The 140,904-nt window shown below is 51.2% G+C and overlaps 4 protein-coding genes and 1 long non-coding RNA gene across 6 annotated transcripts; 3 read left to right on the top strand and 2 right to left on the bottom strand.

Moving 5' to 3' along the window:
- The first annotated feature begins 15,085 nt into the window (after positions 1 to 15,085).
- Positions 15,086 to 16,113, top strand: MRGPRX2 (MAS related GPR family member X2). The gene has a single exon (XM_026511874.4). The coding sequence runs from the start codon at positions 15,176 to 15,178 to the stop codon at positions 16,031 to 16,033; it is 858 nt and encodes a 285-aa protein (XP_026367659.2). The 5' UTR covers positions 15,086 to 15,175; the 3' UTR covers positions 16,034 to 16,113.
- Positions 16,114 to 73,468: 57,355 nt separating this feature from the next.
- On the top strand, positions 73,469 to 109,890 carry PTPN5 (protein tyrosine phosphatase non-receptor type 5). The gene is made up of 14 exons (XM_026512232.3): positions 73,469 to 73,488; positions 78,976 to 79,052; positions 96,805 to 96,986; positions 97,524 to 97,631; positions 97,868 to 97,945; positions 98,421 to 98,662; positions 99,863 to 100,052; positions 102,406 to 102,490; positions 105,975 to 106,054; positions 106,250 to 106,387; positions 106,862 to 106,972; positions 109,026 to 109,186; positions 109,275 to 109,388; positions 109,797 to 109,890. The coding sequence occupies exons 1-14, from the start codon at positions 73,469 to 73,471 to the stop codon at positions 109,888 to 109,890; spliced, it is 1,680 nt and encodes a 559-aa protein (XP_026368017.2).
- A 2,658-nt stretch (positions 109,891 to 112,548) lies between these two features.
- On the bottom strand, positions 112,549 to 116,719 carry LOC130544692 (uncharacterized). Its single transcript, XR_008961152.1, has 2 exons — positions 114,834 to 116,719; positions 112,549 to 113,838 (listed from the first exon to the last, which is right to left on the bottom strand). It is a non-coding gene; the product is annotated as an uncharacterized LOC130544692 (long non-coding RNA).
- On the top strand, positions 114,389 to 131,985 carry IGSF22 (immunoglobulin superfamily member 22). The gene is made up of 22 exons (XM_026512236.4): positions 114,389 to 114,613; positions 116,605 to 116,736; positions 116,979 to 117,115; positions 118,258 to 118,357; positions 118,440 to 118,479; positions 118,687 to 118,861; positions 119,482 to 119,595; positions 120,085 to 120,247; positions 120,891 to 121,163; positions 122,117 to 122,401; positions 123,153 to 123,277; positions 123,389 to 123,530; positions 123,683 to 123,979; positions 125,015 to 125,317; positions 126,088 to 126,261; positions 126,470 to 126,598; positions 127,211 to 127,507; positions 127,949 to 128,037; positions 128,240 to 128,432; positions 129,142 to 129,441; positions 130,202 to 130,531; positions 131,759 to 131,985. The coding sequence occupies exons 1-22, from the start codon at positions 114,505 to 114,507 to the stop codon at positions 131,827 to 131,829; spliced, it is 3,978 nt and encodes a 1,325-aa protein (XP_026368021.2). The 5' UTR covers positions 114,389 to 114,504; the 3' UTR covers positions 131,830 to 131,985.
- Positions 131,986 to 133,128: 1,143 nt separating this feature from the next.
- On the bottom strand, positions 133,129 to 138,440 carry TMEM86A (transmembrane protein 86A). 2 transcript variants are annotated; one of them, XM_044389056.3, is made up of 3 exons: positions 138,378 to 138,440; positions 134,976 to 135,240; positions 133,129 to 134,617 (listed from the first exon to the last, which is right to left on the bottom strand). In XM_044389056.3, the coding sequence occupies exons 1-3, from the start codon at positions 138,399 to 138,401 to the stop codon at positions 134,181 to 134,183; spliced, it is 726 nt and encodes a 241-aa protein (XP_044244991.1). In that variant the 5' UTR covers positions 138,402 to 138,440; the 3' UTR covers positions 133,129 to 134,180. The 2 variants fall into 2 exon arrangements, with proteins under 2 accessions (XP_044244991.1, XP_026368020.1); XM_026512235.4 differs by lacking the exon at positions 138,378 to 138,440 and adding an exon at positions 137,356 to 137,531.
- Between the last annotated feature and the right edge of the window lie 2,464 nt (positions 138,441 to 140,904).

The following is a 140,904-nucleotide window of genomic DNA, read 5'->3' as shown; positions in this document are numbered from 1 at the left end:
GCAGTAGTCTTTATATGGCAAGATTCATTCATATTTAAAATATTTATTGAGGGCTTACTTCGTCCCAAGGACTTTGCTGGGTACTGCCCAAAAGGAAGCAGAAAGAGAATGGGTTTTGCTGTCAAAGACCTGGCTTCTAATCCAAGCTCTACCATTTACCAATCCCATGACCTTAGACAATGGACTGACTGAGCCTCACCATCTCATCCCTGCACAGGTATTCCTGAGCCTTACCTGTCCCATCTCTGCAAAGGGATGTTGCGGGGATTAAATGAGATGATGCACACCAAGACTGGGCCCAGCACGTGGTTCAGTATGACGGCTCAGTAAGTGGCCAGCATATCGAAAGAGTCAAGGATACTGAATACATGTTGGAGTTAATACATAATGGAGTTAAGGCTCAGTTCAAACAAGACAATAATATAATAAAATACGAAATTTAAAGTAATCTTATCTATATGGTTCCTAACAATGAACTCTGGGCTCCTTCCTCTTCCCATTAATTTTCCCAGGGGATAGATTCTTGAATATACAGGGACAAAGTCCTCTAGCTTTGTTGTGTTATGGACACCCATGGGAATCTTCTACATAAGGATGAAAACAGTACCAATCAGCCAAACACCATCCTAGCCGTGTCTCTGACTCTTAAGAAGTTTCATTACATTAAGGTATGAGGGGCTGGTACCTGAAGGTTCCCAGAAAGAAGGCTCCCAACCTGCGATGAGAAGTAGGGTGACAAATTGTAGCTGTCTTTGCGATTAGAAGGGGTCAGGGCTGGGGGTCAGGGCCAACTATAGCTTCTGATCAGAGCAGAGAAACTAAGGCAAAAGATCAGTCATGTAGACAGCGACAACATAAGGGAGGGGAGTGGGTGGGAGAAGAAAACTCAGTAAGCACCAGGGCTCCCTGGGCCTGCAAGCGAGGACAGCACTGAGACCTCTGAGGCCATCTCCTGGGGGCAGGGGGGGCATGCCTAGCTTGGGAGCTGCCCAGGCTTAGTCTGCCACTTCAGGGTCTCTGTGGGGTTGAGAAAGGCAGCAGCTGACGGAGATGTCACTACTAATCCTAGTCTTTCTCTGCATTTGAGACACTGGACCCAGGAAGAAACAGGTGGAGGAGAAAGGAACAGGTTTGATTTTGTCGCTGTCAAGAACAGCCATGCAAAGTGCCCGTCCTAGCAAGGTTCCGCATGGTGACCACAGTGAATAATTCTGTGTTGCATACTTGAAAGTTGCTAAGACAGTAGATCTTAAAATTCCTCATCACACACAAAACATTCAACTCTGTGTGGTGATGGATGTTAATTAGCCTTACCATGGTGATCACGCGAGGATATATACAAACACTGAGTCATTCGGTTGTACACCTAAAACTATTATAACGTTCTATGTCAATTACATCCCAATAAAAAAATGTTTCTTAAAAAAGTGCCTATCCTACTTCTGTTTTAGGCAATATGATAAAGGAAAGCCATGGTTCTCCACCTCTCTGAGTCACCGGGGGTCTTGCAAACAGGCAGACTCTGATTCCATGGATCTCGATGGAGCCCAAAATTCTGCGTGTCTGGAAAGTTCCCAGGTGCTGCTGAGACTGCTCCGAAACTCTCTGCCCAGGAAATGTACCAAAATGTTAGGGGAAAAAATCTTTAAAAAAAAAGTGCTTTTCAGTCAATGGTACAGACTTCAAGGAAGGGGGGAGCCTGGGGCCAGGAGTGAAGCCAGACCTCATTCCAAGTGGATACGTGTGAAAAGAAATGGTCACATCTTCTAGGGAATTCTACACAGTCCTGTGCTCTAGACCTGTTCTGCATAGAACGTTGTAGGAAGGGGAGGGTGACACTTGGCACTCGTTCTTGTACCCGTGCAGGGTGGGGAGTCAAATTGGAGACCCCTCCACATAAAGCCAGGACTCAGGAAGACCTACACCATGAGAAAAAGGGTGAGCAATATAAATAAAACCAAGAACAGAGAAGTGTCTATGTCAGCCCCGATTCGGAGTAGTTGGGGGGAAAAGTCCCTGAGATTCTAGAGCAACCAGATGGTCCGTGAGTGATGTGAGAGTCTGAAATGACACTGGTTGCATGGTCTTAAAACCCCCAGATGATCATTTAAATCTAAAGTGGAGGGGCGGGCGCCTGGGTGGCTCAGTCAGTAGAGCATGCGACTCTTGATCTTGGGGTTGTGAGTTCAAGCCCTACGTTGGGCATAGAGCCTGCTTAAAAAATACGCAGTACGTGTGGGCGCCTGGGTGGCGCAGTCGTTAAGCGTCTGCCTTCGGCTCAGGGCGTGATCCCGGCGTTCTGGGATCGAGCCCCACATCAGGCTCCTCCACTGGGAGCCTGCTTCTTACTATCCCACTCCCCCTGCTTGTGTTTCCTCTCTCGCTGGCTGTTTCTCTCTGTCAAATTAATAAATAAAATCTTAAAATAAAATAAAATAAAATAAAAAAATAAAAAATAAAGTGGAGGGGCGCCTGGGTGGCTCAGTCGGTTAAGCGTCCGCCTTTGGCTCAGGTCATGATCCCAGGGTCCTGGGATGCAGCCCTGCATCGGGCTCCCTGCTCAGCGGGGGGCCTGCTTCTCCCTCTCTCTTCTCCCACTCCCCCTGCTTATGTTCCGTCTCTCTCTCTGTACAAATAAATAAATAAAATCTTTTAAAAAATAATAAATCTAAAGTGGACCCTGGTCTGTTATCAGTACCTCCCAATGCCCAATCCCAAACCCTCCTCTCAGGAATGTACCTCAAACCAGGCCATATAAAATTATCATAAGCTTTTTAGAAATAGGAATTCACAACCTACAGCTCAATGCATACAAGGACACAGACTGCTGTGAGTGAGAGGCAGCAGAAACAGCAAACCTTAGAATCAGGCCCTCAAAGATTTCAGATCCTGGGATATAGAATATAGAACAATTATATTTAATATGTTTAAAGAAACAAAAGAGGGGCGCCTGGGTAGCGCAGTCGTTAGGCGTCTGCCTTCGGCTCAGGGCGTGATCCCGGCGTTCCGGGATCGAGTCCTGCATCAGGCTCCTCCGCTGGGAGCCTGCTTCTTCCTCTCCCACTCCCCCAGCTTGTGTTCCCTCTCTCGCTGGCTGTCTCTCTGTCACATAAATAAATAAAATCTTTAAAAAAAAATAAAGAAACAAAAGAATTAAAAAGTGAGTAAAGAGCAAGAGACCACAGTAGTCCCCCCTTTATCCATGGTTTTGGTTGCCACGGTTATAGTCATCCGTGGTCAGCCGCGGTGGCTATGCAGACAATCCTCTCGACACAGCGTCAGGTCAGTAGCCGCCTAATGCCACGTCATGGTGCCTACCCCGTCATTCACCTCCTTCCTCTCATCACGCAGGCATTTTATCATCTCACATCACCATAAGAAGAAGGGTGAGTATGGTACAATGAGATATTTTGAGAGAGAGAGAGTCCACATTCCCATAACTTTAATTACTGGATAGTGTTATGATTGTTCTATTTTATTATTGTTGTTATTAATCCCTTACCATGCCCAATTTATAATTGAATTCTAACATAAGTATGTATGTATAGGAAAAAAACACAATATATATAGGATTCAGTAGTATTCACATCAGGCATCCACTGGGGGGTCTTGGAACGTATCCCCCTCGGATAAAGGAGGGGACTACTGTACAAAAATGAACAGGTAGTTTTGAAAAAATAATCAAAGCACTTACTAATAATAAATCAGTACCCCTAGCTTCCTGTATTAAAGCCAACACACTTTCTATTAGAAAAACATTTGGAATTTGTCTGCACCATCCCTGGCCATTAAGCCACATGCCCATACCTGCCCAGTGTCGCAGCAGGGAACATTATCAAAAATATTTTTCCAGAATCATCCCTCTGCCTGACTCATCTTCTTGTGCTACTTCTCCTAGCTCTGGGGTGCTCTGGCTTTCTTCTCCAGTTCCCAGTTTCTGGCCCTCCTCCTTATGTAGGCGACATATCCAGACCCTCCCTTCTCAGCTGCACATGAGTCCCTGTTGCACGATGACACCTTCGGTCTAAGTGGGGGGGGGGGTCTCGGACATGACTGTGTTCACGGCGGTTATGATCATGCCCCATTCCACCACACAACCCGCATACCGGTTTACAAAGCGCCTTTCTTGTCTGCTGGAGAACTGTCATCCTCACAGACGGAGGACACAGGCTCAGAGTTCCTGTCATTGAGCTAGAAATCTGCAGAAGCAGAATTCCAGGCAGGACTCACTCCCCTGCCCGTGGCCCAGGGCTCGGTAGTCCACAGCTATATCCAATTAGAGCAACGACCAAGAACCAACCAGCACTTTCTGTTCCTTGATTATGGTAAACCCTTACGAGCCTTCCTCGAACTGAACTGACATCTTCTTAGTCTTACCCAGTTGATTGGGAAATCTCTGGGTCATTGTCAAATGCAGACTTATGCTCAAGGAAAGATTAATTTATGTTCCATGCGTCTGAAGATAATCCATCTCTGCTTATAGTCAGTAGAGACATCACTACAGGTTGTCTCCAACAAGTCAGCCTGAGGACAGCAGAGGGGGAAGACAGGGTCTCCACGCATCTCCCCTCCTCCTGTCTCCAGGTAATATCTTCAAGTCCCAGAGAGAAATATTTCTAACTCTCAAGAACATAAAAATCCACAAAACATGGGTGCCAAGGTGTCTCAGTCAGTTAAATGTCTGCCTTTGGCTCAGGTCATGATCTCAGGGTCATGAGATCGTGCCCTGTGTCAGGCTCCACACTGAGCATGAAGCCTGCTTAAGATTCTCTCTCTCCTGGGACGCCTGGGTGGCTTAGTTGGTTGAGTGTCTGACTCTTGGTTTCAACTCAGGTTGTGATCTTGGAGTCAGGAGGTCAAGCCACTCAGTGGGCTGAGTGTGGAGCCTGCTTGAGATTCTCTCTCTGCCCCTTCCCCTGCTGGTGTTTTCTCTCTAAATAAATAAGTAAATAATGAAGAAATCTTAAAAAAAAAAAAAAAGATTCTCTCTCTCCCTCTGCCCCTCCCGCCCAAACCCCCCCCCAAAAAACATGACCATACGTGGTGGGCCCAGTAGGAGGATGAGCCAGCAGAGGCCCGGCTCACAGGGCATGTGGGCGTCGCTGGAAAGGTTCCTAGGTGTGTCGGAGATCCCGTATACTCCACTTCACATAGCCTAGGCTCACCTTTTCAATTTAGCCATCGCTGTGGCAACCAGCTGTATACAGCTGTGCAGAGTACCTCTTGCTTTCTGGCAGCTACTGCTCTGTGACCCTTAACCTCTCTGTGTCCCAGTTTCATCATCTGGAAGAGGGGGATGATAATGGCACTTACTTCATACGGTTGCCGTGAGGATTATATGAGATAATAAATGCGAAGTATGTATAGCAGTGCCTGGCACGAAGTAAGAATCATAAAAGGATAGACATTACTATTATCGTAAGTATCATTATTCTTACTCTGTCTAGGGCTGGGTGCCAGAAGAGGGACACTGGGCTTCTTAGCTCTGAGTCTGCCAAGTTGGAGCCTGACCTGCCATGGATGGGAGTTGACTTGAGCCCTCAGGCCTCAGGGGTGGGAGGAGTGGGACAGGAAGGACAAGAATCCCACTTATTGAAGGTGCAGAGACTCAGAGAATTCTTACAACACCTCGGGGAGAAGGTACCCTTACTACCTCTTTTTTAGATATGAGGAAACCAAGGTTTAGAGAGGTTGGTAAGATCACGCGACCAAGCGTGGCTGATCAGGCCTGACCCACGGAGCCTGAGCCTGAGCCTGAGCCTGGTACCTGGGGCCACCGTGTGAGGCTGCAGAGGTGGGAAAGGGAAGGGCATGTTTCTATTGCTAATTGATTGATCCTGTCCAGGAAGAAGAGGGAGGTAGCAGAGAGGTGCCTCCCAGCCCCCTGTCCCTGCCCACAAATGCCACAGGGGATCACCTGTCAGGCTGTGAGAGGAAGGGGAGCCCCTGAGGCCCGCTTCCCTAAAGCACAACCAGGTGGTTGGGCTCCAGGTGAGGTGGGTGGGGAGTAGGGGGTCTGTTGGAAAGAGCACTGGGCCAGGAGTCAGGACCTGGATTTCAGGCCTCGCTCCCTGTACAAATTCTAGCAGTCAGTCTGGGGCCTGCCAGCAATGTGAGCTCCATGATTATTCCTGAACAAGTGAATGAACGAACCAATGAATGAATAACATGGTCCCAGCTCTCAGAGAGTTTCCAACCTGGGAGGACGCGCTCGTAAGTATCTGTAGAGAGCAGCATGGGCTGTGCCAAGCCTGTAGCGTAGGGCACGGGGCTTGTGGACTCAGTCCGGGAAAGAGCCCCTGTGAACTAGGGTACATTCCAAAAAGGGGAACTTGACTAAGCCAAAAGGATAAGGCTTAGAGGCAGGGGCTGCTTAATATCTGAAAGATGCTCTAGCCCCTTCCCTCCATTCTCCCAAAGCAGAACTCCAAACTGTACAGTTATCTGCTAGTTGGCCCAGCTCCCCGGCACTGGGTTTCTAAAGTTTGGCCTCATACAAGGAGCTGGTTTAAAACAGAGATCTCTCAGCTCCCAGGCCCCTAGGTTGGTCTCCATCCGGTGACTATAACAAGGCCTGGGACCAACCCAGCCCTCAGGGAGGTCTGGGCCTGGACCTCTGTCCTGCTCTTTGGCTGCCCACCCCCCACCACAGTGTTTACACACCCCCTCCACACTCCCTGGCAGCAAGGCCCCACCACCTCTCCCCGCTCCTCCCTGGCTAAATGCCACCACCTCTCCCCACCCTGCCCTGGCCAAACACTGGCAGAGGAAGCTGGAGAAAACCAGACTGGCAGGCCTCACCAGGTGCCAGCCAGGCCTTAAGGAGCCCAGGAAGAAGAGGGTGACATGGAGGTCACTGGGATTCCCTGAAGCCAGAAAGACGTGGAGAGGAGCTGCTATCTGCTGGAAGGTAAAGAGCAGGGAGTCTGGCCTTTTTGGCTCCGCAACAAATGTTCCCGTGAGAGTGAAGAGAGCGATAGTAGTCACCAAGAGCCCTTGCTTCTTTATAGGGCTGTAGAGTTCACAGCGCCTGCTTACCCCAGGTGTCTAACAGAGACGCAGCAACCGGAGTGGAAATGGGGTTCACCCAGTCACACAACGGCGGGAGGAAGGGCCACGTTCCAGTCCACGGCTCCACCCCAGGGACTCGCAGTGGCTGATGGGCACTGAGTAGCTTCAGGCCCTGCTGGCCTGGGGGCCTTGGATGTCAGGACCAGGCTTCAGAGGCGTCGCGGGATCCTAGGGCAGGAACGGGCTACTAAGGTGTGACCACGAGAAGCACGTTCTTGACAGTCATAGAGCTTCTACCACAGCCGAAGCACTCACTTGTGTCTTTGAGCACCTCACTACTCCTCTGTAGGCAGACGTCATCATTTCACTGAGGTAACCGAGGGTTAGTGAGATTAAGCAATGTAACTGGTAGTAAGGTTCAGTTAATTAGTAATCCTGTTAGAACCAGGATTTGAGAGCAGGAATGACCATTCCAGAGTTTGATTTCACAGACACTGCCCTACACTGCCACCCATGAATAACCAGCCATCCAGAAATAACATGGCTCCCCTTCACTCTCCCACTTGAAGTCAGACTTCTTCCCAAACTTCACTGACTGGACCCTCTACGGCCAGCCAAGGGTTACATGAGCCCCACAATAATCATTGACTGCCACCTAGTGGCACCACAAGGAATGTCACATTTCTATCCCTTCATCTGATTTTTGTGATGTTCACGCCTTATCCCCAGTGCCTGCAACAGTGCCTGGCACAAAGAAGACGTTCAATAAATATTTGTTGAATGAACTCAAGTGATTCTTAGAGGAAAAGGAAATATCAACTAGGAAAACTAGAGCATTGGTCATCCCAACTGTTTTATTCCTAGAAGCTTCCAGACCCATATTTTATGTTCTCGTCATGACAGCAGATCTGAAGGAACAAAGAATCAGACGGAGAAAGAAGCTGGCTCTCCTCAGTCAGATGAAGGTGGCGGCAGGCTTCCCCGATCACGCAGCTGCTAGAAGTCCTACAACTCCTATCTCCATGATCTCCTGACTTTCTGAGGAGCTAGATCTTGTCTGAGCAAGAGCAGTTTCACCTAACAAGGCAAGGAATGGAAAGAACAGAATCCAATAAGCCCTTACTTTCCTTCTCCTCTGCTTCCAGTAGAGAGTCAGCTCCGAGCTGCCTTGAAGCAGGAGACCCTTCCCGGAGCTCCTGACTCTAAAATGAACCCCTGGTCCTCTGGCTGAGGAAAGCCCTGTAGACGTGGCTGCCTGGTTTGGTGTTTGTTATCAAGAGCCTGAGAAGCCATGTGATTTCCTATGCAAGGACTGTGAACAACCATAACTGAATGAGAAAAGCGCAGCGCTCTCACAGGGAGTCTCCTACTTCCAGTCCTCTCTGCTCTCTCCAGACTGGCTTCTTTTTCCTGCTCCGAAGCCTTGTGACTCTTTTTCCCTCCATCCAGCCAGTTCAGGTTAATCTTATCCACTTCCTCCTACAGCCCCTGGCTGGGCCACCATAAGTCAACCATCGTCCTGATGACGCACCCACAGTCTTCCAGTCCAGGTCATGAAGTCACAAGAGATTGGTGGAGCCCACTCTCCAGTGGGGTTTTTATAGAATGGATCCTGTAACCCAGTGACTTGTCTGACCCCACTCCCAACTCCAGCTTATTCTGTTTCCACATTCTTGGACTCCCCTGTGATTCTCTGTGTCACAGTGGCCTGCTTCCCCACTCTTTCAAAACACTGCTCCCTGACTTGTAGAGTAATTGAGAACCGAACCTAAGCCAACTACAGATGAGTTCCATTCCCACAAGGACTGGGCTTCTTAAATATTGTGTCAAGTTTTAAAGCGGACTGTACCCTGTCAAATCTTCGTCTCCATTTTGCTTTGTTCTATGGCCAGGTGTTTCTCACAGTTAGGCCTTAAAATTCTTTGCCTACAAGGACTTCCCCATCCTCACTTTTCCAAGTCATTTGTTCAATCACTAAGTCACTGATGTTTGCAGACACAAGTGCACACACAAAACAATTTTTTTGCTGAGCATTGGGTCAGGCACTGTCCCCGGCACTGGGACTCAAAGACATGGTCCCTATTCTCAAAGCATTCACAGTGCGATAGGAGAGAGATATGTCCTCCGATGCTTAAAGTACTAGGTGATCGGTGTTTTCATATGGACATATTTGTGGCTGTGCGAGCAAAAGACAGGCCCAAATTAAATTAGTTTTAGCAAAATTAGACATTATTGGTTCAAACAACTGAGATTCAGCGAGACAACCTGGCTCCAGGCATAGTGGGATTCAGAGTTCGGGTGATGCCAGCGGGATGCACCCCCCTCCTCCCTCATCTTGCTTTCATTGTACGTGCTTGGCTTTCAGCTGCTGGTGATACCGCATGGAGTGGATTGAGAAGAGCCTCAGATACAGGGATGAGCCGCACCCCCCCCCGCGAAATATAACTCCAAATTCACATAGTAAAATTGGCTATACATACCTTCTCACATACACTCTTCCACACCACGCACACACACACGCCACACAACAAAACTGTTCTTTATAGGGACTTTCTAAATGACATTGCCCTGCATGCTCAACTCTAATGAAAAGAATTCATAACACAAAATTGGGGCCATAGAGGGTGCCTAGACTGATGAGTATATCACAGGGATGGAAAGGGGAGCCTCCAGGGACCATGAAGGACCTGATAGTTGAGAGTCACTTTGGGATCAAGTTTGGCCTTGGGAGAGAGCCCTATTTGTAGTCTCCATTCTCTTTGCTACAGAACAGATCTAAGAGGGGTGGAGGAGGGTACAGGAGGGAGACAGGCCTCCACAGGCACCAGGGATTTTAGTTTTAGACTCAACACAGCTGGAAAGCATCTCATTTTACAGAGAAGGAACTGAGACCATTCAGATTCCATAATTAATAATTATTAAACTGGAAATATACTATACATTACAAAACAACATATTGGATATTTTGTGTGAATATACCAAAGTATTTGTTCAGTTGTTTCCACTGTAGAAGTATAACTAGAGATTTATATTTTCATTTATATTCTCTATATTATCCTCTCAGCAGCCTGAGGGACTTTTCTGAAGCACAGAGCTGATAAAGTTATTTCCTTTAATGGAATCCCCTTTGCTCTCAGAAGGAGATTCATATTTCCTATTATGGCTTCTAGAAGATAGAATTTTGGGACAACCCAAAGGTCAGAAATCTAAGAGAAGTGCCCCCATGAAAAGTTGGGACCTCCAAAGACTAAACCTTTGGTGTATTTCTCATTGGTGAGAAATAAACTACCAAGAAATTGCTTGATCGAGCTTGGCTCCGAGTGAAGAAACATTCTCTTTCGAGAATTCATAGCCACAAGTCAGTATTACATTGTGGTCCTAACATTTCAAATGACAGATGAGATTTCTGGGGACATCCTGAAAAATGAAAGCCATGTTGGGAAGGTCCCCCAGTCAACTAGCAAAAGAAAACAAAAGACCTCTTTGGAGGAGCTTGGCTATAATTCAAGCCTCAAAGGATTCCCACAGATAAAGTCCCAAGAAAAGTGAGCAGTTCAGGACCCCTGGGTGGCTCAGTCGGTTAAGCATCTGCCTTCGGCTCAGGTCATGATCCCAGGGTCCTGGGATGGAGCCCTGCATGGGGCTCCCTGCTCAGCGAGGCGTCTGCTTCTCCCTTTGCCTGCTGCTCCCCCCCACCCCCACTCGTGCACTCTCTCTCTCTGACAAATAAATAAATAAAATCGTAAGAAAAAAGGGAAAAGAAAGTAAGCCCCTCATAGTCAAAAATCACAAACACAGAAAGAAACGAGGCACCATACGAAAGTGATAGAAGACATAATGGGCAGTAAAATCAGACACACATAGACTTCAGCGCTGGAATTATCAGAGAAGTATAATATTGCCACGTCCGATAGGATTAAAGACATAAAAGGGAGAATTGACAGTGTGAACCAGCATCAAGAGATAAATCTCAAGTAGAACTTCAAGAAATTAGGGATGCCTGGGTGGCTCAGTCAGTTAAGCGTCTGCCTTCAGCTCAAGTCATGATCCCTAGTGTCCTGGGATCAAGTCCCGCATTGGGCTCCTTGTTTGGTAGGGAGACTGCTTCTCCCTCTGCCTCTGCCCCTCTCCCTGCTTGTGTGCTCTCTCTCTGTCTCTCTCTCTCTCTCTCTCTCTCTTTCTCTGACAAATAAATACATCTAAAAAAAAAAAGAACTTCTAGAAATTAATACCATAAAAAATAAATTTAAAATTCAGTGGATGGATTAAACAGAAGATTAGACACAGTGCAAAAGAGACTTGTAACCTAGAAAATTACCCAGAAAGCTGCCCAGGACACAAAGAGATAGAAAATAAGAAAGAACTTAAGTGATATGGAAAAATAGAAAAAGAAACTTTAACGTATTAGACCTCCGGAAAGAATTAGTAATAAAAATCATGGTAAGAATTAGCAAGTATGTAGGACTTATATGAGTCCCTATTCTAAGCTGTTACATAATTACTCCATTATTCTTCACAACAAACCTATAGTTTTGGGTCAGTGAATAAGTGAGTAAATAAATTTTTCTGATTCTTTTAGATGCTTCACAGTTACGTTTTTAAAGAGAATGGCAAGAAACTCAATTTGGCCGCAGCAGGGGCACGTGAGAGGAAGTCATAGGAGATAAAGCCGAAAATATTAGCTGTCTCTAGCTGATCTGAAAATAAGCCAGCTAGCAAATACCGTTGATGTAGAGGGAGAACGGTGACGAATAGCACAGCATGCTAAATTCCTTATCTTTCATAAGGGAACTCGATATTCCCTGCTGCTGTTATTGACAAATCAAAAGCAGAAATGTAGTTTTATTATACAAAGCCATAATAGTAACATCTAGAATAATGAAGAATGGAAACTGGAAATACTGGTTGCTGTTGGGAAATGAGTGTAGGAGAGACTTCACATTTCACTTTCTACACCCCAGTGTCATTTGAAATAAAACTAATGTGCCTATACTGTTTCTGTGACTAAATTTAAAAAGATCAAGTGAGCCAGGACAGGCAGGGCCTTGAATGCCAAGCAAGCAATTCTTTAGCCACGGAAACTCTTGCTGCTTGGTGGATGGTTTAATGCCCAGGCTCACGGAGAGCAGAAAAAGGCTCCAGAACAGCCATTCCTGACAAGGAGGGGGACCGGATGGGTAGGATGGGGAGAGGCCAAGATAAGTGATTGGACTCCAGGCAAATGAGAAACATCTCGTGAAGTTTCTTGTCTGCCACATCTCCAGGACCTCATTTGCCGGTGCCGTTTGGGCAGGAAATCACAGGGGCTGCTCAGCATCCTGGTAAGCCTCAGGCGGTCACCAGATTTCACGCCCGCTGCCGCAGACCCCTTGCCATCCGGAGGGTACAGAAGCACTCTCCGCCCTTTCTCAATCTCAAGAAAGCTCCTATTTCCTATTCCCTACCCCCAGCAAGAAGAATGGTGCTCGGGTAAGAATTTGATCGAGAACTACCTTCTTTCAAAGGCAGTTCTGTTTTCTTCCTCTTAGTCTGCATGCTTGTGAATTCATCTTAAGGGAGGGTGTGCGGGAAGCCAGGGCAGCCCACCGCAGATCAGGACACGTGAAGCTCCCGCACGGAGGCTTTGCGGGCCGCTAACTCGGACTGGGGGAGAGCCAAACGGGATCCACCAGACTCTTCGGGCTTCTTTCCTATCTCCTTACACTCTCTCTTTCTCCCCAAACATTCAGATCTGCTACTATAGAGAGATGTATTTTGCTAATTTTAATTCAGGGAGCAAGATGGCATCCTGGCACGACATTCCAAAGCTGAATTGGTTTAATAACATCAGGTTTCACAGATTTGCTTGCTATTCAAAGGTGGTTTTTCTCCTTCGTATCCTTGTATCTGACATTGTCCAAGCAGAAAATACAGGGCACAAACTAACGGGATAACTGAGAAGAATAATGAAAGGACCGGTTACACAGGTGTGGGCAGAGCTAAGGGAAATCTATAACTGAAGAGTCCAGAGACAAGGCCTGAAGGGGAAAGGGACAAAGTTACCAGAACTCAGGAGGGCTGTGGCTGTAGGAAAGGGCCACCAGACAGGGGCAGAGTCCTTACAGAGCAACATGTCCCCTGCTAACTCACAGCCTGGCAGACAGAGAGAGCCAGAAAGTCACAAACCCCCAATCGCCCTCCTCCCAGCCTCCAGTTCCTGTCCCTGCCTCCCTATTCATTGAAAGCAACCAGGAGCCAGAGAGAGAGGGAGCCCATCGATGAGAATGATGAGGACGCAGAGGAAGGTAGAGAAGATGGAGATGAGATGTGATGGCAAATGGAAAATCCATTCCTTCTTTTTTTTTTTTTTAAAGATGTTATTTAGGGGCACTTGGGTGGCTCAGTCGGTTAAGTGCCTACTTTCAGCTCAGGTCATGATCTCGGGGCCTTGGGATCAAGCCCCACGTTGGGCTGTCTGTCCATCAGGGAGCCTGCTTCTCCCTCTCACTCTCCCTCTGTGCTCTCTCTCTCTCAAATAAATAAATAAATAAATAAATAAATAAATAAATAAATAAAAAGATGTGATTTATTTATTTGAGAGACAGAGAGAACTAGTTGGAGGAAGGACAGAGGGAGAAGCAGACTCCCCAGTGAACAGGGAGCCCAACACGGGGCTTGATCCCAAGACCGTGAGATCATGGCCTGAGCCGAAGGCAGACGCTTAACTGACTGAGCCACCCAAGTGCCTCAAAACCCATCTCTTCTCATGGCCTCCTTACAGTTGGTATTTCCTGGGACTTTCTCTCTCTGTGGGGTTGGCTCAATTTCTCAATTTCATCCTCAAGATGTTTGTTTGACTGTCTGCATCTCTCTACGTGGTGTCACTTCTTCAGAATAATCTCTCATTAGCATCATAAATGCCTTGAGAATGGGGTGCCTGAGTGGTTCAGTGGTTAAGGGTCTGCCTTCAGCTCAGGTCATGATCCCAGCGTCCTGGGATGGAGCCCCGCATCCTCCCCGCTCAGCCGAGAGTCTTCTTCTCCCTCTGCCCCTCCCCCCTGCTTGTGTGCTCTCTCTCTCTCCCGAATAAATAAATAAAATCTTTAAAAAAATAAATGCTTTGAGAATGGAGCATAGTTTTGTGAGGGGTTTTTTGTTTGTTTTTTAAAGGTGGGGGTAGACACGTATTTATAAATATCTCAGGTTTATGATTTTGACTGCTCTGGGAAGAAATCCATTGTAAGAGTGACTTAGACCGTGTCCCCCGCAACTGAGCAGGGGGCCAGGAGGAAAGTATTTCCTGTCCTTCATAAAACTGATGTGCTGGGCCATTTCTGGCCAAGAGGCTTGGCCATACTTATACCTGTCATTGCAAGAGGTCACGTTCTCTTCATGACTCCAAATCATGACCTCTTTTCTGGTGGATGGACCACCTTCAGTCCCTGAGATCGTCCACAGGTCATGCCTGGGTCTTCCAACTTCCTGGCCCCTAAGAGGAAATCTCCGTCCCAGGCAGACGGAATGCCAAGCTCAGAGTCTGGTTGTCACCACACATAATCTGTCCAGACTTGTCTCCTCTTGCCTCCTGCAGACCTGACATGGGTAGAAGAGGTGTTTGAACCACAGAATGTTCCCGTGACAGTAGAAGGTCCATGTTGCAGTGGAGAGAGTCCAGACTTTAGAGTCAGAGAGAACTGGTCTGAATCCAGGTTCCAGAACTCCAAAGCAGTGTGGTGTTCAGCAAGTATCATTTTTTTTAAAAGATTTTACTTATTTATTTATTTATTTGAGAGAGAAAGAGAGAGAGATGGAGCACAAGCACAGGGAGCTGCAGGCGGAGGGAGAAGCAGGCTTCCCTGCTGAGCAAGGACCCTGATGCCGGACTCATGACCCGAGCCGAAGGCAGACGCTTAACCCACTGAGCCACCCAGCAGTCTCCAGCAAGTATCTTCATCTCTTAACCTCTGCAAGCCTCCTTTTCCCTCCTCTGTAACATGGAGACAGTAATCCCCACGTAGCAGAGTGGCCCTGAGAATCAGTGAGCATACAGCGGGTGCTCAGTGTTGTTTGTGTTCCCAGGAATACCAGTGGAGGGTTTCTGAGCATCGATCCCACCGCCCCAGCCTGGGAGAGCACACTCACACCAGTGAATGGAAGTGACCGGGACTTTCTGCAAACTTTCCCCATGGAGATGCTGACCCTGGCCTTGCTGAGCCTCACCTTTGCCCTCGGTGGGCTGGTAGGAAACCTGATCGTGCTCTGGCTCCTGGGCTTCCGCATGCAGAGGAACGCCTTCTCCGTCTATATCCTCAACCTGGCAGGAGCCGACTTCCTTTTCCTCTCCTCCCAGGTTGTCTATTCCCTGCAGGCTCTCGTCAAATTCCATTCCATGCCCCTTTCCATCCCCAGCTTTTTCACCACCGTGTGGACCTTTGCTTACATCGCAAGCCTGAGCATTCTCAGTGCCCTTAGCACGGAGCGCTGCCTGTCGGTCCTGTGTCCCATCTGGTACCGCTGCCACCGCCCAAGACACACGTCAGCTCTGATGTGTGCCCTGCTCTGGGCCCTGTCCTTGCTTTTGAGCACCCTGGAAGGGAAGTACTGCGGCTTCCTGTTCCAGGATATTGACGATCATTGGTGTCAGGCGTTTGATTTCATCACTGCCGCCTGGCTGCTGTTCTTATTCGTGCTTCTCTCTGGGTCCAGCCTGGCCCTGGTGACCAGATTCCTGCGCGGCTCCCATCGGATGCGGCTGACCAGGCTGTATGTGACCATAGCTCTCACAGTGCTGGTCTTCCTCCTCTGCGGCCTGCCCTTCGGCATTCACTGGTTCCTCTTACACTGGATCCAGACGAGCTCTGATACAGTCCTCAGGCATCTCTGTCTGGTTGCAATTGTCCTGTCCTGTGTCAACAGCTGTGTCAACCCGATCATTTACTTCTTCGTTGGCTCCTGTAGACAGCGGTGGCCCCAGCGGCACAAGACCCTCAAGATGGTCCTCCAGAGAGCTCTGCAGGATGGATCGGGAGGGGGGGGAGAGTGAAACCAGCCTTCCTCGAGACACTCTGGGGAGGGCGAGAAGCAGCCTGGTGTCCTGATTCAGAGTCAGCCTCCCTCAGACAAATGCGGCTTTGAGAGCCAGCGTTCTCCCCATCAGTTTGGGAGGTTTTCTTGACTTCCCTCAGGCTCCGGGTGCCCTGATCTTAAAACCTTAAAGTTTTAAGATAAAGCTTAAGGTTGAGACAATGATCTTTCTCGTGAGGACTGAGACAGCGCCTGTCAAGCAAACACTGAAGTGCCGCGCCTCAAGGACGGCCTCACCCAGGGCCTTCCCACCATCCCGAGCTTTGCCAATTCTCGGGTCCCCTCCTGAAGTATCCCACCCTCAGCGGAGGCTGTACGCGGTGCAGGAAAGGTCGACAGTTTCTTCGGTCACTGCACTCAGGAGGGACTAGAAGGACATTCCATCACAAATTTCTGTGGTCACCCTCTTGCTATCTGCCTCCAAAAAATTAAAAGAAGTAAAAGTGCAGTCTAGCCCCAAACAGCCATCAATCTTCTTTGATTTTGGAAGGCCCTCGCATAGCTCCCTAGCTTAATGAATGTTTATTGAATAAATGACTTCATGAATGAATTAATGATGAATTTTTACACCAAGCCTGTGTTCAATGTCCATTTACCAGATTTGAGTCACCATCCATTTCTTTCTTTCACTATTTTCGGTTTGTGCAAGCACAAAGTTGAGTTTTGTTAACTGGACAAATCGACGTCAAAGCATGCTCAAGGTGGGAGGTGAGTCATCTTGCTGTGACTTCCTGTCCCGCGCCCGCCAGTGGAACCCCACGTGCGTCCCTTCTCACTCCCGCCCCCGTGCCTTTGCCCTGGCTCCCCCTCTCTGCAGCTCTCTGATCCTTACGGCACGTCCCCAGTGGGTCTTACTAGACTCTGTGCTCTCCGAGGACAGGATCTTCATCAGATTCCCCTTTCACTCCACAGGGCTCGCAACATTCATTTCATTAATCCGATTACAGGAAAGCATTTCTAAAGTGACGTGTTCTGTAAAAATATGTGACGTTTAAACGTTGCATCGTCTAATAATTTTTCAGTTCTTTGATTGAGGTATAAGTGGGAGAGAGTGACGGCACAGATCGTAAGTGTATGGTCCAGTGAGTTGTAGCAAGGATACACCAGGTGACCCAAACCCCAAGCAAAACACAACACATTTTCATCACCTCCAAAAGTTCCCTCAGGTTCCCCCCAGACATTCCTCCTGCCCCAGAGGCAATGATCATTCCTATTTCTATCAGCAAAGATGAGTTTTACCTGACCTTTGATTTCATCTATTTAGGATCATTCAGTGTACTCTTTTGTTCCTCTCTTGTATCGCTCAGCATAATATTTTTAAGATTTACCCAGGCCATGGCACTGCCTATGTCAGTAGCTCGTCCATGTGATAAAGCTGAGGATATACCACCATTAGTTTTCATATTGATAGATCTCTATGTAGTATTCCATTATGGGATATTGTGAGTAAAGCTACTGTGAGCATTCTTATTCGAGTCTTTGTTTCCTGATATATGTTTTTATGTCTCTCGGGTAAATAACCTGACGTGACAGTGCCAGGTCACAGAAGGATGTATGCTCGCCTCTGAGAAATTTCCAACCTCTTTTCTTTTCTTTCTTTTTTTTTTTTACTTTGAACTGGATTTTTCTTTGAATTGAATCTTTATTTTTTTATAATAATATTTTTTTATTATATTATGTTAGTCACCATACAGTACATCCCTGGTTTTTGATGTAAAGTTCGATGATTCATTAGTTGCGTATAACACCCAGTGCACCATGCAATACGTGCCCTCCTTACTACCCATCACCGGCCTATCCCATTCCCACACCCCCTCCCCTCTGAAGCCCTCAGTTCTAAAGTGGTTGTGCTATTCCGTATCCCCACCAGCAACATCTGAAAGTGCCAGTTGCCCCAAACCCTTCTTAACAAACATTGCCAGTCTTCTGAATTTTAGTCATTCTAATGAGTGTGAAGTGGCATCTCATTGTGTTTTAATTTGCATTTCCGAAATGACAGGAAATTGGCCTCTTTCCACGTGCTTATTGGCTACTTGTATTTTTTTGAAGTGTCTAAGTTTTGCCCGTTTTTATTAAGTGTTTCCCTTTTTTGTTATTTGTAGGAGTTTGTATTTATGCTGAATCTTTCCTTAGTTATGTGTGTTATAAATATTCATCCAGTTGGTGGTTTGCCTGTTCATTTTTAATGAATTTTGTATTTTAGAGCACTTTTAGATGTATGGAAAAATTTCACAGAAAGTACAGTGGGTTCCCATATACTCCCTCTCCCCATCCCCAAACCCCTCCCACAGTTTCTCCTATTACTAACACTTTCCATTAATGTGGCACACTTATTTAAATTGATGTACCAATACAGACACGTTATTATAAAGTGAAGTCCATAGTTTACTTAGGGTTCTTTGGATCGCTCACTGGATTTGACCGATGCAGAACATCACGTACCCACCACGACAGTATCATATAGAGCGGTTTCTCTGGCCCCAGAAATTGAGTATCTAGGTATAGGGGCTTTCTAAAAATTATTATTATTTATCCTGGTTCAGGTTCTCTGAGCTACCTGGATCTGTAGTTTGGTACCTGCAAATAATTTGGAAAGCTCTTAGCCATTATTACTTCAAGGAGATCTTCTGTTCCTTTCCTTCTTCTCTTTTTAATATCCCTATGCTATGTATTCTATACCTTTTGTAATCATCCCACAGCTCTTGAACAGTCTGTTCCATTTTTTCAGACTTTCTTTCTCTTCGCCTTTCAGTTTGGGAAGTTTCTAGTAGCTTATCTTGAGGCTTACCGATCCTTCAGAAAAGAGCTCGTCTACTGATGAGCCCATCAAGGGCCTTCTTCACTTATGTTACATGTTTTTATTTTTAGCATTTCCCTTTTCTTAGAATCTCTACCTTTCCACTGATAGTGTTCATCTGCTCCTGCACGTTGCCCACTTTTCCCAGTAAATTCCTTAGCATACTAATCACAGTTCATTTAAATTCCCAGTCTCATAATTCCAAATTCTCAGCCCTATCCTAAATTCTTTACATCTTATCTGGGGAGTCAGTTGATCTTGTTGCTAATAGTGGTAAGTTAAAAAACAGAAATATTAGTTTACTGATCAAAGCTATAACTAATAAATGATTTGGAAGAAAAACTGATGAGTCATTGCTTCTGGAGAATGGGATCCAGGAAGTCTTGTACCATTTATTTGGCACACTTCGACGTCATCTGGAAAGAAAGTGTAAACCCAAGTGCGTTACTAACTATGACAACGAAAAAGCGTGCAACAGGCTCTGGAGGGCCTTGAATGACAAGTACAGAGAGTATGCTTTACTCTAGTTATAAAGCTTCCTAGCCCAGGCTCACGTTACCTGGCATTGCTGCCCAGTTGGCAGCAAATGGGTACAAAACAACACTCCTTTGCAGGCATGGACACTGGATGGGGCGGGGGCTGGGAGAGTGGGGGGGGTGGGGAGATGGGCAGAGGTGAAGCGATAGGAGTAGAGTCAGATCAAATGTCGAGAAACATCTCATGAGGAGGCATGACTCAGAGAACCCCACACTCACTTGCCAGCACATGCCTGTACAGGAAATCACGGGAGCTGATCAGCATCTGATCAGCCTCATTCCAGCACCGGGCTTCACCCCTGCTCCTGGGCAGAGAAGTGTCCTGCAGCAGCGGTCAGTCACAGGAGGCTTTCTCTTCCGTACAGGTCAGCGTGTGGCCTCCTGCAGAAAGACTAGAAGAAAATCACCTTCATCAAGTATTTATTTCCAAAGCCACTGTTGGGTTTTTCCTCCTAGTGCACATCCATGTAACTTGATCTGGGGGTGCAGTATTCAGGGGCTCCTGCAGGAAAAAACCAGGAGGCATGGAGCACCTTCCGGCTGCATTGGCTGGCAGCCTTGGCTGTGGAAATCTGAACTGGTAAACTCACCTTGCTCCCCACCATTAGACCCTTGTCCCACTCACCCCTCCATCTCAACCATTCAAATTGTGCTGTCATGGTGAGAAATCTGTTGCTTTCCTTAATTTAGGGAGCAAGATTGGGAACACGCACGCATCCCGAAGCTAAAGTGCTGTGAATAACCCAGTCATCTGTTTGACTTGCTTTTTGAAATTTACTTTCCTTTCAGTATCTCTCAGGATGCCAGCAGCAAACAGATGGCCTAAAATGGGATACTTCAGAAGAGTTTAATTAAGGTACAATCTACCAATATGGGCAGATTTAGAGAAAATTACATGGGATGGTGACCAGCACCCCTCAGGAAAGTAATAGCAGGAGTCTTAAGATCACTAGGCTTGAAAGACAAGGGGAAGAAGGGGAAGAAGTTACCAGAGCTCAGAAGGGCTGTGGCTGTAGGAAAGGCCACTAGACAGGAGCGGAGTCCGTAGGCAGAGTAACATGTCCCCTGCTAACTCACAGCCTGGCAGAGAGAGAGAACCAGAAAGTCGCAGACCCCCAGTCTCCCTCCTGCCAACCCCCAGCTCCTGTCCCTGTCTCCCTTTCACTGAAAGCAACCAGGAGCCCGAGAGAGGGGGAACCCATCGATGAGGACGATGAGGACGCAGAGGAGGGTAGAGAACTTGGAAATGAGATTCGATGGCAAATGGAGGCAATCCATCTCTCCTATGGCCTCCTCACAGTATTTCCTGGGACTTTCTCTCTCGGTGTGATTGGATCAATTTCTCATTGTATCTCCTCAGAGTTTGATCACCTGCCCCCCTCTCTCTAAGGTCACTTTTTGGGAATAATCTCTCATTATCAACATAGATGCCTTGAGAATGGAATGTAGTGGGGTTTATTTTTTTTAAGTGTTGGGTACACAGGTATTTATACGTGTTTTAAATTTATGAGTTTTGTTGCTTTGGGAAGATATCCGTTACAATCGTGACTTAAACAAGAGAGAAGTTACAAGGGCCGAACCGGTGACTCCACGGCATCAGACACAGGGTACTTCCCACTCGATGCTCCTCATCCCCAGAGGTGACTTCATCCTACACGGCTCTACGCGGCTCCTAGACGCTTTAGCTTTCCATCCAGAGGTGAAGAGAAGGAAAGACACAATTCAGGAATTGGTGGCATCGCTTCTGCTCACTTCCCATTGGTCAACGCTAAGTTACATGGTGCCATCCAGCGTTAAGGGGGGCTGGGATTAGGATCATTTTTCTGGTCTAAAACTCACAGAATTATTATGTGAGAGAGGAGGGAAATGGATGTTTGGATCAACTAGCAGGTTCTATAGCCCTGAATCTCTCTCCCATTCCAAGCTCAAATGTGGATTTGGGGGGAAAGGGAGGAACTTCTCTCATAATGAATGAGGTAGCAGAGAACAATGGGAAAGGCTCAGGCAGGACTCCAGGAGACCAAGGCTGGTATTGGACCTGCTCTTCACAATGGGATCTCAGGAAAATCCCTTTGACTCTTTTAACCCTCAACTTTTTCCTGTGTTCAATGAGGATGTGATAAAAGATGGTCTCTAAGGGACATGTGCTGAATGCTGGGGACACGATGGTGAGCAACGTCAACCCAAAAAACCCAAACAGATCTGGGCATTACAAACTTTGAGTTTAATAAGGGAGATGAAGAAAAGAAAAACACGAACACTTATAAAGCAGAGCTTCAAACCGTATTCAGTTCCATGAGTGGAAACGCCATGTGCCCTGAGGGAGGACCACAGAGGCTGTGGATTTTCTGCATCGGCTCAGACCACACAGGACTGCAGGAACTAAGAGCGATGGATGATTCAGCCCGCGATGCTAACTCTGGGGCCCAGTGGGTCTACCTGCTTCCATGCTGATACTCCTACCCTGTGTGAGCCCCTGGCCAGTCTGGACTGATGGAGCCTTTCTAGAGGCAAGAAGGGGCTGCTGGGTGTTATGCTTGGTTCTCAGTTGTCCTCTACCCACTCTTCTTTCTTCCATATTGGATGGGCTTCACTTCCTTGCTGCTTACACAATTTGCCTATTCTAGTTTAATAAAACACACAAGTGGTTGCCATTCTAGATTTGTCCCTGAGAGTCACTGGCTTCCTCCCGGCACCACCTTCCATGTGCAGTGGACACACCCCCCCGGTGGTGGGGCTGCAGGGCTTGGGAAAGGTGAGGGCTCTGACACAGACTTCTGTCTGGGTTTGTTACCAAAATCCAACTTCAGCGGCTGCCGCTCAAAAGCCAAACTCGAGAGACAGGTGTTGGTTGAAAAGGAAAGGTTGCTTTATTCAGGAGGCCAGCAACCTGGAGAGGCTGAGAACAGATGGCCGAAGACCTCTTTGAGATTCTGGGTTAAGGATCAAGTGGGCATTTTTTTTTTTTAAAGAGAGAGAGCACACATGAGTGGGGTAGGGGGAGCAGGGGAGGGGCAGTGGGAGAGGAAGAGAAACAATCCCAAGCCGACTCCACACCCAACCCAGAGCCCCATGCAAGGCCAACCCCATGACCCAGAGACCTCGACCTGAGCTGAAATCCAAGTCTGACGCTCAACTGACTGAGCCACCGAGGTGTCCGTCAAGTGGGGTTTTTAAAGGGGAAATTCAGGGTAGGAGATTACATGCATATTGATGAAAAGAGTGAAGAGACTTATGACTATTCATGAGGAAAGGCAGAGCATGTGTATTGAACAAACAATGCAACATACATCCCACATTCACTTTGGGGTGCAGATAGCATCAGAACGAGACAAAATTCAGTCCCTGACCTTAGGAGGTTATCTCCGAGGACAAGAGGAAGAGGCTATGGGCCTGCTCTGAGAGCTGGTATAAGCCAGATGTGGTTTTGGGCTCCTTATCCCAGGTAAGGACTGTAGGACCTTGCTTGTTCCTAGGCTGGAACCGTATCAGTTGACCCTGAGTCCAGGCGTCTGCAGAGACAGCTTGTGGGTTTGTTAGTGAGGTCTGAAAAGACACAATAGCTGATTAGGGGGAAACAGTTCTCTGAAAAACAAATTTTAACCTTTCTGCTGTTGTCCTGTTGTTGTTCCACACAGCCTATCCAGACTTATCTCCTCCTGCCTCCAGGGGACGTGTCAGTGGGGATATTTGGATCACAGAACATTCCTATGTCAGTAGGAGGTCTGTGTTGCAGTAGAGAGAGCCCAGGCTTTAAAGTTGGAGAGATCTGGGTTTGAATTCAGATTCCAGGACTCCAAAGCTGTGTGGCCTTCAGTAAGTATCGTAATCTCTGCAAACCTCCATTTCCCTCCTCCATAACATGGGGACAGTAACTTCCATGTCACAAGGTGGTCCCAGCAGGTGATCAAGTCTTGTTTGCGTTCCCAGGGACACCAATGGAGGACGTCCCTGGGAGTACATTCAGGTCAGTGATGAAGAGTCTCAGAAATGACTTTGAGAGTCAACGCTGCCCCATCAGCCTTGGCAATCATCCAATGTTCTCTCAACCTCGCCTCCAAAACGTCTCAGTGGTTCCCCGGAGTCTTCAAATTGATTGTTTTTACTCTGGTTCTTCCAGTTTTTCTCAGAGAAAGCATTTATTTGTGAATCTTCCTTATCAAAAGCGCTTTCTTCCTTTCTTTTTTCTTTCATTTTTTTTCTTTGCAAATTTTCACTGCAGTGGAAGGGATCACTGTCCAAAAACCATAAAACCCTTGTTCATAATTGTTTTCTATCTGATAGTATAGGAAAAGAAGAGCCCTTATTTTCCCCTAAGACTATGTTTCCCTAAGACTCGTGTTTGGTCCCATGACTGGGGGTATTCTGCAGGTAGAAAGTTTGAATAAGTGAATTCTGCTACTTTTAATCTCATTGGGTTCTCTGAGTTTGGGAAAATGATGTCCTTTGAGGTATACTCTCTACCTGCAGAAGAAAAGTCCAGGTGAATGAGAGACTGTGGACGCTGGGAAACCAACTGAGGGCTTCAGAGGGGAGGGGGTGGGGGATGGGATAGGCCAGTGATGGGTATTAAGGAGGGCACGTATTGCATGGTGCACTGGGTGTTATACGCAAATAATGAATCATGGAACATTACACCAAAAACTAAGGATATACTGTATGGTGACTAACGTAACAATAAAAATTATTATTAAAAAAAAAAAGAATAGTCCAGGTAATTCAGTCTATGAAAAGTTCTCTGGTGGCATTTGTCCACAGCATGGTGACAGCTGGCCTTAAGTTCTAATAAAGAAAACCATAGCTTTTGCCTTTGAGAATTGGTAAATGGCTGTTCAGCTCTGGCCTCAACCAGCGTAGAGTCAAGAAATATGCCCCGCCAGTTCTAATTTGGCCATTGCAACCAGTATTGATTTCAAAATAGAAATTATCTTGGAAACCACTTATTATTAGCTTACAGATATTAGGTTTGGGGACACTCTGTAAGCCTCAAGATTTTGTACCAATTGTTCTGGCTGTGACTTTTCGTCCATTTCATGGTCAGTCCCCATAAGGAGCAGGATTGGAAACATCTGATCCTTCCATAGTTATACCAGTCGTATTGATAAAAACTAAGAGTCAGTACAGAATTCCAGACTATTCTCTGCAAGTGGTTACTCACTCCTCACTGAACTCAGCAGACAGGGAGAGGCCACCATGAGATGATGCAACAACACAACAGGCTGTCTGCTCCTCACAGACTGTGAGACTGCCCTCGGCTTTACCTGCAGAGAGAGGAGCTAACCAATGAACACTGAGAACTCAGCCTGAGTGCAGGGTGGGGGAGGAGGCAGGGAGAGATGGCTGTAACCTCCGTGCCAGACAGATGCCACTGTGATGTCACTGACACAGACTGAGGGTTCCGATGACAGTCAGCCCTGGGAGCCTTGTGATAGCCTCAACTGTACAGCTTTGGTGGAATACATCCATCATGAGGAGGTCTGTAGAGAAGTTTCATCTAGTGTGTGAATCAAAGACTATTGGGCTTCACTGAGGCAATGGGTTCTTTTGATGTCAGTGGCGTTCCTCTTCATATTGGCTGCAAGGAGATAGAGTTCCTGGAGACTTAAGCTTAGCCACTGCCGCCCACACTGAACTTGCTTGACCCTGACATCCCTCTTTGACAGCAGTTACAACATTGTGCCAGAAGGACTCCTCCTCCACCACACTGTGAAGTCCTTGAGAACAGATAGCATGTCTTTGAATCCCTAGTGCGTGGGACTTGCCCTGCCATTTTGAAGATGCTCAGCAAATATTTTTTCAAGTAAGTCCTATCTGGAGATCATGGTGTTGTCCAGCTTCTTCCAGAAAAGACTGGCTTTTTCACCAGGCGCTACCGTAACACCAGCAAGCATCTCCCACTCAAGAGAGCAGAAAGTGTCCTCTGGAGTCAGTCAGTCTGAGGAAGGCTCTTCCCTTCGTTGCAAGTCTGTTTGCTGTCTCTGAGGGGCAAAGAACAAGGAAAGGAAAGTGTCTGCTCACGAGCCTCTTCTTCCCAAAGCTAATGATGAACGTCCTTAGAGCTTCACCTTGGGGTGGGTCATGCGGGACATCCAGGAGTTTCCTTCAGGGAGAGAGAAAAGATTTGAAAGTCCCTCATGGCACGTTTGGGAGACATCCACAACTGTTTATTTGTGTATGAATTCAACCAACATTATTTAAACCTACTTTATCAGCACTGCGCTATTTCTGTGTGGTGTAGACACCTTTTCAATAAGTCTCTGGTGAAGAGACTCTATCTTTTGAACCAACCCTGTTCATTCCACCTCAAACACGTATTGATTGATGTCCAGGAAACACTGAGTCCTCAGGGCCGTTCACTAACCCCTCCAGGACCCCCGGGCACGAGAACCCTGATGTGCCTGCTTCATGAGAGCCAGCTGGGTCTGTTTCCAATCCTACTCATGCCGGCTGGACTTGCTCATGTAATTGCCCAACTTAACAAAATACAATGTAAATCAATGGAACAAGAGAATGAAAGGAGAATTATCATTTCAATGAAAATCTATAGGAATGTTTAAAAGGTCAATGAAAGCTAGTCTCAAAACTATTATTATTGAATTAGCCTGGCAACTCTACTAGATTGAAGAAAATCTAGCAGTCTTGAAAAATTTCCTCATGCAGAATGCTATACATATGACGTTATGCTCTCCACTTTAATAAGTCCAACTGCAAATCACAGACACGGCTTAATGGATGTGCTTTCTGCAAGGAAGAGTAGAACTCTAATTGCTAATCCATATTCAAAGGGAAGTCCTTCTTTCCCCTGCATTTTTGGTGAATGAACTCTAGGAAAAAATAAAATATTTATACATATGTATCCTTTTTTATAATTGCCATTTCACAGATCTTTGCAATTAACCTATCCACTTGTAGGCTTGAATCTATCGTTAAGTGGGCTTTTCATAGCAAAGTCTCTCAGTCATTCTTCTGTTGATTCTATAAATAATAACTGAACATCTTCTATGTTCTAGCCCCTGTGCCAGGCACTGGAGATCCAAAGGCAGCACACCCATCTTCAAGGAACTCACAGGCTGTGGTAGGAAGGAGCCTGCAGCAAGACGGACTGCTGCCAAGGTGGGGGACAGAGCTCAGCCCGTGACAAGATCCTTACTAAATATTTGCTGAATAAAGCCATTGAAGAATTTTTCTGAATATCTGAAATAGTTTCTAATTCAAATGAAAAAAGACAAGTAGCTTAATTTGACTGTAGCATGAAGCACATAAAAAGAAGTCGTAGGAGATAAGACTTACATTTTTTAATATCTACACCAAATCAAAATAAATAAATAAAAAATTTCATGGAGTGGAGGAAGGAGAATATGTTACGTGTGCTGAACCCTTTACATTTTATAAGAGAAGTCACTTGAGGGGCGCCTGGGTGGCTCCATCGGTTAAGCATCTGCTTTCAGCTCAGGTCATGATCTCAGGGTCCTGGGATCGATCCCCACATCGGGCTCCCTGCTCAGGAGGGAGACTGCTTCTCCCTGTCCCTCTTCTCCTTCCCACCCACCCCTCACCCCGCCCCTGCTCATGCTCTCTCTCTCACTCACTCTTTCTCTCAAATAAGTAAATAAAATCTTTTTAAAAAAGAGAGAAGTCACTTGATCCACTTATTGATGCTGATAAACTAAAAATGGAAATATAAGCTTACTATTCTGAGCTAATTATAGGAAAAGAAATAGGAATGGAAATTGTAATAACCAGTGACCTCTGGAGAATGGGATTCAGGGATACTGTCACTTTGTACACATTTCTCTACCATTTGGAAAGAAGTCATACCCATGAATGCATTACTACGATGATAAAGAAAACAAACCTCACCAAAAAAGTGGGGTCAGGCCATGGTGAACTTTCAATCACCCTACGATATACTTTCCTCTTTAGTTATAAGGCCTCACAAGGCAAGCACACTTTGCCTGATGTTGCTGCCCCGTTTATGAGACCTGGCCTGATACTCCAAGGCCTTTAGACACCAGCATTCCTTCCAACTTGCTGCTCCTATCTCCCCTAGAGGCCTTATGGTCCTACATGGCTACTGACCACATCAACATTCAGCCCCATTCAGCCCCATTCAGCCCCATTCAGCCCCAGGGTGGGGACTGGGGATGGAGGAAGCCATGCTCCTTCTATTAGAGCCCTAACCCAGGAATTGGTTACACAGAGCCATCCACGTCAAGGGGGGGTGGAGATGGGGTCCTTTCTCTGTTCTGAAATTCTCAGAATTCTCACTTGCTCATGGAGGAAAATGGATACTGGGGGCAGTCTCTGCACACTTTGATCATCTCTAACATTCTGTGATTGTGTTGAATCTATTCATTTATTTGGAAATAATTGACATTCTTAGAATAACGAGTCTTTAAATTCATACACATGGTATTACTTGCTATTGACTTAGGTCTTCCTTAACTTTTCTCAGCAACTTTTTGTAGTTTCCGCTACACAGGTCTTGCATACCTCTTGTCAAATTAGTATTTTATGTTTTCTAATGCTGTTGTACATGATATTTTTTACCTCATTTTCTGGTTGCTCATTGCTAGAATATAGAAATACAATTAAAAGCAAGATGGCTGGATAGGAGGCTTCTGACTCGCCCTCCTCCCACAGAGGATCAATTCCCTGTGAGAGAAATCCAGAAAGGAGTTGACTGACTCCTACACATCAGGCAACTGAGAAAATGTGAAGAATTTATTTTTGCTTATGAGAAAGAAGAAAAGAAACAGAGAAGAAAGAGGAAGAGGGGAACTAGCAAGATGGCAGATGGCTGGCTGGGTATCAGGTAGGACAAGGGGCCGGTGAGAAATCTCTCAGGAGGGAAAACAGAAATGTGTAATATTTACACATAGATTATTTGTTTACTTGACATATGACCTCTTCCCATGACCCTCAGATCTTCAGTGAAGTCTACATCACACTTATGAATAATGTGGGTAGGTTGGTGAGGGGAGGGGGAGCTGTGTGTGTGGATGTGTGCGTGGGTGTGTGTAAATCAAGTTAGATGAGCTTTCTTCCAGAAAGATACATCAGAGAAAAAAGGGGTCAGGTATAAGACAGATCCTGGAGACAGAGGTGTTAGAAGAATGCAAGGCCCTCAATGACACCTGGGTTATCCATGACAATATGAATTAAACATGGGGCACAAGATAACAGAAAGACACTCAGGGTTGGGGACAAAGTGATGTCAGGAATGAGACTGAAGTGATTATCACACAAACCCCATAGGGCCCCAGGTTTTCTGGCAGGCCTGAAGACCAAAGTCTTGTCAGTCCCACATTCATGATATAAATAAATAGGCCACCTTCCCAGGAGAACCGCTATTATACTTTGTCTCAAGATCAGAATGGACTCTGCTCCCCAGGACTCTCTCATAACTCAACATTCTCAAGTACTCCCCGAGTGATGACACAGACGTGAGCCTCTGCAATGAATTCGGACTCCGACTATCTGGAGTAGGGCCGAACGTCACAGGTGAGGGGCACAGTCCTCACGAGACTGCCTTCCCCTCAGATACCAGCTGCAAGTTTGGGGGACCTCTGGCCAACCTCACTGCTAAGCAGCCAGCTATTAATTCGGTGGTTTGCACTACCCCCTCAGGTTCAATAATTCTCTAGAATGACTCACAAAACTCAGAAAAACACTGTACTTATGATTACAGTTTTATTACAGCAAAAGAATACAAATCAGAACCAGACAAACAAAGAGGCATATAGGGCAAGGTCTGGGACACAGCATGCATCATCCTCAGGAACGTGTCACCCTCCTGGCACGGCAGTTTGCAGCAATATGCAGAGGACTGCCGACTAGGGAAGCTTACTTTGAGCTTCAGCATCCAGAGTTTTGATCGGAGTTCTATTAGGCAGGCATGATTCATTGACGCACCAGCCATGTGGTCTTGATGGACCCAACCCTCCCCAGGACTCAAAGCCCCAACCCTCTCACCACATGGCTGGTCTTTCTAACATGGTTAGCACCCATTCTGAGTCATCTAGTTAGTATTAATTGTCTAGGCCCTACCGTGAGTCACCCCAATACCATAAACTATCAGGTGTGGTCTGGAAGTCCCACCACTTCTATTATTCAGGCGATTCCAAGGGTCTAGATGCTACCTTCCAAGAACCAGGGAAAAGGGCAGCCAAATTCTTTATTACACTGCCTCTCATTGGTTGCAGCTAACAACAGCCCTCAAATTAGAAATGGTAGCGTCAGGGACACCTGGGTGGCTCAGTCGCTGAAGCATCTGCCTTCGGCTCAGGTCATGATCCCAGGACTCTGGGATGGAGCCCCACATCGGGCTCCCTGCTCAGCTCTTAACTGAGAACTGTAGCTGGCTGTTTATGGTGGAACAAATGAAGTCCTCTCTCTCAGCATTCTGGGGAGGGGCCTTCTCCCAGCCCCAGGACAGCATCTGGAAAGAGAAGTAGGAACAGGACTTAAAGTTAGCTTGGTGCAAAGTGCACTAAGATCAAGTATTGGCCCCTCGTCCATCAATTCCTTGTGTAAACTTAGGCTCAGCCTTGCCCTCTCTGGCTTCGGCATCCCCATCCACAGAAGGAGGGGTTGGGATGACATGGCCTCCACACACCTTCCACTCAGGGGTTGGATGGTTCTTTACTTTCAGGGTGGGCAGATAGCAGGATCTTAGAATACCTGGGTTGCTTAGACCGTCTACCCCTTTGCATGGTCTCCAAGAATCAGATTTCCTCTCACCTGCTTCCCACTCAATTCTAAGCAGTGCCCTCCTTGTACATACACTCACTCTTCTGGTTGCTGTGAGTAATTTTCCTTCTGGGTGCTTTCTCCTGGTTTTAGATTTTACCCACAAGATCAAGCTGGATTGCAATTAGGCTTCACACTCAGAAGGCCACTGGAAGGCTCCACAGTTGGGTCTCCCCAGGTTCCAGTCACACACCCATACCTCAGCTCACTCAGCCATGACCTGAAGTATCTAATTCTCTTCTCTCATCTCTACCTCAAATGAAATTTAATCTACTTTCATCTCTTACTCTAGTACAGGAGCCAAGAAACATTTTCTGCCAACAGCCAGAGAAACAAATGGGTGTGGCTGGGTTCCGATAAGATTTTATTTACAAATACCATCTGTAGGCTGGATTTGGTCCCCCCGGGGCTGAACCTTATGCTAGCGAAGCAGGTCCTGGGGGGAGCGCTTTTGTTTAGGGGGAGATAATACTAACACTTGCCACTGACTCAGCTGAATCATGAGATGCATTCCCTCGTTGAACCCTCACAACCACTCTGAGAAAGGAGCACGGGGATGAGAAAAGGCATTGAGCTCTATTACCAGGTTGGTACGCGTGAAAGTCGTGAGGGCAGGTAGGCCCAGGAGCCAGAGGGCAGGGGTACAGGTGGCGTTTGGACCTGTAGGAGCAGCTAACAATGATGGAACACCCAACATGTGCCAGGCACTGGGTACATTTTTTTCATTAAATGTTCAAAATAACCTTAAGAGGTGAGTGCTAACAGGGTGGCCTCTTTTCAGACAAGGATTGGAGGCACAAAGCATTCACGGAGGCACGAGGTCAGTTGGCATTAGGTTCAGAGCCCGGATGTATCCCCAGACAGCCTATCTGCGCAATCTCCAGCCATAGGCGCTGTGCTCTCCCGCTTCCCCAGCGGCGCTTCCACCGGGCTGCACGCGAAGAAAAGAAGTGACCATTTCTGGTCCGCAATAACACAAAAGTTACGGGAGTGTGTCTGTACTCACGTTGAGTGGGTGTTTGTGTGTCTGTGTGTGCGCGTATGTACGTGGGGGAGGGAGGATGTTGAATCTACCAGGAGGCAAATTTCAGGAACATCACGGGAGAATGGTCATTATCGTGAACTAGAAATAGGTGGGTGAAGGCCATTGCTAAAAGGAAAAGCATCCTGGATTCTTTTTCTCCTCCAGAAAAGCAGCCACTGAGGCCATCGTCAAGGGACTATCATAGGAAGGAGGCCTGGGGTGGAAAGAACATCACAGAGTCTGAGAGGCCAAAGTTGGCAGAAACACCGAGGGCACGCGATGAGATTTCTTGGTGAGGCAGAGTCATTCCTTAGAGGGTTGGCCTGTGCTCTCTTACATTCCGCGGTGTGAAGCCAGTCCTCCGGTGTGAGAGTGTTGTACACAAGCTCAGGAATATTCTGATGTCCCCGTGAGCACAAATAATGGTCGGTCATCTGCTGGATGAAATGTGGTCACTATTGCTCCCATTTTGCAGATTTGAACGTTTGGAGGAACAAAGCAATAGACCAAGGTGGACCAGAAGAGAGAAACTTCTGGCTACCCTCGTCAGATCTCCCACAGCTGAGTTTGCCAGCATCCAAAGCTGTCAGGTGGACGTTTCCTGCCTCTCCCTGGGGAGCCCCACATGCACCTACCCCAAGGTGCAGTCAAAGACATGAACTAATGGGAAAAACTATCACTGGCTTTGAAGGTAAGAGAAATGCTTAAGCAAATCCTTACCTTTCCTCCATTCTTCTCACCAGAGAGGGTGGAGGGACCGTGCGGAAAGGATGGGTTTTTCTGTTTGCTCTTTGCCTTGTCAGAGGGTGCCTGCGGGAGCTCCAGGGGAAACTGGTGCATAAGGAAGCTTATCAAGATGCCTGACAGCCCCTGTGACTTTCTTCCCGGGGGCCTGCTGGCCGCTGGAGGCCCAGATTCATTGGACACACAAAAGATCACAAGGTGCTCCCCAACCTCAGCCTCTGCCCACCCCCACCCACCCAGCCTCCTTCTTGCAGCAAATTGCTGCTCCGGAGCCTTCGCAGCCCACGGAGAGTCTGGGCGCCACTCCCAAGCGGCACGAGCCCACACCAGGAGGCTTTATAATTAAAGAATGTGTGGAACCAGAAAAGGCCCCGAATCACCAAGGAACTGTTGAAAAGGAAAAACAAAGCTGGGGGCATCACAATGCCGGATTTCGAGCTGTACTACAAAGCTGCGATCACAAAGACAGCATGGTACTGGCACAAAAACAGACACACAGACCAATGGAACAGAATGGAGAACCTAGAAATGGACCCTCGGCTCTTTGGGCAACTAATCTTTGACAAAGCAGGAAAAAACATTTGGTGGAAAAAAGACAGTCTCTTCGATAAATGGTGCTGGGAAAATTGGACAGCTACATGCAAAAGAATGAAACTTGACCACTCTCTCACACCATACACAAAGATAAACTCCAAATGGATGAAAGACCTCGATGTGAGACAGGAATCCATCAAAATCCTAGAGGAGAACATAGGCAGCAACCTCTTTGACATCGGCCACAGCAACTTTTTTCATGACACATCTCCAAAGGCAAGAGAAACAAAAGAAAAAATGAACCTGTGGGACTTCATCAAAATAAAAAGCTTCTGCACAGCCAAGGAAACAGTCAAAAAAACTAAGAGGCAGCCCACGGAATGGGAGAAGATATTTGCAAATGACACTACAGATAAAAGACTGGTATCCCAGATCTACAAAGAACTTCTCAAACTCAATACACGAGAAACAAATAAATCAAAAAATGGGCAGAAGATATGAACACTTTCCCAATGAAGACATACAAATGGCTAACAGACGCATGAAAAAATGTTCAAAATCATTAGCCATCAGGGAAATTCAAATCAAAACCACATTGAGATACCACCTTATGCCAGTTAGAATGGCAAAAAATGGACAAGGCAGGAAACAACAAATGTTGGAGAGGATGTGGAGAAAGGGGATCCCTCTTACATTGTTGGTGGGAATGCAAGTTGGTACAGCCACTTTGGAAAAGGAGGTCCCTTAAAAAGTTTAAAATTGAGCTACCCTATGATCCAGCCATTGCACTACTGGGTATTTACCCCAAAGATACAGACGTAGTGAAGAGAAGGGCCTTATGCACCCCAATATTCATAGCGGCATTGTCCACAATAGCTAAACTCTGGAAGGAGCCGAGATGTCCAACAGATGACTGGATAAAGAAGATGTGGTCCATATATACAATGGAATATTACTCAGCCATCAGAAAGAATGATTTCTCGGGGTGCCTGGGTGGCACAGCGGTTAAGCGTCTGCCTTCGGCTCAGGGCGTGATCCCGGCGTTCTGGGATCGAGCCCCACATCAGGCTCCTCTGCTATGAGCCTGCTTCTTCCTCTCCCACTCCCCCTGCTTGTGTTCCCTCTCTCGCTGGCTGTCTCTATCTCTGTCGAATAAATAAATAAAATCTTTAAAAAAAAAAAAGAAAGAAAGAATGATTTCTCAACATTTGCAGCAACATGGACGGGACTGGAGGAGATAACGTTAAGCAAAATAAGTCAAGCAGAGAAAGACAATTATCATATGGTTTCACTCATTTATGGAACATAAGAAGTAGGAAGATCAGTAGGAGAAGAAGGGGAAGAAGGAAGAGGGGGTAAACAGAAGGGGGAATGAACCATTAGAGACTATGGACTCTGGGAAACAAACTGAGGGCTTCAGAGGGGAGGGGGGTGGGGGAATGGGATAGGCTGGTGATGGGTAGTAAGGAGGGCACGTATTGCATGGTGCACTGGGTGTTATACGCAAGTGATGAATCATGGAACACTACATCAAAAACTAGGTATGTACTGTATGGTGACTAACATAATAAAAAATTATTATTAATTAAAAAATGCAATCATACCATTAAAAAAAAAAGAATAAAGTGCACTCACCTTTGGTTGGCATTCAAGGCCTCCATGGCCTGGCCCACCCTATCCTTCATTTTGTTTTGTTAGACCTTTTTAATCACAGGAGTAACATGCACACAGATTTTAAATATTTTCTTCAAATGACACAGGATTGCATAAAATAAAAGATAAAAGCCCCCCTGTTTCATTTCCTTGAGGGGGGAAGGAAATCACTGTTTAGAGCTTCTAGTCTTAATTTTTAGTAGTTATCTTTATAACTTTAAATGATAAATTTACAGGTTAAGATCACAGCTCTCCATACCAGGCACGATCTACTGACTTCTTATAAAAGAAAAGGGATTCAGCACATATTTCTTCCAACTCCTGATTCTTGTCAGCGATGCATTTTCAGTTTGTCAAGTGCCAGGAAACATTTTCAGTTTTATGTCCCGGGTCTACCTTTTAAGAGGTTCATGTTGCAGCCAAATCGAGCTACTTGTCATCTTTTTAAAAATGACTTAACAATTAAATATATCAAACTTCAAGAAAATTTCGTTCAAGTTTGACAAGCTAGACCCTATCCAGGATCATTTTTAAAGTCCCAATCAATTTATTTTTTTAAATTTTTTTATAGTTGAGTTTTTATTTTTGTCTTTATTTTTTAAATTTTGTATAACCTTTTGCAATGTTTAAATTGATTTAGCATAAGCACATATTTTACAAGAACACGTTTGAAAAACCACACATGAGGTTGCCAAAAACATAAATTAGTTTCAGTCTAAAATTCCTCAAGATTACATAAATTAATTATGTGCCTGTCAATCAAGTACACGAACATCCCAAGGTAATTTTGTTTTTTTAATTTAAATTCAAATAATTAACATATAGTGTATTGTCAGTTTCAGAGGCAGAGGTCAGTGATTCATCAGTCTTATATAATACCCAGTGCTCATTACATCACATGCCCCCTTTAATGTCCATCACCCAGTTACCCCATCCCCCAACCCCTCCCCTCCAGGAACCCTCCGTTTGTTTCGTATGATTAAGAGTCTCTTATGGTTTGTCTCCCTCTGATTTCATCTTGTTTTATTTTTCCTTCCCTTCCAGTTTGATCCTCTGTTTTGTTTCTTAAATTCCTCATATGAGTGAGATTATATGATAATTGTCTTTCTCTGAGTGCCTTATTTCACTTAGCATAATACCCTCCAGTTCCACCCACATCATTGCAAATGGCAAGATTTCATATTTTTCCATGACTGAGTAGTATTCCACTGTGTGTATATATATACCACATCTTCTTTATCCATTCATCTGTCAATGGACATCTGTTGATGGACATCTCTTTCCATAGTTTGGCTATTGTGGACGTTGCTGCTATAAACATTGGGGTGCAGGTGCCCCTTCGGATCACTACATTTGTACCTTTGGGGTTATACCCATAGTGCAATTCCTGGGTCATAGGAATTGTTCTATTTTCAACTTTCTGAGGAACCTCCAGACTGTTTTCCAGAGTGGCCGCACCAGCTTGCATTCCCACCAACACTTTAAGAGGGTTCCCCTTTCACCACATCCTCATCAATATCTGTCATTTCCTGACTTGTTCATTTTAGCTATTTTGACTTGTGTGAGGTGGTGTCTCATTGTGGATTTGATTTGTATTTCCCTGATGTCGAATGATGTTGAGCAATTTTTCATGTGTCTGTTGGCCATTTGTCTGTCCTCTTTGGAGAAATGTCTTCTGCCCATTTCTTGATTGGATTATTTGTTCTTTGGGTGTTGAGTTTGATAATCTCTTTAGAGATTTTGGATACTAGGCCTTTATCCGATAAGACATTTGCAAAATCTTCTCCCATTCCGTCGGTTATCTTTCGGTTTTGTCATAAAGTCCCAATCAATTCAAAAGGATTGGAAGCATACAGTGTATTTTCTCTGAACAGAAAAGTATTAAATTAAATACCAATAACTAAAAGATATTTGGGAAATACCCAATATTTGAGAATTAAGTAATGTGGTTCTAAATAACCCATGCTCAGGTGTCTGGGTGGCTCAGTCGGTTAAAAGTCTGCCTTCGGCTCAGGTCATGATCTCAGGGTCCTGGGATCGAGCTCCATGTCAGGCTCCCTGAGCAGGGGGCCTGCTTCTCCCTCTCCTCCTTGCTCATGCTTTCTCTCACTATCTCTGTCTCTGTCTCTCTATCTCTCTCAAATAAACGAATAAAATCTTTTAAAAAGAATAACCCACACTCAAAGGAGAAGAAGAAAAGAACTAGGGAAGTTAGAGAATATTCCAAACTGAATGGAACCACGAAGCGTTAGAAAGAATTTGGAGGAAGTGGAGCACTTACGTGTTGTTGGTGGGGATGTGACATGGTACAACTACTTTGGAAAAAGGGGTTCACATGACTTTATAAAATTAAACATATACTTTTCCACATGGTCCTATAATCCCACTCCTAGGTATTTATCCAAAAGATGTCAAAATATATATACACACAAAGACTTGTTCATGAATGTTCACAGCAGCTTTATTAACAATATCCAAAGACTTGAAACAGTCCAAATATTCAACAAGTGAACAGATAAATGAATTTTGGTAAATTCATGCAATGGAGTAGACTCAGCAATAAAAAGAAGGAAGTCTGGGCCCATGCAAGAAAGAAACAGGACAGGGATGACTGGGTGGCTCAGTCAGTTAAGTGTCTGACTCTTGATTTTGGGTCAGGTCATGATCTCAGGGTCAAGAGATAGAGGCCCGTGACGGGCTCCGCACTCAGCGGGGCGTCTGCTTGTCCCTCTGCCCCCGCTCCTCCCCCTGCTCGTGCTCTCCCTCTCTCCCTCAAATAAATAAATCTTTTTTAAAAAAAGAAAGAAACAGGGGCGCCTGGGTGGCACAGCGGTTAAGCGTCTGCCTTCGGCTCAGGGCATGATCCCGGCGATCTGGGATCGAGCCCCACATCAGGCTCTTCTGCCATGAGCCTGCTTCTTCCTCTCCCACTCCCCCTGCTTATGTTCCCTCTCTCGCTGGCTGTCTCTATCTCTGTCGAATAAATAAATAAAATCTTTAAAAAATAAAAATAAAAAATAAAAAAATAAAAAAGAAAGAAACAGGACACAAAAGATGAGATAATGTACTAGTCCATTCTAAATCAGGAAAAATCACTGTTTAGTAACAGCATACAGACAAGGGGTTGTCTGAGGTAACGGCTGGGGTTGGGAGACTGATCGCAACAAAGCATGAAGACACTTTTTAGGGTAAAAGAAAGGTTCTGCATCCTGAGTAACGGTTGTGGTTATAAGGCAGTATTTATTTGTCAAAACTCACTTTGACTATACGTCATGCACACAAAATGGGCACATATCATAAAATGTGATACGTAAATTTTAGTTCAATAAAGTTGATTAGAAAAATATGGAGAGGGTATGGGGCACCTGAGTGGCTCAGTTGATTGAGAATCTGACTGTTGATTTTGGCTCAGGTCATGATCTCAGGGTCATGAGATCAGGCTCCATGATCAGCGGGGAGTCTGCTTGAAGAGTCTCTCTCTCTGCTCCTCCTCCTACTCTCTGTCTTTCTCTCTCTCTCAAATAAATAAGTAAATCTTTAAAAAAAATTAAGAACAATATGGAGAGGATAAACTTGAAGGATAAAAAATGGACTTTAAATCCAACTTTATTGAACGACAAAGATAATGGCACAGACTTTTAACTCATGTGGATACTAGCTCAGAAGTTTGTTCGGGAATCAAGTGTATTTATATATAAAGTGATTAGAACTGCTAGTGATACATAAGTGTTAGTAATTATTATTATCAAGTTACATTCTAGTTTTTGCTTTCTGGTGAACAATGGGACAAATTCCCATGGACACCAAAACTTAATTAAAGTTCATTACACTAACCAAGATTGTGTATGAGCTTTTAATACATGTGACTTGGTGTGTGAAAACCACATGAAAAAAGAACTGAAAGCAGGGGCTCGGGGGATAAAGTGATGATGAGAACAAAAACCCACTGTGACTCAGAAATTAAAAATGCACCAAGAGGGGGGTGTCTGGATGGTTCTGTTGGTTAAGTGTCTGACTCTTGACTTCAGCTCAGGTCTTGATCTTGGGGTCGTGAGTTCCAGCCCCATGTTGGGCTACACGCTGGGTGTGGAGCCTACTTAAAAAAAAAAAAGTGCAACAAGAGACAGAAAGAGAGAAGAACAAAGGTGGGGTCCAAGGTAAGCCAGATATAGTCTTAAAATTAAGACCAAGATTCCTGCACCCCCCATGGGACTATTTCACATTTTCCCTCTAAGTATGCACACAGCCCACACGAACATAGAAGTCTCATCAGAAACACAAATCCCATTCACCATAAAATTTTTTAAAGTCCCTCAAACTCTTGCAACAGATGGGAATAATTTACACCTGATCTCTGGGGATGAACTATCCTCCCCTGATCTTCTCTAGAGCTACATATGAAAAGGAAATTCCCTTGCTACTTCCAGTTAGAAAAACAACAACAACCCCCCAAAACAAACAAACAAACAAACAAATAACAACAACAACAAAACCTCAGTGGATTATGTTCACTGGTCCAGCACTGGTCACATGACCACCTGACCAATTGCTAGAGACAAGATGTGGGGCTTTCTGAAGGCTCCCATTTACTCACAAACCATCATCCCTTTTCAGAAAAGTGGGATCTGTCACCAGCAAAAGGGAAAGGTTGTAGAAACATGGGCACTAAAGGGTTTGTGAGCCAGCCAGCCACACACACCATTGTCAAACCCAGGTTGCTTTCTTTCAGACCTACAGTGCACTGCCCTGTGGTATTCACAGCCTGCTTGGAATCTGGACTGATGCCATGTTGCACATTCTGCCCGACGGTCGGCCATTTCTGTCCAGTCATCAGTTGATTCATAAGTAAATATCAGGTATCAACACCAGCAAAGCGCTCTGACCCTGTGGGAGATGTAGAAACGGACACGATATTGCACTAGGCTGTGCTCTCAGGATGGCCGGGGATGTCGGCTACCAGGAACCACCATCTCGAGCTAGCGGAGCACAGGGGGTGAGGTCACCAACATGGCGCTACTTCAGGGAAGGGCCTTTCTACAACTATCTTTTTGATCTTTTGATACTCACGCAGTCCTAGGAGGTGTGTAAGTTTAAGACAAGACAATTTTTGATAGGAAGAGATGGTGACACGGAAAGCTGGAAGACATGAGGTAATTCCAGGAAAGGCACACAAATAACAGGGAGCATTGAACGAGGCGCAGGCTTCCTCCTCAGGTTAATGCCCGTGATTGTTGGAGTCTACTGAGTGTTGTCTTCAGGGGAATTCTCCAATTCCAGCCACACTTAGTGTGACTAGGTTCTGGGATCCATTAATTATGTCTTTCATGGACAAGGTTTTGGAGGATGATGCCAGAAGATAGGAGAGGGATGGTGGTAATATATGTGGATGGAAGGGTAAGTAGAAGCCAGAACGTTAAATGTCAGAGTCTAGAAAGCTGGTAAGACATTGCTTTCTCTAGGTGCCAGAGGTACCAAAAAAAAATTTAAAAAATTCCTATTCATTTGGGTGACAGCAAACTGTGGGACCTGTCCATTCAAGTGTGTGAGATCCCTGCATCTCTAACAAGTAAAATGAAAAGTCAGGACCGTTTTCATAACCGCTGTATTCCTCTGGTGCACCCATAGACTTACTCTCTCTGCTCCCCTTCCTGGAAAATCTGAGATTTGGCATCAGAGCAAATGTGTGAAGAATGACTGTACTTGTCCCACAACCACATGACTGCAGTCATGACAGCCCAGGGAGGTGTCGTCTTCTCCCTGCCGCTCTCTGGGGGCCTCCATAAGCAGAGGGTGGAACAGCCCAGCCTCGGGTCCTCACTGTAAATGTTTACCAACACAATTGCCCTGACAGAGATAGGATCGATTGTTTCAGTCATGCTCCCCCAGGAAGACCACTTGAAACTACCTAAAAGTCACAGGCACAGCAGTCTTCAGAACAGTACTGATGTGTGCAGGGTCATCCTGGACTGAAGAATACTATCTGTCAACAAATGGCAACTGGCGCCCAAGACTCCTCCTCTCCATGGTCTCCATTCACCCCCCAGGGAACAACACAGCCTTCAGAACGCTGGCAGGGCAAACAGCTACCATTTTATAAACCCAGACCTATAGTCTTTAGTTGAAACCACTGGAGTCAAATATGAGCCCATGTGAGAGATCAAATATGCTTCCATGGCAGCTTTGTGAGACGCCCCCCACCCCGAGCAGAGGACCCGGCTAAGCCAGGCCCTGACTCCTGCCCCACAGAAACTCTGAGACAGTAAGTGTGCGGCTTGAAGCCTCTAAATGAATGGTAATTTGCGACGCAGCAACAGACAGACTAATTCGACAGGAAACTGGTTATAGGAGTCTGGAATTAAGAGGTTCCAGTGGAGAGATACATTTGGAAATCAGCAGTGCATAGATAGCGTTTGTGCTGGCTCTTGTCTAGGTGCCCCCACCGCCACCAAATCTCCACCCTTCTCCGCCTTTCTCTGAGTCCCAGGAGGCTACCTTCTACCGACTCCAACACACGGGCTTCCTTGGTTCAGCCAATGGGCGGCACCGGCAGGAGATCAGAGAGTGGTTAGAGTAGGTCTTACCCTGCCACAGCCCTTACACTTGGATACGAGTGGCCCCTGGTAGGCCAGCCGTGCCATCTGGGTGGGACCTCACCCTCCAACCTCCTACCCCCACCGCACGCGGCTGGCCTTAGCAGGAAGAGTGACAGTTCACCTGTAGTAACAGGAGAGAAGGGAGGGTTCACCTACCGTAGCGGAAGGGAGGAGGAGCTACATAGTCAACGATGCTGGGAGGTCACAGATATGGAGCTGGGACCTCGGGGAGTGTCTCTTCTGATTGTTCCCCTTGACCTTGCTAGAAGCTCATACCTACAACCTCCTCTAGAGGCTGGTCCTGGGGTAGTGGAGCCAGCTCACCCTGCGATGCCTGATCGGAGGGGATCAAAGTTACAAAAACCCCTCCTTCTTGCCTCAAGATGGGATGGACTCCATGTTACTCAAGGTCAAGACGAGACTCGACTTTACCTGAAACCATGTCCGTGCTTAGCTCTGCCCCTTCCCTATCGCGCTTCCCTCACTCTCTCACGGGTTTCTCGTGCGAACACTCCATTATCCAATCCCCGGTTCAGGCTCTGCTCCTCAGAACAGCCCAGAGGACGCTCCCTCCACCAAGGCGAACAGGAATGAATGATGGGGGGGGGGGTGTCAACGCGGTGGAGAAGCTCCGTGGTGGCTGTCCTCTGCAGGCTGAAACTGGCAGCAGGAGATGCTGTTACGAAGCTGGGCTCTCGGGTTTCAAAAGGCATGATCGCGTTCTGGAGCGGTAGAGGCCAGATGGCAGCATTAATCACCAACGACAAATGACCTTAATCCCCACGATGGGTTGCAACATCAGCAGAGCAGCCAGGCGGCCTGACCCGGAGGAATCTATGAAGCACGGTATTCCTCGGGGCAATAAATATTTGCAGGCATCAAAGATATCACCTAATATGTATCATCAAAAGAAATCAAGAATGAGTGAGCCGCAGGTTGAGGTCGGCCATCTCAGTAGAGTGTCATGATGCTTTACGCAGTTTTCAGGCCTGAGCCAGGCCTCAGACCTAACACCCATCAATTGAAAGGGAGGCTGGCAAGCCCTTGCCGGGAGCACAGCCGAGCAGGAGGATGAGGCAGACCAGCAGGGCAGGATCAGGGCCTGCATGAGGAGAGCGGCCAGCAGAATGCCGGCCCAGTGTGGTCACAGGTGGCCCTATGTGGGGGGATTCAGCAATAAATATATCGAGCATAGTGGGAGCCAGATTTCTCACATTGGAACAGGCAAATACAGGGAAAGCTGTATCCAACCCTGTTGGACTGTGTTGAGTCGGAACTGGAGGTGCAGGTGTAAGCTAATGGTTTCCAATATGTGTGTAGATACAGAAATATCTATATTAACCTCTGCGTATACACACACACACACAGAGATGTGCCCATGTACACACATATATATATTCTAACTCTGACGACTGGTCGTGGGGGTGGGGGCTGGAAGCAGCAATACTCTGATTTTAGGTTCTAAATACCATTCTCCATTTAAAGAAAGTAAGTCTACTAGAATAAAAAAAAAAAGGCAGATCCCAGGACTGAGGCAGGAAAAAAACCAAAGATGAACTTGGAAAAGTTGTATTATTCTAGAAAGTAAGGAGACATTCAAAGAATGATGGAGACATGTAAAACAAACACAGAGGGGTGCCTGGGTGGCTCAGTCAGGTAAGCGTCCAACTCCTGATTTTGGCTCAGGTCATGACTCTGGGTCATGATATCGAGCCCTGTGTCGGGCTCCACACTCAGTGGGGAGTCTGCTTGAGATTCTCTCTCCCTCTCCCTCCGCTCCCCCACCCCGTTCATTCACATGTGCACATGAGTGCTCTCTCTCTCTCTCTCACTCTAAAATAAATAAATCTTAAAAACAAACACAGTAACCAGCTTAAAGGGACTCTTACTAGAAAAATCTGGGACAATATGAGCATCAAAATAAATGCTGATAGTACAAGATTATAACTCATGAGATGACAGGAATCTGACCCAGAAACCCATGGAACCAAAGTGCCGTACTTGTCCCCTCTTAGAGAAATGGCACATGGGAGTCAAGTAATAAATGGAATCCTAAGCCAGGTCTGTCTCACGGTGAACCCACAGAGTTCACAGACCAACTGGTGGTCATCTCCTCAGCTCTTAAATATGGAACTGGAATGGTCTTCCTTAACAGTTAGCAAAAGCCTCATACTGGTTCCTTAACCTATGGAGTAAAAGCTGTTGTAGTATGAAAAATCATATCATTTCAGAAGTCCCTGAAACTGTACCCTTTCTAGCCAAAATAATAACTTTTTTTAAAAAGTTGCATTCCAGGGGAAATGGCAAAGGTTGATACTACTTTCAAAAATTCAAATGATTCAGAAGTGATTGTCTTGATCATATGTGCATTTCATCACTAGTCTGGCCCCGTAAAAAGATGAATATGGCAGATGACAGTGGATGACTGACATCTACCGGCTACAGCTGTTGGGCTGTATTTCCTGTCTTTACCAGAACACGGTAACATGGCCTCTGGTATAGGGGGCGGCTTTTGATCTGGCAGATGCATTATTTTTAATACCCATCAGGAAGGAAGGTCAGGTGAGATGCACAAGAGTATACAACAATTATGCTCTCTGTCGCAAAATATTCTAAAGAGACATGGGCCATCTGGACATTCCAGAAAATACCGTATTGGTCCATTATATTGACGCCATCGTATCAATGTGACCTGATGATCAAGAAGTGACAAGTACTCTGGATATCTAGGAGATAAATATTTAAAAACGCAGGGCCCTGCCTGCCTTATCTATGAAGTTTTAGGGGTTCGGTGGTTTTTAGGCATGCTGGGACACCCCCTTCAAAGTAGAACATAAGATATTGTAACTTACACTTCCTGCCATCAAGAAAGGAGTGCAAGTCTTGCTAAGCCTCTTTGGGTTTTGGAAGCAGCACGTTTCCCACTGGGAGATACTGCTCAGACCCAGAGTGATGAGGAAGGATGCCAGTTTTGAGGGTAAGCTGAAGCCAGAAAGGACTCTGTAGCAATTTCAGTCTGCAGTATGTGTAACCAGGCCACTCGGGCCACATGGCCCACAGATCCCATGGTACTAGAGGTATCTGGGGCAGGAAAAGAGGAACATTCATGCATTGCTGGAGGGAAGGTAGAATGGTGCAACCACCATGCAAAAGTCGGGCAGTTCCTCCAAACGCTAAGCATAGAGTCACCATCTGACCCAGCAGTTCCACTCCCAGGTATATACTCGAGAGAAATGAAAAGACATGTCTACTCGAAAACTTGTGCACAAACATTCATAGCAGCCTTACTCATAACAGCAAACAAGTGGAAACAACTTAAAAATGCATCAATTGATGAACGGGTAAACAAAATGCATACCCCTACAATGGCCTATCATTTGGCCTAACAATAAGGAAGTACTAAAACATGCCACAACACAGTGAATCGTGAAAATATTACACTCAGTGAAAGAAACCAGACACAAACAAGCACACATATTATATGACTCCATTTATGTGAAATGCCCAGAAGAGACAAATCCATCGAGACAGAAAGTAGATGAGTGGTTGCCAGGGGTCAGGGCGGGGGCGAGGGACGAGGAGCAGGGATGGGGAATAACTGCTAAAGGGTACAGGGTTTCTTTCTGCGGTGATGAAATATCCTAAAATTGGATTGTAGGGATGTTTGCCCAACGCTGTGAATATTCTAAAAACCCCTGAACTGTACACTTTGTATCACACATGAATGCCCACCAGAGGGCGTCCTCTGCAGAAGCAGCATGGCAACAACCGAGGGGGCAGGATCCATTAGATGCCCGCCAGCCCGTCCTTGGACACCTTAGTGTGGGTGAAATGGGATCACGAGTGGAGCAGCTATGGTGACAGAGATGGAGGTTATGCCTGGGTCCTGCGGCACCATTTCTTCTCACCAAGACTGATCTGGCTACTCTTGCTCCTGATGTCCAACCCGTCAGCAATAAAGCCCAACACTCAGACCCCCAAGGAGGCCAACAAGCCACCTATTGCCATGTGGGCTATAATTGGAAGCTTCCATCCTGGAAATGGCAGCAATTCATCCTGCCTAGGATTGACACATATTCTAGGTGTTGCAGTTTGCCCTTTCCTGCCTCCACCAGCGCCATAATCCGAGGGCTCATAGAGTCAGGGCCGGGACCAAGGTGAGGCCGGTGGGGCACCTGGAACACCAAAGAGCGCGTGTCATCCTCGAGTCTGCATCCGGGGCACCCCACTCGCCTCACTCCAGTCCCCTCCCTGCACAGTATCTCATTTACCAACGTAAAATTACAGATAATATTGCTTTGGATCAAGGAACCCTATCCGTGGCGAAAGAGAAAAGCAATGGGCATGGGAATCCAATGCTCTTATCACGTACCACATTATCCCAAAGTTGCTAACCTGAGAGCGGTGAACGCACCTCTTACAGATGCAGCAGAAAAGCCAGACATTCTCAAACCAATGGCCACTCTCGGTGGAACGTCCTCCATTGGTGGAATGCTTGGGTCCAGGAATGAAGAGGTGAAGTAAGAGTGGCCCCACTTACCTTTACTCTCAGCGACCCACTTAGGGAATTTGTGCTTCCCATGCCTACACCTCGGGACTCTGGGAATCCAGAGGTCCGGGTCCCCACAAGCAGCATGCTCACACCAGGGAATAAAACAAGCTCATTGAACTTAAAACTCTGGCTGCCTCCTCGACATGTCCTGGTCTTCGTGCCAGCACACCACCAGTCAAAGAAAGGCACCGCCGTACTTCCGGGAGTAACTGGTCCTTATCGTGAGGTCGTAGGGTTGCGACCACATGCTGGGGGTAGGGAGGAATATGTTTACCATTGGAGTGTCCCTTCTTACTCCCATGCCAAGTTTAACTGTAAATGAGAAAAATATAGCAACCATGGCCAAATAAGAACATGATAAAAAGGGGTTCCGACCCCCTAAGTGTCTAGGTCACTCCACCATCAAGCCACCTAGACCAGCAGAAATGTTAGCAGAGGTGAAGGGAAGCCGTCATGGGCGGTACAGAAAGGAGACGATAAGCATCTGTTGCAGCCTTGGGTCCAGCCACAGAACCGGGGGCTGCAACTCATCCTACATCCCTCTCTTCCAACTTTCCCTGCACACTGTGGCCCTCCAGAATCCCAGAGAAGCTGACACAAGGTGGAGTGAATTCAACATGGGGCTCTAAGTGGTGCTAGAGCTGGACCAGAGCAGACGCTGGTGGCGCCCCCGGGATCCCTTTTCCCAATCTGCTGTGCTTATGCCCCAGCTGCCAGATGAAATCCTGCTAACAGCTCACACGTGCGACTCCACCGGCAAGTTGTCCTTGGCTGATTGGATCCACCTCACAGCTTCTATTACCCGCAGTCCAGGCTGCCTATGATGAGTGACCGCCCAGCACAGGGGGGGGGGGGGGGTACAGAAGCTCCCTTGGCTCAAGGTGGGACAACTCCGGGGAGCCATTTACACATCAGAGCTCCCTGCAAGATCACGCTGAGGCTAGACTTTGCTGACATCATCCTCTGGCTCAGCGGCTTCTTCTTCCCTGTCTGACTTTCCTTGTTCCCTTCCAGCCTTCCCCCGAGAGCACGCCTTAACAAATCACACGCACATGAATCCTCACCTTGGATTCTACTTCGAGAGAACCTGATCTGAAATTGCAGAAGTGATCTCAATTTCAAAGTGAACACAAAATTTAAATGACACTTAAATTGAATGACAGATGCACTTTGAAGTCCTCGCCTTGACCAGTGATTCCCAGACCTGGGATTGAAATCTCCTGGCAGATTTCTTAAAATGCTGTTTGCTGGGTCCTGTACGAGGCCTCCTTCACCAAAACTCTAGAGGTGTGACTGAGAAGTCTCTGTTTTTGTAAAGTTCTCCTGGTATTACTGGTTATTAAGGTTTTGAAATCTATTCATTTAGATAATGCGTTTGTATTGAATGGTGTCTATATACCTCTATACGAGCTTGTAGAATGTGCCAGATGCAAGCTGGAGGCCCCTCCCACCAGTGCAAGTCTGCAAATCGGTAAACTAGTCATTACACACCAATATTGCTTACTTGAAAAACATTATCTTGATTTTAAATCAAACTTAGGCTGATTATTCACTACAAATATAACCTAATGTGAAATTTGACATAAACATTTCTGAATATTGTACGTTTCATTGATGACATTTTCCAAAATGATGATGATTCTTTTTATTTTAATGTGTCACTGTACTGGTCGTTATAGACTACGGAATGCTGTGGTAACAAGCACCACCAAAATCCCAGTGACATCACAGAGGAAAAGGGTATTTCCTTTGCATACGAAGTCCACAGCATGTCTGGGCATCTGTTCAGAGTGGCTGTCCTGCAGGCCCAGCACCGGCAGGGCAGGAAACTTCCAGCTTAAGGCACTTCCATCTCAACGTGAGGCTTAGGGGTCACTGCTGCTGGAGAGACTCGCACTGGAAATCGAATGCTGTAGCCCTAAGTCTCCATTGATCACACAGGTTATAACCTATCGGGCAGAATGAGGAATACAATAAGGGCAAGGGTCAAGGGAGAGTAATCCCCAAGAAAGGGGAATCCTGCTGTATGCCCAGAACGAGGGAGGAACGGCATATTGGGAAGACTAGTGATGTCTTCAACAGTTATTAAATAAAATGCAGAAGATTCATGAAAGTAAAATATATATACACATACGTGTGTCTGTGTGTGTGTGCACGCGCACCTGTGTGTGTTCCACCACTGCCATCGGATTTTGGTTTATTTCCCTTGAATCATTGAAAATACAAGTTCTTTTGAATACGTTTATTTTTATTTTACAATAATGCACTCTCACTGTGGAATATTTTGGAAGTACATCAATGTGTGCCAAAAAAAATTAAAACCCTTATGATCCCGCCTCCAAAATATACCCACATATGATTTTTAACCAAAATTGGAATCATGCTATTTATACTTGTTTGCAATATGTTTATTCTCCTTATCAATTTATACACATTCAGTTTTTAATCCCACTGTCTAATGATCATTCACTGTGATTTCAGGCAAGGCCCTTCTCTCCGGGTCTCAGTTACCCTGTTACAAGAGATCGTCTCTACGTTGGTCTTCCAGCTCTGGTGATTTGTGAATATATGCAACTCCTGATGTCTGTATACCTTCCTCTTTCTCTTCTCATCCACAGGCTCTACCCTGGACTAATCATACCTGGGAGAATAAAGACCTTGAAGCAGCCTCCTTCGGATTCCACTTTCAGGACCCAGAATAGCTTTGGGGGTAGGACTTCTGTGTGTCAGCGTGATACCCTAAGGCCTCAATTGCTTTCAACCTGATACACTAAATCTCGTTAGGGCCCCAAGTCTCTGACCAAATCATCATCACAAATTTTTGCCAAACCAGACTACCATTACTTGCCATTGATTCATCTTAGCCTCATTAGAAGAGAATATTGGGGTTTGTCCCGCCTCACCGATAAAACGTAAGCTCATAAAACAAGGTCTTTGTTTTGTTCACAACTTGTACAGCTGTCACTTAGGAAGTTTCTGGAACATAGTAGGTACTCAGTATTTGATCATTGGAATAAGTGAATCTAACATGATCCTTACCCTTTTCTAGCAGACTAAGAAGGACCCCTGCAACATCTGTGTCTACATCTCCAACAGCTGAGAGCTGATTATGTCCCGGAATAACCAATTCCACTGCTGCGCTGAGAAACAGGCGTAACTGGAGGATGGCAGTGTGGGGTTCAACACGTCCACTGCCCCAACTGTTAAGAACTGAGGAGCCCTGGGGGTGGACATGTCAAATGGGCAAATGTTAGCTCTGGGAGAGGACATACAACCTTCAGAAACAATAACTTTCCTATTTGTAGGCTGCATGTTACTTTACAGGACTTTTATGCCCTCTTTAAAAATCTTACCTTGAGGGTTAGGCAGAGGCAGGGTTTTTATAAATTCGGTATTTGTTGAACAGCTGAGCCTTTCTGCAATTTTTACATCGGTCACCAGGGGGTGCACTTGTTGCTTAAATCGTCTCCATCATCCCTGTGGCCGAGGACCTGCAGTTGAGGGCGATACTGGACTTGAAGAATTAAATAATTACGAACATTTAGGTCCTACAACAAAGGAACAATGCTAAAAGTAAGATTACCTAGCAAGACAGATACTGGCGGGCACATCACATCTACTGAGAAGGGTGGATAGAAATCCTTCCTATACCACTGACTAAATCCCCAGAGGGGGCGCACCTGGCTGGCTCAGTAAGAGCAGCAAGAGACGCTTGATCTCGGGTCGTGAGTTCAACCCCCATACTGGGTGTAGAGATTGCTTAAATGAAAACAACAAACAACCAACAAACAAACAAGTCGGAGAGCCAGAGGAGAGGAAGCCAAAGACATTTTGCTGAGTATTATGGTTTCAGGGTGAAGAGATCTCAGGGTCTTTCTGAGCCTGAAGGAGAGTCACAGAGACTTTCCCAGCTGGTGATACCTTACTCTCTGAATCTCTGGCAGTCTCCTAAAATGTTAGGGCCATAAGGAAATTCAAGAGCGTCCAAGCATTTCCTCCAACCTTCCATTTTATAGGTGGGGAAACCAAAGCCGAGAGAAAAATAAATTACTTGCCCAAAGTGAAATGACTATCTATGGCAGAGCCAGAATTAAAACCCAAGAGTTCATGTCACTGAGTATTTGACAGTTTGGCTGGGAAGGGGGGTGGTCTTTAGAAATAACCCTTTTGGATTCAGGGCAACCTAAACTCTATTGGTGATAAGACCGGTCTTTTTAGAAGAGGTTTTTGATTATAACGTCTTTGCTCAAAAGAGAAGAGAGAGAAGAGAGGGAAGGATGGGGAAAGGGCTAGGAAAGGAAAGGAAGAGAAAGGAAGGACAGGGAAGAGGAAGGGAGGGGAGAGGAGGAGAAGGGAAGGGAAAGGAAAGAGGAAGGGAAAGGTACGGAAGAGATGGGATGGGTAGGGATGGGAAGGGGTGGGAAGGGAAGAGAAAGGGAGACAAGAGTTTTCTGCTGGCTCCGTCTCCGGGTAGCCTCTGCTGCTGTCTGCCTAGCAACCGCAGCTATGCTGCATTGTTTGAAGGACTCATCTCTTTTTTTCAAAATGAAAAGAGGAAGGATAAACTCCCAAAACAAAAGGCATTTTTCTTCCAAGGGCTTAGATAAATCATAATTCAAGGACAAAAGAGTCAAGGGTGAGCAATCCGTCAAAAACCACCTGCAGAACAATTACGCATTGTCAATAGCACAACTCATTTCTGAAGTGCAGACTTGGAGGGCCTTAGAATCATCGTATTCAAATGCCTTGCTTTCCAAAAGAGGAATGTGTGGTTTACAGAGGGGAAGGGGTAGGGTCATAACTCAAATGCTTTCAGAGGCCAGGGAAATGAAGCAAGTTGGGACAGATAAGAGATATTTTAGTTATGATACCAAAAATATGTGACTTTGCTCTTTAAGAAAAACAACAGAGCGAGCCTGTTGACAAATGGCAGATAGCACATGCCCCCGGTGATGGGGAAAAGAGTGGGGACTGTGGCGAACTGAACACGCCCCGCTTCAAGGGAGCAGCTGCTCTTCGGCGTCATTGGTCACTGTCACGGAGGCATGTGAGCCTGAAGTTGCCAGGTCTTCTGTTATTTTCTTTAAATATGGATTTGTACTTGAAATGTCCTAATCTTTTTTAATGATGACAACTAGTTTGAATTAGTTGCAGGCCAGACAGAGCCCTTCTGGAGTCTGGCTTCGGCTGCAAGCGTCTGGTATGCGCCCTCTGGACTAGGGTCCTGTGGGATGGTAGGGAAGGGGCCTTCCGGGAAGCCCCGTGCTCTGGTCAACCATCCGCTCACTGTGTGACCTTCCAGGAACCACATTTCTCTGGCCTCTGTTTTCTCATCTGAAATGCGAGGGCAATGATGCAGGGCATCTCCAAGGGTTATCTGACAGTCTCTGGGTGTCTGAGTGTTCTTCACAGACGGGGTTTCTCCATTAGCAAGGCATTCTGGGAAGATCACAAGGTCTGGAGGCAAAAGGTCTACAAACTTCCGTCTCCCTCCCTGACGCTGTCGTACTGGAACGTCAAATGCCGCCTGTCCAAAACTGAGCTATCATCTCCCACACTCGAACGGCTCCTCAGCTAGTCTTCACCCACAGTTAGGGCACCACAGCTCATCTAGCTGCCCGAGTCAGAAACCCTGCCCTCACCCTAAAACCCACCCTCAGCCAACCAGCAAGTCCCGTCAATGCCACTTTTTATCTGTCAACTCTGTTGACTTCCTTCCATCTCCAGTGCCAACATCCTAACCCAGGCAGCCATGCTTTCTCACCCGAATTACCCTACAACTGTCTCCTACCTTCGTTTTTACCCCTCCGGTCCGTTCTTCATACTGCAGTCAGAGCTGTCTTCATAAGACACACATTCCCAGCTTAAAATCCTTCTGTGGTTGCCCTCAAGACAAAATCCAAACTCCTTAACACGAGGCCCTTTTTGTTTTTTTTTCTGGGCCAGCCTCATGTTCTAGACTCTTCTCTTGCCACGGCCACAAACACTCTACCTGGGGTTGGTGAACTCCTGGAGGGGAGAAACCATAGCTTGTTTACCAATGAGTTCCCAGAACCTGACAGCTGCTTGCTGCTTGGTGAATGAATGAGCGAGTGAATGGGTGGATGGATGGGTGGATGGATGGATGGATGGATGGATGGATGGATGGATGGATGAGTGAACGTATGAAGCAAAGACTCCCCCACTTACTGACTAGATTCTAAAGCATGCACACTCTCACTTTCTGCACCTGTAAAAATGTCTGTCCTTACAGGTTCCTATGAGGACCGGATTAGGCAATAGGTGTAAACGACCTTTGGAGCCTGTAAAAGGAGAATCTAGATGTCACTTGCTACATGCCTTCTCTGTGCTTGTTTCCTCGCTCAGCACCTACCTCGCTACCTGCCTCACAGCCTTAAAGTATGAGTTAAATTAGCTCCTATATGTCCCATGCTTTGAACAGTACACGGCACACTGTAAATGAGTAAGTGCCACGATGATAACGATGATAGTGACGAGTGATCTTTACCATCCCCTGAGATGTCACATGTAGTGGACATTTGTGGCTGCTCTTTTGGTAACAGACCCCTGGTTTCCTTCTGGATGAAGTCTTGAGTGAAGTCTGAATAGGACTGTCAATCAAGGTATGTCCTCCCCTAGCCAGTGGGGTGAGTCCACAACCAGAACCCAGCCAATCAGTCTCTCGCTCTCCCAGAACTTTGAGTCTTGAGGGGCAGGAAGGAAGAAAACCAAGTTAGGTGGCCATGCATCTCTAAGGGGACACCTGGTTGTGACAATGGAGATGTTCCAACCCTGCAAACCTACAAACCCGACTCTCACCTTTCCAAGCACGGTTCTTCAGCCTTCCCTTCCAACCACAAGCTCCCCCATGGCCTTCCAATAAATTCCCTTTTGCCTATGTTAGCCAATAGTCACTCCTGTGGCTTGTTGCCAGACACCCCTGGCCGTCAGTGCTCCAGGGTCAGGAGACACCCCGTGTGGCCTCAGGCAAGGCATTTCTCCTTCTTGCACCTCCGTATACTCCCCCCAAAGTGGGGGGCTTGACCAGCTGGTTGTTCCCAGTCCATCAGCAACATCACCTGAAGATAGAGCCTTGCTCGGACCCTATGAGTCAGACTTTCTGGAGGGTGGGGAGAGCCTGAGAATCTATATTTTTTAAATAGTTCCCCCCAATGATTCTGAGAGGCAGCCAGCTTGGGAAGCACTGGAAGGGACATCTTCTGGGGGCCCTTTGAGAGCAGAGGGCTGGGATTCTCAGTGCTTCTCTGATGCTTCTGCTCTCTAGGATGCCACATTCAAGTCAAGCCCCATCACTCTCCCCACAGAGACACATCCTGTAGCTTGCCATCACTAGAATGAAACTCAAACTCCCCCAGCGTCCTCTCCCACATCTCTCCCTGGCCTTCCTGCTGCGCCTAGAAGAGAAAGTTCTGCCTGCAAAGCTCTTCCCTACTCTGCATGGCCGTTTTCTTCTTATAACTCAAGTTTCTGCTCAAATGTTACCTCCTCCGAGAGGCCCTCCCTAAACACCCAGTCAGAAGCAGCCTCCCTCCGCCTCCACTATCCATCACCCTGTTCTCCTTTCTTTTCCTTCACTGCCATTACCGCCGTCTGAAATTATCCTTTTATTCATTATTTTAACTTGATTCATTGCAGTGTGTCCCCCTAGAATGTATGTTCCAGGAGAGCAGGGAAGCTGCCCATCTTGTTCTCTAACGTGTATCCAGCTTCTGGAACAGCGGCCAGCTCAGAGGAGGCCCTCCGTAGAGTATCTGCTGCATGAGTCTGCTTCCTAGGATCCTAGAGGAGTCATCAAAGCTCTGACTCCCACTCCTCCTGACACAGTGTTTCAGATGTTTCTCCCTGGGATTGGCAGCAAGGTGCCCTTGGCCCTCACCTTGAGTTGACAGGCTGGTGTCTGCGGCTCTCAGAGGCTTGGCCCGGATCTGAAGCCAGCTCCTACAAAAAGATCACATCACACCCCCAACCCGCATCCTCCCCAGCAATTGGTCTCAGCTCAGCTTCTCCTCTGACAAACCTTGTTAATGTCCTTGGCTTTTCACTCTTCAGGCTTGCAGCCAGGAAATCTGACTCCGGAGGTGAGCTCTTAGGAACACAAAGATGTCCTCTTCTTTTAAGTCAATTATTTCACACAAATGCTCTGCTTTAATTTTCCCATCTCCATCCCCACAGCATCTGCTCCAAATCCCAAGTCCTTGGGAAAGGTACTTGGCCACTATTCCTAGACCCCTAAACAAATTACCTTTGCCAATTTAGGTGTGGGATAATGCCCAACTTATGTTGAGAGACCTCCCCAAAATCAGCTTCATGAATCCCATTTATGCATTTGCTATAACAATGACACTAAGGCCATTGGTCACAGGGACCCTAAGAGTCTACCATCAGAAGCCTCCTAAAGCTATGCTCTGAGGGCTAAGTGCTCAAGCTGCCTCAAATTCTTTATGGAAAGGAACAGGAGAACAACAAAGAAGAAAAGAAAGGAGGAAGGAATGAAAGAAAATATGAGATAGCAAAAAAAAAAAAGGTGACCTACTTTGCCACTTTAGACATATTGATCTGTCTCTTTCTCGCTGAATTAATCATTCAAGCATGCACCCAAAATGTATTGAGCACCTACGACACACCAGGCATTGTCTGCGACGCTTGGTATATATCAGTGATCCAAACAGATGACAACGTCCGGTGCGCCTCATTGAGGAAGTGACCTTGACCAGAGACTCGAACGGTGTGAGGGCGCTGGTCCCATGTGCCAGTTTCCTTTCTTTCTGACATCCAAGAAGATCAGAACTGACTTTGGGGCTCAAGCCCAGTACTCTGGAGGCCCCTGCGGTCTGCATATCTGTGGTCTTTTGTCCGTTGGAGACGCAGGGCAGGACAGTGGTGAAGGGCACGAGTGCCAAAACCAAACCAAATATTGGTTCTACTGCTCACCAGCTACGTGACTTTGGGCATCATAGCTCATCTCGCAGGCCCTCGGTTCCCTGCGCCTCAAAGTGAAGATAATAAGAGCACCTGCCTCACAGGGCTCTTTTTACGGGTTAAATAAAATAACGAATTCCTTTGCATTCAGGAAGAACTCGATAAAAATCAGCTGTAATTATCAAGCCTTGGTCTTGTGTCTCAAAGTTTATTTACATCTTCCTTGGTCCTGATTCTCTATCCTTATTGATATTTTAACATTGTTTTATGGTTTCTGCTCCTGTGGTAAGCTACCCCAAATCCTTTGTGGCTTGGGGTGGGTTATAAATAAGTAAGTAAATAAATAAAATCTGGATAGGGGAGCATTTTCACTGAAGCAAAACATTTCATTACCAGTAGAGTGAATTCTGAGACCAAAAGCAAGAAATATTGACTCTAATCTCTAAGAGCCCATCCAAAACCACCAGCAAGATGCTCTCCGGTTAGTCAGGCCCTCTTTCTCTCCCCGCTTCTCCTCTTCCCCAAACCCCTCCTCCTCCCCTCCTCAAGAGAGAGTACATGAGTCATACAAAGTGGCCCAGTAAGCCTCAGCCCTCCCAAACCCCCAAGAACGACTTCATTGCCATGGGACTCACAGAATTCTCCTTCTTCCCCATCAGAGAAGAGAAAACAAAATGGGGGGCTCACTCTGCATGCTGATGGGGCGAAGAGACCGGTGCTCTCAGGGCACTGAGTCAGATACGGATCAGAATCTCATTCCTGGGGCACCTGGGTGGCTCAGTCGTTGAGCGTCTGCCTTCGGCTCAGGGCGTGATCCCAGCGTTCTGGGATCGAGCCCCACATCGGGCTCCTCCGCTGGGAGCCTGCTTCTTCCTCTCCCACTCCCCATGCTTGTGTTCCCTCTCTCGCTGGCTGTCTCTGTCAAATAAATAAATAAAATCTTAAAAAAAAAAAAAAGAATCTCATTCCTGCCATTCATTAGGGAGTACTGTGGCCGTGCGGAAGCCATGGCCGGCCACACTACTGGGTCTCAGTTTCCTCGTTGGTAATAACAGCGCCTCCCTCCCAATGTACCCATGCACATGAAAGGAGAGAATACAGGGAAGCAACACGGATAGCTTGTTTTTAAAGCCCTTCATAAAAGTTAGACTTTCCTTCCTTAACTGCGCCCCACGGTAACACTTACCGGACAATGGGACTCTGAAACTCTTTAATAAGAGGATGTACAGGGCAGAAAAGGGGTAAGAAGACTAGTTTAGCTATATCCCCATGGGGCAGAAATCCCCTACAAGAAGCAAAGGAGACAGATCATTTCTGGACCCTTTACTACTTTGTAGGTATAGACAAGCAGGTATATATCATGCAGGTATATTACCATATATATCATCACAGATCCTTACTGTAACCCTTTGAGATGAACGTTGTTAACCACATCTGACAGCTGGGGCTGGGTTTGGAACCCAGCACACAGCTAGGAATGTCTGTGAGGCAGTGCTGGCCTTCCAGCATTGTCTTTACGGAGGGCAGCAAATAGCCTCCAGCACAGGACGTCACAGGCATCACTGACAGAAACCTGCGAGGCCCCGCACCCGCTGGAGGGCCAAGCCTCTGTGACTCCTGAGCTGGGTTCCAAAAGAATCTGGGCCAGGCTGACCTTGCTGAGGCTCTCTGAGCCCTCCCCCCACCCCCACCCCTCCATCAGTCTCCAGGGCTTTCACTGGTAAGGCACCCCAGCTCTATGAACTCGGGCTTTGGAATTAACTAGATCTGAATTTGAAACACACACCCCTCGCATATCAACTGTAAGGCTTTAAGTTAAGTCACTTATTCTTTCTGGTTTCTGTTCTGAAAATGGGGATATCAAAATGCCTGCCTCCCAAGCTGTCATGAAGATGAACTAGGGCTGTGCATGAAAAATACACAAAACGGTGCCTGGAGCATACGAAACGTTCACTACGGTCGCTGCTGTTGTTACACTGACGCCGCCAGGGAAAATCAGCCTTATGCTGAAGGACAGAGATGATGCTCTCAGGGAGGGAGAGCAGGTCCTTGAGCACCAACTGACATGTCTACCCACATACCATACAGACCAAGCAGCACGGCCTGGTTATCTGATATTGGATCCACAGGCAACTACTTGAGGATAACAAGAAGACCTAGCTGAGCTCTGTGCCCCTCCTAGGGAAAAAAGGACTAAACAAGATCCAGGCCTTCCAAATCACTGCCCTTGACCCACAAGCATGTACTGATGGTCCCTTCTGTGCTGGGAACTGGGGGGAGATAAGAGACCCAGCCCTATCCTAGGAGTTTATACTGCACTTGGAAAAGGAAGAAAGGAAGGAAGGAAGGAAGGAAGGAAGGAAGGAAGGAAGGAAGGAAGAGGGAGGGAAGAAGGAAAGAAAGAAGGAAGGAAAGAAAGAAAGGGGGGACTGCTATCACAGCAGACAGAAAGGAATGAGTACAGAGTATCCCCAGGATAGGAGTGAAGGCCCCATGGAGAAGGATGTATTTGAACTGGACCTTTCAAACTAGGTAAAACATAGGGGCATGGCTTTCCAGGCTGAAAGCACAGGTTGAACGAAGGATAGAAATGGGAAAAATCAGTTTGTTTAAAGAACAAAATTTTGGTGAGCCTGGAGGACTGGAACGCCAGAGGACTGAGGTGAGAGCTAAGGGCAAAGGGCCAAAGAACCACAGGAAACACAAAATAAAGGTCTTGACTACTATGGAGAAAATAGGGGGAGTGGGCCTCCAATTTAAAAAAAGGATGGTCACAGAAGACCTCTTTGAGGTGACACATTTAAGAAGTAAAGGAGCAAGACATGTGACCATCTGCGGAAGTTTCCAGGCAGAGGCGTGCAAAGGTCCTGAGGCCACAGGGTGGCTGCCATGTTGGTGATGCATTAAAAGAGACCTGTGTGACTAGAGTGGTAGGGAGTGACGTTAGAGAGTTCAAAGACAGCCAGCCCAGGAGAGGCCTTGCAGGATGTTATGGGGCTTTAGCTTTCACTTGTCTAAAAGGAAGAGCCATTGTAGGATTTCCAGCGAAGGAGAAGACTTACGTGTTCAAAGGATCTCTGACTGCTGTGTGGAGAATCGACTGCAGGGACCAAGTTGGAAGCAGGGAGTCCAGTCTGTGGCTATTGCAGAAATCCAGGTGAAAGAGGATGGTGGCTGGAACCAGGGTGGTAGCTGTGTGGTGTTGTGCCTCGGTTTCCCCACGTAAAAATGGAGCTTAGGATCCCTGCTCTGTGTGCAGCCTGATGCCTCAAGAAGCCCCTCATCAGGAATATCAGGAACCTCCAGCTAGCGGGGTGCCAGCTGGGAAATGTGGGATAATGGGGCGCATGGGTAGCTCCTTGGGCGTCCTGGCCCCTGGTGCCCATGAGAAAGCCAAGACAGGTGCGCGCCCCACGGCGAACGTCAGGCAGGAGAGACCTAGCGGAGGGAGGTCTTGCTCCCCAGAAGCTGAAGAGGGAAGAGTGGGAAGGCGGGTGCCGCCTCCGAGTCCTGGAGCCCGTCCTGGGCACCCGGCACTGTGTGCGCCTGGGTATGCAACCACTCCGTGCAGATGTTGGCATCTTGCGGGCAACATCGGGGAGCGGCACAGCACCCTCTCCATGCACACTCCCCGCCCCCCAGCACTGACCCCTTTGTCTCTCTTTCCTCTACCCGCATCTGTCTGCCTGTACGTCCGGCACTGGGTTCGGCGCGCGCGGCCCCGCTGGGGTCCCTCTGGCGGTCGCCGTATCGGCGCAGCCCGGGCCCGGGGCTCCCGTACAGAGAAAATCATGAATGAAATGCATGCGGTTCTCCCGCTCCCCCGCCCTCCCTGTCCAGGCAACCTCCGCGCGGGGGCGGCGCGCGCGGGGACTCCGAGCAGAGTAGGGGGGAGGGGGCGCCTGAGCGCAGGGTCAGAGACGAAGGGTCCGCGATCCGGCCCCACTCGGGCCCTGGGCGCTGCCGGAGCTCGCGCGCCCCGCCCGCCAGCCCCGCGGGCCCTGCGCAATTCCCGGGGAGCGGCGCCAGGCCGCCCGGGGGCGGGGCGGAGCCGGGGCCGGGGGTGCCGAGCCGACCCGGCGGCTGCGCCCGCGACTCCGCAGCCCAGGCGCATTTGGTGGAGCGTCCGGGCGAGGGAGCGCGCACGGAGCGCGGGACGGAGCGCCGGGCGGACGGACCGACGGACGGACGCCCCCGCACACGCAGACGCACAGAGCTCGGCGCGGCCCCCGTCACACACAGACACACACACACACTCGCGCAGACACACACAGGAACACACGCAGACACACGCACACTCGCGCGCGCACATCCTCCCGCCAGCCTGCCCGCCCGCCCGCTCGCCGGCGCCCGGAGCCCGCTCTGGCCGGTAAGTGCTGCGCCTCTGTGGGCGCCTTTGTGTGGGGAGCCGGTAGGTGGAAGGCGCGGGGTCCCTCCCGGGGCGGCCCAGCGACTGAGACGGCCGCCAACCCCCAGGGCCGAGAAGCCGGAGCCCGCCACCGCCACGCCCCCATGGGGCTCCCTGCGCCCCCGGACTGGGGGAGGGGGCCCCGCGCAGGGGAGGGGGCTCGGCGCAGGGTACCGGGGAGAGAGCAGCAGCCACTCCCCACGAAGCTGGTGCACGGTTCAGGGGAAGGATGGAGACGGCGGTCCCGGGTCCGAGCCTCCGCGACCGAGGCCGGTGCGCGGCTCTTGGCTGCATCGCCTCTCCGGGGTCTGAAGCTCCGGAGGGAGGCAGGAGATCGCCGCTAGCCTGCTGGCCTGTGAAACGCGGCTCCCAGCCTTCCCTTCGCTTCGCCTCCCCCGGACGACCGTGTAGCTTAAACAACACGCTACCCACCCACCCCCAAAATAAGAGCCCAGCGCGTTCCCCTCCCCCAGCATGCCCCTTTTTCCTAGATGAGGCCCCGGCTCCTGCAAAACCCGGAGATTGTCCCGGTCAGAGCCTTGAGGGGCTTACCTTACCAAGGATCACGTGGCTTAGAGGGTCAGGACCAGATGAGCCCTTGGAACTCATTTAACCCCCTCACTTTACAAATGGGGAAACTGAGGTCCGGTGAGGTGGCTTGACCAAGGTCACCAGAGTTAGTAACAAAGCCTGCATTAGAATCTAGGGTCTCTGACTTTCATATTCATTTTCCTCCTACATAATTCAATCCTATAGCCATTGAAGCCCCAGAACCCCCAAATTCATCTGAGTGTACCAGGGAAGTCTTTGTAATTTCAGCCCTGCCCCCACTTGGAGCGGCAGGTGCCATTTATTTGCTACCATCCTGGGGGGGGGGGGGGGGCTTTAGTTGCTCTCTTATGCAAGCAAGCACTCCAGGTTCAGGGATTTAATTTTCGAGAATGAAGCAACTCTGGGCAGGAGATCAGATTCCAGGGTGTTGGATTCTCCCAGGAATCATTGAGCCTGTGTCCTCAGTTGGACCAGTTGGTATGGCATTCAAGAGTCAACCCCTTCCCTCAGCTTGACCTGACTATTGCCTTCCCAGTCACACTCCCCTCCTCCTTAATGGCCTGGGTCTTCTAATCTACCCAGGCCCCTTGCATCATCCCTTTAGGGAGGTCCCCCAAGTTCTTCGTGTCAGGCCACCCCTTCCTCCTTGACGTGTGTTGAGTACGGCCTCTTGGTGTTGCTGACAAAGCTGCTGGAGAAGCTTGGGTTACAGCCTCACCAGGCTCGGGTGGCAGCTCAGGGCAAGGCTCCCTCAAGGGCAGCTGGGTGTCCCCGGAGCTGAGCCCGATGCCTGGCACACACGGTGCCCCGAGAGGTATGGATGGTGAATGGATGAAGTCGGTCACTCTCCGAGGAGACTCCCTTGGATGAGATAGTAGTTGGCGAGGAGGGCAGTGTTCAGTCTCTAGGGGCCCGAGGCTCTTGTCTCAAGAGCTTCCTTCTGGAGTGGGGTGAGCAGCCTGGCAAGGTGACCAGGTGCCATAACTCCAGGAACCACCACTCACACTGTAGTCCCCAGAAATGGCGTTGCCCTCCAGAGGCGTCATTTACATGGACTTCGAATGCGTGGTGCCCCCTGGCTCTTTGCGGAGTAGTGGCTCCCACGCTGAGAGTGAAGAGATCTGGGTTCCAGGCCCGGTCTCCTCCTCACTGGCTGGACAGTTTCAGTAAACGCTCACAACCTCTCTGGGTCTCAGTTTCTCCATCTGAAAAATAAGATCATTGGATTGGAGATTTTCAGGGTATCTTTCAGGTCTGAATTGTGGAGAGGGGTAGGGGGAAGGGGAGCTCTTCTTTATATAACTGCTGTGGGCCTGATTTTCCTCCTCTATTACTCTGCGAAGGAATAAAAGATGAGGTAATTTACGTAGGGTACTTAGCGCAGTGCCTGGGGCATGGAAAGAGCTCCAGAATAGGTAACTAGTAATACCATTAGAGCCCCAGTTTTGTGGATATACCCTCTACGTCTTCCCTCTTCAGATTGCCCAAAGACATGGGATTTTAGGGCCGCGGAGTCCGTCTGCCTTAAAAAAAAATCCCTTCCCCACTGGACTTAGGGCTCAGCCGGCGTAAGACATCCATGAAACGTCCCCGGGACAAGGAACACTTCTGTTTATCGGTTGTTTTGCCGCTAATCATGACTGAATTTAGTAATTGACAGAGTGGTTTCTTACACTGTGGCTTACATTTAATTCTCTAACACACCCATGACAGCCACAGTGTTATCATTCCCATTTTGTAAATGGGGAAGTTAAGACTCGGAGTTGAGCTTATCTAAGGGTGCATTCTTTAAAAGTCTCAGAGCCAGAGAGCTGTGCGAGCTCAGGTCATCTGGGTCCAGATTCTGAATTCTCTCCTACGTCATATTGCCTGTCCTTTCCCAACACCGGCCCTAAAAGAGAGATAAATGCCCTTTGGGAAAGAGTTGAGAAGACAGTTGAATTTTATTCTTCTGAAAAATCAGGAACCGTTTCTTGGAGAAGCTGTGTAGCGTTTGAGTTGGGGCTACGTGATTAGTACACTAGAAGAAAGAAAGGAAATTATTTCAAGTATTAGAGGCAGCATGAGCAGAGAACAGGCAGCAGGGGATTCTTGGGCATGTGTAGAAACTGGAAAGTGTTTCGTTCCAGCTGGAGCAGAAAGGCTAACAGAGGAGTTGCGAGAAGGAGGCCTAGGTAGGAAGGTGGAGGAGGCAGTTTCTGGGAGCACTGAATGCCAAGCGAAGAGATTGGTTTTTAGTTTCTGAGTAGGGGTGAGATATGATCCAGCCTGGCCAATAGGAAACTCATCCTGGCTGCCCTGTGGAGAACAGATTGGAGGGGAGGACCTGCTGGCAGGGGGCCCAGGTAAGACACAATGACAGTGGTCTAAGTGAGAGATAAGGAGTGGGGGTGGTCGTAAGAATGAAGAGAGAAAGGAGTTGGTGCAGGAGGCCAGAGTGCCAGTGGTTTGGACGTGGGCGCTAGAGGGAGGGAGGAATGAGAAGTGGTGGCAAGGTTTTGAGCCTGAATGGCTAAGGATGCCATTCACAGAGAGAGCCCAACAGTAAGGGAGATGGGGAGGCCTGCCAGTCGGGACCATGGATCTGACAGGGCATCGTATTGACTCCTGCAAAGCTGGCTCACTGAGCACCCCGAGCTGTCAAGAGCCGGTTTGTTCATTCGTTCATTCAGTTTTCAGATACGTAGAAACATCTGTTATGTGCCAGGTTGTTCTGGGCTCTGGGGATACATTGCTGAAAAAGATGAACTTCCTGCCCAAGCTCTACCAAGGGAGACAGAAAATAAAACATAAGCAGAGATATGACATTTCAAGGGGTGAGAAGTGCTCTGGAGAAAAAATAAAACAGGGTGGGGAGGGGGAGGAGTGAAGGGAGAGGTTTACCTTTAAATAGAATTGCCTTTGAAGAGGTAAGAGTTGACCAAAGACCTAAATGAAGTGAGGACACCAGGGAGAATAGCATTCTAAGAAGAGGGGACCATCAGTGCAAAGGCCCTGGGGTCAGAATACCTTGGTGTTTTAAGGGAACAGCAAGTGTGGCTGTAAGAGATAGGAGGAGAGGAAGGGTGGTAAGGGAAAAGGTAGGAGAGAGGGGCAGGGCCGGATCGTGTAGGTGTTTATAGGCCTGAGGAATAAGAAATCATAGTGTTAAGGGGTTCCAAGAGAACCAGAGTCATACTCTCCTTGTATTCTTAGTGGCTAGCAAGCCAATCCTGACACTGAGCACTAGCTCACTAAATAGTTGTTGAATGAATGAATGTTAGAAATGACCATTTATGTACAAAGCTGCATACCTTGGAATTATATCAACCCCTAAATAAAGATATTATGGCATAGTAAGGTGTAGAATGATCAAAATGATAAAGTTCAGATGATTTGAATGTGTTGTCATTCAGGTTCAAAAGTCCACAGTTCACAGATTTGGTAGAGAGCAAGGATCTTGGTGAGGATGTCTAACTTTGGGCTACATGGGGGGGGCAAACCGTTCCTGGCCAGATCTCCTGGTCACTGTGATGGTAAAATAAAGACCCTACATTGTCCTTTGCATGGTGAAGTGGTTGGTTGAAGTCATTCAACATGTCTATCTTAAGAGTCAAAATGTTCTCCTCTCCCAGAACTCTCTGGAAGTCACTCGGAGGGATTTGTGGACTTCAGCGATGGGCAGCATGTGGGTGTCTAGAGTCAGCTCCAAAGATTGTATGTTTCATCATCAGCCTAAGGGTGTTGCCTGGCCTTAAAAAATAAATTGCATTGTAAAAACATGACCACGCTGTGAAGCAAATGTAAGATTAACCATGAGCTTGGACATCCTGTCCTATTTCTTCTAAAAATCTCTTTTTTTATGTATGCAGTTTATTTATTTTTTTATTTGAACTCCAGTTAACATATCGTGTAATGTTAGTTTCAGGTATACCGTATAGTGACTCAACACTTCCATATATCACCCAGAGCTCATCACTAGTGGACTCCTTAATCCCCATCGCCTATCTCCCTTCGCCCCCCACGCACCTCCCCTCCAGGAGACCATCAATTTGTTCTCTGTATTAAGAGTCTGTTTCTTGGTTGCCTCTAAAGGTCTGTATTTTTTAATGGATGAAATCAGTCCACCTCTAGTTTCAGTACCTTGCATTTTTCGCTTAACATTTTATCATGACTTCTGTGTTCCGTCATGATCTTCTTTTTAGCCTCAGTGGCTTTACTCTATTTTGTTTAGCCGTTTCTTTGTTGGTGGATATAGTAGTGAACATCTTCACGCGATTCTCAAGGCATCTGTTTTAAGCATCCTTAAGAGGGTATGGTGGGGCCATGGAGGGGTTAAAGAGGGGCCCAAGGGACGGAAAGGAGTGACTGTGGACAGAGGCAGGTTGATTTCGTGGACATAAATAATGCGGCCCTAGGTCCTGGGGTAGAAAGAGAACAGGGGACACCAGAGTGAGAGCCAAGGAGAGGATGAGCGGGGAGATCACGAATCAGGAGGCCAGAGGCAAAGGAGCGCTGAGGGTGTGCGGAGTGGAACTCAGCTCTGTCCGATTCAAGATGGGGTCCCTCCAGCATTTTGTTGGTTCCATTGGGGGTACTTTTTAAAAATTCGGAGTACGTGAAATTTGCTGTTTGACCCATTTCTAAGTGTCAGTTCGGTGGCATTAAGTACATTCGCACTGTTGCACCACCATCACCCCCCACCACTCACAGAACTCTCTTCATCATGCAAAACTGAAACTCTGTGTTCATTAAACAATGAATTCATTCCCGCCCAGCCTCTGGTAGCCTGCATTCTGCTTTCTTTCTCTATGAATTCACCTGTTCTCAGCCCCTCATATAAATGAAATCATACAAGGATTTGCCTTTTTGTGTCTGCTTTATTTCACTTAGCACAGTGTCCCCATGATGCATCCATGTTGTATGTGGTCAGAATTTCCTTCCTTTTTAAGCCCGAGTAATATTCCAGTGTCCGGATGACATCTGGTTTATCTGTTCATCCACCGACGAGCACTTGTGTTGTTTCCAGCTTTGGGCTGTTTGGACAGCTGTTGCTGCTAGGAATATTGGTGTATGTATCTGAGTCCCTGCTTTCAATTCTTTTGGACCTAGAAGTGAAATTGCTGGATCTCTGCCAAGGGAGAGATCCAAGTCAATCAGATCATTCTGTGTTTAACTTTGTGAGGATCCATTGGGGATTTTTTTAAAAAAGGATTTTTGGGGGCCAAGCATGAAAAAGATCACTGAATGAAGTCTTAGGAGTTTGGAGTCTGGAAAGAAGCCATTAATTTAAAAAAGCAGATGCTTGGGGCGCCTGGGTGGCTCAGTCACTTAAGCGTCCAGCTCTTGATTTCAGCTCAGGTCGTGCTCTCATGGTCATGAGATTGAGCCCCGCATCGGGCTCCACACTCAGCCCAGAGTCTACTCCAGATTCTCTCTCCCTCTCCTTCCAGCTCACGTGCGTTCTCTCTCTCAAAAATACAATCTTAAAAAAAATGAAAAAGTAGAGGTTCGCAGCTTCTTTGTGCCCTTGAGGTAGTAGGAGAGAAGAGGGAACAGAGTAAAAGTGAATGCAGCCACCATTTCTGAAGAATTGTTGTGATTTAGAGGCCTTGTGGGTGGAAAAAGACAGCTCTCCGGAGAGGTCCTAGTGGATGCAATTCATTCATACGTGCAAGTGTTTACTGTGCCAGGAAATCCACGTGGCCACAAGGCCCCTGCCCACAAGGAGCTTACGTCCCTTGGGGGTGCCAGACAAGTAACCCAGCAACTGTACTCCATCCTGATGTGTGCTCTGATAATCAGGACCAGCACTCTCTTCTTCTGGGTGTTTATGACATTATCTCACCTAATCCTCGTGACAGTTCTGTGCAGAAGATTTTTATTGTCCTCAGTTTACAGACGCAGAGAGCTTAAGGCACTTGCCAAGAACACACAGCAAGGAAGTGGCAGAGCCAGAATTCAGTCCTAGGCAATCCCTGTCCTCTAGTGCTGGGCCAAGGGTTGTGGGAACGCAGGAGAGACACCTGCACAGTGTGGAGATCCGAGAAGGCTTCCTGAAGGAGGAGGTGAGGCCAGCATTGTAGTGGAAGTCGGCTGTGTTCTTCTTCTGCCCGTGATTTCGGGGAATGGTTCTCTGTACCAGCAGCCTCCAGCCCTGCCGCTGGTGACTCGGAGCCCCCAGGGCGCCCCACCTCTCTGAGACTGAGTTTCAGAGGAGGGTGATGGCTTATCATGAGGCAGGGAGGCGGGGGCGGGGGGGGGGAGCATTTCCTTTTCCCTCTGACTACCCTAGCTGAGCTCCTTCCAGCCCCTTCTGGGGTACCACGGAGGGACATCCGGGGCTCCTCCTGGGCCTGAGCGGCTTCGGGACAGCAGGCGGGAATTGACCAAATACAAAGCCCAGAAGTGGCCACGGAGGTCCCGTGTCCACCATCTGCGTCACTTCGCTGCCCTGAGATGCCTGGACCTTGTGGGCTCCCGTCATGGCCAAAGCCCTGTCTTCCCCAAAGCCAGATGCAGCCAGTCCCCTCCACTCCTTAACCCCCCCACCCCGTGCGGCCCGTGGCCTGCAGCACTGCTTTCCACCAGGGACCCTCCTGGCCTCTGAGTGGGAGAGCTCTCCGTTGTGAAACCTCCCCGGCCCCATCCCCTGCATATCGCCAGCAGCACCTTTGGTCGTGACCACCAGGAACGAGGTGCCTGCCCTCCGAGGTAACCGTTGCTCCTGGTCCTGTCATTCTGGATGTTTCGACCGTTCTTGAACTCCATAGGAATGGCATCATAGCATGGGGTCATTTGTGGCATAAGGCGGTTCGGGGGACCCGTGGTGTTGCGCCCCCAGCCTCACTGGCACAGATTTCTACGTGCCAGCTAGAGTGGCAGCCCTTGCCTTCACGCCGCCGAGAAAAGGCGGCCTCCAAGTTCAAGTCAGGATGCCTTAGCCTGCGGCACCAAGCCGGCCACCATGCCGACGGAGCCCCGTCTCCTACCCCCTCTCCAGCCGCACCCACATGTCCTCTTTCCCCCACTCTCCTGCTCCTTGATCTCTTCGGGTCTTTGCCCCAGCGCTGTCCTCGGCCTGGAATGCCCTCCCCGCGGTCTGCTGGACTCCTGCTTGTCCCAGAGACTCCCATCATCTCTCTGTACAACTTCCCAGACCCTGCCATTGTGCCCCGCTAGGCGCTCCCCTAAGATAGCCTCTGCTGGTATTTAGCACATCTTTCTTTCTTCCTTCCTTCCTTCCTTCCTTCCTTCCTTCCTTCCTTCCTCTTTCTTTCTTTCTTTCTTTCTTTCTTTCTTTCTTTCTTTCTTTCTTTCTTTTTTTTTATGTTTCAGAGGTAGAATTTAGTGATTCATCTGTTACATATTACACCCAGTGCTCATTACATCACGTGCCCTCCTTAATGCCCATCACCCAGTTACCCTGCCCCCCCACCCAGCCACCCTCTGTTTGTTACCTGGAGTTCAGTGTCTCTTGTGGTTTGCCTCCCTCTCAATTTTCATCGTATTTTAGTTTTCCTTCCCTTCCCCTGTGTTCATCTGCTTTGTTTCTTAAATTCCACGTATGAGTGAACGCATATGATAATTGTCTTTCTCTGACTTATTTCGCCTCACATAATACCCTCTAGTATCCACGTCTTTGCAAATGGCAAGATTTCATTCTTTTTGATGGCTGAGTAATATTCCATTGTAGATATATACCAGCTCTTCTTTATCCACTCATCTGTCGATGGACATCTGGTCTCTTTCCATGTTTTGGCCATTTAGCACATTTCTGACTCTGTGCACGAAGCTGGACCCTGGCTGAGGGCAGGGACTGGGTCTTGGGCCCAACAGAGCCTGATAGTAAAGAATCATATAAGGTTGTAAAATGATAGCAGACCTTGTGTCAAGATTGTCTTGGAGGCAAAACAATTTAAAACAACCATGCAAAATAAATGTCCCCCACCCTCTGAAGCCGATAAAAGACACAGTGTGAGATATCTCTGACTACAGATGTAAATGTAGAGTGAAACTCGTGCCAGGGAGGCAGAGACCTCCAGCCCTTCCCCAGAGGACTTAGCGTCATGGGAAATGGCATCACTGAGTACAGAGTAGTACAGCTCAGGGAGCCAAGGGAGAGATCCGAGTCAATCAGGGAAGGCTGCCTGGAGGAGGTTAAGTTCCAAATGTTTTTAAAGAGGAGTCTATTAAGGCAAGGAGTTACATAATCAGAGGGTAATTCACAGAGAGCCTTAACGCATGATCCAAAACAGCCTGGATCTGGCCTCTTGTGACCCTGGCCCTGAGTCTCACACAGCTGCCCTTCCCTTTTACTTCTTTTCACTCACTTGCTCCTTCTTTTTCTCCCACTTAGTCACTCCTTCCTATCTTCTTTTCAAATCTGAGGGTACAGGAAAATGCTGGATGCACATAGCCCTGCCTCCCATCCCTCTTCCTCCGCACTGGGCTCCCCGTCATGGGCCATATAGAAGGATGCCTGTCCTTTGACCCCTCTCAGCCTGGGCAGCTCACAGAAGCCCAGGTTATGAACAGGAGAGCCAGGGAGCAGCCCAGGGTGGGGTACAGTCTGTTGCCAGATTCCGGGTCACAAATCAAATGCTGGGAGAAGAATTCAGCCAGAGGCACACTCAGCATGCACTGGGCTCACTAGAGAGACTTCCTGGAGGAGGCATGGTGACAAAGCAGAGGTCCCAAGGGCAGAAGGGCCCAAGGCCACAGCTCCAAGAGGAGGACGGGGAGGCCTATGCAGGAAGGAGGAACAGGAGAGACAATGGCTGAGAATCAAAAACGAGTGTGGCTGGAAGGTGGGGCAGTGTTCATGGTGCAGGAGGATTTGGGGAATCCCGGGAGGTCAGGTTTCCAGTTCTTTGACCCACCTTCCCAAGGGCTCTGGGTCTGACGAGGGGGCCTGGAAACAGCCCAGGGCTCTCCAGGGGGAAGAAGAGTCTCTGCTGCTGGGGAGGCCCTGCATTGTTCTCGTTAGCTCCGGGAACACCTGACAGAGCCCGAGGAAAAAGGAAGCAGACCCTTGGAGCTGATGGCCCTGCTTGGTCCAAAGAGCGGGAGCATCTCCGGTGCGGGGTGGACTTTGAGGGAGCTGGGAAATGAAGCTGTGAGCCACGTCAGCTGTAATAAGGAGGAGGGCGCCTGCCTCAGGCTGCCTGGTACTTTCTTTACTGCAGTCACTTCCACAGTGCGTACCGCAAACCTGCCGCGGGCAGCTCTGTCACTCCTGCAGCCCAGAGAAAGACACTGAGGTTCAGAGAGGTCCAGACACTGGGCAGGGACCCTATGGGGAGAAGGTGGCAAAGCACAGTGTTTCAACCAGGTCTCTTGCCTCTAAAGCCATCCTTTTCCCAGAGTGCTGTGGTTGCCTTGAGGTGTGCGGCCTCAGAATGGTCAGGTGTCATGTTTTAAGAGATTCTGCCCATAACTAAGGACCTCTGTTGACAACCCGTCCTGGGCCCCAGGTTTCCAGCTGTCCAGTAGCACGAGGCAGTGAGAGGGCTATCTACCCTTGGCCCAGGACCAGGCTGTGTCCTCTCTTCTCCATGGGCCACCTGAGCAGGACTAGAGTGACACTCACCTGCGCTCGTGCCAGGCTCTAACCCCTCCAAGTGCCTGTTAGCTGCTGTGCAGAGTGAGCTAATGACGTCTTTTTCATAAGGTGGCTGCAACGGTCTGATGAAGCATTGGAAAGCCTGGGGCACATAGTAGGTATGCAGCTGATACTACAGCTGGATAGAGGAGGTCAGACCCTTTTAAACCTTGACTCTGGTCCTGTGTGGTGTTTCTTTTTTCCCGTCCCATTCCATTTGACACTCTGTTGTCTCTCCTGGCAAGGGAGCCTCCGCCTTGCCTCTCAGGCTCTGCCTGTCACCCGGTTTGTCTGGATCTTTTGCCAAAACCTCAAGTGCCAGGGTCTTCCCAGCCTGTGCTGTCACTGCTTGGGCCAGGCCTGAGCCCAGAAGGGTTAAATCAGAGGCAGAGGCTGGGGACTCTGGCCGGAACTAGACCTCCTGGTGGGGTGTGGCAGGAGCTAGAGCCTTCCCTGGTTGCAGGGGGAGCACCCGTAGCTCTGAACCCCAGCTCTCCCCGCTGGGGTGCATACAAGCCCTATGAGAAGTGGTTTCGTAAGCGTGAAGAGCAGAGCAGATGCCAAATGGGGCCATCATGGATGGTCCAGAGTGAGGCAGAGACACAGGTAGTCCAGGCCAAGGGGTCGCATCAGGGACGCCTAGGGCTGAAACCAGAGGCCTGTAGACACCAGCAGCATGAAACCATTTGTGATCGGGCTGGGTGTGTGACCAACACAGGCCAAGTCAGAGTTCTAGTTCCACGTGGATTGGGGAGAGCTGCGAGAATGGACAAGGCTTCAGTCCTAGAAGGCAGATGACCAAGACAGAGACTCTGCCAGGGCGTCAGGCGAAAGGCCAGGCGCTGGGGTTGGGCCAGTGTCCGGGCCAGGCAAGCAGCAGTGAGACCGTGTCTCTCCACGACCGTCGTGTGAGCTCGCTCTGACATAGCACACTCTGCACCAGGCATTCCTCTAGCAGCTGGGTGTTTCCTCATCCCAACAATGTGGCTTTAAAGATGAGAAAACTGAGGTGCAGAGAGTCGGAGTAAAACTGATCTCCTGCAAGACCGCAGCCTGACCCCTCACATTCATAGCTCGAAATCAGCCACCGTAGGACCATTTACACCATGGAAATCGGCAAATGCCACTAATCAGGACTTTTAAATTTATTTATTTTTCCGAGAACCAATTTATAACACATCATAAGGCTCATTCTAGCGTCTCCATGGACCTCATCTATATGGGGGAAAAGAGCTGTATTTACTGAGAAACAGGCAATACCTGACATACAAGATAATGACAGCTAACATTTTTAGGGTTTTTCTTTTTTTTTTTAGGATTTTATTTGAGAGCGCGGATGTGCTCAAGTGGAGGGGGAGGGGCAGTGGGAGAAGGAGAAGACAACTCCCCGCTGAGCAGGGACTCCCAGGACCCTGGGATCATGACCTAAGCCAAAGGCAGATGCTTACTGACTGAGCCACCCAGGCGCCCTTCGCTTAATCTCCTTAAAAATCCTTTGAAGTGTAGATGATTATTTCCATTTCACAGGTGAGGAAACTGAGGCATAGTGAATCAAGTACCCTGTGCAAGATTGGGCAACCACTGCGGGATCCTTCCTTCATACTCGGACAGCCCAATCCCTCAGCCTGTGGTTTGTGGTTTTTAATGAGCCATTTATTCCTACTCAGTCTCTAGCCTGCTTTTAATGTATCTTTTCAAGAAATATGTCTTGAATCTATCCGCCAGGTGTCAGATAGAGTGTAGGCATGGCAAACAGGAAGGTCCGTGTCAGAAGCTGTACTCTTCGTGGTTTAAATAAAGCCTGGGCCTGGGGTAGAGGCCAACTGAGTTGGAAGCCTGGTTCGGCCACTTACCGACTGTGTGACCTTGAACAATGACTCAGTCCCTCCAAGTCCCAGGCTCTGCATGTGTCGGAGGAGGACAATCACTGCGTTTAGTTGATAGGATTATAGTAAGAGATGAATGATGGAGAACATGGCCAGCAGTTGGCGTGGTCTCCCGCGCACAGCAAGCGCTCAATCCGAGGGGCCTGCGGGGATTCTAAACCACAGGTTTGTGTACAGATGCCCCGTGGGCATCGGGGATCTGGGCATCGATAGGTAATTTCTAAACAGAGGGGTGAGAAAGGAAGAGGGAGCACCCAGTTCTTCCCCAGGGAGTCAGGGACGCTGCTGCCGGAGAGGTGACATCGGAACAGGATCTTAAAAGGGTCTTGGAGAGTTTTCTAAGCTGGGAAGGGGAAAGGGGGCTTTTCCAGTGAAGGGAAAAGTACATTCCAAGGTGTTATGAGTAGGAGTGCACATCTAACTGGGTGGAAATACCAGAACACCCTCGCAAGACGTGTGATCGTGCCTTCGCGTTTGCGGGTGTCTGTTTCTTCCTTGTACACTAAATTCTGTACCTGGGTCTCGGGAGGTGTTGAGAGAGGGTGCGGAATGGAGTGTTTTCAGAGTGTTGGAGAACAGGGTTGAACTAGATGACCTGTGAACGCTGAAATCCTGCTCTTCAGTTGATCTTTTGGGGGCTTACCCTACAAATAGGACTGTCCATGGCAGGTACTAATCAGATTAGTCGGTAACTGGCTGGGGTGGGATCCGCCCTACACTTTTGAAGCTAGGCGGCCTTTGCCAGGCGGGCTCCGTGGACCAAAGCCTTGGTTCCCTGCTGCTGGGAGCGCCCTCTGCCGGTCCCCTGCCACTCCGCCACCATCCACCCCCTTAAATCCACCTTGACAGCCCTGAACTTGAGGCTTGACCTTAAGGAAAGGCCCTTAAAAGTCATGAAGTTCGATTCCCTTGGTTTTAGTTGGCGCTGCTGAGACTCAGGTTAGAGGAAACAACCGGCCCGAAGTCACAAGGTGGCCTTGGACAAGAGTCCAGGGCTGCTGGATCCTTGGCCGGGGAGTACATTCGTTGCTCCAGTCGTGGAACACGGCTGCCCCCATCATAGACAACCCCCACCCGAACCAGTCTCCCAAGGAGGACTCTCTGGGCTGATTATTCGCGTGGAGAAACCTGAGGCCACGGTCCAGGGCAGGATTCCCAGTCTTTCCATGCCTGGGGCGGGGGCCATACAAGGCTAAAGGCCCTACAGCAAGGAGCTCCTTTGGGGCCCTGGGCAGGAGGACAGGCACACTAGAGTCCACCTCTGGCTCCTTCACTAACTTTCCCTCTGCGTGAGCCTGGCAGAGTCCCTTTGCCCCCAAGCCTTAGTTTCTTCATCTGTTAAATGGGATGTAGCCTAATAGACCTACAGTGAGGATTTTTTAAAAGAACAAATACAGCACAGCTGGTGTAGTGTGCTGATTCATTCATGTTCACTCTCTTCCTGCCTTCAGAGCATTGTTCTCAACAAAGGTGGAAAGCCAGAAGAGAGCTTAGGAACATGGACAGTGAGGGGCAGATCTGTCATTACTAGCTGTGTGGCCTGGGGCAGGTCACTTCACGTCTCTGAATCTCCATCTTTTCATCTAGAAAACATAGGAAATGAAAGTATGTCCTCCTAGGGCTGTTTGAAGAATTAAGGTCCGCCTCACCTTGGGAGGGAGGAGAGGGGGTTGGAAAACAGGAAGGAAGAATATCATAAATGAGCATCTCCATCAGGGTCCCTGTCCCCAGTCACGTTCCCTTTCCACTCTCGTCTTGTCAGACTAAATTTCTTCCCATCTCTTGAACGTGCTATGCTTTCTCTTAACTCCAGGCCCATTCACATGCCCTCCTTCTGCCTGGAACAGTCCACCCCCCCCTCCCGCCAGTCATTCCGCAGCTGCTGACCCCGGCTCCTCCTTCACGGCACATCATAGATTTTTTCCTGGAAAACTTTCCTGACTTCTCTGCCTCGTTAGGGACCTCACCGGTGCCCCACAGCACCTTACATGTCTCCATCAGCCTGGCCACCTCTGTCACCATTGCGTTTTGCTGACCTGCACGCTCCGTGGCCTGCACATGGGAGCTATTTAGTAAACACTAGTTGAGCAAACGAATGTTCCAGTCCCTGGATCTGACTCACAAGGAAGATGGAAAACCCTGTGTTGCCCGAGCCCCTCTGCAGGCTGGGCCTCTCCAGCGTCTTTCCACCTTCCCTTCCCTTGGGTCTCTGCCACACTCACGCCCCAGTCTCCCACCAACAGAGCGGGATGGAGAAGTCATCATTTATCTGGGCACATCCCAAGCAGAGAACACTCAGACCCTGTGTTTGGGATCCAGAACACTCCAAGTTTGCAGTCTGCTCAGACGTGGGGACAGATGGCTGGACAGTGGACAGCTGGGCAGGGAGGGTAGGCAGCTTGGCAAGATGGAAATAGCAGTGAACTAAGCATTGGGAGCTTGGGGCTCAGAGCCTGTCTGTTCCCCAACTTCACTGCACACATCAGTCTGAGTTCTCTGGTAGCCAGCAACAGAAACTGAGTCATTTAGGCAGAAAGGTCTAACACAGAATAACAGGTAACAGACCTCGGATCTTGGGCCCTCCCTGCGGCAACAAACAAGCGGGGCACCCAGAGAAGAGAGAGTTAACTCCCAAAGGAAATTTGGATTTTGTTAACTACCTGAAAACCGCTGTCTGTGCTGTGTGACGTGAGGCCAGGCACCTGACCTCTCTTGCCTGAGTTCCCACCTGAGTGTTCTAAAGCTGGCCTCTCTCCATTCACATCTCCAGTGTGCTTGTTGCTGAGAACCTTCCTGCCCTGGCCCCCGATGGCGCCTTTCCCCATCCTGACACCTTGGGAATGAGTTATGAGGAAGCCAGGTGAGTGGTATATGGGGGCTTCCCCGGCGCTCACCCCACTGAGGAGGGCAAGCCCTCTTCACGTGCATGCGTGGGGCCACGTGACTCATTTGCATGAGGTAGTCAGTCTCATCCTTTGTCTTCCATGAAACCAGCATGTCCTTGGCCCCTGCATGCTGAACACGCTGACGAAAATCGAGGTGACATTATGGGCCTCTTTCTGGTTGTGGTCTGGCCATCTTCTCCAGGCTGGGAAGCTCCTAGCTACAGTCTGTCCTCCCAGAGCCCCCCAGAGCCACTATCTCTACGACCCCGCCGCTGCCTTCCACTTGACCTCTAACGTGTACAGCCGCAGGCTCAGGTCCTGAACACCTGGGACGCAGAGGTGGCTGAGGGGGTGGGGCTGCTCTCAAGCGACTGGAAACGTGGTGGGGGAGGCAGATGCATGAACAGCTAACTATAGCAGCAGAACAAAGTAAGAGGCAGAGAGAAGTAGTGAGCCAGGAGGGTGGGGGGGCCCGGAGATGGGAGAGCTTCATTCTCCCCGGGAGATCAGGGAGTGCTCCACGGAAGAGGAAATGTTGAGGATGAGTAAGATTTGGCAGGAGGAAGAAAGGAAATTTCAGGCTGAGGTAGCAACGTGAACAAAGGCCTAGAAGCAGGAGTGTACAGGTTTGACTCGGGGAATAGCGATGTCTGGTGGGGTCAGAGCTCTGGGAGGCTGGTAGCAGCTCCATCGTGACAGTGAGGGTGTCTCGGGGGCCCCAGAGCCCCAGGAGCATGAAGCCCAAGGTAGAGGGCATGTCTGCCTGGGGTAGGGTCAGGAGATTGCTGGGGGCTCTGACTCACCCCCAGGAATGACTTCAGCATCCTAACTCCTCCTAGCCCCTCACCTACCCAGAAAGAGGGTGCAGGCTCCTTGGCCTCCCTCCCCCAACCTGCCAGCTATTTCTCTACACTAGTCCTGGGCAAAGCTGGCATCACCTCCTAACAGCACCCACCTGTCCCCCATTCCACCCCCCAAGGAGAGGTGAGGTGCTCCCAGCCGATCCCACATGGGCCTCTGCTAGAATGCTGGTTCACCCCGCCCACGGCAGGTACCTGTGTCTCCCCCGCTCACCGTGAGCTCTCGGAAGGTGAGGCGGGCTGGTCCAGGTCCAGTCTCCAGCAGCCAGCAATGATAGAATAGCGGGGGGGGGGGGGGGGGGCGGTCAACATTACCTTCACACACACACACAAAACAAGTGAGAGTGATGCCATTCAGGCTGCCAGGGGTCTGACCACCTTATCTGATAGACGAGGCTCCAGGGGCCCAGGGTGAGAGAAGATCACCCAGTCATAAGCATGTTGGGAGCAGAGTTTAAAGGCGAAGTTTGGTTCATAGCAGCACTGTTCATAACAGCCAGAAGGTGGAAGCAACCCAGATGTCCACGGCCTGATGAATGGATAGATAAAATGTAGCATATTGACACGGGCCACTGCTGTTCAGCCGTAACAAGGGACGCCGAGTGCAAGAAGCCAGACACAGAAGGCCACGTCGTGTGTGATGCCATTCATATGAAACATCCAGAACAGGCTAGTGCATGGGGACAGGAAGCAGATTAATAATTGCCAGGGGCTAGGGGAGGGGAGAATGAGCAGGGCCTCCCTGATGGGTACGAGGTTTCTTTTCCGGGCGGTGGAAGTGCTCTGGGACTGAGAGTGGTGGCCGTTGTATGACACGGTGAATGAGTTAAATGCCACAAGACTGTACACTCTCAAAATGGTTAAAATAGTGAATTCTTCTCTTAGGTGAATTTTACCACAATGTAGAAAAAGGAGTAGTTTGGGACCAGATCAAATGCCACTGGCCGGGTCTAACATCCATTCCTCCAACGCATGCCACCGGCCCCCTTTCCTGTTGTAAACCTCCCCCGCCCAGGCCACGGATGGGAGCCCGTGGCCCCTCTGTTCAAGGCAAGCCCCATGGTCAAGTGGAAGAAGGCTGCCCCACGGGGAAGGCAGGATTCCTGGCGGTGAGGCCTTGCTGACGTGCCTCAGACGGAGGCCTTGCCCGTATCGCTTCCCCATCCCGCTGCCCGGCCTGCTCCCCCAGTTGGTGCCCAATGTGCCATACGGCTGTGTGTTGCTCTTGCCGTCTGCACTGTGAAGGAGGCCCCCCACCCTGCCCCCTCACCACAGTCTGAGCTGAGCTCCCCACGGTATCGCGTGAAGACGTCGATGAAAGCAGGGGTGGGAGCAGTCTTGTTTGCGTGTGTGTCTTCCTGAGATGACGGGGAGCTGGGCAGGGAGGGGCCTGGCTGGTTCGTCATTGTATTCCTAGGACGGCTCTGGTGCCTGGCTCACAGGCCATGCTCAGCAAACGCTTGTTGAATGAGGCAATGGCTTTGGGAAGGTTCTGTCCCCGCCCAGATATTCTCCCTCAAGGAGGGAGGGACAGGCGGGGCCATCTCCAAGTCCTTTTATCGCTGGGGTTGTCTGGTTCTAAGAGCAGCAGCGGGGAGCCCGCCCAGCACGTTGCTGCATTTTCTGCTCCTGTTGGCCAGCTCATAGAAAGCAAGAAGGAAGGAGCCGGCAGGAATCCCCTGCAAGCAGCTGTTTCTGCTCTTGGCGGGGAGGAGAGAGGGCAGTGTCCAGAGACGGGGCTTCTCCGGCCAGCCTGAATGGACCATCTCTTCTCTTCGGCAATCGAATTAACCCCTCCCCTGAACAGCCTCGCCGTGCTTGGCTGACTTGCCTGGAGCCCTTCAACCACAAGGCCGAGCAGCGGGCTCTTGCTCCATTTTCCTCTCCAGATGAGAGGTGCTACTCTTTCTGCTTTTCTGATTATGAAATTAGTCATTTTCTAGGAAGCTTATTTATAGCGTCCGCTGCACACATGCAGCGCTGAGCTATTCTGAACACGGCTTGGGGCCTGGGAGGCTTAAGGTGTGAAAGCAGCTGTGAGTCACACATGGGTCCCCTTCCAGAGGTATCTGGATACCTTGGTTACCTTTCTGCACCCAGCCAGGAGCCAGCCTTCATGGGCTGCCCTCCAGCCAGGGCGCTGTCTACAATAAAGAGAGCAAAAGCTCGGCATCCCGATCCCCATGGCCGCCCCCCCGATAGAGTACCTGGAGCAGGTCAGACCTCCATTCTGTGCCCCCTTTTCCTCCGAGCTAAACGAGGGGCCTTCTGGGTGTGTGACTCTCTGCCTGCTCCGGACAACAGCTGTGGAGGAGGGTTCCAGGTGGCTTCACAAGGACCTACCCACGAGGCAGCTCAGAGAGTGGCCATGTTTGAGGTTCCTGATGTTTCTTTCAAGACGGTCAGGGCAACATTCACGGATTCAATGGGGAGTATTTATTTATTTGTTGAACGCTACTATGAGCCAGGCACTGTGCAAGGCTCTGAAGATACCATGGTGACTAAAACAGAAATGAGTTTGTAGTCTAATATTAACCAAACAATGGCATACGTGAAAATGAAATTTCCAACTATGTCAAGTGCTATGAGTAAAAAGTACTAGGAAGTAGAGCTGGAGGAGCTCTCTAGCCAGAGAGAAAAGCATGTGCAGAGGCACTGTGGAGAAAAGAGCCTGTCCAGTGTAGCTAGAGTGCCGAGGACAAAGGGAAAAGGGTTACGAAATAGGTTGTAGGGATATACCAGGGTCAAATCATGCGAGACCTAGTAAAATGTGTTAAAGCATTTCTGTCTTTGTTCTCAGTGCAAGATGCCACTAAAGTATTTTTTAAAGAAGGTTATATGATAAATGTTGAGTTTTGAAACAGTTGTCTCTAGCTCAGGCCTGCCCCATCCAGTTGTGCAGGTTGTAAACTGCACAACCTATGAAGCCGTATGTGTTGGAACCAGATGGAGAATGTTTTAGGGGCCAAGCTGAGTGAATGCCAGAGACCAGTTAAAAGACTGCCAAAGTAATCTAGGCAAGAGAGGCTGGCGTGGACCAAGATGTAGGTGGCGGAGAGGGAGAAGAGTGGAGGGATTCAGGAGACATTTAAAGGGCCTTGAAGATAGCAGCCTTCTCTCTGCAGGAGAGCTAGGCTCCAAGGTTTGGGATTCTCAGAGCCCCTGCCAGTTGGAGTGAGGAAAAGATAAAATAATGCAATGCCAGTTGAGATCAAAAGATGTCAGAGTGAAAAGGGTCACCCTTAACCCTGCTGGTCTATCCTTAATTGTTTCAGGTCTGCAGCTGGGCCTAACGCAGGCCTCAGGACCAGTCTGAGAGGCAGGATGGCAGAAATAGTGGGCAGAGAGGTAGTTGACCTCTTGGATTTCGTGGAAGTATTATGCTGGCAGGGCTGTATTCAAGTTTCTTTCTGTTGCTAACTTCAGAAATCAGATTCCACTGGCTTAAGCTGAAATACTGGAATTTATTGGAAGGATCCTGGGGCATCTCCTGGTTTTGATAGATAGACTTAAGCCTCAGGATGGGCAGGAACGAAGCAGCCCCTAAGGCCCATAGAAGCAGACGTTTTTGGACCTTCTCTTCACGACGCTGGGACTACCCTGATTCAGAGCCAGCAGCCGCAGACGGCAGGCCCTCCAGAAGGCATTTGAAAAGTGCAGCCTCGGCCTGGCTGCAGTGTCTAGCCCTTGATCAGTCCGCTGCTGTCAGGGGTGAGAACATGAAGGGCAGGCAGAGCCACTGGAACCCATGTTTGCATAGCAGGCCTTTTCCAAAGTAGGGGAACCCCTGTGAGCTGCAGGGTTGCCCCCAAGCTGTGTCTACTCTGCAGACACTTCATGGGGTCTAGCTGATCTCCAGCAACCTTTTCCAGCTTATGGGGTAAAGGAGAAAAGCTAGATCCCAGTATAGTCCTGGAAAGTGCCCCGATTGGCTAGAAAGAGGGTTTTCTGATTTCACAAAGAAACGGAACATTTAGAATATACAAAAATATATATGCCTACATTTTCCAACTATTTGTGGAGAAGAGTTTTGCACTTTCCACTGCCCGAGGCACAAGGTGCTTGCAGGCCTTGAGGAGCTGGGCATAGACTGTGTGTGACCCAGACCTCTCTCCTTGCTCACCTCTGATTCAGACCCACACGAACTAGGAGACAGAACATTACAACAGTGAGCGCACACACTTGGAGTCCTAGACTGTAATTTCATACCCAGCTCCATCCTAAAGAGCTGTGTGACCTTAGGCAAGTTACTTAACTCCTCTGAGCCTGTTGATTGATCCCTAATCCGTGGGGTCACCATGAAGACTTAGCATGATGAAGGTTGTAAGTGCTTTGCGCATAGGAAGCCCTCCCTCCGTGCCAGGGGGGATGGCCATGGTGCTGCTGCTCGTTATTGCACAGGGAACACGCCTGCAGAATTGTGCTCCCGCCTCTGCAGCTTGACCCTTCTGCAGGTTGGTCCTTCTCCTCGCCCCGTCCCGCACCACGGGGGAGGGTTATTCAAAGAGACACAGTGCGAGCAAGAAGGCTTTTTATCCTTGTTCAGGGTCCTGCCTTGATCCCGGCTCCACGGCGTCATGTGGCATTTTTCATCTGCTGCAGGAGCGAGAGAGAGAAGCACGCGGCCGATGACACCGAGGGAGGGGCCCTGGACATGTGCTGCAGCGAGAGGCTGCCGGGTGAGTCTGCCCCAGCACCCAGGGGCCCCGGAGTTCCCAGTGCACGGAGAGGGCCCCGGATGGCACGGGCTGGAGTTGAGCCCGCTTAGCCGTGAACTTGCTCCAGAGGAGTGACTCGGCTGCTCACAAGGTCTTCGTTTCGATGAGGACTTGTTTTCCTAATCCCTGATGTCTTTCTGACCCATTGTCGTTTGAAGCAGCTCTGAGCTCCCACGGAGGGAAGAGCAGGCAGCTTGGGGGTGTGACAGGAGGGCAGAGAGAAGGGGGAGGAGCTGGGGAGTCCAGGGCTGGGGGGGCCGGTGACCACTGCCCAGCAGTGTGTTGGGCAAGACTTCGAGAGGTAAGGCGAGGGGACACGGACAACCTGGATGTGGCATGAACCAAGGGTGGGTGGGTGATGAGGAGAAAGTTCCTGACAGCCCTGTTGAGAGCCTCGGCTGTGAGGGTCAGATTGTGGTGCTCGCGGGGAGCCTGGCTGGCCATCACCAAAGAGACGTCACCGTGGCGCTCCTGCCTGTGGGGTGGCAGCGTGTCCCAGCTATAGACCAAGTGCCCAGCTCATGGAAGGAATAAGGGAAAGGAGGATAGGAGACATTTTTAATATTCGTTTTCTTTTTATAAAAGTTTTTTTTCTTACAACAAATATGCACTGTAGAAATGATAGAAAACAAGACAAGTGAAGAAAATTGTAGTCCCATAACACAATATTCATTTTCATCTTTCCTTCCAATCCTTTTGGTTCAAAAGCAGCCTTTTGAATGCTGGTTTGAAGTCCCAAACCTGTAGCTTGTCAGAAACCTCATGATTGGCAAGGAACCTTTGAGTGGCGTTTTCAGTGACACTCTTTAAGACAGACATTGAAAACAACTAGGTATGACTCTAAAGCGATGACTCTTTACAATAAGTGGTTATTTTACCTCCCACCACGAGCCAGTGCCCCAGCTACTGATGAAGCTTCTCAGGCTTCCAGGGAAGGATGGAGCCCTTTGATGCAGTTCACGCCATATCCAGTAGGGGGTACCATTGCTCAAAAACACTTTGGGAGGCCTGTTGAGCTGGTTCAGGATGGCTGTCACCTTTTAGGTGCCTTATGGGGACCCGAAACAGCTAGCTTCAAGAACAGAATTCTCCAAAGGGTTGTGAGAGCTGTCTGTGAATATACGAAAGACTGTCCTGTGGAGGGGGCAACAGATTCGTTCTGTGTATCTTAAGAGGCTGACAAACTCGATACACAGAAATTTAAAAAGAGGCCTGTTGACATGAGGGATGCAGAACGTTCTTTCTTTCTTTTTTTTAAAAATATTTATTTATTTTGAGATAGAGAGCGAGAGAGAGAAAGAAAGAGCACGAGCGGGGGCGGGGGGCAGACTCACCGCTGAGCAGAGAGCCTGACACGGGGCTCTATCCCAGGACCCCGGGATCGTGACCTGAGTTGAAGGCAGACGCTTAACTGACTGAGCCACCCAGGCGCCCCCAGAACTTTCTTTCTGAATCTGAAAGTGGTCCAGTCATAGAACTGGATAAATCAAAAGGAAGAAAATGAGTGTTCCATCACTGGAGGCATTCAAATATTATCTGGATAGACAATGGAGAGGAAATTTCCACAATGGGTGGGAGGTCGAGATGACATCAAAAGTCCCTTTCGACTATTAAACGTTCCGTGATTCAGATATGAGTCATAGAATTCAGAGATGATTCTACGACCGAAGATGGCCCAGCGGCTCGAAAACCCCCCGGGAAATAGGACATGATGTATAGGAGTCCAGAGAGTAGCATGGTGTGAAGGAAAGAGCACCGGCTTTGGCCTTTGAGTCTGGCGTACAGGCTCGGTGTTTATGACAGGTGACTTAGCCCTGCTGGGCCTCTCGTTCTCATCTGTAAATGGAAGCAGCAGCAGCAGGAGTATTCACCTTCACAGCGATATGAATATTTGCACAAGAATTAAATAAATATGATTACACAGGCATTCGTCCCACAAATACTTTTTGAACACCTACTATGTGTCAGGGATTATACTAGGTGCTAGGAATCTAGTAGTAAATAAAACAGACATAGTCCCTGCCCTGCTTTGAGCTGTTTCTGGAAAATGGGGTGGAACCACAGGAGGGAGACTACAGTAATAAGACTAATGTATGAAATTTCAACTCTCCCTGAAAGCCAGCAACCAACTTAGAATGGAAGAGGAGTATCGGTCATCTCCAGTGGAGCTGGCACATTCCCTTCCTTGTGCCAGGCACTGTTCTAAATACTCTCACATGGACATCTCACGGAATCCTGCCCACTGCCCTAAGAAGTTGGTATCGTTTCCTGTCCCCATCTTCTAGATGAGAGGACCGAGGCCCAGGCCCAGTGAGGGAGTCCATCCAAGGTCACTTCGCTAGTGTTTGGTAGAGTGAGGATTCAGTTCATGCCGTCTCTTTCCAGAGCCCGTGCTCCTGGTCACTTCCCCCATCTGCCTCCATTGTCACCATGGAGCCCCCATCAGTTTCTGGCACTGTGCGAACTGAGGCAAGAAGAGCTAAGGTGTGTCTGTCCCCGGGGAGGAGTCTGGAGGAATGGGCAATGTCACCATGCCTGTCCCCATCTGTGTCCTTCCTCCGGAAAGCCCTGCCTGCCAGGGGCTAGGCAAGTTCTACGCCCCTGTAGACTCCCACGATGCCATCGTGATGTGATCTTGTAATCATGTTTTGTCTGATTCCTCCACGGAACTGTGAGTTCTTTGAAGGCAAGTGCTTATTTCGTCCTCCACGTCCAGTCTTCATGCACTCATTTCTTCATTCGCTGGATGACTGTTCATTGAGTGAATCCCTGTGCAGGGCACACTTGGAAGCACTGAAGAGTCAACAGTGAACCAAACAGAAAATGTCCAGCCTCACAGGGCCGTGCTATGAGCTGATAAAGAGCAGGGACTCTGGGGGCGCCTGGGTGGCACAGCGGTTAAGCGTCTGCCTTCGGCTCAGGGCGTGATCCCGGCGTTGTGGGATCGAGCCCCACATTAGGCTCCTCTGCTGGGAGCCTGCTTCTCCCTCTCCCATCCCCCTGCTTGTGTTCCCTCTCTCGCTGGCTGTCTCTATCTCTGTCAAATAAATAAATAAAATCTTTAAAAAAAAAAAAAAAAGAGCAGGGACTCTGGACCTGGGCTTGGTTCCACCATGTAGCCCAGACGTGACCATGGCAAGCGACTTAACCTTTCCGTGCCTCCCACTTACAAAAGAGAAGCACGAATACTACTTATGACCACGTAGGGTTGTTAGAGGAGCACGTGAATTAATGGGAAGCTCAGAACCATACCTGGCACGTAGGTAGTTTGATCTATAGACATTTGCTATGTAGAGAAAGATAGACAAGGAATAAAATAAATAAGAAAAATATTTAGGATGGTAGATGGTGGTACGTGCTGTGGAGGAAATTCAAGTCAAGAAGAAGGGATGAGAAAGGACTGGGGGCGGTGCGGCATTGTAGAGAGGGTGGTCCTGGAAGCTGGTAAGGAGGACACTTGCATAAACGGTCATCAGCCAGAACCACCGATCGGAGCAGCAGCTCGTACAGAAAAGGGAGTATAAAGGCGGAGAGAATCGGGGCTCGGGGCCTTTAGAATGATCCCAAGGGCACTGCAAGCAATTGCACAAGGATGGTGTAAAAATACAGCCATCAAGGAATCTCTTCCCCTCCCAGCTGTCTTCCCGCAGGGCGAGCCGAGGTGGAGTGAGGGCTAGCCATGCCTGAGTGACTCATGCTTTCCCACACGCACCGCCAGCCGGGGTGGTGTGGCCAGCACGCCAGGCCACGGTCACCTGGACCCGAACCAGCACCAGGCAGGTCATGTAGACCTCCAGCTTGAGATTTCCGGGTGAAACCCTCCTCCGGCATTGCCAGCACCCCCGGGAAGCCCCCAGCTGCCCGGGGACAGGCCCACTCACTCACATCCCCGGGGCGCTACCCGCATGCGCTGCTCACACGCTCGTCTCCGTTCTCACTTGTCCCAGCCCCGTGCGCGCATATGCACAGGCACAGACCCACACACAGCTACCCAGGCACACGCCCCGTCTCTCTCTGCCTCACGCGGCCCCACGGGTGCACACCCACTTGAAGCTAGTGCACCTGCGAGCCTCCTTCCCTTGCGCCCTCGGGATCTCTTTGCTCCACCGTGCCATCACCGGGGCCCATCTGCCTGCTCTGTCATTCCTGCTTTCGGGCTCTTGCTCTTCCACGGCCAGGCCCCTTCTCGTGTACACGTACAGGCCAGTGGGCACACTCCCGCCCTCCCGCTCTCTACCCTTTCCCCAGGCCCTCAACCGCACGCAGTCGCAGTGCAGCCCTCTTGTGCACACGCACACATGCATCTTCCTTCTCCCTCGTGCACACGCTCTCTTACGCAGGGTCACTCTCCTTTTCTTCTCTTTCGCTCCCCAGTGCTTGCTCATTTACTTGCTCACAGGCACCCAAACACATTTATACATTCAAACTCACACTCCCCCCGCCTCTGTGTGTAGGTGTTCATATTTGCAAGAAACCAGGCAACCCTGCTGATGCCGGGGCCTCCGCTCCTTCCCCAGCCAGCACCACGGCAGGCCCAGCCGGGAACCGGCAGCTTCCTTTGGGGTCTAGGTCAGAGGGAGGAGGTAGACGAGGCCAGAGGAGGTGCTAGTGATGGCACAACATCACCAAGTGTGGCTCACACTGTCTGCAGCCGGCAGGCAAGGGGGCCGGCCTGCTCCTAACATTTGCAGGGACCAAGGCCAGACTGCGAACGAGGCCCCCGCCGGCACGGCCCTCTGCTGAGTCCTGCACCACGAGGACCCTTGTGTGCACCCTGTGGGCCCATCAGTCTGTGGGTCCAAATGTGCTCCACATCCCACCCCAATTGCTGCTCCTTGGCCACCCCTCAAAGCTAAAAGTACCCAAGCAGGAGGCCATGCCCACCCTCAGAAGGGTGCGGCTGCACCCCTGCAGGCTTCAGGACATTTCAGCAGGGAGCGCTGGAGTCCTAGCAGCCAGAGTGTGGCCTGGATAGGAGAGCGTGGGCACGCCACACCTCCTGGCCCTGTGGACTCCTTGCCCTAAGGGGCCAAGGGCTAGGACTCAGCATGAGGCCATTGACCATCCTGGGTGGCCTTTTATAAAGTAAAGGGGATGCCATTTTTTTTAAAGGTTTTATTTATTTATTTGTCAGAGAGAGAGAGCTTGCGTACAAGCGGGAGGGGTGGCAGGCAGAAGAGAAGCAGGCTCCCCACTGAGCAAGGAGCCCGATACGGGACTTGATCCCAGGACCGTGGGATCACGACCTGAGCCGAAAGCAGATGCTTAGCTGACTGAGCCACGCAGGTGTCCCAACGGGATGCCATTTTTGAGGAAATCTTTGTTTGCCTAATCCCACAGTGACTAACCCTGGCCATGACAGAGGGTCACATCACAGTTTTCCCAGCTGTCCCTTCATGACACAGACAAGGTCTTGGGCCAGAAGCCAGCAAAGGCCAACTCTAAAGCCCTTTTATCAACTTGACAAACTTTTTTTGAGCATCCACTCTGCGCCCACGGCTGCGCCAGGCTGTGGTGACACAGTGAAGAGCAGGACAGACCCTGGTTCCTGCTCTCAGGGAGGCCAGAGCACCACAGAAGGGTGCACCCCTAACGCAGCCTTATCTGGGGCATCAGGGAAGGCTTCCTGGAAGAAATGGCCTTTCAACTGAAGGATGACCTGAAGGATGAGTAAGTTCTGGTTCATGTCTGTAGGAACCAGCTATCCAAGCTTTGTAAGGAATAGGGTAACCTCCTAATGGGCTTTGTCCCCCATCTACTAACCCTTATTACTACAAAGACTCTGGTCTGGGGCTGGTACCCAGTACTGGTTCAGACTGGTCTGGGATCAAGTGCAGAGCCCAGAGAGACAAACATAGAGAAGACGGGCCTGGACATAGTTGTACTGCTGAGGGGTCCCTTGTGCCTGTCAACACGCAGCAGCTTAGGTTCTCTTGGCTTTTATTTCTTTGTATCATTGGGGGGGGGGTACTGGTTTCATTCAAAACTTGTAATGCATTTAGAAAAGTTTATTGTGGCGAGCGGTACTGTGAATTGTCTTTGTCTTGAGTCTTCAGAGTGGAAATTAAAGAAAACAAAATACCATTTGGATGTCCTAAGAACCCTGATTGGAGAGCATTCTGTCATGATAGCATTGTCTTGAGAAGTGCCAACCCAGGTGCCCACTGATCAGTGATGGTAGAGGTTAACTCTTCTCAGATACGACGGCAGATATGGAGGGATGAACCCATCTAGCTGAGTCTTGGGATGCTGTGAGGAGGCAGACAGATGTGGGTTCAAATCCCAGCTCTGCCACTGATCAGCAGCATGACCCCGGGTAGGTTATCTGACTGCTTTGAGTTCACACTCTTCACTCTAGAATGAGATGGCGCCATGATACAGAGGTTTTGTGAGGATTAAATGAGTTGATGCATGCTAAGTGCTTCTTGCACAGAGTTCCCTAAATGCTAGCTAGTGGTGTTGGTGAGGATTGTTCCAGGATATGGAGTGTGAACAGAAAACCCTTCAAGTCTTACCCAGGGCCCAGGCATCAAGTCGCAGGCCAGTCTTTCAGTAGCAGAGTGGAAGGTATTGCTTTGTGGGTCTTTGTTGACTCCCCGCCATACGCCTGGTACCTCACAGAACCAGCGCAGGCACAGGCCAGAGTGTTGTCTACGTGCTGAGTCAGGCAGGGGAAGGGGAAGACAGGCAGCCATTTTCCGTCACCAGTGTGGAAATGGTTCTGGTGTTCTAGGGAGTAATCTGGATGTGTGATGTGACCAGAGAGTCTTCACAATGGGAAGAAAGCCTATCTGTCTCCACACAGGTTGACGCTAAAGGTCTTTCAGACAAATGGACATCCATGGTACCCCTTAGATACACAGTGACAGATGCTGTCCCCTTTCACCTTGCCTGGCCCAGGGACCCTCCAGAAAAATCTCATCTTGGGGCGCCTGCATGGCCCAGTCGATTAAGTGTCCGATTCTTGATTTCGGCTCAGGTCATGGGGATCATGGGATCGAGCCCCACAGTGAGCTCCCCACTCAGCGTGGCATCTGCCTGAGATTCTCTCTCCTTTGTCTCTGTCCCTATTCCCTCTCTCCTGCTCTTGCTCCGTCTCTCTCTCTCTCTCAAAATAAATAAATGAATAAATTTTTTTAAAAAATATTTCAGCCATTAAAAAAAAAAATCTCATCTTTCCATTTGAGCTCATTTCTTCTCTTTCAAGTCCCAACCTCCTCTTTTGTTAATCTACTTGCTACCTGACAAATGGTCTTAAAACTCAGCGAGTTAAAACAACAACCTCTTATTGGCTCTCGGTTCGGAGGGTCCTGCCGGTCTCAGCTGGGTGATTCTTCTGTTCATGTGTCTTCAGCTGAGGTCACTCCCTCAGCTGTATTCACCGGTGCTGGGCTGGGATAGAAGACCCGAGAAAGCTTTTCGTACATGTATGGCCCCTCAGTGTGGATACCAGGAAGGGGGGGATCATTAGGGCATAGGAGGCTGTCTGCCATGCTGCTGAAAAGTTGAACCCTTGAAATCCAAAGAGACATATTCTAAGGATACGTCTATATACAGAATGATTTATGAGGGAAAAAAATCCACCCACAAAGAAAGAAAAAATACCAGAAAATATGTCAAAAGGAAACCAGTGTCTTTCTCAGCGTGGTAGGATTATGGATGACTTGAGTTTCCTTTATGCATTTATGAGGGTTTTTTCCCTCATGTTTTCCAAAATCATTTAAAAAACGACTAGCCACCCCAAAATATTAATCCTTGCCAGGCAAGAGTGGTAGTTGAGGGTATTGGGGCCCTCTGGGGTGAGTCACGTTCCTCCAGGTTGAGTGGCTCAGCCTGGCAGGCCCAGAATCTCAGGCTGACCCAACCCCCGGGATCGTAATGGGGGTGAGTTAATCCTGTGGGGGCATCTGTGGAGACAGTCACCAAGCCCTGGAATCCCACCCCCTCCCTGGAGAAAGCCAACACGATGACTCAGGTGTCATGTTGGTGAAGTTGCTCAGAAAAGAGGAGACTCAGGGGTCTCCTTGGAAGTTGGCTTCGCTTCAGCCAAGTCTATGAACCTTTCCCCCTAAAGGGGGCGCCGATTCCCAGGCAGCCAGAGCCTGCCCTAGGGCCAGAAAAGCCATTTCCCTCTCTCCAGCTCTCCCAGGTCTGGGACGCAGACAAGATAACAGGCCTTCCCTTGGCCGTTGTTCTTCTGCCGTCCATCAGGACTTGACCCAGCTTACAACTGGGTGGTTTTGTTTCCTGTTTCCTTGGGGGAGGCAGAGTAATGATCGTTTTAGGTATCCGCGTGCATGGCCCCATTATCCTCCGTGGCCTACAAGAGGCCCCTCTCTGTTCTATTCACTTACTCCTTCTCTTTCCTCTCCCACTGCCACACTGCCCCTCCCCGTAGTTAACGTGTTCTAAGGTATTTCCTGTATGTTTTTTGTTTGTCTCTGTGTGCTCTTGCAGAAGGGGTGGTGAGATTTTGTGTGCATGGACTGCTAATTTGTGTAGATCCCCCCACTTCTCCCAGCCCCACCACAGAGAGCCATAGGCTTCCATGCCCCCTTAGGGACTGTGTGAGAATTTCTTGGAGGAGAACCACTGGTTTCCAGACTTCTGCTTCCCAGGCCAGTTCCACAGAGGATCTGGAAGAAACTGGAAGAGAGAGAAGTAGGAGTAAGGTGGGGTGTGTGGAGGCTGGGGAGATAAGCAGGGGCCAACATACCTTTCACCTTTATTCTTGGCCATGACAAGGAGTTTGGCCTTTATCCTAAGAACAAAGGGAGACCATTGAATTAAAGCAGGGGCTCAGGCTTGTTTTTTTAAAGATAGGTGCGTTTTTAGCACTGAAAGGGCCCTTAGAGACCCCTGGTCACACTGTGAATTTACAGAAGGCCCCCAAGGCCCCTGGAGGCAGTGAGAGGCCCAGGGCCCCACAGCTCGCTAGAGGCAGAGCTAGGACTGCCATTGTGAGCCTCCCCAGTTGCAGAGGCCGGCCCAGGATGGCGGCCTCTGGAGGTGGTGGGACCTGTGGGCCCTGCTGTCCTGGCAAGTCTTGGGTCGCTCCTGCTCCCTTCCTACCACCTGGCCTTGCCTATACTTCTAAGGGCACTGACCAAGGCCCACCAGAGAACCCCAAGCCAGGACTCAGGCTTCTGCTGCCCGGGGGCCTTTGGCCTCAGCCCTTCAGATACCCACTAGCAGCCCCTCTGAAGCTTCCATGCTGGTGTAATGAGCGAGAACTGAATGAGAGGGTTAAAGACACGCATGCCAATCCCAGTTCTGCCTCTTACCCTCTGAACCTCAGTTTCCTCATCTGTGAAATGGATGGGTGGACCAAATGCTCTCTCAAGTCTGTCCCTTCCTCCCCATGCATTTGTTTGAAGTCTCAGGCTCTTAGGACTCTCGTATCCCCTCGCCGCAGGGCCTCTCTGTCAGTTCTTTCAGTTCTCAGCGTGGGCAGCTGGGAGAGAGGGGGCCGCACCCTCAGAGTTTCATTGACCCTTTTTACCCTTGTACTTCTGGGCCTCCGCTCCGGAAAGGCACAAAGAACTAAGTCATTGTTTGCAGCGACAAAGCTGTTTGCAATTTCAGATAGAACCATTTTATTATAGCCCATCCAAAGATTACTTGAGTTGTGTTTTGTTTTGAACACTTGTTAGCATTCTGGATTTAATTAACTGGCAGAGACAACGCTGCCCCCCCTTTCCGCCACCCTCAACTCATGCCCACTCTATCCACTGACCCTGGTTGCCAGCCTACGGCCTCTGTGCCCATGGGGTCAGCGCATCCGTTGTCCTCCTGGGGGGCTCACCTGGCAGATGAGAGGGGAGTCCTGACTGCCTCCTCGCCCTCACTTTCCCCTCCCTTCTCCTCTTCCTCCTCCCCTCTCAGGTGTGCTGTTTATGGAGCGTTCACCATGTGTCGGGCACCAGACTAAGCACCTTACATGTCTTACCCTATGGTAGCCTCAAAATCCAACAGATAAGTCCTACTCTCTGTTGTCCAGAGGAGAGAGTAAGTCACTTACCCAAGGTCCCGCTAGTAAATGGCAAAGTCAGGCCTCAGACCTAAGTTTGTGTGACTCTTATTAAACTTTTGCCACGAGCCGCTACAAAAAGCTACGTCCTTGGAAACAAAGCCGCTTTGCGGGGATAGGAAGAGCTGCAGGATGGCACACCGGAGTCAGGTCCTGGAGATACTTCTTGTTACGTAAATCGGCCTCCTGACAGCGTTCACCCGTGGGTCCCATTCTTGCCTCTTGTCATGCCCCCTTCCCTAGCACAGCCTCTCAGCTGTCTGACAGCCTCCAGCACCCCCTGCCCGCCCCACCCCCACCTCGCCGTCTCCAGACTCAGCATCGGACACCTGAGTTCCCAGACTTCTCCTCATTATCATGCCAAGCCTGCTTTTCTCTGCCCGCCCTGCCCTTAGCACAGCCTCCCCACCCCCACCCTGCCCCCATGCTGGGGTGTGATAGTGCTGTGGGAGAAGGCCTGTCCCCTCCATTCTGGGGTGGTTCCTGTCCCCTCTGTTCTAGAATGGGCTGAAGCTCTCTCCCAAGCTGACTCCCCCTGATAGGCAGGAGGAAGAGGCAATGGAGACCCCACCAGGAGTGGGCAACAGAGGGCCTGGTTAGGAAGATAGATGCTGGAGCCCAGCTGCCTGGATCTGAGGCCTGGCTCTGCCTTCCACAAGCCATGATGGCCTTGGGCAAGTCACTTAACTCCCTCATTTCCTGCTTTCCTATCTGTGAAAGAGGACAGTCCCCTTACCTCCCTCCTGTGATGGTGATGAGGCCTGAATGAGTCGGTATGGGTAAAGCAGTCACAGGGTGTTTGGCACTGTGTCTTGTAGGCTGGTTAAAGGAAAGGATAAAAGCAAATTCTGTGGCTTGGAGGAAGGAGAGCTTGCGTAGTCCAAACCTCCCACCCACATCCTTGCACTCTGCTGTGAGAGAACCAGGGTCCCTAGCTTGAAGCAAGTCATCGGGGAAAGTTCTAGAGAATTCTGCATCAGACAGAAGGGAGCATAGTAGAGCTGCCCCCCCCCACACACCTCTTTTGTGGTACAGATTTCTCACCTTGCTTGAGGGGAGCTCCCAGAACATCAACTTTAAACACAAAAGTCCCATACATGTGATAGATCCCCTCCTGCCGCATTGGCCTGTGTGCTGAATGTCGGGGTTGATGGCTTTTTTTCAATATTCACATTTTTGCGAGCACCTATGTCTGATGCATTTACTCTCTCTCATTCTTATGCTCTCTCCGCTCTCCTCTCTCTTGCTCTCTCTCTCCACAAGGCAGCCTCAGGGCAGCTAGATGTTTTTACGTGACTGCTGAAGGTTTCCAGAGCAAGCATCCAGAGAGAAGCAGCAGAAGCTACATGGACTTTCCTAACCTAGTCTTAAGGGTCAGGCATCATCATCTGCCACGTTCCCATCTTTAAGGCAATCATCCAGTCCAAAGGGATGGGACATTCACTCTACATGGGAGGAATGTGGAGGATTTCGCAGACACATTTGAAACCCACCATTGGAATCAAGTTACACAGAGGTTAAGCAGCTTTACCTATGACATATAGCTCATAAATGGTGAGCACCCATGTCCTAGTCCAGAATCTTCTTATGCCAAAGTCAGCTTCCTGTTCCCAAGCCGTCCTGCCTGGGGAGTGCAGCAGTAAGCAGGACTCGGGCCTTACGCTCAGCCAGCTTAGCATCTGAGAGCCGCACTTGCTGCTAGCCGGGTTCTTGCCATCTCACTGCCTCTTTCTGGGGGTGTGTCAGCCTTCTCGCTTGCTGATCACCAGGACTGATGAGGTGGAGGCCTCGTAGGGAGCCGGTGCCCACTTCCAGAACCCCGCACCCACCATCAGTTTGCCTTTGCCCAGGGGGGCTAGATGTGTGTGTGTGCGTGTGTGTGCATGCACGTGCGTGCCAGGGCTGTTCTCACGCCTAGAAGTCCTGCTGGTCAGCCTTTGGATCGAGACACAAAACATCCAAGAGCACAGAACAGGTGTTTAGTGAATGTTTGTCAAATGAAAACATTATTTTGGGGAATCTTCTCACCCCCACCACATCCCCTCTGACTCCTAGTTTGCCTGCTACACACATCCCAAAAGGTAGCAGAAAATGGAGGCCACCACTCTAGCCTCTCCCAGAGAGGACAGAGTCCATGGCAGTGCCTGTGCCCATGGAGACCAGGCCATCCCTTTCCCTAGGTATGGCTGAGGAGTGTGATAATTATGGTGGCAGAAACGGCTGATTGGGCCTCTTCCTTCTAGACTCTTCCACTCCTTCTCAGTTCCCCTGGGGGCACCTACTTTCCTTGGTTCTACTTTCAGGGCTTACCCAAGCAAAACCTCAGAATAGGCTTGATTGGCCTGCCCTGCCTTATACCCTCGCGGGTTTCCAGAACTTTCTGTAGAATAGAAGAAAGATCATGGACAGTGGAGGCCCACAGACCTGGGTTCAAATCCCAGTTCTACTACTTCCTGGCTCTGTGACCCTGAGTAAGCCACTTCCCCTCTCTGGTCCTGAGTTTCCCCCTCTAAAATTAGCAGACTAGACCAGATGCCCCTCGGGGCCTGTCAGGCTCTGACTGTCACTGATTCTAAAAGGCTGGTCGGGACTGAGCTTGATGTTCTGTGGGTCAGGGCCCCCGTGAGTATGTGGGCATGGCTGGGAGGTCCCTGCTGGTCATGTTTGGGAAAGGAAGAAAAGCTGAATGGGACAGAAGCTCCTTGGTCATGTCGACAGGAACAGGCTGAGCCAGCCTTCTGCCCCAGTTCCGGTGGGTTGGCAGCCCGGGAGCTTGAAGGATGAGTCACTGACAGGAGCAGCCAGGCGGTACCCACCCCAGGGCACACAGTAGCTGCAGCGGTGGGATTCGGGTGCTAGGTGACAGAGGGATCACAGTGCTTCCACATGCCCCGGGTAAAATCCGAAGGCTGTTGCTTGCAGGCCTTACCCAGGGTCCTAGAGCTTTGGCCTGGGATACTGAGCGCCGCTTTGCAGGGCTTCTTCCTTCCACACCGTGTAGCCTATGAGGAGCCAGCAGCCGGGGGTGGGGGGTCAGGCACAAATGCCGCACCACCCACCCCTGCAGCTGGTTAGGGTTCCGGATTCCCCCAGATGCAGGGACTTCCTCCCTCCCTCCCAGGCTCTCACCACTTCCCTCCTTTGCTGCAGGGACCCCTCCTGATAAGCAGTGTGGCAAAACGGAAAGATCCCTCTGTGTCTGGAAGCCTTGGGTTTGAATCTCAGGGCTTCACTTAACTCTGGCAAGCCCTTTGACTTCTCTAAGCCTCCATTTCTGCGCCTGGAAAATCCCCTTCCCTCGGCGCAAGCGGCAAGCCCAGGAGGAGCCCCGCGCTCCGTCGTTGTCAGCAAGCGGCCTCTGAGTCAGGGCTCCATGCGTGGCAGAGCAGCGACCTCGCTGTGAACTGTTGAAAAGCCAGCCTTTGACACAAGCAGCCGCCTCTCACTGACAAAACGGGGCTGATGATGCTCTCGTCTACCTCACGGGGCTGCCGGGGGAAGCGAAGGCAGCTGCGTGCGCCACAGCGCTCGGGGAACCGCGCGGAGCCTGCCCAGGGAGGTGGCCGTGCCGCTCCCACAAGATAGCGAGTGGCAGGGCGGGCAGGGCAAGGACGAGAGCTGACATAATCTCTAGGAGTGGGACTGGAAGCCGGGAGGACACAGGGGGCCAGGACCATGGTGGTGCCTGCAGGCGGGGACTGTTGTGTCCCCGGAGCCTGGCCCAGGGCTCAGCAAAGTATACAGGTGGTGCTCAATCAGTGTGTGTTGGACTCATGCCTGAATCAACAGAGACTAAAAGAGAGACAGTTCCCAAGCGTGTTCTCCACCTCCCGTGCTTCCACTGCTTTCTATCACAGACCTCTGCTCCCCACCCCTGAGATCAGAGGTGCTTAACTTGAAGTCTGTGGATCCCCTCAAAATGTCTTGCAGAATATACTGTGTTTTTGAAAACATATCTTCCTGAATTAAACGTCCGCTTTCTGCCCAGAGCAATTTCTCAGTAACACCCATCTCCCAGGTGCTCAGTGAATACCCATCAGTTGGGTTCATCTGCCCCCCACGACTGCCAGGTGCCCTGTGGATTTAAAAACAAAGCAAAACGAAAAAGCAGCCTTCACTTTTTCTCTTTGAGATGGGCATACGGGGCCCTACCAGCCTGCAGTTTTTCTTCAACCCCCATAAGGTGCCAGGCAGTTGACCTGCCATCCTTCATACAGAAAAGTGATGATCCCGCATCATCAGGGGGCCTGTCTTCCGAGTGGCTGTTATGCTGCTGGATGGGTCACAGAGCTGCCTACACTATCACTCTCTCCTGTCCCACCTTGTGCATTTAGGTGGGGCAGGCGGGACAGTCAGGGCCCAGAATCTAGGCCTCGTGGTATCTGAACTCAGAGCAGTGACCCCTTTTTTTAAAATATTTCTTTCACTATAAAGAAATACATGTATGTGCGTATGCTTGTATGTGTACAGATACACGTGTGTTTATGTGTCTACGTATCAGTGTAAGTACATATGTATTGGAGGAAATTGATAATATACAAACAATGAAAAAAAATCACCTCTCATCTCCCCCTCCTCCAAAGAACTGTTCACAGTTCTGGCTTCTGTTCTTCCCATTCACTGTGTCCAACATTTATTGAGCACTTACTGTGTGCTGGGAGTTTGCTGTGCCGCGTGCTTCCCAAGCAGTATCGCACGTTAACTTCTCATCTTACGATGGGTATTTACCACCTTTTTATAGGCACGTCTGTATTTTCTTAATGTTTAAGGCCAAGGAGGTTATACTGTTTCGTCACCTTGCCTGTCTCCATACCATCGAAATTTCCTTCCATGATATTAAATATTCATTTACAGAGTGTTTTATAACAGCAGTGCGCTGTTTCATTCAGGCGGGTTCCACGCTCCTCAGACTGGGGTGCGTGTACCCCTGAGGGCAAAGCCACAGGATAAATTGTAGCACATTTTCCTGAAGGAGAAATTTGACTCGAAGCTTTGGGAGGGGAAAAAGCCCATTATGTTAATATCAAAACAAGTACCGATACACCATAACATAGAACCCAGAGCACTGGGAATTTTAAAATAAAGCAGCAAGGGCCAGAATCGTGTGAGCTCGCCGTTATTTCGCCTACAGACCCATGTCCCTTCTCCTCTGAGGATGGCAGAAACATCTGAGAGGCACCAAGTTCCAGTCCAAGGAAGGAGACTGAGACCCAGGGAGAAGGAGGGATTGCCCAAGGTCCACAGTGTGTGCGTTGCAGAGCCAAGCCAGGTGACCTCTGGGCCCTGGACCCTTCCCACCCTTCCGAATTTGGCATCACCCATTGACTGCTTTTTCTGAGGGCGTGGGTGGAGACCTTGCTGCTTGAGTAATCAAGCCTCTGCGTCTCAATCGTAGAAACTTCCGGCTTCCTGCAGCATCCATCCTTAGCGACAGCTTTCCCTTTTTCACCTTGCTGGCCAGGATCTGAGCTGTGTGCTCATGTCGGTAACGGGGCCCTCCAGGGGCAAAAGTGAGTAAACCTTAAAAAGTGATTCCCCCCAGCACTTGGGTTTTCCACTGAATGCAGTGGATTATGGGCCTGTATCCACCGGTCTGTCTGCCCCATGAGACGGGGAGCCTTTTGAAAGCAGGAATTATGTGCTAACATTATTATTATAATCTGACATTTATTGAGCACCCAATAGATGCCAGGTATCCTGCTGAGTGTTTCCTTTACAGTATTTACCGTCTTCATCACAGCTTTTCAAGGAATGTATGATCATCCCCAGCCATCTGGTAAGAAAACTGAGGGACTGATTAACATTGGCCCTACCATCTTGCACTTGTTTGGTATAAATATTTATCGCGGACTTAGATGTCAGGACTTTGCTAGATGCCGTGGACAGTCGTGATGAACAAAACGGACCCCACTCCTGCCCTCATGGAACTTACAGACAAGTGGGGGAAGTGATACTCAACAGATAATTTTACAAACCACAGCCAGCGTCATGTAGCCCAGAGCCCATCTATCTGCCTCGGTTTGAACCCGCCTCGATGACTTCTTAGCTAAATGACCAGGGAGAATCTTGTACCCTCCCTGTACCCCTGTACCTCTTCTTCCTCTTCTGTAAAATGATGGTAATTGTCGTACTGACTTCATAGGAGTACTGGGAAGAGGGAAGACATTCACATACATAAAGCACTCAAAGCAGGGCCTCCCACATTCCAGAGGTATTGGTGGTGGTGGTATGGAGAGGCAGGCGGTGCTAGGTGAAAGTGACAGGGAGGACCGACTTCAGGTGACATCTGATGTGAGTTCTCTAAGGTGAAGAGGAGTTAACTTGGCAGAGTGTGCGGGGGGGGGGGGGGGGCCGGGGAGGGGAACAGGAGGTCCGAGGGTTCCAGGCAGAGGGAACCCTGGTGGGATCACCTTCCAGGGGAGCCACGCCAGGTCAGCATCTAGGAGGAGGAGGCTGGGATACAGATAGAGCAGTCTGTCACCAGGACCCGAGGCCACTGCACCACACTGGTGATCAGGGCCGTGGAAGAGGCTCAGTAAGCGTTTGTCCAGTGGGCAAGCAAGCATGTGGACAAAAACTGTTGGCCTCACGTGGTCTTGGCTGTGGGTGTTCTGTTGACACCCAACGAGGAAAGGCGTCCAGCGTCCCATTTACACAGTGTTGTGTGGACAGCGCCATCCCCCTGTCAAGCTGTTACCCAATTTGCTAGCCCCTCTCTTCTTGGCAGGAGGGTAAACCATGCGGGTTCCGATAGGGACCTCCAACACCTGGGGCTCACCAAAGTGGATGCCGATAGAATCCCCGCGGCAGCCAGGGCCTCAGATCTAAGCCAGCGGTGTTCACACGTTTTCAGTCGTGGAAACCTGTGTGGAAAGAATCTGAGAAGCAACCCAGGGTATGGAACGGGGACAAGCAGAGCTTCCACACCGAGGACTCAGAGCTCTTGGTAACACCTGGGGCACCTGAGAAAGCATCAGGGCTCCGTAAAGCAGTAAGGAAACCAAGGGTCCAGCTGAACCTCTGTTTCCCAGTTATGGAAACTGAAGCCCAGAGAGGGCCTGATTCCCCCAGGGTCACCCAACTAGGGACAGACCCAGAACTAGATCAAGACGTCAGATGCCAGGTCTGCTACACCAAGGTTTCCCTCCACACCACGCTAACCGCCCCCACAGTGTGGGGCCTCGAGGTGGGGAAGGGGCACACGGCTGGGATCTTGTCCAGGGTCCAGCCCCCGGCCCCCGTCAGGGCATAGACCACAAGAGACAAAAATCTGGAAGGCAGGCGTGGGAGGGCTGTTCGGGGTCACGGCCTGGTTATGCCATGTCTTTTTTTCCCCTCTCTCTCTCTCTCTCTCTCTCTTTTAATTGAGTTTGAGGTGGTTGTTTTCTGTTTCCTTAAGAAATGGAAAAGAATGGAACTGCGTAAACACAGCGATGTTAACTCCCTGAAAAACCTCCTGCCATTTTAACTCTGTTACTGGAGAAATAAAAGAGAAATAATTTGTCCACCCACACTTAGCTCTTTCTGACGAAGGTAGGTGAATATTGCTCTGCTAATCGAGGGTGACGGCTGGGAGTGGAGCCGCGCTGCCTGATCCCAGATTGAGAGGGAGCCACAGCAACCCCAGGAGCGGCCCGCCGTGCGCGCCGGCCGAGTCACCAGGCCCGTGTCCGCCTTCCACAGGTCTGCCCCCGCCGGTAGTGATGGAGGCGCCGGACCGGGCCGCGGGCTCGCCCAGAGAGATGCCACCGCCGCCACCGCCTTCACCGCCCTCCGAGCCTCGGAAGCCGCCACCTCGAGGCGCAGGGAGCCACTCCCTCCCTGTCAGGAGCGGCCTGTGCCTGTTGGCTGCCTCCCAGTTCCTGGTAAGGACGGCTCAAGCCTCACTGGGGTCTGGAGAGAGGGCAGGTGGAGGGCCAGCCCGCCACATCCTCCCAAGAGGGCCACCTGGGGGTTGCGGGATGAGGGGCCTTTGGGGTGGCCCTCGGTGACTCGAAGCTCGTGGGGCGGTGTGCAGAGGAGCCTGGAGTTCTCGGCTACAGCTTCGGTAGCTAAGACCCTCACAGCCCGCCTTCCCTAACCCAAGAAGCAGGAGCTGCAGGGGTCTCCCTGAGGACTTCCCGTCTGTGGCGAGATCTCTGGGAAGCTTTTCCTTTTTTGTGTGGACCTGGTGGGGGAGGGGAGGTCCCCTCTGGGAAGGGCTTTATCTTGGCTCCCTCCAGTCAGCTTTTCTCCAGGACGAGTCCTGAGACCTTGCTGCACCCGGCACCTGGGCTCTTCCCTCAGCTGTGCAGTCTGGACCTTGGGGGGCTAGGTTGAGGCTGCAGGTGAGCTCTGCAGGGGGATACGGGGGCAAGGAGCCCAGGCTCCACACTCAGTCCATTCCCCCCTGGCTGCCCCAGCTTGCCTGCGGGGTGCTCTGGCTCAGCGGCTACGGCCCCGGCTGGTCACAGAATGCCACAGACCTCCTCTCCTCCTTGCTCACACTCCTGGAACAGCTGGGACCCATGGTGAGTAAGCTCCAGGGAGCTTCCAGGTAGGAGGGAGCGACTGGGGACCTCCAGTGTCACCAACCCGTGGACGGGGTTTCTCTGAGTTCAGAAGATACTTCCACGCCCCTGAAACCCTCTCCCTGCCCCCCACCCAAACCTGGTCGGCAGCTTATAGATCCTCAGTTTTGTCACCTTAGGAGTGGATGAGAACTGTGTCCCCACCCCCCCCGACCTGTTTGTCTCATGTTTCCCAGGCCTGGCTGGGTCTTGGGACCTGGGAAGTCCCCAGTCTGCTGCTGGTTACTCTCTCTGTGATCCTCATTACCACCCTGGTAAGGTGCCTCCTGACCCGACCTCAGAGCTCCCCTCCTCTGACCCCGAGGCCCAGTCCCCACCAGCTCCCATGATCTACAAGCTAGATGTTTCAGGTCCGGGCAAGGACGGGGTGTCTGTCTCCTTCCACCAGCATGCCCAGCCTCGGATGATGGGCACCTTCTTGAAAATGGGTTTGCAGTGTTCTAGGCTGAGGGGAGGACTAAGGCTGGAGTAGACTAGTGCAGGACCCCACACCTCACCAAGAAGACCTCAATCCACAAGAAACTGAGGGTCGGCAGGGGAGGGGGCAGGGGGTAAGGTGGGGCTGGAACCTCCCATCTGGGTGAAGGATAGTGCCATGCAGACAGCTCCCAGGAGAGCAGGGCTGCTTTAGACTCGCTGAGGGCGGGGGCTCGATCTCGTGGATCCCCCCGTCACTCAGGGGCTAGCCAGCACGGTCCCAGGACTGTGATCGCGCATCTTCCCAACTAGGCATGGCGCCTCTTCAGGGCTCCTCCAGAACCACCCAGCGCCCTGCCCCCTGAGGACAGGCGCCAGTCCGTGAGCCGCCAGCCCTCCTTCACCTACTCAGAGTGGATGGAAGAGAAGGTCGAGGATGACTTCCTGGACCTGGACCCCGTGCCTGAGACTCCTGTGTTTGACTGTGTGATGGACATCAAGCCTGAGGCCGACCCCGCCTCACTGACCGTCAAGTCCATGGGTCTACAGGAAAGGTGGGAAGGGTGGAGGAGGGAGGGGTTCTGTGGGCTCTTGAGCTCTCAGCTCCCCCTCAGAAGGGCAGGTGCCTGACTCTGACTCCCAGTGGCCAGGAAAGACCCAGCCTCGTGGTTTAGCCAGTGTAGACGTGTGTTCCTCAGGTCTGATTCACATAGATCAGAACGCCCCAAGGTAAATGCCGTTACTGCACAGAGCACATAGGCGTACACGGGTATACATTCGTGCACACTCACGCTAAAACTCCTGTACTCAAGTAAGTTTGGGTAGGTTCCTTTATTACAGGACTTGTCAGGGCCTTTAACATGCTTGTGTTCATCGTAAATCAACAAGGGGGTAGGTAGCATGTGGCAATCCTCAAAGTCTGTTGACCACAGAACCCTACTTTTATACAGAGTGTACTTGGGGAGGTGGCAACGCCTTCTTTTCAGAGCCAGGTGGGTAAGCCAGATCTCACCAGGTTTGCGTCAGCCACACGATGTCGTGGAAGAAGCACTGGATGAGGAGTCAGAAAACCTAGCTTTTTGTTTCAGCTCTGCCGTCCCCTCTTACTGTGTGAGCCCGGGCAGGTCTTGACCTCTCTCTGGGACTCACTTTCCCTTCCTGTATGATGAGGGCTTTTCACTGCCCTGTGCCTTTAGACACTGAAGGGAGTGAGCTTGTCTAGTGCAGACATCTTTGCTGCTGCTGTGCCGCCCCGGACTCCCTCTTCCCCCACATCCGAGGGGCCTGGCCTCTCCTGGATGAGACGTCCTCTGGCCTCTCCTGGATGAGACGTCCGTCTCTCCTTGGCAGCCTCACCCAGGACAGGTGGGACCAAGGCTGTGCTGCAGAGGGTAGAGCCCTGCTTCTCCACTCCAGGCAGATGCCCTCTCATGACTTCCTGGGGCCACAGAGCTGGGACTGCCTCCAGCAGTGACAGAAGAGAGTCTGGGGAGGGCTGTGTCGAGAGTGCCTTGGGTGGAACTGCTGGAACTGGGGCCCCAAGCCTCCCTCAGTCAGCGGCTCCGCGGCAGGAGGCAGGAGGCAGGGAGTCAGCCCTGAGCCTCGGAGCTGAGCCTTGTGCTTCTCACCTGGGGTGCCGTCCCCCTCCCACTGCTCTCCTGGGTGCCCCCCTGCTCCCACCCTGGGTCTCTCCCATCTCTCTCGCCTCATCTCCCCGCCTCTGAGACGCGCTCCCCCTTTCCCGGTCCTTCCAGGAGGGGCTCCAACGTCTCCCTGACCCTGGACATGTGCACACCCGGCTGCGGTGAGGAGGGCTTCGGCTATCTCATGTCCCCACGTGAGGAGTCAGCCCGGGAGTACCTTCTCAGCGCCTCCCGGGTCCTGCAGGCCGACGAGCTTCACGAGAAGGCCCTGGACCCCTTCCTGCTGCAGGCAGAATTCTTCGTGAGTCCCCCTGAGCCAGCCCCCCACAGCGGGCAGACCTTTCTTTCCGCTCACATCGGTCACACATCTAGCCAGGCCGTGGTGTGGGGTGCCCAGAACGCAGCGCCTCCTAGACTAATGACATTTCCTTATCAGCTCTCCCGCCATCTGGGGCAAGCTGCTTCCCCTCTGAGCCTCAGTTTCCTCATCTGGAAAATGGGAATAAAAATCACTGGAATGTTGCAAGGATTAAAGAGACGGCTAACGTGTGCAGAGCACTCAGCCCGGTGACTGGGGTCTGGTGGCATCCCCAAGTCCTTACTGCCCAGTACGGTGCTTTGAAAATAGTAGAAAGCCTTCCTTCTGACTCCCCTGTTTTCCCTCCCTCCTCCTGCCCCAGCATCTCCAAGCACTGTTCGTCCTCTGACAACTCTCCGGTCACCCCCCCAAGACCCCTGCAAGAGCCTCCAGCTGTCTCCTGTTGGACTCTGAAGGGCCCAATAAATGACATTTCTGTTTTGCCTGTCTGAGCACTCAGCCGGTCGTTAGCTAAGACATAGGGACCACAATATCGCCTTTATTTTTGTTGATAAAAGCTAAGCTCCAAATGAGGCTTAGGTGCGTAGCAATAGCAAGCTTCCTAATACTAGGAATTAACACATTTTCTACCCACCCCAGGTGGTGCAGCCCTGTATTTCTTTCTCAGCAGGAGGGTCCCCAAAGAAGGAAGAAGGAAGGGGCTTGGGCCCAAAAGTGCATTTCACTAAAACTCATCCATCCGGTCACTCGCCTACCAGTGTGGGCAGGAATGGGCAAGAGGCCTGAGTATCTGGGGAGAGGCCCTCCTGGGAGAAGCCATGGGGTTGGGGCAGCCATGTGCCTCCCTCAACTCCCTTTGCCCAGGCCACCTTGCCTCCTACCCGGACCAGATAGATGGCCGTTTCTTCTGAGAAAACCTCTGCCACCCTCCGACCCACCGCTCCACATTCTCCAGGGCTGGGCATGACCTGTCTTCCCCGAGTTGGCCCAGCCTCCCACCCCTACAGGGACTGGCACTTCAAACTGGACCACCACACCCCCCCACCCCCAGGTCTTTCTCTTCCCATGCCTCTACTCACATCATCCCCTCACTGGATGCTTCCAGAAAGCCTTCCTCAACCACCCCAGCCTCAGCTTTGCTGTGTGTTCTCACCACCCTCACCTCCCCTTGAAGCAAGGGCTTGCGTCCTCTCTGGTGTTGCCTGTTCAGTAGATCGTTGTGATTTCGCCCAGGGACAGAGGAACACAGCCTGTAACCTCACTCCACGGGCACTTTGTACTTGTTGGTTTGGGGGGGAGTTTTCGGGAGGTTTTTTTGGATTCTCATAATAACCCTAGAAATTGAGTACAGTGATCCTTGAAGCCCATACTTCCTATGTCCCAAAACCATGGACACTGTGAACCTGTCTGTAGTCAGGCACTGAGCAGTGTGGACAGGTGGAAGGGGAGCAGGGAAGCCAGAGGCCCTGGGGAGTCACCCCAACAACAGTGGGGAGGGGGCAAGAGAGGAATTTAAAGGCCGGGAACTGTTTGGACAGATGGAGAAGGGTGGGACCAGTGCTCCCAACCCACAAAAGGTCAGAAGGAATGCTGGGAGCTCAGACTTGGAGGTGGGAGGGCGAGGGGCATAGTCACAGCAGGGAAGAGACTGGGGTGTAATTGGAGAGCAGGTTCCCTGAGAGCAGCCCTTGGGGGGGGGGGACAAAAACCAGATCCCAGGCCACCTCACATGCCAGGCAGAGAACTCTGAACTTGGGGCTTTTGACATAGAGCATGAATGGGAGGCACAAACGCATTCTTGGGGGCTCAGAAGGAGGCTTCTTTCCTGCTGGAGAATTGGGGAAGGCTTCTCGGAGGAGGTGGCATTTAAGGTGGACAGGACAGAGGAAGAGGAGGACGGGGTGGATGTTCCCACAAAGCGAGCAGCCCAAGTCAGGCCCCTGAGGTGGGGATGCCCAGCGTGGGAACCCAAATCAGCGAAGCCGCTCAGGCTGGCTGCAGCACCGGGAGTGTGATAGAAGATAATGACTGGCCGGGTCACTTGTTCCCTTGTTCCTGTTCATCAACCATTTATTTTGCATCTACTATGTGCCAGGCTGGCCCTGGATCAGCAATCGTAATAATAACAGTTATTATACACTCACCACGTGCCAGGCACTATTCTAAGTGCTTTTATGTGCTCTGACTCGTTTATTAGTAAATGCTCACTGAATGAATGTATGCACCCAAGTAAACGCCTGGACTAGAAGTTAGGGCCCCACCAGTGTCGGATTCAAATATCTGTGAGAGCCAGCCCACAGCGGGTAACACCCCCCCCCATGTCCTCCTCTTACAGGAAATCCCCATGAACTTTGTGGATCCGAAGGAGTATGACATCCCTGGGCTGGTGCGGAAGAACCGGTATAAAACCATCCTTCCCAGTGAGTACTCGCTGCCCCTGCGGATGGGGACAGGCTCCCCCTCCCCTCGGTGGCTCTCACCCTGAGGAAGACCTCAAGCCCAGAGCTAGGCCTCTAGGATCTCGAGGAGAAGGGAAGGAGGGTTGGGGTACCCAGCGAAGGGGGGCTTCATTCCTTCACCCTTGCCCTGGCTGTGCTCAGCTCTGGAAACCCAGAGAGAAAGAATGAGGGTAATAGCAGCTCCTAGACAGTTTAAAGGCCTCTTTGTCTCTTCGGAGTAGGCAGATTTTAAAGAGGGGAAGATAAGGCTCAGAGAGGTTAAGTGGCTCATTCACAGTCACACAGCTAGGAAGTATAGAACTGAGTTTCAACCTGGGCCTCTTTGACCCTGGAATTGGGCTCTTTTGTCTACCTTGAGTCAAGTTTGGTCAGACTGTGAGTCCTCTAACAGGAAGAACCATCCCACAAGGGAATCAGCTGCCTGGCAGATAGTGAGCTCCCCATCACTCAAGGTGTTCAAGTGAAGGTACATGATCAATCCACTGGCAGATCTGAGAGGAATTTTCCCCTTTTGAGGGCAGTTAGACCAGGTGACCTAATGTTCCTCTTTCAGCCCTGGGGTGTCATTTTCAGATACCTTTCATCAAGCCCCTGTCTGCCTGTCACCCCTGCCAGGTTCTGGCCCCAGGCCCCAGGGCTAGCTGAGGGGGTAACTTGTTGAAAGTGGATCCCCACCAACCTACTCCACTCAGTTTGTGGAGTAACGAGGCTTTAAAAAAGCAGTTTTGCCATCAGCATCTCCAACAACATGTAAGATGTCATGACTTATTTTTAACTTTTAAAATATCGACTTGTGGTTGCTATGGTTACACAGTCTCTAGGTAGTTCCGGTTAAACAAAGCACCATTTAAGGCCAGGATGCATTATTCAGGGCTGCTCACCTCTTTCCTCATCTTGTTACCCTCCAACCAACCAGCCCCCTGTGGAGGGAGGCGCTCAGATCCCCCAGAACCCAGGGTTTTGTTGCTCACTCAGAATGGCCACTGGGGAGGGTGGGAGCCAGGCCACCACTCTTCCTGGTCCCCACTGGATTGCTGAGAGGTCTTGAGCCACTGCAAGCATGCTCTGAGCCTCCCAGGCCCTGGAGCCCGACAGAGCATCCTCTGTGGCCGGCAGGAATTGACCCTGTGCCTCAGAGACTGGGACTGGTTTGGGGGGGCGGGGGCGGGGAGGGGTACAGAGGTCCTGTCAGGCTTGGCAGAGCCCTGCCAGATCCAGGACACCCTGAGGCTTGTTCTCTCATTCATTCGGCACACATTAGCTGAACCCCCACCCCAGGGGCTGGGAATTGAGGCATGAATGAGACACAGGGAGTTCACAGTCTAAAGGGAGAAACAGATCCATGGGCCGTTAATAGGACAGAGTGACCAGTAACCCAGCAGGCAACACTGAAGACAGGATATGGGGGAGCAATTTCTGTCCATTTGCCACGTACCAAAGTACCAAAATAGGGCCTGGTACATAGTAGACATTCTGCTCTTGAGTGAGGGAGAAAGGGAAGGAATGAATGAATGAATGAATGAATGAATGTCTCTCAGATCAGCTCTGTTCATCCTCACTGCCATATGACTTTTTGGGGTCAGGGCTTCTGCACTGCCCAGTTCCAGGGGCACCAAGTGCATAGACTGCACTGACATAATGCCCCTGGTGTTGTGCCAGGCTCCTGATGGGTCTCCTGAGTCCCGCACTCTCCCCTCCTGTCCATCATCTACCATTATCAGAAATGGTGCAAAGCAGAAATCTAATCGTGTCATTCTCCTCCTTAAACACCGTCATTGTCAGCCTTGTAATCCTCGGGTTTCGGTCCAGCCTTATAAGCATGGTTTCATAAGACCTGCTGTCCATTGGTTCCTCTCTGGCTCATGTCTCCATCCCCCATCCTGCCCTGTGCCCTGCAATCGAACAGAATGGTGTTCCCCGCTCCTGCTCCTACTGGGCCTTCACACCCAGCCCGGGTGCTGTCAGACCACCCACTGCTTGCCTGCCTGCCCAGTACTTGGGGGAGGGACCACATCTTGCTTGTCGAGGAGTCCCTACCCCCGAGCACAGCGTCAGGCACAGAGGCAGTACTCAGTGGGGTCACTGTGCCCACGCAGTTCTTTAATGCCAAAGGCCCTGGTGTCTGGTCTGAGGGTGCTGGGCCCACTTCCGGCCCCTAATCTGGGCAGGCACTGACAAGAAGGGAGCGACCCCTCAGCACTCCCTGCTCCTTTCTTCTGCAGGCCACCAGTGGTCCCCTTCCCTTGCGCTTCCTCCTCTGCTGCCCCACCCCCAGATCAGCTCCAGCGACCTTCAGGCCAAGGGGCTGGGCATAAAAGGGCTGGAGAGCAGAGGCTCATGTCACCTGTTTCTCTTCCCCAGTTTGGGATCCTCTCTACCTGGTAACTTCTAGGGAAGCCATTAATGGCAGTCGTAACAGCTCTGTGCTACGTAGTGTGTGCTGGGCTAAGTTACTGGTCTAAGGATGGAAGGAATGTCTCCAGTTCGCAGACTCACCACAGAGAAACTGAGTCAATGGTGCACCTTGACACTGCCAGCAAGTCACAGCAATGGGACTTGAACCCAGCTCTCTGGCTCCCCTGTCCTGCCTTGGAGAGCCCCAGACTGGCTGCTGGAAGCGCCTTCAGTTCGCCCCCCCCCTATTTGGGAGAGAAAGGGAAGCCCAGAGAAGGGGTAAGAGTGACAGAAGAGTCAGTTCAGGGAGGCTCTAGCTGGAACAAAACGGATTCTACTCCACGAGGAGGAACAGGAAGTTGTGAGAATCTGTAACCGCGGGATTGGACATGTGAATAGATTGGAGAAAAAGAAAAGAAAACCATTTGTGCCCACGTGCGTCTGCTGCTGAGACCCTGCCGTTGGATCCCAGGCGTGGAAGGCTTGGCGCCTTCCATCCCTGTGCTCTCCCTCGGTTTTCTACCCCCAAATCTCAACAGCCCTTTATATTTATAAAGTACTTTACAGTTTACATCGCACCTTCCCAGCTGTTTTCTTATTTATCTTCCCAACAACCCTGGAAGTAGGCAGCTTTGCCCCCGTATTACAGGTAGGAAAATTGAGGCTTAGGTGGTCAGTGCGCTTTTCCAAGTGGACCCAGCACGTCAGTGACCGTGTGTGCCCCAAACTCTTGCTGCCCCTGCTGACTGGGATGTGTCCCCTAGGTCATTCTTTTCTTGACTTAGCTCTGTCCTCTCCAGAACATGAGGCACGGGGAGCCAGGGCAGCTTAGGGGACACAGGCAAGGGGCAGGCAGTGGTGCTACAGAGGCAGGGAGCCGGGGCCACGGAGATGGGCCAGTGTTTTGCTAATGGGCGGGGGAAGGAGGAACTTCAAGGAATCCCAGAAGAAATGTGGATGTCCCGCAATGGACCAGATAAGATGGGCCCAGCCCTAGAGGGGTTGTCGCACCTGTCAAATACCAGCCTCACCTGTCTTCTCCCCACCCCAGACCCCCACAGCAGAGTGTGGCTGACCTCACCAGACCCTGATGACCCTCTGAGTTCCTACATCAATGCCAACTACATCCGGGTACGTAGCCCCATCCCAGTGACCTCTCCCTGAAAGGGAGGCCCGAGCCCGCAGTATCCATCCTCCAGGCTTGTCCCTAAGCCAGCGTGGCTCCCGCCAGCAACCCCCCACCCTCCCCGGGAAGGGCCTGAGTGTGGGGACTGGGCCCAGGAGCACTGCGTCGGACGCTGACAGCCTGGGCTTGGCTGGCCGCAGGGCTACGGTGGGGAAGAGAAGGTATACATCGCCACTCAGGGACCCATCGTCAGCACGGTTGGCGACTTCTGGCGCATGGTGTGGCAGGAGCACACGCCCATCATCGTTATGATCACCAACATCGAGGAGATGAACGAGGTAGGCTCCCCTGTGCTGCTCCCCGCTGTCGGCCACTTGTGCCCTTTGTGTTTCCATGTTAGTCCTTTTAACGGTCTTGGGAGGTTGGTAGCCTGCAGCCAAGGTGGGGAAATGGGAGGCCGAGCGAGGTTAGGTCACTTGCTCAGGGCCACGGAGATGGGCGGACCTGCGATCAGAAACAGGCTGCTCTGCTGAGCGCTCACGCTGGCGACGCCGGAACCCATGCCGGCCCATTTACTCAGATCCCCAGAAGAGTCCTTCGAAGTAGGGCTTACTTCCATTTTCCAGATGAGGAAACTGAGGCTCAAAAAGGGGAAGTAACTTCGGGTTATGAAGCTGAGATTTGAACCCAGCGCTCTCTAACTGCGAACCTGTTACCCTTTTATATCTTGCCCTGCTGACCTTGGTGGGGCACTGGGGACACTGGGCTGGAGGGCACTGGGAGTGTGTGCAGCCTGGTCTGCGCCCCTACAGAAGTGCACGGAGTACTGGCCGGAAGAGCAGGTGGAGTACGACGGCGTGGAGATCATTGTGCAGAAGGTCATTCACACTGAGGACTACCGGCTGCGACTCATCTCCCTCAGGGTGAGGCCAGGGGCTGGGCTGGGCTGGGAGGATGTGGACAGGGCCATCACTGGGGATGTCACAGTCAATGGGTCCAGGAGTCGACTGTAGCTGAAATCCAGGCCTGTGCTTTCTCAGGATGTACGGAAAAGCAGGGATGCGGAAGGGGTGAATGGACTTGAGGGCCAGAGGCGGGACGAAACCTCAGTTGCATTTAATGCCCTTGGATTCTCTCTCTGTCTACACTGTCATTCTGAATGCCTTCCAACCCTGCTTCAGAAACACTCAAGTCCAGGACTGCCTGGATAAGGGATCTCAAGCACGGTCCTTAAAGCGGAAGGTCCATTGCCATCCTGTAGTATGCAATCTGTCCACCAGAGGGCAGCCACTCCTTGCTGCATTTGGGTTTCCCAGGGACGTCGTGATGGTTACACAAAAAGGAAGGCCTATAATACATGAGCGACACAAACCAGCCCAGAAGAGTGGGGGGAGGTGTCCTCCCACCCTGAAGTTGTGGTTCTTCCAGCTCAGCATAATAGAGGAGATTGTTCCTTTGGAATCAGGAGGATTAATGGGTTCTATTTTTGAGACATAAGACCCATGTTTGGGGAAGGTAGAGCCCAGTGTAATCACGGCACAGGTTGGGAGAGGTGAGCCGGGCACCAGGAAGCTGGTGTTCTATCCAGAAACGGAAGTCTACTGACACTGGCAGCCACAGGGTCAGACTCAAGGCCTGAGACTTGTCCCTCTGAGCTGCCTCTCCCACTATAGACGGTAGGGTGTCAAAGCCCTCAACCCCCAGGGAGCAGTGGTCACCTGAGCAGCTCTGATATCTAGGCCTTGCTGGAGGGCATGAAAGGGCCAGGAGGTGGGGGCAGAGGCTCGGGCAGCTGTCACAGCCAGATAACCTAGGGGCCCAAGAAACCAGCTTTCTGCTTCCCTAGAAAGAGGCTGAAGTGAAGTTAGGGGTGCTTTATCATCTCAGTGCCATGAGACAGCCTTGGGGATATTTACTTTTATCCATGAGTCTTTACAAGAGCCTGCCCTAAGCCTTGTTCTGGGTTGGGTATTGGGAACACAGAGCTGCCCAAAGCCTGGACTCTCTCCGAAAGGAGCACCCACAGATGGGAAGTACCAAGCTAGAGATAAAGAAAACAGAAGATGGACACTCTGTTAGCCAGGGTGTTCAGGGAGAGCTTCCTGGAAGAGGCGGTGCCAAATGGGGTTTTGCAGGATGAGGAAGAGTTGACTGGGGGGGGGGGCAAACAAGTGGGAAAAACATTCCAGGCAGAGAAAAAAGTAAAAAAGAAAGGCATGGAAGATAGAATAGCCATGAGAGTGTGGGGGAGGGGGGCAGAGGTCTTCTCTGCAGACCATTTGGAAAGCAGGAGCATTGAGTACTAGTATACAGGGGTAGGAGAAGGGCCTGGAGGGCTAGACCCTGGACCACATGTCTTATTTGCCAGACCGAAGACTGAGAAGAATGGGTTTTATTCGGAGAGCAGCAAGAGCCCTTGGAGGTTTCTCAGCAGGAGAGCTCAGGCCCGGATGGGTGCTCCATGGGTTTGGCCTCCATGGAGCTGGAGCAGTCAGGGAGGAGCGAGAGACTGCAGAGAAGATAAAGGCCAGAGTGGAGGTGGTGCTGGCAGAGAAGAGAGAAAACTGACAAGACTTGCCGGGGGTGGGCAGGCGGAGCAGAGCGCTGGTGGGAGAGGGAGACCCGGCGCTCTGTGTCATGGGACTAACGGGTAACTGGCAGTTTGTTAAGATAAAGAACCACAGAACAGGAGTGGATTGGAGAGGGGCTCTCTGATTCTCTTGGATAATCCTGGAGTTGTTGGGGCAGAGCTGACCGCGAAGACCAGTGCCAGCCTCACTGAGCAGCTCCCATCACCACGTTGGCTCTGGGTCTCCGTCTCATGCCACTGAGCCATAGTGTAGATGGCAGAGGCCATGGGTCCCACACCCTGGGTCCTCCTCGCTGTGTTCTTGCCATTCCCATCCCATCTTCGGGCTGGTTTGTGGGTTCTAAGAGTTCACGTGTATCTGGGGTGGGTCTCTGTCTCCTGGACAGAGTGGGACCGAAGAGCGTGGCCTGAAGCATTACTGGTTCACGTCCTGGCCCGACCAGAAGACCCCAGACCGGGCGCCCCCACTCCTGCACCTGGTGCGGGAGGTGGAGGAGGCAGCCCAACAGGAGGGGCCCCACTGTGCCCCCATCATCGTCCACTGCAGGTGGGTCCTCGCCAGGCCCCTGGGCAGGGCGGTCTCCCTGCTCCCGAAGCTGCTCCGTTCCTTACCCCAGCGTCCGTTCCGCTCTCAGTGCAGGGATCGGCAGGACGGGCTGCTTCATTGCCACCAGCATCTGCTGCCAGCAGCTGCGGCATGAGGGAGTGGTGGACATCCTGAAGACCACGTGCCAGCTCCGTCAGGACAGGTCAGCCCAGGGGCAGGGGCGCACGGGGAGCCAGAGGCCCAGGGGCAGCAGGGGAAACTGATGCACGCTCGGGGTGAGGGCCCGCGGACACACTGGATATGGACTGCTTGGCAGCTAGGGAGTGGAGAGGACAGATGAGTAGAGCTGGATCCAGACAGCTGGGGGCTGGACGGGGAGGGAAAAGACACACAGCTGGTGAGCACAAGGACAGGGGCGGGGGATGTCATCCCTGTCCCTGCTCTCCCTGCGGAGCTGGGAGGGGCAGGAAGGAGCAGACGGGAGGGCATGGCCCTCCACTCCACACAAAGACAAGGCCCCTCACGAATGATTGGTAGTCACGGGTCTGGGGCGCCCTCCCACAGCCCCTCCGTCCACAACCCCGTGTTCACCGTGTGTCTCTGCCCGCAGGGGCGGCATGATCCAGACATGCGAGCAATACCAGTTCGTGCACCATGTCATGAGCCTCTACGAGAAGCAGCTGTCCCGCCAGTCCCCAGAGTGACTGCACTCCTGCCCTGAGGTCCTCTGGGCACCACCCAGCCTGAGTCTGGGCCCTCACCCTGGCCACATGCAGAGCCCTGCCTCGGTCCTGGCCTGCCCCCCCCCCCCCCCGCCCCGTCCGTGCCCCTCCTGCTTCCTTCTCTTCAGTCTGCTCCCTCCCTCCCTCCTTCCCTCCTCTGTCAGCCTTGGCCTGGCCCTTGCCCCCCCAACATAGCTCTTCCTGCTGTACATACTGGGGAGGGGGGCAGGGTGGGGAGGGATGTGCCAGGCCAGGCCTGGGGCCCCAGGGCCTGACCCACGCCATGCAGACCTGGGGCCTCAGTTTTTAACGATGGTTCCATTGCTACTTGACCCAAAACGTTTCTGTGCCGCACTCCAAGCGTCCTGCCACAGCCTGTCTGTCTGTCCATCCATCTCTGCTGTCTGTACCGGACACTGTGTCTCCTCAGCCCGGGAAAGGGGTCATGAGCTCCAGCCCCAAAGCAGCCCAGGCAGAGGCGCTGCCTCGGGCCCCCACCCCCACTTCCCAAGTGGCAGATTGCATTTTGCCCCAGTTATGGGGACCGCATGGGGTGCTCCTGAGGAGTTGGCGGAGAGATCTCAGCTGGGGGGAGAGGTCTCTGGGTTGGGGTGGCGGGGGGAGTGTCACAGCAAGAGTGACCTCGTGGTGTCAGATGCCCTCAGGAGGCAGTGACCAGCCTGTGAGGCATTGTGGCGGGGAAGGGGACAGAGGGGGGCTGTGAACCCAGAGGACCTGGGCCCCGGTGGGTGTGGGAAAAGGGGGAGCTCTGAGGGTGGGGTGGGGTTTGGGCCCCAGATCTGTGTGCAACATTGCTCTGTGTCCCTGTGGGAAAGCCGTCCCAGCAGTCTCGCTGCGTGTCGCTCCGCGTGTTCCTGTGTCCATGCGTGTGTTGAGAGCCCGGCAGCAGGGCGTGCATGACTCTTGGCAACATGTGTTATCTCGGAGCCACGTGTTTTTATTGCTGACTTTAAATATTTATTCCACGGCAGACAGAGACATTTGGTGTCTTTTTATAATTTGCTCGTGGTCATTGAATAGAGCAATAAACGGAGCATTTTGAGCAAAACTAGCCCCCTGGGTCTGTGTGATTGCCTCTCCCCGTCCCTGCCTCCCTATAACGTGGTCTTTGTGCACCCTCTGCGCGCACACACACACACACACCCTCTCAAGCTCCCTGGTGCCCCTCCCCCCTCCGTGAAGACTGGAAGTATAGACCAAATCCATTTGATTTTGGCAGGATTCTCCTGCGCCATCCCCCTCCCGAACCCGTCCAGGAGCCCTGGACCATGGGGAGCCTCAAGGACAGGTGTGGGAGACTTCCAGAGAAGGCGAAGTGTCTGTCAGGCCACCAGCTCTGACAGATGGGCCAGAGAGGCCAAAGCTAGGGCAGGGAGACTTTCAGGTCACACCCAGCCCCCTCCCTGTTGGCCCACCCACTTATCCCGTGAGCCCTACAGGTCCCAACAGCAGCTGCAACCTGGAAATTTCCCTTGTAAGGCCGGGGCTGAGAGTAGCCTCTCCCAAGGGGCCGGGATACTCTGCCCCAGGGCTCAGATCCTGAGCTATCAGGACACTCCTGCTCTATTCTTACCCCTGACCTCAGGGAGGCAGCAAAAGTAGCTGTGATGCTGTTGCTGACAGGTGGAGTCATTTCAGGGCATGTGAGGGTCCAGGGCAGGGCTGCTGACCAGCCAGTGGGTCCTTACAAGGTACCAGAATTTAATGTGGGTTGGTCAAGGGTCCAAGCATGCAGCTATACTACAGACAATGAGGAAGCAACAGGGAGAGGCTTGAACAGCTGGGATGCAGGTCCCAGAGCAGGGGGGGCATGCTGTCCAGCCATGGACAGTGGGCCTCTACCCTCTACCCAGACGAGGTTTGAGCTGTAGGAGAGGGAAGGGGGAGGGGAGCTAACATTTCTATCTCCTCCCCCTGGGGTGGCCCTGGAAGCCCACTCAAGCTCTCCAGACATAGAGTCCAATGAGATGGTGCACCCAGGGCTTCTGCGAAATGGCCGACTTCCTTGACCCCGGCCCCACTGGGCTGTGGGCACATGTACATATGCGTGTGTATGTGCGTGCGCGCGCGCGCGCGCACACACACACACACACACTGCCCTGAGCCCCTCGGCTCAGAGAGGTCCCACCCACCAGCAGTGAGAACCAAAACCTCTGCCGAAAGGGAACAGAAGGACCCTGGACCACCACCTTCAGACTCCTGCCCACACGCCTGGTCCCCAACATTTCCTCCAGCCTGGCTCCAGCCTCCCTCCCCCCACTCCCCTCCCCCCAAAGCAGTGTGCCAGTGTAGCTGGGGCAGCTGTAGGGCCTCAGTAAGGGATCGCCCCCAAGGGGCCAGACATTTAAGGAACCCGTGACTCCTGGTGGCTCCACTGTTGGGGCAAAAGAAGAAGGAGACCAGCTCGCCGATAGCCCGGGCACAGCTGCACCGCCCAAAGCCGTGGACACAGCATTCAAGGGTTAGGAGGAACTGGTCACACAAAGGTAAGGCTCCCCTCTTTCCCCAAGAAGGGGCAGCGCCTGCTCGCTTCGGAGCCCAGAGCAGGACGGCCAGAGTAACCTAACTCACATGAGTGGGCTCCTTGGTGAGTCACAGGGAGAAACGACACCAGGTGAATTTCACACAAAGGAAACTTTATTTGCAGCAAGTAAGGCGATCATGGGGAACAACTTCCAGTGCCGTGACTCCCTGAGCAAGGGCGAGTGGGTTTCTTTTATTGGGGGTTAGGGTGAATAGTTAGTTAGGGGAGCCTTGTCCTCCTACGTAGAGGCCGGCATTCGGTCGCGCATGCGCTTTAAGGAAAAATGCTCATACGTATATTGTATGTAAATGACGCTGAGGCTCCTCCTTGGGTGGAGATTTTAGTATTCTAATGAGCTAAAGGTAGCTGTCGGTCACTCCATGGTCCATCTGCGCAGGCGTGAGTTGGGGTTTAAGCTCAAACTGGTCTGGGTGGTCTGGGCCGCCCAAGCTCCCGTCCAGGCAATCGTTACCGCTTGACGGGTTCTTTCGGTTTCTATCACGGGATGTTAGGCCCCTCGGGTCTTTTGCCTGAGTTAAGAGATAAGCTGGAAAGAAGAACTTAAAGGAAGTGTGGGACAAAGTTTCAGTGGGTACAAGCAGGTGAGGAGTAAAGGTCAGCTCTTGGGGTCTAGCTGGTGACAGTCTCAGAGCTCAGAGACGGAAGCAGGCCGGGCAGAGATCTATCACAGCGGGGAGGTGAAGTTTAGCCTCTAACTGGCTCAGAACCAGGCTCTTGGGTCCCTTGGAAGGGCAGTGGACTGGGAGTCAAGAGGCCAGGATTTTAGTCTGAACGACCTTGAACAGGTGATTCCTCTCAGACATCCGTTTCCTCATACGGAAAAACTGCCCTGCTGGTTAAATAAAAATGGGACAGCCATCCCCCGAAATACTGTGTAGCTGTTCGCAAGAATGAGGAAAGGCTCTATGAACTGGTATGGAGAGGTCGCCAGGATGTATTAAGTGAAAAAGAAAGGGCTGAAGAGTGTATATAGTGGGCTCCCTGAAGTGCAAAAAGGGGACAAGGATAAAGCGTACTCGTATTTGCATGAAGGAGCTCCGGAAGGAGCTGAGAGACCACAAGTGGTCACATGTTGGGGGAGGGTTGGGAGATCGGGGCTTAGGAATTGGAGGGAGCCTCTTCATAAAGATGTTTATATTGTTTTATTAACTATGGGATTGAATTACCACTTTTTTTTTTTTTTTAAGTATAAGAAATGAAAGCTCAGGGGTGCCTGGGTAGCGCAGTCGTTAAGCGTCTGCCTTCGGCTCAGGGCGTGATCCCGGCGTTCCGGGATCTGGGATCGAGTCCCACATCGGGCTCCTCCGCTGGGAGCCTGCTTCTTCCTCTCCCACTCCCCTGCTGTGTTCCCTGTCTCGCTGAATCTTTAAAAAAAAAAAAAGAAAAAAGAAATGAAAGCTCAGCCTCTATCTTTACCCAGTCACAAATGAAAGCAGACATGCTATCTTCTGTCTTGGCATTCCACCAATGCCAGGGGTCCCCAGGGCTCATGAGAAAAATCCCCAGCTTCCTTTTAAGGCCCAGTGAAGTATGGCTTAGTCAGGAAGTTCCTTCTTAGGTCTGACTTCATTCCCTCCTGATGAAATATCCAGCACCACCTCCCTAGCTCCATGTAGCTATCAATATGTATCCTCAGCTCCCCCTGGGCTTTACTTGGTTCCCTGGGTAAATCCAAGCCCTACATTCTCCGCCCCCCCCCCCCGGAGACTTGGAATGGTTTGGGATTACTTGGTGGGTGACAGGCCCATAGGTCCTTGTAACCATCCTGGGAAGGTGAGATATGAAGGGAAGAAAAGAAAGGCCAGAGAGAAGAGGCTTCCCCTCACCCTCCCCTGTGCACAGCCATCTCCCCTTGTGCCCACCTGCCCTGTCCCTTCACACACACACACACACACACACACACACACACACACTCACGCACACACATGCAGAATAACCTCTCTGGATCTCTCTCCTATTCCCTTCCTTGTCCTTCGTGGCCTCATCCCCTCCCTGGTCCTCCCAGGTGAGTGCCCACGCCTGCTGTCACCATGACGACCATTCACCACCAGCAGATGCGGCAGGAGCACGTGTCCATGGAGTTCTCCAGCTCCACCACCCACATGCAGACCTTCTCCCAGACAACCAAGATCGTGGGAGGCAAGTAGACTGGGTGGGAGGGGGATTGGGATAGGGCAGCCTTTCTTCCTCCTCATCCACTCCCTGGGTGGCCTCAGGCTTTGTGAGTACAGGGCCCCTCAGGAGCCCAAGATACAAAGAACAACCCTCTCCTAACCTGTGCTTTGATAAAGCTTAAGCCAGTGGGATGTTTACCCACAGACCAGATCTTCTAGAAAACAGCTTAGGAAAAGTCACTCACGTGAAGGTGTATGAGTGCCTGATGAACTTAATTGCTTGAGGAGATCAGGGCCATAGGCAGGTGGGCGCATCTCCGATGGCAGAACTGCAGCCACAGAGGAAGTTCGGGAAGCAGCTACCTTCCTAGATCCGAGTAATGCTGACCCCGCTCCACTTCAGAAATAGATGTGGAGCCGCCAGTGGAGAGAGGATGAACGCATAAACAAGTGACCTAAGCTTCCAGGCTCTCAACCCTTGGGGACCAGACTTGGGGGAGAGCGGATCCAAGGGAAAGCTGAGAAATGGTCTCAGAGCAGAACAGATTGTTTTAGTCATGTCTCTAGTGGAAAGTGATTAAAAGATGGCCAGGGGCCAGGCTATCCAATATCTCCTCCGGGTCACTGCCCCTCCCTCAAAGTCCTGGAGGGACAGAGTCCCTCCAGCTCCTCCGTGCACAGAGGTCAGGGCCAGATGAACGCTCTATATGGACTCCTCCTGGTCAGGGAGGCGGGGCAAGCGCAATGACTGGGACTCGAGACCAGAAGTTGCATCCTTACGTGATGATAGCAGTGACTCGCAGCCCTGGCTGCACATTACAATTATCTTAGTGTAGCGGGGACAGAAGAAGGGGAACGCAAAAAGAGCAACACGTAAGTCTGCCCCAACTGCCAAATCAGGTGTGTTTTTGTTTGCTTGTTTTTCAAGCTCTGCAGAGATTCTAGCATGCAGCCGGCGTTTAAACCCCCGCCAACAGGGTCCAGGCAGGGAATGCCAGTGCAGCAAAAAGACTGCGGTGAACTGCAGAGGACATGCCCCACCTAAAGGGGCCCCCACTATTCACCACCCACTGACCGTTGCCATAGGGGAGTATGAGCTCAGTGCTGAGACTGCAGAAATCTGAATTTTTATGTGACATCTCTCAATTTTTAGACATAAGGCTACTTTTTGTTTAAGCCTCGAAGAAGTCAAATAACACCCAACTGCAGGTCAGGGGCAGCTGGCACACTCTCGTCTGAGGCCTCTGATTGCGATTTAAAAGACATTTTTTCGCATCTCAGTCCTTCAGAAGAGCGGGGATAACGAAGGCACCTCCTTCACTGGGGTAGGGTGAGGACTGGATAAAATAATCTCTGAAATGCGTTTAGCACAGTTCCTGACCCAAGGAAAGTGCTCCATGAATCACACCGATTGTATTTATTAACTGTCAGCTCACCAGCCAACAAGATTTTCTGCAGTTTATGCTGAAAATACAACTTTTCATTTTCCAAATATACAGTTACCTTACCGCGTTGAAGCTGCTCTCTCGGGTAAGGATATTCCCACATACAGCCCCTCTGGAGTGGGAATGTTTCCTCTCGCTCACTTAAAAATCACTACTGCCCTAGCAGTGAATGCTGAACCACAGAAGGGCAGGGGGAAGGCCTACAGCAGAGCTCAACTAAGCTACCAGGCCTCCCAAACAGAAGGCCCCGGCCCCTCTTAAGGCTCCTGGGGGACCAGAACTTCCAGGAGAGAAGCCCAAGAGATCAAGAACACCCCCCCCCCCATAAGTCTCCTTTAAAAAAAAATAGGACCCAATAATGTGGTCCAATGAAGGTAAGAGGAGTTGGCTCCCCCTGGTGTTTGAAATTTGCCATAACACAAAGACCCACTGACTCGAAGTCCTCTTTCCCCGGCCAAAGTCCCCGCACTGGCCTAAAATGCTCCATTGTCCCGTCAAGAAAAGATCAGCCCTCCAATCCTGGGCTGAGCTCCGCCTGGAGCCCATTCTGACCTCTCGCCTGCCGCCACAGAGGAAGTCGTGACAAGGAAGTCCTCGAGCACTGTAGAGTTCTTCAGCTTGGTCACTCGGAGTTCTGACATCCCGCCGGGCGAGAGCGTCCCAGAGTTCGCGGAGAAACCTCACCCGGTCACCGCGCCTGAGGGTGCGTCCCTCCCCGTGTCTTCCCACGCCCCTAACTGCTTCCCGTTCTTCTCCCAGTGCCCCAACCAGCACCCCCCACCACCACCACCACCACTGACCCCCAGTTCACGAACTCTGGCTGCGCCAGGCTGAGGATCCCTCCCTGCCCTGGGCGGACATGAGATCCCTGGGAGGAGGCGGGGTGCAGGCAGAAGGTCTGGCCTGGAGACTAGGAGGTGAACTTGTGTCCCATGCCCACTGCAGGGGATAAAGCCGTGTTCCGAGCCCGGGTGCGGGGGAACCCCAAACCCAACATCTCCTGGAAGAGAGAGAGCGGCATCCCCATCAAGGAGACGGCCAAGATGTTCTACGACAGCATTAACAAGGAGCACGTGCTGAAGGTGCGGGGACCCGAGCCTGAGATCCAGTTACGGATGAGGCCAGGGGCAGGGACCCCAGGGCATGTCGCAGCCCCCCTTGTGGACAAGAGAACTGGGCCATGGGAAGAGAGGCTGTCATTGCCCTAGAGGAGCGGCAGGATAAGAGAAGCCGAATGAGGACCTTGAGGCGTTGCTAGAGTAAGCAGGGAACCAAAATCAGGGGCTAGATGAAGCAGAGCTAGGGCAAAGCCTAGGCGGGGCTGGCCCAACCGGAAGAGACCTCGCTGTTCCAGAGGTGAGAGAGCCAGAAGAGAAGCCAGGCAAAAAGTGTGGGCGTGGCTAGAAGGGGCGGGCCCGTGGTGGGTGGAGCCGGGCTAAATGCAGACGGAGGGGGCAGAGGGAGGAACTGAGCACAGCGTAGGGGTGAGGGTCAGGGTTCCTGGGCTCTTCAGGGAGCCTTCCGGAAGACTCTCACCAAGGGCTGATCATCTTTAGATGTAACTAGCTTCTGCAACCTTTAGCTCCAGACCCTTGAGGAAAAGGAGGGATGGGTCAGGTGGAGACCTGTCCCAGTGGGTCCTGCCAGGACTTACCACGGTGAAAGGCAAAGAGCCTCCCCTCTCCCCCACAGACAGAACTCGGTTCCTTCTCCTCCCACGGTCCCATTACTGGACCCTCAGCCCCCAGAGCACACACAAGCTGCCCCAGGGTCCACCTCCTGGCCACCCCTTCCACAAATTCATTCATTCCGCAAGCACCTTCTGAAGCCCCACTGGGCTGTAAGGGCCATGCTGCATGCACCGAGGAAGCCTAACTCACCAGCTTCCTCAGACGCAGCCCAGTGCCTGGTGCAGAGGAGTAAGTGTGTGTTAGAGGAAGGAATACTCATCCCAGTGTAGAAAATGCACATAGTTACAACTCAGAGGAAGTCCCTGACTTCTAGCTAACAGCCAAGGAGAATCCCATGCAGAATCAGGCTACGAACACACACACTCGCACGACTACTACCTGGAACCTCCAAATCGTAGAGGCTGCTCGGTCCTCCACGCCTATGCCCAACACTCAGCTCCTCTCCCACCCACCCCCATGCCCTCCTCTGCCTTCTCACAGAGAGTCTCCCTGGGGTCCCCCCTTCCCTCACTAATGGCTGGACTCTGATACAGCTGGAGCCACTGACCTCCGATGACTCTGACAACTACAAGTGCATTGCAAGCAATGACCATGCAGATGCCATCTACACTGTGTCCTTGCTGGTGACAGAAGGTGAGTGAGCTCCCTCCTCCTGGCCTTTCCTCTTAGGGACCAGACTCCCCCTGTCTGACCCTGTCCATTTCTGTGTCTTCAGGTCAAGAGAAAATGGATTTTAAAAAGATGTTGAAGAAGAGGTGAGGCTGGGGGGCCCCTCTGCCTAGGTGCTGTCCCTCCACTCTCCAGGCTAGAGCTTCCGGAAGGCCTTTCGGCAGGGCCCTGAGTTAATGGCCCAGGGTCCAAGAACCCATGAAGTAGGGAGGGGAAACACAAGGGTAGGAGAGGCTCCCTCTAGTATTCAGAGGGAGGTGCTGAGTCCAAGCTTGGCACCCACCTCCTCCCAGGGCACCCCCTGCTCCCAAGAAGAAGCAGAAGAAGGGGATAGGTGAGAAAGAGATGTTGGAGATTTTGTCCAAGGTGCCCAAGAAGGACTTTGAGAAGGTCTGCATGGAGTACGGTTTCACTGACTTCCGGGGGCTGCTCAAGAAACTCAAAGAGATGAAGAAAGTGGAGGTGGAGGTCAGTGCCCATAGTGGGGCGGGAGTCTGCAGGCAGGGGTCTGGGTCTCCAAAAGTGCTAGTGCCTGTGTGTCTCCCAGTGGCAAGGCCCCTCCACCCTGCACGCACGTGTTCAAAGGCAAGAGCAGGAAAGGAATTCACTGTCCTTCTACTTCCCTCTCTACTACCCCTAATGTGTTGGCATGGACTCTGAAGTCAGACAGCCCTGGGTTCAAAGCCCATTTCTATTGCTTTATTAACTATGTGAACTTGGGCATCTCTCCGAACCTCAGTTTCTCATTTGCAAAATGAGAAATCTACCTTCCTCTTTCGTTTGTTTCAACCAACTCAAGATTATTAAGCATCCACACCTAGTGGTGTGGAATTAGAGGAGTTATGTAATGGGCCCAGGTACATAGTGACCGTTCTGCAAGTGCTGGTTCATTTCTTATCGTCCATCATATCTGTCTCCCCCCAAGTCTTGCAGGCTTTCAGTGGCAGCAAGTGGGGGAAGCACAGGTCTCCAATCAGCCTAGTCATTTCTCCCCAGACCTTTAGGGGGCTCCTCCAGAATTGGGTTAACAGACTGGTCAGGCTCCAGATGTCCCTGACGCCTTCCATTTTATTATCACAATCTCACAGACCATCCGGATTCTGAAGCCCCTGGAAGACATAGAGACCAAGATTGACACCACTGTGGTCTTTGACTGCATCATGGAGCTGAAGGACCCCAATGTCAAGATGACATGGATGAAGGTGGGGGGGGGCACCTAGGCAGGGCCTGCCCTGGCAATATCATTTCCTCTCTGCACCTCCTCCCTTCACAGAGCCCCCTCATTATCCATCAGCCGGGTCCTCTCTTCCATCCCAGCAAGAGGATGCCTCCTGGTATGATTGAAACTGGCTGGGAGCTGGGCTCTGTTCTTAGCTATTCCATCATTTTGCTTTTTGATTTGAGACCATTACCTTCCTCTCTCTATGCCTCAATCTACCCATCTGAAAAGTCTGGGTTAGGAAGCTCTGAAGGTCACATTAAGAGTTCAGGTCTCAGGGAAAGCAGGCATCCTGGGTCCCACTGGGCCAGAAGATGAGGCTAAAGAGGTCTCAGGGGTCTCTGGTGTGTCTGAGGATCTTAGAGAGGTAGACATGGCACCCTCCAGCTCAGGCTGGCCTTGGGGAATGGGGACCTCTGGAAGTCTCCTCCTGAAGTCCTTCATCGGCTCTTCTACCTGTTTCACGAGGCAGGGTAATGAACCACTGAGGATCCAGTACTCCCTAGGCAAGTATGATGTGAAGCAGATGGGCACCAAGTACATGCTGGTTATTACCAACGTGAACATGAATGACGCAGGCATCTACAGCCTGTCCGTGGGTGACAAGAGGATGAGAGCAGAGCTCACAGTGCTGGGTATGAATGTGGGCATCAGGGGGAACAAAGAGGACACAGTCAGGGTCAAGGGAGGAATAGCCAGGGATGGGGTCCATGGGGATATGGGAAAGAGGACTGTGGGGCTATGCAGTTGAGGACTGCATGGGGATGGACGTCAATGGAGGAGGGAAACATGGGGAGAGGACTATGAGATAGTAAGTGCCATGGGGCAGTGTGGCATCGTGGTTAAACGTACAGTCTCCAGAGTTAGACTAGTGGGGTTCAAACCCCAGCTTCTGTCACTATGAGCTTGCGATTTGGGACAAGTTATTTAACTTCTATTTGCCTTGGTTTCCCCATCAGTAAAATGGGGAAGAATAGCAAAATCTACCTATATGGGAATTGGATGCATTAGCATATGCAAATTGGCTAGAACAGTGCCTGGCACATATTGAAAAGTGCGTAAGTGCTTTGTAAAATTGCTGTGTTAACATCACTGGGGGGGAGACCATATGAACATCATGGGAGGGGGTCACAGGCAGAATGAAAGTAAGGATGCTTTCCCCAGTTCTGGGCTACAGGGGACCAGTGACCCCTGAGTCTCCGTGCCCCTTTCATCGTCCCACCCCTCAGGGGAGACCAGGGCTGCAGCCCAGCGAGCGCCCCTCCTCCTCTTCCACAGATGAGCCACTAAAGTTCTTGGGAGAGATGAAGCCAGTGAAGGTGACAGAGCGCCAGACAGCTGTGTTTGAGATCCGCCTCTCCAAGAAAGTGCCTAACTTTGTGTGGAAGTTCAACGGGAAGGAGCTGAAGAGGGACGAAAAGTACGAAATCACGGTGTCTGAGGATGGTCTGACCCACACGCTTAAGATTAAGGATGCCAGACTGTGTGACACCGGCGAGTTCTCTGCTGAGGTGGGGGACCTGGTACAGAAGGCCCAGCTCACTATTGACCGTGAGTGGTTGGGCCCGGAGCTTGAGGGGTGGGCCTCATGCCACAGCCACCTCCATGTGGGCATCCATCCATCCATCCCTCCATCCATGTCTCCTTGCAAAGCCCGGTGATGGGTACTAGAAAGACACAGCATTCTCTTCACTAACTCCTAGAGTCGTGGGGGAGGCAGGGGTGAAAATGGAATCAGAACATAAGTTCTCAAGCAAGGAGTCAAGACACACTGGGGTCTTATTATCAGCTGGAGGTCATGGGTGAAGAAATTAGTAGCCCTTCTGGCTCTAATCTCATAATTCTAGCACATCCCTCCTAACCATGCATCTTCTTACATGAGAGCACTTTTGGAGAGTTACGCATGATGGTGGGTACGCCCAGAAGCATGCCACACATGTGAACCGCCCTTGACACGTGTGACATGGCATCATCATGGCTGTGATGGAGGGAGGCACAGAGGCTGTGGGAACCCAAAGAAGGGGCACCACTAGGTGATGTCAGAAAGGATGTGATGAGGTGATGGCCAACCTTCTTCTTACCAAGAAGAACAAAAAGGAGTTTAGCTTTCAGCAAAGGGAGAAGAAGAGAGGAAATTCTCAGTAGAGAGAACAGCATGTGTCAAGGCCCGGACACCAGAAAGACAATGCAGTTATGGCTGGAGTTCCAGAGGGGCATTAGAGATATTGACTGCCATGCTGTGAGGAGGTAAAACTTGTTATCCTGTTTTACATATGAGGAAACCGAGACTCCGGGAGTGAATGCATTGCATACAGTCAGCTAGCAAATAAGGGGCAGAGCTGGGACTCTCCCTGCCAGTTACCTCTCTGGGTCGCACGTTGCACGCAAACACATTCCACGTCACAAGTCCCTGTGTTTCTGGGATGAAAAAGAGGAGCAAAGCAGCATGTAGTTGCAGAAAGGGATGTCGGAGTTGGGTCGGATCCAGGTCTCCCTGTCCACAGGCATCCCCATCAAGTTTGTGAGAACCCTAAAGAACGTACGTGTGAAAGAGAGGAGCCGCGCATGCCTCGAGTGTGAGCTGACGTCCAAGGATGTGACGCTGCACTGGAAGAAGGACGGGCAGCCGCTGGAGCGCAGCACCAAGTACAGCATGAGCCACGAGGGCAAGCGGGCCGAGCTGGTCATTGACGACGCACAGCTCAGTGATGGTGGAGAGTACACCGTGGTGGCCATGCAGGATGGAGACCCCACTGAATACTACAGTACTGCCATGGTCACCGTGGAGGGTACACACCCACCCCGTCAGTCCCCACTGTCCAATACCCCCCATCCTGACAGCTCCCTACCATGACACTGATCGGCCCCCTACAGACTCCAACGCTCCTCAGACCATGATCGATTTCTACTTCCCTACTCTGATCACCCCCATCTCCCAAATTCTGACCATCTCCGACCTCCCAGGCCCTGAACATCTCTACCTCCTGGACCCTGATCATACCCCACCTCTCAGATGCTCTCCGAAATCCCTTGACTTTATCCATCCTTCACTTCCAGACTCTGACCATCCCCAGCAGCCCTAATCATTCTATACTCCTTGACCCTGGCCAGCCCCTACTCACTAATCCTGATCATTCCCCACTGATCCTGACCACCCTCACCCCCTAAAAACTGTCTAGCGTATCTAGCACAACCACAACTAACCACCAACTCTGCTAACCACCTGCGTTCCCACCATCTATTCCCCTTCCTCAGCTGAGCATCCCAAGTCCCCACTGACCATCCTCTGATGATAAGCCTCCCATCGGTCATTTCCCAATGCAACTGGCTTTTCCCCAACCTCCCATCTTCTTGCTCCAGTCCCCCCACTGACCATTCTCCAGTCACCCATTGGCCATTTCCAAACCTCCTGCTAATCATAAATTATTTTGATAGACGCGGCACCCCTGCCCTTCCCTTGGCCATGGCCACCAGCCATTTTCCCGTGAGTCCCTTCTGTCCCCAGCACCCTAGCCCAGCCCCCGCTCCCTTTCTCCCCAGAGCGTCTGGCCACAGTGAAGAGCGGGCTGTCCGACGTGCACGCGGCCACTGGGAGCCCGGCTGAGCTGTGCGTCGTACTGAACGACGAGAAGGTGGAGGGCGTGTGGCTGAAGGATGGCAAGGAGGTCCGAGGCAAGGGCTAGGGAAGGGGACCAAGGAGGGAAGGGGTCGACTGGGCACACATTCACACTCACGCCCGCCCCTCGCCCTCGCCCCCGCCCCCCTCCGCCTCCCAGATCACGGACTTGCCGGGCGTGCAGATCGTGAAGCAGGGTGCAGTGCACAAGCTCATCTTCCCCAACACGGGCCCGGAGCACGAGGGCAAGTACACGTTCCGGGCCAAGGGCGCAGAGAGCGAAGCCTCGGTGTTCATTGCAGGTAAGGTGGCAGCCCGCTAGCGGCAAAGCTCGAGCACGCCTGGCCCGCCCACGTGCTCAGAGCTCTTCCCCCACCCCCGGGGTCCTCCTCCACCCCTCGTCGCCCCGCCCCGCATTCGTGCCGGGCGAGCCTGCCCTGCCGCCGCCCCACAGATCCACCTACCATCGACCCGTCGGTGCTGGAGGCGCTGGCCGCGCACCCCGTGACCGTGAAGGTGGGCCACACCGCGAACATCAAGGTGCCCTTCCGGGCGAAGCCGCTGCCCAAAGTCACGTGGTACAAGGACGGCGTGGAGGTGACGGAGGAGGAACGCGTGTCCCTGGAGCGCGGGGAAGACCAGGCGCTGCTCACCATTTCAAACTGCGTGCGTGAGGACAGTGGCCTCGTTCTGCTCAAGCTCAAGAACGACCACGGCACGGCCACAGCCACTCTGCACCTCAGCGTGCTGGGTGAGGGCGGACCCTGCTGCTCGGCGCTGGGGGCGGGGACGGAGCTGCAGTGGCGGGTTGCGGAAAGGATGGAGTGCTAGCTTTGCAGCCAGAAGCCCGCTTTCTGAACTCCTAATTCTGTGGCCTTGGGCAAGTCTATGAACCTTCTGAAGCCTCAGTTTCTGACCTGCAACAGGATGATTTGGTTTTTGTTAGTTTTTTGTATCTATTTCACGTGAATCTAAGACACAAAGAGTGCAGGACACTAATAGACCTTCCAGTGTTAAGTGTTGTTACCGACTTGGAGATGAGTCCGTGGTTGGAAGGTAGAAATGAAGTGAAAGAGGTGGGATTTAGGGATAGAAGTGAGGTTGGTGGGGAAGTTGTGGGAGTTGAAGTGAAATGAGGGGAGGGGAGGGGAGGTACCGTTGAGGATAAAATGAGGTTGGAAGAATGGGAGGGGGTAGGAATGGGATTTGGGACGAGTCTGAACATAAGGCTAAGGGGAGAGGGGAGGAGCTGGCCTTAGCGAGCTCATCATTCACACACACACACACACACACACACACACACACACGCCACCAAGCTGTGGAGTCAGAAGGTTTAGGTTCCAATTCAATTCAGCAGCAGGACTGAGCTCTTCTGTGTTCTCAGTGCTGAGGACAGAGATGCATGTATCCCAGCAGTCTCTCAACCCAGAAGGGCTGAAGACCAGCCGACATGTAATTACAGCATAACATGAACTATTAATACCAGAAAGCATTGAAGTTCTGGAAACTGAGAGGAGGGGGAGATCTTGTCTGGAAGGAGACAGGGGGACATCAGCTGAGGCAGGGGGCCCTCAGGTCCCCAGTCCCCCCGTTGCTAGGCAAGTGAGAGTCTCAGGGGCCAAGGATCCAACCCTCTGGGCAAGTCTTACAAGGAGGGGCAGTGAACACAGAGAAGGGCGAGGGATCCAGAAAGCTCAGAATCTAACTGTCCTCCAGTCTGGCTGGACCTCCAGCAGGTGGGATCTGATCCTTTGCTCCCATTCTGATGGCTATCTTCTGTCCTCAGACCGTCCCAAGCCTCCCCAGGGCCGGGTGGAGTTCCTGGAACTCTCCGGGAACTGTGTGCACATGAAGTGGAAGGCCCCGAAGGACAATGGCGGGCGGCCCGTGACACAGTTCATAGTGGAACGGAGGATGGTCGGCAAGAAGGCCTGGATTAAGATAGGCGAGGTGGACAGTAAATTCACGAAGTTCTCCACCAACAAGGTAGAAGAGGGGAAAGCCTACCAGTTTCGTATCCTGGCAGTTAATTCAGAAGGAGTGAGCGACCCGCTGGAAACAGAGGAAGTGTTTGCAGGAAATCCCATTGGTCAGTGAGACAGCCCCATGCTCAGTGGGAAACTCGGGGGTCAGGATGGGGGTCTTCAGACAGTGGGGAATGCTAGTCTGTGCGGGAATTTCCTGGGGTCACCTCTGTAGCTATCCTATGAGACAGACAGAATCCAGAGTAAGAACAGAACGTCATCTTGGGCAGAAATTCTCGACTTTTCCCAGTTAGATCTCATGCACAACACACTTCCATGTGTATATCCAGAACTGCGTTCAATTCCACGGAAATGACTCCACTTGTTTCTCCATTCCAGAAATCATCCCAAATCCAAGTGGGAGTGATGTTACTTTAGAGAAAACCTTGAATCTATTCTTTTTCCCAAAGAAAACCCTTGACAACCTTGGCATTTTAATTATGAGTGCTAATTAACTACTTGCTACACTCCTCCCAGTTGGTCTCCATGTCTCCATGTGTCAGGAACATTAAGAACCGTAGCACTGGGAATGACACAGGTTGGAAGATTGGAATTGGTGATCTCAGTCTTGGCCACACAGTAGAATCACCTGAGGTCTTGAAAAACATGCCAGTGACTAGCCTCCACCCCAGGCCAATTAAATTAAACTATCTGCAGGTAAAACCCAAACATTGTTTTTTGGTGTTGGCATTTTTTTTAACTCCCCACTTGATCTTAATGTCCAACCACAGTTAAGAATCATCAGGGGTTTTTTAAAGGAGGGAGCCAGACATCAGCATAGGGTGGGCAACCGTCTACACGCTCCCCCTCCTAACCTCTGCCCTGTCTTCCACAGAGCCCCCTGGGCTTGCCTCCCAGCCTCAAGTGACTGATGTGACCAAAGACGCCATGACCATCACATGGAATGCCCCTACCCAGGATGGGGGAGCTCCAGTGCTTGGCTACATTGTGGAGCGGAGGAAGAAAGGCAGTAACCTCTGGGTGCCAGTCAACAAGGACCCCATCCAAGGTGAGGTCCTAGGGAGAGAGGCCCAGGAGGACCAAGGGAGGCTTTGCTGGGCAGACCTATGTATCTCTGCTGGCCTGAACGTGTTCCATTCCCCAACTCCTTTGGGGGTTTTCATGGCATCCCATAACCCCCTTTTCATGTCCTCTCACTCTCTGGTCTCCCATCTCATGGACCCCCTGCCTCACGACCCCTCATATTCCCATTTCAGACACCAAGTGCACTGTGGACGGTCTCCTGGAGGACACAGAATATGAATTCCGAGTCATAGCTGTGAATAAGGCAGGCCCTGGACAGCCCAGTATGGCATCCAGCTCAGTGGTAGCCAAGGACCCCGTCAGTGAGTACGGGGCTGCCAAGCCCCCGCACACAGTAGGATTAACCCCTTCAAGGTAGACAGCGGATTTCTTCTCTGGGAAGGTCTCACAGGATGACCCCGCCGCACAGTCTCCACTTTCTGGGGGCTGCCAGCCTAAGAGAGGGACGGGATACACCCAAAAGAAAGTCAGCAAGTAAAGATCGAGGGGACAACAAGGAGGCAGTGTGGGGAAAAAAATGTTATCAAACTCTGAGTATTTCTGGTTAGATAAGGTCGTGGACACACGTTTGAGGATTGGGTAGGGGTGTAGGGTAGATGGTTGGGAGGGTGCTGAGTTTAGGAGGTGAGGTGGGGTACTGCACACGAATGGATGTGGTGGAGACGGTTGGGCTAAAGGCTGGAGTTTCGAATATAGGGGGATTGAGGGTGTAGGGTATGTTGAATTTGGAGGGTGTCAGGGGTGTGACAGGATTGATCCAGTGAGAGAACTGAATTTGGAGGTTGTTGAGTGTTAACTGGGAGCTGGAGGCAGAGGCGGTGGAAGTTAGGTGTCAGGGGTACTGAGTGTGGGAACTGGACACGGGATTGCATACAGATGAGTCAGAAGGCCAACTGGATGTCTGTGCCACCCAGAACCCCCAGGCCTGGTGCAGGGTCTGCACGTGTCTGATTCCTCCAACTCCAGCATCTCCCTGGCCTGGCGGGAGCCTGCAGAGGGAGACCCCCCCTCCGGTTACATCCTGGAGATGCGGGCTGAAGACACAAAGGAGTGGTCCAAGTGCACCAAGATCCCCATCTCGGGCACCTGCTACACGGTGGGGGGCCTCACCGAGAGGCAGAAGTACTTCTTCCGAATCCGGGCTGTGAACGAGGCTGGGGTTGGGGAGCCTGTGGAGCTGGATGAGGGGGTCCGTGCCATGCCACCGCCAGGTGAGGGTGCAGACAGAGTTGGGGTTTAGGGCCCAACATCCTGGCCCCATACTTTCCTCTCTGGGACCTCATCCCACAGGGAAAGACTGGGTGATGCTATGCTCAAGAAGTCATCCATACTTGTGCCTGGACAGAGCTAGGGGTGACCTGCCCCCCCCCCGCAAAAAACCCCACTCACTCTATGCCAAATAGTGTGCCAAGGGAGGTGTTAGAAATATAGAAACAAATAAGACACAGGACCCGCCCTAGAGTGTTACATACTAATAGGGGAAGACAAAGGAGGAACAACTAAACGCTTCACAGTGTTGGGGCTGCCAGCTGTCTGTATGACCTGTCGTGAGAGCATGGGGGAGAGGTTGGGAAAGGCTGTGGGGGGAGGTTTAAAGCTGAGTCTTCCAGAGAGAGAGGTCCATGGCCCCACCTCTGTCTCCTCCGTCTCAGCTGCCCCCAAGTTTGACCTTACCGCCCGGCTGAAGAGTCACATGGTGGTTCGTGCTGGGACAGCCCTCTGCATCCATGCTGCCTTCTCTGTGAGTCGTTCCAGACCCTGGCCCCCACAGGCCCCCCACTTAGCCAAGATGGCTGCTGTAGCTATCATAATCTCTGTCTCTGCTCCTCGCCAGACCCCAGGCAATAGAGCCTGGCAGGAGATTCCTGGACAGTGGAGTGGGAGAGGGCCTGCCCCCAGATAACACCTGGGTGACCCCAGTGCCATCTCCCGTCACCACGCAGGGCTCACCACCACCCAACGTGATCTGGCAGAAAGATGGCATCCCTACCAAGGGCCGGGAAACCATCACCAAGGGCAAGAACCACTCCCAGTTCCTCATCAACAGCAGCAAGCGCGCCGACTCCGGGGTGTACCGCATCTTGCTCCAGAATGAGTTTGGAGAGGCGTACTATGACATCCACGTGCGCGTGGCAGGTACGACAGAGGCCTCGGGGAGGCATCCTTGCACACACTCCCAAATAGAGCTCCCCGCTGCTGCTTGAGTTCCTGCCCCTGTCAAGTCACACCCGAAGGTGGTAACGGCTTCTCTGGTGCCACAGAGCAAGACATTATTGGCCCTTGCCTTCCTGGGGAGGTTTGTTTCCACTTTTTCTAAATGCCCTGAAGCCCTAGAGGCATTGAACTAGGACCAAACCCTTGTGTCAGTCTCTGCACTCGTATCTGGTGAGCTTTGGGGCGTATGCAAAGTATGACTGGAAGAGAGAGAGCAAAAAATGAGTGGGAGGCAGGAGGGGCAGATGGAGACGAGTCCATTGAAAATGGGAGTGACCCGATAGTGAGGGCTAGATGCTTTATAATCAAGCCTTAAACCCCCAAGGGATGAAGGGATAAACTTTTATTGAATGGTTACTATGTGCCAAGCACTTTACTCAACATTTCGGTGGGAGTTATTGTCAGCCCTATTTTGCAAGTGAGGAAATGGGTCTCAGAGTTTACAGGGCTGGTAAATGGCAGGTCTACACCTCAGAAATAGTTCCTTCTGACTCCAAAACACCAGCGGCCTGAGACTCAAAGAAGAGACAGTCCCCATTCCACCTTCCACGGGGCTTGGCAGGTGGCTGGGGTGGGACACAACTCTTCAGGCCCGCAAGGATGGCTGAGGGACCTTATATGGCTGTTCCAGATTTTCCGCGGCCACCCACAAACCTACGGCTGTTTGAGGAGGTCCCCAACACGGTGACTCTGACCTGGAACCACAGCCCTGACGTGCAGGAGGACAGTGAGGCCCACTACGTCATCCTGAAGCGAGATGCCAGCACCGCCACCTGGTTCACGGCTGCGGACCACGTCTTCAGCAACAAGTACACGGTGACAGGGTTACTCCCCGGCAGGAAGTACTACTTCCGAGTCGTGGCCCGGAACGAAATCGGTGACAGTGAGCCCCTGGACTCCAAGGACACCTGGCTCGTCAACAAGGACAAGAGTGAGTGTGGGTGGCCTTGGGGGTTCGGGTTATATGTCCGATGGCAGGGATGACATAGGCGTTGCCAGGGGTACCCAAGATTGGAGGTAAAATCTGAGAACCATTGAGGTGGAAAGGCCACGGTCAGGGATGCTGGGAAGAGAAGTAGCGATCCCGAAGCCTAGAGATACTTTCTGGATACTCTGAGGGGTGGGACTAACGTGGCAGTGGGGAGGTGCCCTTGGGGGCGGGGATGACTGGGGGGGTGGAGCTGAGACCCTGCCCTTGGAGCTGAGGGGTCTAAGGGGGTGAGGACTGGGGAGGGTCTCTGAAGGTGACGTCCAGGAAGGGAAGGGATTAAGGGTGAAGATAGGATGGAGAAACTTGAAATGAGGAGCTAAATGGAGGCGAGGGGAGCCTGCGGAGGCTGAGATGACGCTGGGGAAAGGCTGGATGGGCAGTTCCCAGCCGGTTAACAGCCCGGTCCGCAAGCTGGCAGCTGGCAAGAAGTTAGGACTCCCGGGTCTGGAAAAGGGTAAAAACCCAAACCCGCGCACCTGGCTTTGATCGTGGAACCTTGGAGTGACAAGGGGCGGGAGGGTGGCGGAAGGGGACCCCCGGACACGCCAGTGTCAAGTCGGGACCCCAGAGTGGCTAGCGCGTGCCCTTCCCCGGGGAGCTGGGTCTCCGGGGCGCCTCCAGAGCTCTCAGCGGGCGGGAGGCGCCGGGGGTCCTGGGCGCTCTCACTGCCTGCCGTGTCCCCCCGCCCTCCCCCGCGCAGTCGAGGACCTGAGCGCCAAGCTGAAGCCGTACCAGCAGAAGGACTGGCGCCACGCGCCACGCTTCCTGACCCCGCTCAAGCCGCACACGGTGCTGCGCGGCCAGGACTGCACCATGACCTGCGCCTTCCTGGGGAACCCGCGGCCCACGGTGACCCTCTACAAGGGCGACGTCAACATCACGGCCAACTCCAAGTTCTGGTACAACTCCACCAGTGGCGTCTGCACAATCGTCATCCCCACCTGCACGCTCAAGGACAGCGGCGAGTACAGTGTGCTGGTGGAGAACGAGTTGGGCAAGGACCGCAGCAGCTGCGCGCTCACGGTCTACGGTGAGGGCACCTGGCGGGGCGGGGCGGGGAGGTGCCCCTGCGGCCCACCTGGTCCAGAGGGCAGGATGGCCGTTTCGTGGCGCCGTTTTTTATTTCCTCTGCCATCAGGTGGTGTAAACATTCACCAACTGGCCGTACTTGGTTCCTCTCTCCCATCCTCTCCATGTCATTTGTTCTGTGCCTGGCTCTGCAGACTCGGGGGTCTGCAATCCTTAGTGGGCGTAGACTTGCCTTTGAAAAAGAAACTGGTGAATAGGCCGAAACCAGACTCACCAGTCACAATCTGTCGCAGGGTTCTGGAAGGAGTTTTTATGTTTATAAGATTTGACAGGTGATTCTGATATGCAACCAAGATTGAAAACTACTGGTTCAGGATAAGGATAGATGGAAGTACAAATGGGGCAAGGACTGAAGGGAACCTAGTGGAGACCCTTCCTCCACCCAGACGTGCCACACATTTGCTCATGCGCGTACAGGCAGGGGCGCGATCTTCTTTCTTCCTGCACCCTCTTCTGTCCTCGCAACTACACAGCTAGTAGCATGAACTCAAGAAATGCAAAGCGGACCTGCCCTGCCCCTTCTTGCTGTAACTCCCTTTTCCATGATCCTCTTGAGAAAACCCCAACCAGCAAGGCTCCCCACACTGTCCCCTGCCCCTTACATCGACTTCTCCAGCCTCATCCTCTGCCACTCCCTGAACTCTCCATGGCAGTCCATCGCTGTCCTGTTGTAGCTGCCTCTCTTCGGGGAAAGTCACGCCCTGTCGCTCGGTCTCAAGTGCTCAGCTAGACGTCTGGCTCTGAGATGATATGATGCCTCCAGAATGGTGGCTGAACTGTATGACAGAACGAGGCCAGGGAAGGCATGGTGGGAGACATCCAACTTTCATTCCACAGCTAGACAAATCCCTGACAGCTTAATTCTGGTTGTAAGCACATGGGCCCAGAGCCCTGGCTCCACTACCGTCCAGCCGTGTGACCTTGGCAAACCACGCCGAGTCTGTTCTCTCATCTCTTTCTTAAGGCTGTTTGGAGGCTTAAATGAGATAGCACGCAGAAATGCCTGGAGCAATGCTTGGCAAATATTAAATGCTGAATGACTATGGCTCTTGGCCCCACCCTCTCAGCTGACCTTGAGAACTGGGGCCTTAACTGCAAGTCTAGCCATTGGAGTTTGCCTTCCCCCTGGCAACATTAACACTGACAAATACTTGTTTTGCTCTTTCAGACAAAGATGACAAGTCCATTCTAGCATCAGTCACTGAGAGTCTGCAGAAAAAGTCTAAGTACCTCATGTGAGCTCCGGCCCAGCCCAAGCATCAGGAGGATGTTGTGATGTGTGGTTTCGGGGCCTATCCTGTGTGTGGCCCCAGCGAGGGCGGCCCCGTTTGCTCTCTGCTGCTTGTCAATGTACACAGTCAGTGGAGGCCTGGGACAATAAATTGACTAAGTTCACCCCTGCCTGTTCCTGAGCGTGATGTGCAGCAGGGACCAAAGACGTGGACTTGGGAGTGGATGGGGACACACAGAGCATGGACCCCAGGAACTTAGTCCAAACCCACTCACATTGGGAGGGACCAGCTCCTTCTTGGTGGGGCCTTGGCGCGCCTCCCCTCCCCTCAGGGCAAGGGAGAGCAAGTCTTGATCGGCTTCATCCTTCTTCAGGTGCCCCCCCCACTTCGTCACCAGGTGGGTCTGTTGTCAGAGGAGGGGATCAGGGCCTTGCCTCTTCAGTGTCCAGGGTCCCACTGTTTGAGAATCAGCGCCTCTCAAGCTAGAAGGAATCAGTCATCCAGCTCCCTACGTTTCAAACTTGGGTTTTACAGCAGAAATCTCCCTTTTAAAAAAAATCGTAAGAAACTGCTAGACTTCAAACAAGGATAGGGGACTCTCTGAGCCTCCCTCCTCTACGTACTCTTTCACTGTCTCCCACCAGGTATCGTTTGGAAATCACTAATTCACTCACCACCCACATAGGACTGAGCCTCCTCTATCCGTTCCCACAACTCTACCACCTCTTCCCTAAGGGCTATTCACCACCACCCAAGGCTTCCCTGTCTGCTTCTGGGGCAGGGCACTGTCCATTAAGATGCAAATGCCCCTGGAGTGGCGTAACTCCACTCCATTGTTTTGCCAGGGCTTCCCATCTAAAGCACAAATCAACCAATCCAATCTTCCTCCTCCCTGCTGTTTAACTGAGCCCACAGGCCAAGGAGAGAGGAGACCCTTGAAGGGAATCTGGATCATTCTGGAGCAGGCAGCAGGTCTGGGAGGAGGTGGGCAGCAGTAGAGGACGCTGGGTAACTAAGACATAGCAAAGGTGCCAGGCACCCGTGCGCAGGGGAGTGCATCAAGGAGAAACTTGGATGGTGGTAAATACTACCCATCCCCCATCCTACTGAACTACATCCTCACCCATACACGTGACCGGGAAGTGAGACCCACTCCAACCAGCACCATGTCACCAGAGCCAGGGAGCCAGCCTGGCGCCAAGATGCACTGGCCAGGACTGTGACCCAGGCTGTAAGGACATCCAGGCCCCTGGCACCATGCCCCCAACCCCCTCCTCTCCAGGACAGGCACATGCCACACAAGCAGGACAGCCAATGGCCCTTGGTTTTTATTTTTTTTCACATGAGCAGCAAAGGATGGAGATGTCCCATCCTTGCTCCTTTTGCATTGAATGTGCCTTAGGTCTTATGACCCTAGAATGTCATTGCAGGCCCCTCCTCTGGCTCCCAGTGAAGGGGCAGAGAGGAAAGCACTGATGGCAGCAGGGTGGGGTCCCAGCTCTCTAAGCCAGGCTCAGCACCCCCTCAGCAACTCCCTGAGACCCTCTCCCTGTAAGACTTAGACAGCAGGACAGAGACAGATGGCAGAGTAAGACACAGACAGGCTGAGAGACAGACCACACACACACAGACTCACGTGCACAGACACACATACAAGTTGGCCCCTTCCTTTGGCATGGTTCACCCTAGCCCCGGGGATAGGGTCTAAGGGTGGTGGTGGTGGGCCTGCACTCTGGGCTAGCCTCTGAGAGAGATGGGACCAACTTGAATCCTTGGTAACCCAAGCTCCCAGGCCAATGAAGTCCCCGGTCTTGCCTACGTGGACAGACACCCCTTCACCTTCCCACCCAACACTTAGAAATTGAGATTGTTCAAGTAACAAGGATAGATGAAGGAAAGGGAGACTCCATCCTCATCCAATCTTCCCAATTAGGGGCCTGCAAAAGGGAATTCAAGCCCTGGCTTGGGTCGTCTCAGCTCAGATGTCTCCTCTCTTCCCTCAATTCGGTGCAGATGAGAAAGAGTGGGAACGGGTGAGTCAGACTCTTCCATCTAGCAGAAGTGGGGGGAGGTCAAGACACCGAGCACCATCACCCTCCAGAGGGGTTTTGACAGTCCCGATGGGGCTGGAGGTGGGGAGATGTCTAATTCCGGCTCCATCAAGGAGAATTAGGCTGGGTCTTTTTAGCTCTCAGAATTGTTCTGGACCAGTAGCTTCGCTAGAGAGATCCCTTTCCTGCTTACCCTCTCAAACTTGTACATTTCCCAGGTGGTAACTGCCGCCCCAGGGTAGGCCTACAGCCGTCCTGACCCATTTCTTGCCCCAGGAGGAGAGAGGGGTAACCAGACCCTGGCCTCTCAGTTGGCCTTGCTCAGTCTGTAGTCTTCCACTGGCTCCCGGCTCTCAACAGCTGACAGGGCGATGAGCATCTGGGCAGCATAGTACGTGGACATGATGAGTGCCCGTGAGTAGGGCACCGGGAAGCAGAACTTGTTGAGGGCGATGGTCAGGTCTGAGATGATAAAGAACAGTGCACCACTGCCTGCTGCCAGCTCGGTCCAGCGCCAGGCTGCCCCGACCAGCCGTAGTCCTGCCATAGCCCGCCAGCCCATGAAGCCGATGAGGGCCACATAGACCCCCACCAGGTAAGTGAAGGCACCTGAGAGGCATGGGTAGAGAAGAACGTAACACAGGCCCGACAGCACTGCCATCACCAGACCTGTCCGAAGAGCCAATGGCCGCATGCCAAAGGCCGAGGCGTAGAGCATGTGGGTCACAGCAAACATCAGCAGACCTGGGAGTGAGAGGGGATGAGGGGATGCTGAGGGCCAGCTCAGGGAGTAATAAGTAACAGGGTGGGGGTAGGAGGGGAGTGCTTGGGATAACCCAGGAGTTTTCTCTGGGGAGTATCAGGGGTGGGAGGAAATCCACAGAGGTAAAGATACACCCTCCCTTCCCCTGAGAAACTCTAGAACTGATCACCAGATCTGCAAGGTAATCCTCCAACAAGGGCCCCACGGTCTTTGGCCTCAGAACCCCTCAGATTCTCCATATTCTTGTTCCAAAGCTCCCTCTCCCAAATCCTCAGCCACGTAAGACCCTCTAGCACCCAGCCCCAGGATTCCTCCCAGGTAGCTACTGGGGCAACTGACCGTGCACAAGGTAACCCTGGTCCTGCCAGATGAGGAAGGCATCACCTAGAGCGGAGAAGACGAGCCCCGCAAAGATGCGGGTGGCACTGGGATGGGCCAGCAGGAATCCTAGGCCATGGGCCAGAAGGAAGAGCCAGAGGCAGAAGATGGGCAGGCACTTGATGAGGGCGCTGACCCACGATGGGCTGGACGAGGGCAGCCAGAGCACAAAATACACGCAGGTGGCCTTGAAGAAGGGCACCAGCTTGGGTCCCTCACTCTTCACCTGGAGGACACAGGACAAGGGCAGCACTCAGCACTTGGAGCTCAGAAGCCCACAGAGGTGTTCCGAGCCAGCACCCTCAACCCAGACATATACCCCAGAGCCAGACCCACCTCCCAAGTAGGGAGGATTAACACGCAGAAACCCAGTGTGGCCTGCCCCAACCAGCCAGCACAGTATGAACATTCCCATCATCACCCTGAGGTTCAGCTGATTAGGAAGGGCAAGGGCTCCCCTGTTCCTGCTGCCCATGTGCATTCTTGGCCCAAAGCAGGACCAGAATGGTCACTCACTGGGCAGAAAACAGATCTTGGGATAAAGTCCCCTCCTGCAGGCAATGCTTCTCCCTTCCTGACTCCTCCCTGTCCCTCCCCAAAGCCCCGTTAACCCCTCCCTGCCAGCATCAGCCACCAGCCATCTGGAATGGAGTGGAGTCAGCAGGAAACCACAGAAACGCCACAACTAGCCAACTCGTGATCCTCTGCAGTGGGGCCAAGGCACAGGCTTAGGGCCCTGGCAACACCCGGTGAGTGCCAGGAATGTGTGAGGGTGGGCCCTCAGCGGGCCCTCTCCTTGGCCAGTCTGCTCCTCAGCCTTCACTCCAGCTTTCCGAAAGGTACCAGCCTAATGGTACCATCAAGAGCAAGGAGAGGAGATAGGGATGCTGGCTAGAGAAGGATTTCAGGGACTGGGGAGTGGAAGGGGCGGGGCGTCTCTTGGTCAGTCTCATTTCCCAGAGAACAAGAGCAATTCAAGAGTTCATCAAAAAGAGAGGCAGGAAGCAGGGGAGGGGTTCTCTTTCCAGCTTTTGATGTGAAGCCAGCAGACTGGCTGGGAGGAGATGTGGGAATGAGAGGAGGAAGTTAAAGCAGCTGACTTGGCCTCAGCCAGATAAGGGGGGAGGGCAGCTTAAGAAAGGTGTGTCCAAGGCCACTTCAGGTACTCTCCAAGCTGAGGGAGGGGGCTGCTGCAGATATTTCGAATCTGTGATCCCCTGATGCTCTTTTTTTGGGGTTTCGAGTACAGGGTCTCTGTGGGTGATTCAGAACTGCTGAGGTTCCCTGTATACACACACTCTGACCAAAATGATTGTGCCTCTGGGTGGGTGAGCTGTCCAGCACAAGGCTCTGGGAACACACTGATTCCCAGACTGCCAGTTACCTGAGGGCTGATCAGACTGTGATGAAGGAGGTTGGGAAGAGACAGATGGTTAGGTCCAGGGTCCAAGCCTGCCCTTGCTCTGCCAGGGGTGAGAGCAGGGAGAAAAGATGACTCAGTCCCTTCCTATGGAGATATCCCCCATCCAGGCTCATCAGGGCAGGAGCATGGGTAGAGGAGGAGACTGCAGGAGATGAACAACCCCACAGTCCCCAGTTCTCCCCAGCAACCACCTGCCAGTCCTTGGAAGCATCAACATCTGCTCCATACCCCTCCCCCAGCCCTATACTTCCTATAAGGAGAAACAGGCCGTAGTAGTAGTAGCTGGTGAGATTTTGACAGTCATAGAGAATCCAACACTAGAAGAGGAAGGGTGGAGAAGTGACAAAGGTTCGAGTTGAGAAAGTCTGAATTGGTAGAGATGTCAAGAGACAATGACCCCTCTCCCTCCAGCGCATTACCAACGCTGCTTGGACTCAAGGGCGTCCCCTCCCCTGCCCCAGGCTTGTTTATAGGATGAGGAACGGGAAGAAACAAGTTTGGGCCAGGATTCCCAAGAGGTCCCAGTCACCCTCCTTCCTGCCCTTCCCCGCTCTCTCCCACGCCTCCCTGTGGTCTGCCCACGCAGAACCGGGCGGCCAGCTGCTGTCCCTCTCTCTCCGGCAGCCACCTCACCGACCCGCGTCAGACACACAGACATCAACAAAGTCACGCTTCCGAGTCACGTGCCCACTGTTTTCCTCCCTCCCGCGGGCGGGCGGGGGCTGCTTGGAGGAAGGGCGCCCCGGGTCCGGGGTGCCGGGCCTTGACAGCGCCCGCCTCCCGCACGGGGACGTCGACCGCCGCGGGATCCCTGCCCTTCCTCGGCCCCCGACGGCCTGGCCTGCCGCAGCCCAGTCCCCAGGCCGGTGGGCTCCGGCCGCGCCGGACACTGGCTCGCTCGCTCGCTCGCTCACTCACCACAGTGACCGGGGACACCATGGCGGCAGCGGCGGCGGCAGCGGCTGACACTCCGCTCCGGGCTGCAGCGGCCAGGACGCGCCCGCGGCCAGGTGAGTAGCGAAGACGTAACAAAGCCCCGGGTGACGGACAATACCTCCCGCTCGCCGGGCGCTGTGATTTCTGTCTGCGATCCCCATGACGTCACGGCACACACCGCCAATGAGGGGGCTGGAGTCAGGGGGCGGGGCGTTCGAGGCCCCGCCCCTCCGGGAACCCGGGCCAGGGCATCCCAGAACGTGACTGTTACCTCCGAGTGAGGACCGAGCTTGGCTGAGAGTCAAACACATTCCTGTCGTGGGCACACGGCTACACACATCTTCTCATAACCCGGGGATAAAAAACTGATTCCCTTCAGCCTTTAACCACACGGACATAGTTGACATAGTTCGCACGCACATAGTTACGATTAGACCCACAACCTTGTGTACAAACACCCACCCAAATGGACACACAATGGTCAGCGTATATGCCACCTTCAACATGAAAAGACACACATCAGTAGGTCCACAGCAGCCCACAGACTCATCGCCCTCACGTATATACAAACATACACGGACTCACAATTACCCTTAGGCATCAAACGAGTGCGTAGACACAAAACCCACAGCCGCAGTTCGACACACATCCTTCGACATAAAAGGAGACACTGAGACAGGCACGCAGCAGCCTACAGACCACAAATACTTAATTGCCCTTACACATGCCTCTCATAGCTCAGAGACGACAAGAACACATTGGGAATGACAGGCAGACCTGAGCATACTTAAGGACCCACACCAATGGAAACTAAGTTTGCCAAAATCCGGCTTAAGCAGCTTGAATGTTGAGGTTACAAAGACTAAAGGGACACAGGCACATTTGGAACCGGGCCTCATCAGAATCATGGGAATTACATGGATGCACTGGTAAGCAGTCAAATGGACTGGGATCTCTGTTCCATCTTGCCAGGTCCACGTTGTGTGACTGGATGAACCACTTACCCTCTCTGGCCTTGATTTCCTCATTCTTAAGATAAGTGCCTAATCTCTCAGGTTCCTCCCAAGCCAGCTTGTTGTATAGGACGGGGAAGGAGCAGGTTGCTGGTGTCAGGAAAGTCTCGGAGTCTTCCTGGAGACAGAGATTTCAGATACTACTTAAAGGATGGCCTGTGGTCTTTGATCTGCAGTAGGAGGGAAGGAGTTGTGTGCCAGGCTTTGGGAATTGGGTTTGGAGGGGATAACTAGCCTAATTAGCCCTAATTAGCAGCCAACAGGGAGTGGAGTTTTAAACACCCTGGGATGACACTAAGGCCCTCTTGGTGCTCCCCAACCTGGTGCTGGGCCAGGAGAAGCCTGCAGCTTGCCTTCTGCGAGCCCCTCCCACAATGGGCCTTTCTTTTTCTTTTGGGACCCGCCCAGCTTTGCCCAAAGCCCGTGCTGACCTGACACCCACTTGGAGTGGGGAGCAGCCCTCTATTGGTGATAGAATTCACAACCAGAGATTCAGAGGCAGGGGCAATAGGGTGAGAATCAGGGGCGCCTGGGTGGCTCAGTCGTTAAGCATCTGCCTTCGGCTCAGGGTGTGATCCCCGTGTTCTGGGATCGAGCCCCACATCAGGCTTCTCCACTAGGAGCCTGCTTCTTCCTCTCCCACTCCCCCTGCCAGTGTTCCCTCTCTCGCTGGCTGGCTCTCTGTCAAATAAATAAATACAATCTTAAAAAAAAAATAGGGTGAGAATCAAGACTTGGGATTGGGGTCACCCACAGCCTTCTCCCATCCCCTCCAAGCGCTTTCTGCATAGAACCCCAGTGGGCAGTGAACTCTGCCTGGTCTGCTCTCTTCCTAAGCAGGGGCTGAGGGGAGACCTACCTTACCAAAATGGGAGACTACAGTTGCTGCCTGGAGGGCTTGGTGCCACGCATACCCACCCACACACCCACCCATCTACACACACACACATACACACACACACACACACACACACACACACCCCTTCCTACAGTGTCCTGCCTAGAAGGAAGGCTGGTTTGAGAGTTAGAACTGCTGTACTTGATGCTAGCCCCTCCTTCTCTGGGACTTACCAGCTCTATTAACGAGGCATGTCACTCCATCTTTGGAGCCTGGGTTTCCTCCCAGAACATGGAGAAATGGGGCTAGAAGACATGTGCAAACATGTCCCTTTTCCAGCCAAACCCTTTCATGTCACCCAAGGGATAGTTCTCAGAACATGGTCAAGTGGGGGCGTTTTTCATTTCTCTGGACGTTCGTTTCCCTGTTGATAAAAGTGAGAGGATGGGACTATAAAAGTGGTTCTCAACAAGCAAGGCCTATCAAAATTTCTTGGGAAGCTTTTTAAACACGTAGATACCCTTGCCCCATCCCAGTCCTACTAATTAAGTGGCACGGATTTTAATAAGCTTGGGTACACAAATCTAGAAAGCATGAGACGTAGAATTGTCATCCGCAGGGCCCGAATCAATGTTTGATTCCTCAACAGGCAATAATTGTAAACATAGGTCACCTGCAAAGCAGAGGCATCTCACCCCAGTGCTGGGTATTCTCTGCCCTCTCACTACCCAGTTCCATTCTCAGCCCTTCTCTCCCCTGCCCTGGAGGCTGACCTCTATACCTGTATCACCTGGGCTCACTTGCCCTCTGGCTCCTGATGGAGTTTGGCTAACAAGAGGCAGAGGCAAAGCTGAAGGTGGAAGGAGGGCATGATTAGGGATTCCCCACCCCCACCCCCACCACCAGCTTGCTGGGCTGAGCTCAAGTCCTGGCAGTGGCTGTTCCTCCATGTCCACAGCTCCAGGCTCCCACCCTGGACCTCAGGCCTACAGAGGGCAACTTCTTCTTGCTGTCGCTAGTCTTTAGGTAGGTGCCTCTTCAGCCCTGGCTGGTTTCCTTAACCCTGCGCACGTCTCTGCCAGGAGTCATGGTGTTCTCTTCTATTATATTCTTGAGGGTTCCAGCACCCTGATACAGTCCCCAACAAAGCAGAGGTACTGCCCCCTTCCCAAAAAGAAGGAGCTTATGTCATTTTGTGTCTATGGATCAGATTTCTTGTTTTAGTTTCAAAAACAAAATTTTATTTTACTGTTTAGTGTTTTTATGTTGTCTTGTGTATTGCAGGAAGCAGAAAGTGGGATAGGGCTGCCTGAAATTAGGCATTCCTTCCTCTCTGTACCCAAAATGGCCTGTTAGCATGGCCTTTTCCTCACAGCTTTTCATTCTTTCCTTGGACTGTCTCCCTCATAAGAATCTGAGTCCATCCATTCATTCATTCATCCAACAAAGGTTTACTGAGCACCAACTATGTACTATCTACCCTGTTAGATGTGGGGGTTTAAACGCTGCAGTGAGATATAGGCTCTGTCCTCATGAGGCACGCCGTTCAGTTCAGGCAAGCAAGTAAACAATTACCGTGTAGTGCAGCAATTGAAATAACTGAGGCATAAAAGTATGTTTTGGTTGACATCAGAAAGACGTCAGAATCATTCATTGTGCCTGGAGGAGTTGAGGAAGCTG

Source organism: Ursus arctos, unplaced genomic scaffold (genome assembly GCF_023065955.2).
Source record: "Ursus arctos isolate Adak ecotype North America unplaced genomic scaffold, UrsArc2.0 scaffold_23, whole genome shotgun sequence".
Taxonomy (NCBI): Eukaryota; Metazoa; Chordata; class Mammalia; order Carnivora; family Ursidae; genus Ursus; species Ursus arctos.
This window is presented reverse-complemented; position numbering and strand designations above follow the sequence as displayed.

Bases quoted from the DNA above. Each gene is read 5' to 3' on its own strand.
- MRGPRX2 (XM_026511874.4), top strand. From the start codon at position 15,176: ATGGAGATGCTGACCCTGGCCTTGCTGAGCCTCACCTTTGCCCTCGGT.
- PTPN5 (XM_026512232.3), top strand. From the start codon at position 73,469: ATGAGTTATGAGGAAGCCAG. The intron at 98,663-99,862 runs GTGGGAAGGGTG...CGGTCCTTCCAG, and splicing joins TCCATGGGTCTACAGGAAAG to GAGGGGCTCCAACGTCTCCC. The intron at 102,491-105,974 runs GTGAGTACTCGC...TCCCCACCCCAG, and splicing joins GTATAAAACCATCCTTCCCA to ACCCCCACAGCAGAGTGTGG.
- IGSF22 (XM_026512236.4), top strand. From the start codon at position 114,505: ATGACGACCATTCACCACCAGCAGATGCGGCAGGAGCACGTGTCCATG. The intron at 122,402-123,152 runs GTACACACCCAC...CTTTCTCCCCAG, and splicing joins TGCCATGGTCACCGTGGAGG to AGCGTCTGGCCACAGTGAAG. The intron at 123,278-123,388 runs GTCCGAGGCAAG...TCCGCCTCCCAG, and splicing joins GGCTGAAGGATGGCAAGGAG to ATCACGGACTTGCCGGGCGT.
- TMEM86A (XM_044389056.3), bottom strand. From the start codon at position 138,401: ATGAGGAAATCAAGGCCAGAGAGG. The intron at 135,241-138,377 runs GTAAGTGGTTCA...TGTGTCCTCCAG, and splicing joins GGAAATCAAGGCCAGAGAGG to GTGAAGAGTGAGGGACCCAA. The intron at 134,618-134,975 runs GTCAGTTGCCCC...TCTCACTCCCAG, and splicing joins CCAGGGTTACCTTGTGCACG to GTCTGCTGATGTTTGCTGTG.